The sequence below is a fragment of the Rhinopithecus roxellana genome, chromosome 19 (genome assembly GCF_007565055.1).
Source record: "Rhinopithecus roxellana isolate Shanxi Qingling chromosome 19, ASM756505v1, whole genome shotgun sequence".
NCBI lineage: Eukaryota > Metazoa > Chordata > Mammalia > Primates > Cercopithecidae > Rhinopithecus > Rhinopithecus roxellana.
In genome coordinates, this window is record NC_044567.1 from 43,767,949 (window position 1) to 43,907,334 (window position 139,386).

General features: G+C 46.3%; 6 protein-coding genes, 2 long non-coding RNA genes and 1 pseudogene across 27 annotated transcripts; 4 read left to right on the top strand and 5 right to left on the bottom strand.

Moving 5' to 3' along the window:
* The first annotated feature begins 1,953 nt into the window (after positions 1–1,953).
* Positions 1,954–4,410, top strand: SLC16A11 (solute carrier family 16 member 11). Of its 4 annotated transcripts, XM_030924140.1 has the most exons (5): positions 1,954–2,266; positions 2,524–2,731; positions 2,968–3,111; positions 3,277–4,044; positions 4,132–4,410. In XM_030924140.1, exons 2-5 carry the CDS (start codon positions 2,530–2,532, stop codon positions 4,359–4,361), a joined length of 1,344 nt encoding a protein of 447 aa, XP_030780000.1. In that variant the 5' UTR covers positions 1,954–2,266; positions 2,524–2,529; the 3' UTR covers positions 4,362–4,410. The 4 variants fall into 4 exon arrangements, with proteins under 4 accessions (XP_030780000.1, XP_030779999.1, XP_030780001.1 ...); XM_030924139.1 differs by having other exon boundaries at positions 2,098–2,266; positions 2,968–4,044; XM_010377347.2 differs by lacking the exon at positions 1,954–2,266 and having other exon boundaries at positions 2,298–2,731.
* Positions 4,411–5,927: 1,517 nt separating this feature from the next.
* SLC16A13 (solute carrier family 16 member 13) lies at positions 5,928–9,966 on the bottom strand. The gene is made up of 4 exons (XM_010377348.2): positions 9,292–9,966; positions 9,002–9,145; positions 7,316–8,053; positions 5,928–6,289 (listed from the first exon to the last, which is right to left on the bottom strand). Exons 1-4 carry the CDS (start codon positions 9,488–9,490, stop codon positions 6,087–6,089), a joined length of 1,284 nt encoding a protein of 427 aa, XP_010375650.1. The 5' UTR covers positions 9,491–9,966; the 3' UTR covers positions 5,928–6,086.
* A 5,346-nt stretch (positions 9,967–15,312) lies between these two features.
* BCL6B (BCL6B transcription repressor) lies at positions 15,313–22,613 on the bottom strand. Of its 2 annotated transcripts, none has more exons than XM_030922691.1 (9): positions 22,529–22,613; positions 21,777–21,967; positions 21,319–21,540; positions 20,872–21,222; positions 20,427–20,551; positions 18,986–19,150; positions 18,772–18,902; positions 18,520–18,657; positions 15,313–15,789 (listed from the first exon to the last, which is right to left on the bottom strand). In XM_030922691.1, the coding sequence occupies exons 2-9, from the start codon at positions 21,953–21,955 to the stop codon at positions 15,772–15,774; spliced, it is 1,329 nt and encodes a 442-aa protein (XP_030778551.1). In that variant the 5' UTR covers positions 21,956–21,967; positions 22,529–22,613; the 3' UTR covers positions 15,313–15,771. The 2 variants fall into 2 exon arrangements, with proteins under 2 accessions (XP_030778551.1, XP_010375651.2); XM_010377349.2 differs by lacking the exon at positions 15,313–15,789 and adding an exon at positions 15,958–18,091.
* A 5,488-nt stretch (positions 22,614–28,101) lies between these two features.
* C19H17orf49 (chromosome 19 C17orf49 homolog) lies at positions 28,102–31,127 on the bottom strand. Of its 4 annotated transcripts, none has more exons than XM_010377351.1 (6): positions 30,750–31,127; positions 30,472–30,566; positions 29,747–29,848; positions 28,934–29,124; positions 28,612–28,716; positions 28,102–28,369 (listed from the first exon to the last, which is right to left on the bottom strand). In XM_010377351.1, exons 1-6 carry the CDS (start codon positions 30,768–30,770, stop codon positions 28,305–28,307), a joined length of 579 nt encoding a protein of 192 aa, XP_010375653.1. In that variant the 5' UTR covers positions 30,771–31,127; the 3' UTR covers positions 28,102–28,304. The 4 variants fall into 4 exon arrangements, with proteins under 4 accessions (XP_010375653.1, XP_030778553.1, XP_010375654.1 ...); XM_010377352.2 differs by having other exon boundaries at positions 28,104–28,365; positions 30,750–30,885; XM_030922693.1 differs by lacking the exon at positions 29,747–29,848 and having other exon boundaries at positions 30,750–30,885.
* On the top strand, positions 28,238–29,806 carry LOC104673345. The gene is made up of 2 exons (XR_749505.2): positions 28,238–28,557; positions 29,608–29,806. It is a non-coding gene; the product is annotated as an uncharacterized LOC104673345 (long non-coding RNA).
* On the bottom strand, positions 31,095–33,199 carry RNASEK (ribonuclease K). Its single transcript, XM_010377350.2, has 3 exons — positions 32,860–33,199; positions 31,882–31,958; positions 31,095–31,484 (listed from the first exon to the last, which is right to left on the bottom strand). Exons 1-3 carry the CDS (start codon positions 32,935–32,937, stop codon positions 31,343–31,345), a joined length of 297 nt encoding a protein of 98 aa, XP_010375652.1. The 5' UTR covers positions 32,938–33,199; the 3' UTR covers positions 31,095–31,342.
* Positions 33,200–33,212: 13 nt separating this feature from the next.
* LOC104673349 lies at positions 33,213–59,632 on the top strand. Of its 12 annotated transcripts, none has more exons than XR_004054900.1 (7): positions 33,213–33,425; positions 35,720–35,813; positions 37,259–37,333; positions 40,256–40,357; positions 42,358–42,494; positions 47,462–48,767; positions 59,200–59,632. It is a non-coding gene; the product is annotated as an uncharacterized LOC104673349 (long non-coding RNA). The 12 variants fall into 12 exon arrangements; XR_004054901.1 differs by having other exon boundaries at positions 47,547–48,767; XR_004054905.1 differs by lacking the exon at positions 59,200–59,632 and adding an exon at positions 54,919–54,955.
* On the bottom strand, positions 34,876–48,566 carry ALOX12 (arachidonate 12-lipoxygenase, 12S type). Of its 2 annotated transcripts, XM_010377355.2 has the most exons (14): positions 48,370–48,566; positions 47,601–47,802; positions 46,359–46,440; positions 46,124–46,246; positions 45,905–46,008; positions 45,495–45,655; positions 44,482–44,625; positions 43,165–43,374; positions 39,862–39,948; positions 39,220–39,389; positions 38,654–38,775; positions 35,762–35,862; positions 35,483–35,653; positions 34,876–35,365 (listed from the first exon to the last, which is right to left on the bottom strand). In XM_010377355.2, exons 1-14 carry the CDS (start codon positions 48,502–48,504, stop codon positions 35,186–35,188), a joined length of 1,992 nt encoding a protein of 663 aa, XP_010375657.2. In that variant the 5' UTR covers positions 48,505–48,566; the 3' UTR covers positions 34,876–35,185. The 2 variants fall into 2 exon arrangements, with proteins under 2 accessions (XP_010375657.2, XP_030778552.1); XM_030922692.1 differs by lacking the exon at positions 39,862–39,948 and having other exon boundaries at positions 48,370–48,540.
* A 64,245-nt stretch (positions 59,633–123,877) lies between the features above and the next one.
* Positions 123,878–125,538, top strand: LOC104659410 (annotated as a pseudogene).
* The last annotated feature ends 13,848 nt before the right edge of the window (positions 125,539–139,386 follow it).

Below are 139,386 nucleotides of genomic sequence, written 5' to 3' on the forward strand. Positions count from 1 at the left end.
AGTGGAGAGCCGTTAAAGGTCATGCTGTGTTTTTCATGTTTACAGTTTCGCTCCTTAAGAAGCTGTTTTTCTTGTCTTTACATGCAGATTCTTTCCCAACAGTTAGGAAACACTGCCATCATGTGGCTCAGTGGATTCATGATTCCAACTTAGGCTGCTGAATGTTCTATCCTATGTTTAATAATTAAACCAAAGAACACACCTGGGAATTCAAACAGCTGAGGTAAAGACCTGTCAAAAAGGACATTTTCTATAAAGTGTTTCAAAAAATCAATACCTGGGTTCCATGACCTGATTTCTTACTTTGCTTTCAAAATTCTAACCTGGCCAGGCATGGTAGACTGTAATCCCAGCACTTTGGGAGACCGAGGTGGAAGGATTGCTTAAGTCCAGGAGCTTGAGACCAGCCTGTGCAACATACTGTGACCCCCTCTCTACAAAAAATGAACAAATTTAGCCAAGCATGGTGGTGTGGAGCCTGTAGTCCCAGCTACTCAGGAGGCTGAAGTGGAGGATCACTTGAGCCTGGGAGGTTGAGGCTGCAGTAAGCCATAATGGTACCACTACGCTTCAGCCTGGACAACACCCTGTCTCTGTAAATAAATAAATAAATACATACATACGTAAAAAATAAAATTCTAACCTACGTGTTTAGAGATTCTGATCTCAAGAATCCTTTCTATTCCCAGTGACCCCTTATTTTAGAATCCTGCGTTTTCTGTCCCTGCAATGGTTCCGCCCTTTCCAGGGCAGTTTGCATCAAGTTGTATCCAGGATAGTTCTCTTAACTGTGCCAGATTTTGTTTCAGTTCCAGGATTGATTGTTCTCCCTGTAGGTCCCACAGTTGGACAGACCTAAATTCAAATATTCACACCATTTTTTCCCTGTGAGCTTCAGTTACTGCATCTATAAAAGAGGCACGACACTGGCCAGGCGCGGTGGCTGACTCCTGTAATCCCAGCACTTTGGGAGGCCGAGGTGGGTGGATCACCTGAGGTCATGAGTTCCAGACCAGTCTGGCCATGGCGAAACCCCATCTCTACTAAAAAATACAAAAATTAGCCGGGAGTGGTGGCATGCACCTGTAATCCCAGCTGCTCAGGAGGCTGAGGCAGGATAATTGCTTGAACCCAGGAGGCAGAGGTTGCGGTGAGCCAAGATCTCGCCACTGCACTCCAGCCTGGGCTACAGAGTGAGACTCCATCTGAAAAAAAATAAATGAATAAAAGAGAGCAACAACTTCTTCATAGGGTTATTATAAGATGAAATGATAGCATGTGTAAACAGTGCCTGGCACATCGCAGGTCTTCACTTTGAGAGAGTCCTGTTTCATCCCTCTATCCTTGGGGGCCTGTTATTTTATTATCTATCTATCTATCTATCTATCTATCTATCTATCTATTTATTTATTTATTTTTGAGACAGAGTCTCGCTCTGTCGCCCAGGCTGGAGTGCAGTGGCATGATCTTGGCTCACTGCAACTTCTGCCTCCTGGGTTCAAGAGATTCCCCTGCCTCAGCCTCCGGAGTAGCTAGGAATACAGGCTCGTGCCACCATGCCTGGCTAATTTCTTTATATTTTTAGTAGAGATGGTGTTTCGCCATGTTGGCCAGGCTGGTCTCGAATTCCTGACCTCAGGTGATCCACACACATCGGCCTTCCAAAGTGCTGGTATTATAGGCATGCACCGCGCCCAGCCTGGGGGTCTGTTATTCTAAGCACAGCTCTGGCACTCAGTGGAAGTCTGTGATCTGATATCCGAGATTTACCTGGTCCTCAGCAACGTTTCCTGAAAACAAAACTACTCATCCCCTCAGGCTTTTGGGACCATTCCTATTTCCACGCGTTGGCAGTGGACCCCGGGGTCGCTGGGGTTTGCAATCCACGTGTCTCCCCTGCGCGCAGCAGGCGGCAGGTGCATGGGTGTGAGCAGGGCAGGGCCTCTTGGCATTCATTCCTCTCCGCTCCCTCCCCGGGGCTGGGGGTTGTGTGTGTACATAATTCAATCCCCGTGGGACTGGTGTCTGGCCTCACCGCGGCTTGGCGGATTGGTTGTTTCAGCTCGCCCCCGCCCTCCATACCCACGGCGTCCCAGGTGGCTCGGGCCCCTGTGGTGATCTCTGTTTACCGAGAGAGCTCGTCGAAGTTGGGCTCCATCGCTGCTCTCGCTCCCCTTCGGGGCCCCCGCCCGCCTGGGAAGCGGAGAGAAAGCCGGGCCCAGCCCTTCCTCGCCCTTCCCCTCCCCGCACAGCCCGGAGAGGTCGGGTAAGGGGGAAGGAGTGTACGTGGGACGGGGAGCCCCGGGCCTGGGGGATCTGGCTGTCCCTGTCCCGGTACCTCACGCGGACCCGGGAGTTCCAGCTCTAGGCCTGGCTCCGGCTCCCTCTGCTCCGCGCCATCGCGCTCGGGGTGACGGGCCCACCCCGGGGGAGCAGCCAGAGGCTGGATCTCAGGGATGCCAGCTCCCCAGCGGAAGCACAGGCGTGGAGGCTTCTCTCACAGGTGTTTGCCTACCCCCGCAGACGGCGATGACCCCCCAGCCCGCCGGACCCCCGGACGGGGGCTGGGGCTGGGTGGTGGCGGCCGCAGCCTTCGCGGTGAACGGACTGTCCTACGGGCTGCTGCGCTCGCTGGGCCTTGCCTTCCCTGACCTTGCCGAGCACTTTGACCGAAGCGCCCAGGACACTGCGTGGATCAGCGCCCTGGCCCTGGCGGTGCAGCAGGCAGCCAGTGAGGCGGGCTCTGAGGCGAGAGCCGGGAACCGGGAGGAGGGGCCGTGAGCGGAGGGATGGGAGACCCACCTGATTACCCGACAACCTGAGAAAGGGCGACTGGCTCTAGAAAAGAGTGCATCTTAAGGTCAAGGAGAGGAATCATTAGTTCGAGGGAGGTAAACAGCCAATGAGAGGTGTTGGAGAGAGTTTGGGCCCGGGGGCGTGTCTTTCGTTGACTCCGCCCCCTTCCAGGCCCCGTGGGCAGCGCCCTGAGCACGCGCTGGGGAGCCCGCCCGGTGGTGATGGTTGGGGGCGTCCTCGCCTCGCTGGGCTTCGTCTTCTCGGCTTTCGCCCGCACTCTGCTGCACCTCTACCTCGGCCTGGGCCTCCTCGCTGGTGAGGGAAGTGGGATGCCCGGGTCATTCAGGGTGAAGGTGGGGACAGGAGCTTGTGGGACCTGGGGTAGCGAACGAGGCGAGGGCCTGGTGCGGAGAGCAGGACTGGGAATGCTGGGGCGGGCGTCCCCAGTGCCGGCCCCCATCCCTTCCCATTCATTCGCAGGCTCTGGTTGGGCCCTGGTGTTCGCCCCTGCCCTAGGCACCCTCTCGCGTTACTTCTCCCGCCGTCGAGTCTTGGCGGTGGGGCTGGCGCTCACCGGCAACGGGGCCTCCTCGCTGCTCCTGGCGCCAGCCTTGCAGCTTCTCCTGGATACTTTCGGCTGGCGGGGCGCTCTGCTCCTCCTCGGCGCGATCACCCTCCACCTCACCCCCTGTGGCGCCCTGCTGCTACCCCTGGCCCTTCCTGGCGACCCCCCAGCCCCACCGCTTAGTCCCTTAGCTGCCCTCGGCCTGGGTCTCTTCACACGCCGGGCCTTCTCTATCTTTGCTCTAGGCACAGCCCTGGTTGGGGGCGGGTACTTCGTTCCTTACGTGCACTTGGCCCCCCACGCTTTAGACCGGGGCCTGGGGGGATACGGGGCAGCGCTGGTGGTGGCCGTGGCTGCCGTGGGCGATGCGGGCGCCCGGCTGGTCTGCGGGTGGCTGGCAGACCAAGGCTGGGTGCCTCTCCCGCGGCTGCTGGCCGTATTCGGGGCTCTGACTGGGCTGGGGCTGTGGGTGGTGGGACTGGTGCCCGTGGTGGGGGGCGAAGAGAGCTGGGGGGGTCCCCTGCTGGCCGCGGCTGTGGCCTATGGGCTGAGCGCGGGGAGTTACGCCCCGCTGGTTTTCGGTGTGCTCCCTGGGCTGGTGGGCATCGGAGGCGTGGTGCAGGCCACGGGACTGGTGATGATGCTGATGAGCCTCGGGGGGCTCCTGGGCCCTCCCCTGTCAGGTAAGGACCTGAGCTCGCAGATCTGCCTACAACTATCCTCTGCCCCTGGGGTTAGGGGCTTCTAAATTCCCTTACCCATCTCCTCAGGCTTCCTGAGGGATGAGACAGGAGACTTCACCACCTCTTTCCTCGTGTCTGGCTCTTTGATCCTCTCGGGCAGCTTCATCTACATAGGGTTGCCCAAGGCGCTGCCCTCCTGTGGTCCAGCCTCCCCTCCAGCCACGCCTCCCCCAGAGAGGGGGGAGCTGCTTCCCGCTCCCCAGGCAGTCTTGCTGTCCCCAGGAGGCCCTCGCTCCACTCTGGACACCACTTGTTGATTATTTTCTTGTTTGAGCCCCTCCCCCAATAAAGAATTTTTATTGGGTTTTCCTGAAACCTCCAACTGTTCACCAATCTAGGACCCTGAAAATATTCTCCTTAAGACAGCCAGAAAGGCCGGTTCAAAGGAACAGGATCCCAAAAGGCCCTGGGTATGAAGAAGGGGACTGTCTGTCCAGGCAACCCATTTCTCTTCGCCCAAGTCCTGGCCGTAACAGGGAATCTTTGCAAAGTTGTCTGGCAGCCAGTTTCAGTGTGTTGCTGGGGTTGGAGGTGGGTTGCTCGTGGGTGCTATCTGCCCCATCTTCATGTCCCTTACCCTAGTCCCCAGACCTCCCAGACTAACTCTTCCCTGCATTTCAATCTCCTTCTATGAGCCTGAGGGAAATACAGGAATCCTAGGCTCAGACTTCAGTTCTACCAAAGCTATCCACACATCTATAACCCATGTCCTCAGCATTCTCTCAATTTCTTTTCTCTCTTTCTTTCTTTCTTTTTTTTTTTTTTTTTTGAGACAGTCTTGCTCTGTCGCCCAGGTTAGAGTGCAGTGGCGCAATTTTGGTTCACAGCAACCTCTGCCTCCCGGGTTCAAGCAGTTATCCTGCCTCAGCCTCCCCAGTAGCTGCGATTATAGGCACATGCCACCACGCCCGGCTAATTTTTGTATTTAGTAAAGACGGGGTTTCACCATGTTGGCCAGGATGGTCTCAAACTCCCGACCTCATGATCCACCTGCCTCGGCCTCCCAAAATGTTGAGATTACAGGTGTGAGCCACTGTGCCCGGCCCTCAATTTCTTTTCTATGCCACAGGGATAATGGGGAAGAGGGAGGTATGTGGTGGCGGCCTGGAGAGCAGAGTCCAGGGTTAAAATGCCTTAGGTCATCAGAGCTCCTGGACATCCTCCTCCACTTCCAGGCATGACACTGTTCGGCCAACCCAAGCATACGGGCCCCAGCTCATTCTGAGGTTGTGATTATTATCTATTTTTCCTACTTGATTTTATCTCAAAGGGACAGTCATGTTTCCCAAACATGTGTCTTCAGAGAAGAAACTTGGGAGGCAACACTAGAGATGGTATATAAAACATGATAAGTCTCTTGCCCTTTGATTTTCACAGTTGATTCACACTCAGTGAACCAGGAACTCCCGGATCCTTCAAAACTCCTGGGTCCTTTAGAAAAGGTTAGGAGAGGCTGGGTGTGGTGGCTCATGCCTGTAATCCCAGCACTTTGGAAGGCTGAGGAGGGTGGATCACAAGGTCAGGAGTTCGAGACCATCCTGGTCAACATGGTGAAACTGTCTCTACCAAAAATACAAAAAAAAAAAAAAAAAAAAAGCAAATAGCGAGGAGCGGTGGTTCCCGCCTGTAATCCCAGCTACTTGGGAGGCTGAGACAGGAGAATTACTTGAACCCGGGATGCGGAGGTTGCAGTGAGCCGAGATCACGTCACTGCACTCCAGCCTGGGCAACAGAGCAAGACTCCATCTCGGGAAAAAGAAAAAAAAAGAAAACGTTAGGACAGTAAAGGAGGATAAATAAGAGTCCTCAACAAAATACAAAAATACAAAGGGTTGGCACACACATTGCAGGAGCCCCAGGCCTGCTCTAGGGGGAGGCAGATCGAGAATCTTAAGGCACTGTGGTTCTGTGGAGACCAAGACGTGGCAAGAGAAGACCTGGAGCTGTCAAGCTCTGGCTTTCCGGGCCTGACTCTGTGAAGTTCAGTCCTCTTCCAGCCCCTCCTTCGGTAGGGGAACTTTAATATCCAGTGCTTCTGTTACAAGGTCCTGGGGCCTGGAGGTAGTAGTTGAGAAGCAGGAGAAGAAGTCGGGCAGGGTGAGGAGAATTCCACTCCCTGAAAGAAGGAAGGCCCCAGCCACCACAAAAGAAGCCGTGTAGTTGCCTGTTACATCCCGGAGGTAGCCTAGGTCCAAGAGAGAAAAAGAATACACATGAGTGATCTATTTGCTGGGGCTGATGTCTCAGATACATTTTTGGGTGGAGGGAAGACTTATCATCTCAGAGGAGTTGGAACTCCCATGGAATAGCTGGATAAACTTGAGAACTCTGGTTTCCCAAAAGGGCCTCAAAAGTTAATTTCAACCACCTCCCCACCTTCAGAAAGGACCTCCAAACCAGCCTGCAGGGATCTGGAGATCCAGACTGAGTCAGGCATACTTGTGCCTTTCTTTCTGGCAACTGTAGCCTTTCTTTTCTTTTTTTTTTTTTGAGACGGAGTCTCCCTCTGTCGCCTAGGCTGGAGTGCAGTGGCCGGATCTCAGCTCACTGCAAGCTCCGCCTCCCGGGTTTATGCCATTCTCCTGCCTCAGCCTCCCGAGAAGCTGGGACTACAGGCGCCCGCCACCTCGCCCGGCTAGTTTTTTTGTATTTTTTAGTACAGACGGGGTTTCACCGTGTTAGCCAGGATGGTCTCGATCTCCTGACCTCGTGATCCGCCCGTCTCGGCCTCCCAAAGTGCTGGGATTACAGGCTTGAGCCACCGCGCCCGGCCTGGCAACTGTAGCCTTTCTAAAGCTTCAGTTAATGGATGAGAGGAGATAAAGGTCTGAAACTTCTGGCAACCTGAGCCAGCAGAACTTTGACCAGGTGCCTCAGATACCTGGTTTGGGGCTCAGTGGGCCAAAGGAAAGGGTGGACACTGGAATGCTACGTCTGTGTCTGGCCAGGTTCTGCCAGGTCCTCTGAAAACCCGAGCTGTAGGTGCCCTGCCAAGGGTTCCACTTAGCTTCTCTGCCTTTCCGCTCAGACTTTCCCAGCCCCAAGTTCTTTGCCCCATGGACTCATTTCAGGGATGCTATGGTTGGCCACACAGGCTGTGTACTGTACTACACCAGAGGGCAATATTCATATACACTGGAGTGAGAATAGTACCCTCCCCTAGTTGTGCAACATGGCAGCCCTCACCCCCTGGGAACCCCATTCCACTTACCTGACAGAGGAGGCCCCAGCAGTCCCCCGATGCTCTCTATCATCTGCAATAGTCCCAGGCCACAGTAAATCCTTTTAGTTCCTACTAGTTCAGGCAGTACAGAGAAGGCCAGTGGGGCCAGAGCCCCTGATGTGAAGCCGTAGGCCACAGCCAGAGCCACCAGGGCTGTGGGAGCCCGAGCTACAGGGAACAGGGCTAGTGACACCCCAGTCAAGGTGGTCCAGAGCATCAGGAGTCGTGTCACAGGCCCTGGGACTGCATCTCCCAGCCATCCAGAGACCACACGCCCCACGAGGTCAGAAATAGCAGCAACTGAGAGTAGGAAGGCAGCAGGTAGTGGATCCCAATTCAGGTCCTGGAGATGGGCCACCAGGTGGAGGTAGGGAATGAAGTAGCCAGTGTTGATCAGGGTGAGGGCAACAGTGTAACGGAGGAAGGGGCCATGATGGAGGAGGGAGGTGAGTTGGGCCCTGGGACCACCCACAGCAGGGTCCTCAGCCAGGGAGGGTGGGCGGAGGAGAGCCCCACAGGCCACCAGGTGGAGGGAGAGGGCAGACACCAGCAGTAGGGACCCTCTCCAGGCATAGTGGCTGAGGAGCCACTGGAAAAGGGGGGCAAATGCGAAGGAGGAGAGGCCCACGCCTGTCAGTGCGAGCGCGGTGGCCAGGGATCGACGGCGAGAGAAATAACAGGACAGGCAGGCCAGGGTCGGAGCGAAGGTCAAAGCCCAGCCAGAGCCTGTCAAAAAAGAAGACGTGGGGTTAGGAACTCTTAGGGAGCTCAAGGCACCCAGTAATCCCCGCATTGCCCAGCAGCAGAATGTAGCACTTGCTGTGGAGTCCAACAGACCTGGGATACAATCTTGGCTTGGATACTTTCTAGCTTGTGTGTTTTAACAGTCCCAGCCTCAACCTTCTCAACTGCAAAATGTAATAATACACTTTTTGGGATTGTGGAAGATTAGAGACAAAGTTTGTAAGGTAACTAGCACAGAACTTTGGAGTTAGACCTGGGCTCTACCATTTCTGGTTGTGTGACCTTCATTTGCCAAGTTGCATAAGTTTTAGAGCTTTTCCTCAGCTGTAAATAGAATAATGATATCGATTTCACAGTCACAGTGCCTAGCTTCTTTCTTTCCTTCCTTCCTTCCTTCCTTTCTTTCTTTCTTTTCTTTTCTTTCTCTCTCTTTTTTTTTTTTTGATGGAGTTTCGCTCTGTTGCCCAGGCTGGAGTGCAGTGGTGCGATCTCAGCTCACTGCAAGCTCCGCCTCCCGGGTTCACGACATTTTCCTGCCTCAGCCTCCCGAGTAGCTGGGACTACAGGCGCCTGTCACCACGCCCGGCTAGTTTTTGTATTTTTTTTTTTTTTTTGTAGAGACGGGGTGTCACCATGTTGGCCAGGATGGTCTCCATCTCCTGACCTCGTGATCCACCCGCCTCGGCCTCCCAAAGTGTTGGGATTACAGGCGTGAGCCACGGCGCCAGGCCAGGTTTCATCATCCTTGAATTTCCTAATTCCTCATCATGTTTGTCGGTTTAGTCATTCCTATTAAGAATTCCCTTCTGGGTACAGGTGCTAGCTAAACTTTCCCTCAGCTTCTCCCCGAACCCTTTGGAAGCAGCAGAAAGGAGGTGAACATGCAACGATCTAAGCAGTTGACTCTCCTGCCCTTGTGCAAGCTCTCACCTGACAGTAACCCAATACTCAGGTATAGGTGGGTCAACGAAGTAGCGAAAGAGGCGAGCAGCATCCCCAGCGCAGCCAAGATGCCTCCGGTCATCACTACGGGCCTGGGCCCGAACTTCGTGCTCAGGGCACTGCCTACCGGGCCTGAGGAAGTGGAAGGGGCGCTGCGAGAAGATCTCAGGCGTCTCCCCGCCTAGCATCTCCCGCCCCTCGCCCTTCTCCTTCCCAGTTGCCGCATTCCCTCTCCCTTCCGAGGGTCGCAGTCCGCCAGATCCAGGCGCCGCACTCACTCCCAAACTGCTGCACCGCGATTCCTATGGAGGCGATCCAGGAGACGCGCGCTGCCTGTTCCCCAAATGCCGCCACAAACTCCACGAAGAAGACCCCAAAGGAGCGGAGCACCCCGAACACCAGCGCCGACTGGAAGAACGCTGACAGCACCACCACCCATCCCCAGCCCCCGTCGGGGGGCTCGGTCCTGCGCGCCATCTAAGCCGTAACAGAGCCTCTGCAGGAGTCGGGTTCTGGACGCCGCACCTCTGCACACCCACCCCCGCTGCCGGGTGGCTCGGGGCCGAGAGGGGTTGGAGAGGCAGGTAGAGAGGACAGTCCCGACGAGGCGGCGAGAGGCCCCTGCACCTTTTCCCAAGCGGGGGCGATATAGGACTGAAGACCAGGCCCGCGCTGGCGGAGCCAGAGTCTCCTGGAGGCGTGGTTCCGCGAGCTCGGAGCTGAGCTAGTTCAAGCCGGGGCCAGATCGATCCCTGTTCGGTGTTGGGCTGGGAGCCAGAGGGCGGAACTGCGATTTGAGCCACACCCCTGGAGCACGCTAGTTTCCTTGTGGATGGTCCCTTTTATCACTGGGGTGTCCGCGCCGGGCCACCCTGGCCAACATCCACGTCCAGAGCTCGCCAATGAGGATGCGGGGCTCCCGGGCAGGGGCGGAACCAGAAGGGCAGGGCGGGATTCAGGCACTGATGGGGACCGGGCAGTGAATGGGCGCATGCGTAAGGAGGGGCCTTAGGAGGCCGACTAGGTAGGGCCCCACGTGACGCGGGGACTGCCAGGAAGCTTCCGGGGTGCTTCCGTCTCCTGTTCACCCGGCGGCCAACTCATCCCCATTTCAGCACCCAGAACCACACGGAAGGGTTAGTGGTGGGTAAACTGGTTCTGCAGAGGAAAGGACTGTCTTGCTTTAATGAGGGGTCCAGGAATTGCAAGGCCCTATTGGGGATAGGGGAGGGGTTAGGAGATAAGACTCAAAGGAAGTGTCTGGCGCAGCGCCTGAAGCCACTAACACGCAGACCTAGAGGCCTGGATCCCTGAGAAGTTCAAAGGCTAAGGGAAGAGAGAAGGGGAATGAGTTGGACTCCCGGCGTTCATTTCTGTAGTGGGAACTCGTTCCTGTCACTTCTGTTCCCACTAACAGGAAACCGACAGGTCACAGAGACCAAAAATAACCTGAGGAGAGGAAGGGCGGCTGTAAGCTCACACAGGGCCGGGCCCCACCAACACCACCTGCCTCTTCCTCACTGGGGCTGGAACCTTTTCCTCTGCCCTCTAGTAACAACCACTTCCTAACCACCTTTTTTGATCTGATGGTGGGGTAGACTAAAGAGAGAAACTATGACCCCGGCCACTGGAGCAGTCAGCCCCCTCTTACCCAACTAGTCCTCAGGCCCCAGTCCTTCCCAGTCTCCATAACACCAACGGCTTGGATTTCCTGTTCCTTCATTATAAGCCATACTTCCCAGGACCCTGACCTGGAAACTGTGGACTCAAGGTTCACTCCCAGATTACTAGGGAAAGCAGCAAACAAGAAGTGGAGGCAGGGAGGGAGGCTGTGTAGTCTTAAAAAACATATTGAGCCTTAAATAATTTTATATGTGGGAAACAAAAGTAATCATCAATAATACACACATATACTTTCTAAGAGTCAAAATGTCAGCTGGTGGGGAATATGCCAAAGATGCAGAAATTGGTGTGGCTGTATTCCATAGTGATTAAGAACTCAGTCTTTAGAATCAGATCACAGTTCCAGTCTTTTATTTATTTATTTATTTATTTTGAGACGGAATCTTGCTCTGTGGCCCAGGCTGGAGTGCAGTGGCCGGATCTCGGCTCACTACAAGCTCCGCCTCCCGGGTTCATGCCATTCTCCTGCCTCAGCCTCCTGAGTAGCTGGGACTACAGGCGCCCGCCACCTCGCCCGGCTAGTTTTTTTGTATTTTTAGTAGAGACAGGGTTTCACTGTGTTAGCCAGGATGGTCTTGATCTCCTGACCTCATGATCCGCCCGTCTCGGCCTCCCAAAGTGCTGGGATTACAGGCTTGAGCCACCGCGCCCAGCGAAGGAAGGTTTTAGTTTAGTTTTTTTTTTTTTTTTTTGAGATGGAGTTTTGCTCTTGTTGCCCAGGCTGGAGTGCAATGGTATGATCTCAACTCACTGCACCCTCCACCTCTTGGGTTCAAGTGATTCTCCTGCCTCAGCCTCCCTAATAGCTGGGACTACAGGTGTTTGCCACTATGCCCGGCTAAATTTTTTGTATTTTTAGTAGAGACAGGGTTTCATCATTTTGGTCAGGCTGTTCTCGAACTGACCTCAGGTGATCTGCCTGCTTTGGCCTCCCAAAGTGCTGGGATTACAGGTGTGAGCCACCACGCCCGGCCTAGTTTTTGTTTTTTGATTAAAAAAAAAAAAAAAAATTCGAATCCAGGTCATGGGTTTAAAAAGATTGAGAAACACAACCACTGCGATGGTTTTTACCTCCAAAAACTCATATTGAAACTTAATCCTCAACATGGCAGTACTGAGAGGTGGAACCTTTAAAAGGGGATTGGATGGGATTAATGGATTAATGAATCCCCATGAATTAGTCCACCATAATGGATTAATAGGTTAACAGATTAACCCCATCATAAAGGACTAATAGGTTAATAGATTGATGGGTTATCATGGGAGAGGAATTGCTGGCTTCTTCAGAGAGATCTGACCTAGAACATTAGCATGCCCAGCCCTCTTTGCCATGTGACACCCTGTACCACAGAGAGCCCATATCAGCAAGAAAACCCTTACTAGAGGGTGAGGCCCCTGGACCTTGGATTTCTCAGCCTCCATACTGTAAGAAATAAATTCATTTTCTTTATAAATTACCCAGTTTCAGATAATCTGTTGTAAGCAACAGAAAATGAACTGGATGAGACAGAAAACTGGTACCAAGAAGTGGGGTATTGCTGATAATGAATACCTGAAAATGATGAAGTGGCTTTGGAAGTGGGTGATGGACAGAGGCTGGAAGCATTTGGAGGAGTAGGCTAGAAAAAGCCTAGATTCTGGTGAGAGCTTAGAAGACAAGAAGACTATGAAAAGCTTGGAATTCTTTAGAGATTGGTTAAGTGTTTATGACTAGAATGTTGATAGAAATATGGAAGCAGCTGGGCGTGGTGGCTCACGCCTGTAATCCCAGCACTTTGGAAGGCTGAGGCGGGCGGATCACGAGGTCAGGAGATTGAGACCATCCTGGCCAACATGGTGAAACCCGTCTCTACTAAAAATACAAAAATTAGCTGGGCGTGGTAGCACGCACCTGTAACCCCAGCTACTCGGGAGGGTGAGGCAGGAGAATTGCTTGAACCAGGGAGTTGGAGGTTGCAGTGAGCTGAGATAGTGCCACTGCACTCCAGCCTGGGTGAAAGAGCGAGACTTTATCTAAAAAAAAAAAAAAAAAAGAAAGAAATATGGAAGCAAAAGCCATTCTGGTGAGCTTTCAGATGGAACGGAGGAGCGAGGTATTGAAAACTGGAGTAAAGGCCATCCTTGTTATGAACTGGCAAAGAGCTTGGCTGAACTGTGTCCATGCCCGAGGGCTTTGTGGAAGGCTGAACTTGAGAGTGATGAACTAGGGTATCTGGCAGCCAGAAGAAATTTCTAAGCAGCAAAATGCTGAGGCTGCTGTGTGGTTTCTTCTAACTGCTTGTGATGATCTCACAGAGAAAAGAAACAGAGTGGAAAGATTTGGAAAATTCTCAGCCTGGCCATGGGGTAGAGAATGAAAGAGCGTTTTCAGGAGATGCATCCAAGGGTGTGGCCAAGCCACTGCTTGCTAAAAAGATTAACGTGGCTAAAAGGGAGCCAGGTGCTCTTCCTCAAGAAAAGGGAAGACAGTCCCTGCAGTCATTTCAGAGGTCTTTGAGGCTGCCCCTCCCGTCACAGGCCCAGAGGCCTTGGAGGACACAGGGTTTCAGGGGAAACCTGGGTGTTCTCCATGGGCTCACTGCCCAGGGCAACCTCAGGACTCTGCACCCCACACCCCAATGTAGCACTCTGTAGCCCCCCCCCCCAGCCTGGTAGTAGCTTAGGTAGCCCCAGGTGTTGCTTTTTTTGTGTGTTTGTGTGTGCGTGTGTGTGTTGCTTGTGTTGAAGCTCCAGAAGGTGCAAATCATAGACCTTTACTGCATCCTTATGGTGCTAATTCTGCAGTCTTGCAGCAAGTAAGACCTGTGAAGGCTTGGCAGCCTCCACACGGATTTCAAAGGATGTTGTTGAAAGCCTAGGGGCCCGGGCAGAGACTTGTCACAGGGGCAGAGCCACCGCAGAGAGCCCCCACCAGGGCGATGCCCAGCAGAAATGTGATGTTGAAGTTGCCTCAGAGAGTGCCTGCCAGGACAATGCCTATTGGAATTGTGGAAGCGAGGCCACTGCAGAGTCCCCCTGGGGTAGTCCTTGGTGGAGCCATAGGAACAAGGCCAATGCATAGAGTCCCCAGGAGGGCAATGCCTAGTACAGCCGTGGAAGCAGGACCACCGCCAGGCCCCCAGAACTTTGGAGTCACAGGCAGCAGGCGGTGCCCCACCCCGCTCCCAGGAAACTTCAGGCACCAGACTCCAACCCACCCACCAAAACTATAGGGGCTGGGTTGCCTGAAGCCTTGGGGAGCCAACTCCCACCCTGTGTTCAGGAGGCTCCACATGTAGTCAAAAAAGATTATTCTCTACCTTTAAGATGTAATGTTGGTCAGGCGTGGTGGCTCACACTTGTAATCCCAGCACTTTGGGAGGCCGAGGAGGGTAGATCACAAGGTCAGGAGTTCGAGACCAGCCTGGCCAACACAGTGAAACCCCATCACTACTGAAAATACAAAAATTAGCTGGGTGTGGTGGTGGGCACCTGTAATCCCAGCTACTTGGGAGGCTGAGGCAGGAGAATCGCTTGAACCCAGGAGGCGGAACTTGCAGTGAGCCGAGATTGTACCACTGCACTTCACCCTGGGCGACAGAGCTAGCCTCTGTCTCAAAAAAAAAATAGAAAAGGTGTAATGTTGGCCCTGCTGGGTTTCAGACTTTCTTGGGGCCTGTTTCACTCGTTTCTTCTTGCCAATTTCTCTTTTGGAATGGGAATGTGTACGCTATGCCTGTTCCCACCATTATATCTTGGAAGTAGATAACTTGTTTCATAACTTGGAAATAGATAACTAGCTCACAGGTGAGTCTTTGATGCTGCAATGAGTGAAGACTTTGGGATTACGGGAATGGAATGAATGTATTTGTATGTGAGAAGCACATGAGCTTTGGGGACCCAGGGACAGAATGCTATGGTTTGCATGTCTCCTCCAAAAATTCATATGGAAACTTTTAGTCCTCAGCATGACAGTATTGAGAGCTGGGGCTTTAAAGAGATGATCAGGGGCCGGGTGCAGTGGCTCGCGCCTGTAATCCCAGCACTTTGGGAGGCCGAGGTGGGTGGATCACGAGGTCAGGAGATCGAGACTATCCTGGCTAACACGGTGAAACCCCGTCTCTACTAAAAATACAAAAATTAGCTGGGTGTGGTGGCGGGCGCCTGTAGTCCCAGCTACTCAGGAGGCCGAGGCAGGAGAATGGTGTGACCTCGGGAGGTGGAGCTTGCAGTGAGCCGAGATCACGCCACTGCACTCCAGCCTAGGAGACAGAGCGAGACTCCGTCTCACAACAACAACAACAACAACAACAACGACAAACAACAACAACAACAACAAAGAGATGATTGGATCCTGAGGTCTCTGCCATTCTTGGATTATGGGTTATCATGAGAGGGGAACTGGTGGCTTTATAAGAAAAGGAAGAGAGGCCTGAGCTGGCAATGTTGGCACACTTGCTACCCCTCAGTTGATACCCTGCGCTGCAGAGAGCCCCCTCCAACCAGAAGAGCATCACCAGATGTGGCCACTTGACCTTGGGCAAAATTTTCAGTGTCCGTAACTGTAAGAAATAAATTCCTTTTCTTTATAAATTGCCCAGATTCAGGTATTCTATAATAAGCAACAGAAAACGGACTAAGACAACTACAAACTTTCAATGTGGGAGGCAGCTGCAGAGATCGTGGTAACTGACTTTTCCACAGACAAGGAATTTAAGGCCCAGAGGGAGGTAACATCAAAATTAGTGATCTCTGCACCCAGCACACATACAGGACAGGAGAAAGGGTGGGAGAGAGGCATGCACTGGACCCTGGATAGATTCAAGATACCCTTGCTGGGGGAGGGTGGGCTGGCATGTTAGTTCTAACTCAGTCTTCTCAGTGCCACCTCCAGCCCCTGTGGTCCTTAGGGAACCAAAGTCCTATCCATTTTCCTTGGTGATGGAGGCATGTCCCGAGCATTAAGGTCCCTAGCACAGATGCACGCCCCAGCCTCTTGATATTATTAGTGGCTTCCTGGTTTCTCCCTGCCGCCTCCACACCTCAGGCAGGAAGTGACTTCAGAGCAGCAGGATGCAGGTGGCTCCGGAGAAACTTCATGAAGTCACTGGTTCCTACACAATGAGCAGGAAGGCAAGGGCAGGGAAAGGGACAATGAGGACCATTTAAAATGTCTGGTGGGAAGGGACAGCGGAATGGTACAGAATCCCAGATGTTGTCCAGGAGGAAGAGCTCTCTTCCTCGCTCCCCGAGACCCGAAGGCAAGAACCCAGGACACAGCAGGCAGCACAGAGAGGCTTCTTTATTCCAAGGATCTCATCTTGCAAGATCTAACATTTCTATCCCCAGGCATTCTCCACCTGCCTATCCAATCTGCTAAATAGAAATCATGGTTCCTTCTTACAGACTCCTCCGCCTTCCCTTCTTTCTTCTTTAATTCTGCAGTGGGGCCATGGGGAGAAAGAGGGAAGAAGGAGAAGAGTAGCTTTCTCACTAGTCCCCAGGCGACAGCCACTAGAACTGACTTGAAGTTCTATCCCATGAATTCAAAAGTGCTTCTTACTTTCTACCCTTGTCCCATAATCAAATAGGCCGCAGGGCAACAAGGGGCAGAACTACAAATCAAGGCTTCAGGACATCTTCTAACATTTCAGAGCCTCCACCCAGCCAAGAGACAACCCCATTCCTAACTTTCTACCTACCCGGCCTACACCAGAAACTGCACCCCTCAACCAACCTCTTAATCCTACTTGAAACTTGGTCAACTAGAACAGGACTTTGGCCTATCGGCTAGCCAATCTTTTACATCTGTAATGCCAGCAATAATCCCAACCAAACTACAGCAAACCCAGAATAGAACTCAGCCCCTTTTCTTTTCCTATGGAAGGTTCTAACGCATTCACTGGTTCCAGACAGGAATGCAGTGATGGGAAGACCAGGTCACAGACCCAGCTTTTATAAGGTAAGGTTACCAAGCACCATCACTTCTAGAGGCAAAGAAGGTTCTGGCATCTGGACGCTTGCCAGAAGATATCCAAAACCTATTAAAGAAGGGCTCAACTCAATAGAGAGAACCCCAAGTAACATTCAAACCCAGATGCCTCTGTAGTAAAGGATGGGTTAACACTCTTTACCATCTAATCAAGCCAAAGAGTTTCATGATTCTTCCCTAGGTCATAACATTTCACAGAGACTGGGCAGAGTCAGAAAAAGTCACATCATCTCTGATAAGGAATGTCTGATCTCTCCCCCATGGAGCGATGAACTCAGTGCTAAGAACAGGCCCCTGTGGGAGGACGATGGACTCAACTTGAGCCCTGGTGAGTCTCTGCCATTATAGATGAATACAGTAGAGCCAAATCCAAGTGACCAGATTAATGGGTCATTTTAGATTCTGGACCATCTTGCAGAAAAAGCTGCCAGCCTCCACTTGGAGTGATATAGAATCTAGATACAGAATCCCCTGCACCCACAGCCTCCAGGAGGCATTTATTGTTACCTCCATTTTGGGCTCAATATAATGGTCCCTATCACCCTTGAAGAACCGAGAAATGTCTGTATCCATTGCCAGACTGCTAGAGAACCTACAACATCCAGAATACCAGAGAGGGTTTCTGACCCAATTCCACAATCCCGCATGTTCCCAGAGCTGCCCTAGAACAAATAAAGGTCCCAGACCTAGAATTACAGGGGCAGGACACAGAGAACCCCTTTTTCCATTTTAAACAAACTAACAAGCAAACAAACAGGAGAAAGAACAAGTCTAAGGATAAAACTTATGACAGAATTAATATAAAATACCCAAGCCGAAGGAGAGAGCCCAGGCTAGTAATCTCTGCCAGCAGAGCTGTGATCTCACCTTCTGTGTTTCTGGTCACTTTTAATCACACTTGTGGAAGAGGGGAGTGGGAAATGCAATTGAATGAAGGCCCTGGTGCCACCCAAAGGCCTCAATAAATTATATTTACAGATAAACTGAATGCAATGGGGGCCACAGGTGGAGGGCTATTCCCTTGGGGAGACCAGGACTCCAATCTCTCCCCTTTCCCGGCCCCTAGCTAGCTCTCTCCTCAGAAACAATGTGGCTTGTGGGGAAGAGGTTTTGACCAGCAAAACAGAGGCAGATCTAGCCAGGATCTGCCACCTCCTGCTCTCCCCAGCGAGAAATTAAGATGGTGGCAATTTCTGATACCAAAGTGGCCTTGCACACCCCTATGCCCAAGCCTGATAGGGAAGCAAGGCCTGGGCCTGCAGCTTTCCCATCCACAGGAAGCAAGTGGGGTCTGGGCCTGCGCTCAGCTAGGGCCCCCCCAGAATGTGGTAGTGCACTTTGGTGTTGGTAGCAGCTCCGTGTTTCTGGCGCAGATGCAGCCGCAGTTGACTCTTGTGCCGGAAATGCAGGCCACAGGGGTCGCACTGTGGGAGGACAGCTGGGTCAGGTCCTGCCTCATCCACAATCACCTTTTAGGCGTTGAGCCGGGGCGGGGGGGGGCGGGGCCTGTCCAGCTCTCCCAAGAGGGAACTGTGCAGCCGAAGATCAGCTCTTTGACTCTCACATTCTCCCAAATCCTCAGGGGTGATTGACGGGATAGGCCCCGCCTTATTTAGCAAAGCTTTTCCCACTTGTAGCTCCTCTCTGAGAAAACAGCGCTCAGCCCAGAGGCATCACTTCTATACCCGCCCATCCCTACTCCCAGCCTCCACCCCTTATTTGCTTGGACTCTTCCGGCCACCACTCATTTCTAAGAGATCCAGGGACAGCCAGGCCTGCACCTCTCAGAGCCCAAACCTCGGCAAAGCAGAGGTAATTCTAAGGCACTGGGCAGGCCAGGTTGGGTACCCACGTGGTAAGGCTTCTCTCCGGTGTGGATGCGAACGTGGCTCTTGAGGGTCTGCAGGTGGCGGAAGCGGGTTCCGCAGGTAGGGCAAGGATAGGGCTTCTCCCCCGTGTGGATCAGCACGTGCGCCCGCAGATGTGCCACCTGGGAGGGAGGAGACTTCAAGTCCTGTCTCTGAGAGGGACAGATCCCTCCCTATTGGCCCACCCCACCTCTTGCAGGTTTGCCTTGGAAGCCACTTGGAGGCTGTCTCCATACCTGTACAAAGCGTGAGCCGCACGTCTCACACTTATAGGGCTTCTCTCCTGAATGGATGCGGCTGTGCGTTTTCAGGTTTGCTGGCCGGTTAAAACGGGCTCCGCAGATTGAGCAGTGGTAAGGCTTTTCCCCTGGAGGCAGGGAAGATGGGAGGTCAGGGACTCTGCCCTAGGACAGCTGTGGGCTTGACGGCCAGGGCCCTCTCCTCCCCTACCTGTGTGCACTGTGCGGTGACTGGCCAGGTTGCCCTTGTAGCGGAATGAAGACCGGCACAGCTGACACTTATAGGGCTTGTCTTCATCCCCAGGAACCAAGGGGTCCAGCCCCGATGAGCACCCAGCCACAGCCTCACAGTTCTGGCAGCTGAAAAATTCACTTCCTGGGAAGGGGAGTGGGTAACGGCAACCATAGTTATTAATGAGGGCTATCTAGGTACTACGGAATCCTCAAACCATGCAGTAGCAGGCTTTCTTTTTTCCAATTTATTGTTAAGACTTCTGGGGCTGGTTCGCCTTGCTCAAGGCCAAGTAAGAAGATAGTAAGATGAGCCAGATCTGACTCCACATCCGTCTGACTTGAGTACTCAGCTAATCTCCTCTTCAATAATAGTGGTGGTGGCCAGGCGTGGAGGCTCACGCCTGTAATCCCAGCACTTTGGGAGTCCATGGCGGTTGGATCACAAGGTCAATACATGGAGACCATCCTGGCCAACATGGTGAAACCCGTCTCTACTAAAAATACAAAAATTAGCCGGGCATGGTGGTGGCACACGCCTGTAGTCCCAGCTACTCGGGAAGCTGAGGCAGGATTATCGCTTGAACCTGGGACATGGAGGTTGCAGTGAGCCAAGATCACGGCACTGCACTCCAACCTGGCGATAGAGTGAGACTCCATCTCAAAAAAAAAAAAAAAAAAAAAAGCAGTGGTAGATGGAGGCCCCTGCTAGTGGGAGGAGGTTTCAGTTTCTCCTCCTTTTTTGTTTTGTTTTGTTTTGTTTTTGTTTTTTTTTTGTTTTTTGAGATAGGGTCTCGCTGTGTTGCCTATGTTGGAGTGCAGTGGTGTGATATCGTCTCACTGCAGTCTCCACCTCCCGGGTTCAAGCGATCCTTCCACTTTAGCCTCCTGAGTAGCTGGGACTACAGGTGCGCACCACCATGCCTGGCTAATTTTTATTTTTATTTTTTGTGGAGACCAGGTCTGACTATGTTGCCCAGGCTGGCCTTGAGCTCCTGGGTTCAAGTGATCCTCCTGCATTGGCCTCCCAAAGTGCTGGCATTACTGGCATGAGCCACCGTGCCTGGCTAAAATCTCCTCCTCACCGGCACCACTCTGAGTGACAGCCTGCCAGAGAGGCCCTGACAAGCTTTGGGCTGATCATTCAGCTCCGAAAGAGGACAGGCCAGAAATTCTCAAACTTTGCTGCTCATTGGAAGCACTTGGAGAGCTTTAGAAAAATACTGATGACTCGTTCCCAGGTCCAGATATTTCAGTCTATGGAGTGTGACCTGGGCGGTGGGAGTTTAAAAGCTTCCTAGGTGATTCTAATTTGTAACAAAGTTTAGGAACCATTGGAATAGGCCTTTCTGGGGGGCTTTTTTGGCACCAACTTGCCTGGAGCAGTCATGGGAGAAAAGCCAGGAAAGAGGGTCTCTTACCCGGTAGTGGACGAGCCCGCTCAGAGGGTGATCCAGAGGTGTCTTGAGCCTGGGATGTGAGGAGGTGGGGGGTACTGGCCGGAGCCCCACATTTGAACTGCACAGTGGCAGCAGTTGGAGAGAGCCTAGGCAGATGGCAAGGCCCAGGGGAAAGGGTTAAAAGAGATTGTATGGATGGGGGATGGGGGTTCTCTCCTGGGAAATGTGGAGCCAAAGGCCTGCCCTCTGGAAATGAGCCAATATTGTTGACCAATGAGCCACATCCATCGTACTGCCCAAGTGCCACCCTGCTGAATAAACCTGGTCTCTGGCCAGCTCCTTAAGGTGAGCTAGTGTCTCTGAAACGCACCCACTATTTCCCTTCCTCCTGACCACGAAGGCCCAATGACTCTGTCTTCTAGCTGAGGCCAGCTCTGACAAATTCTTGAGGTTCTAGACTCTGTACCTGCTCTGGGGACCAGGAATGGGTCCTTCTTCGCTGCTGCTGCTGCTGCTGGAGGCCTCATCTCCACTGGGGAGCCTGGCTTGGGGGCAAGGTTGACCAGAACTCCTCTCCCCGACTAGGCTCCCTGCTTGGGAGGCCTGAGAGTTTAGCACGATGTACTTGTACTTTTTCCAGTTGCAGGCCTTGGGGTCGGGGCTGGCTGGACTGGGGGGGCCTTGACTGCAGCTTCGAGATTCAGTAGGTGGGTCTGGGTGTCCTTCGGAGCGCCTGGGACTGCCTGGTGGAGGGGCCGTTGGGGGTGTTGGGGGTTCTGCTTCCAGGGGCCGCAGGGAGATGCCCAGAGGTTCATAGCTGGGGAAAATGTGATGAACGTTAGTGCCATTGCCTAATCTCTGCCTTTGCCCTTAACACCTCACCCACACAGAACGCCGAGCCGGGGTCCCTCACCTGGCCTGGATGAAGCGGTGGCATGCCTGGACCACGTGCTCCATCTGTAAATAGGTGGCGGCCGCAAGGACTGCAGGTGCAGTGGCCGGAGAGAGGCGCAGGCGCGAAGTGTACATGAAGTCCAGTAGGGGGGCGAAGCCTCTCGCTTCGGGACCCCCGGGCAGAGACAGCACGTCCACCCCGACTCCCGCACGGCCCCGGAAAATTGAGTAAAAGAAGCCACTGGAGAGAGAGCAGATAGGTCCCTTAGGGGCTGGGGAACCAAGGGAGACACGCGCCGCTTTAGGAAGCCCCGCCCCCTGAAAAGTCCCGCCTCCTCACTATCACCCCGCCCCCAATTCTCGGACGCTCCGCCTCCTGCTTCTGAAAGACTTGGCTTCGGATTCCCTCTCAAAGGCCCTGTGGTCCCACCCCTTTCCCATTTGGCCCCGCCTCCGCCCCGGCCCCACCCCTCGAACCTGCAGGCTATGAGAACTGCCTTGTGTGCCCTGAGGGGTTGCCCGCCAACCAGCAGCGTGACGTCAGTGAGGATCCCGCGCAGGCGCAGCTCGTTGAGGTTGCCCAGCACGTCGGAGGAGTGGCGAGTGAACTCGCGGACGTAGCCCAGCGCTCCCTCCGGGGCGGCGGGGGAACCCATAGCGACGCAGGCCTGTAGAGGCCGTGGAAAGTGCTCTGGATCCAGGCAGTTCTAAGACCCCTTCCCTCCTCTGTTTGCCTTTTCCTTCCGAGGTGCAGCTAGAGCCAGGGCCTCCAGCCCCTAGCACCGGCACACGCAGCCTCCCTCCTAATTCTTCTTGTTCATTATACCCTCTACGACACCCTCGCTCCCTTGCCTCTTCCAGATCCCACAGTGCTTGGAGCCAGCTGAAGGTTCCACACCGATGCGTCGTTGGCGAGCGTGGGGAATCCCGCGCCCATCGCCCTGGGTTCGACTCCCAGTGCCCCTCCAGCACCGCCACTCCCTTCTGCCCGCCTGTGTCTCAGGTGTCCGACCCTGCCTAGAGATCTGACGGCCTGCCGTCCACACACCTCCAAGCCCCAGTCAAGGCTCTCTTCCCCGAACTACGGAATTCTGCGACTCCTATCTAGTCCCCAGATCCCTAGCTTAGCCCAATTTCTGGGACTCAGGCTTGCTGATGACAAGCTCCATACAAGCTCCAACCCTCTTGGGGGACCCAGGAGTCTGGCTCCCTCAGTCTCTTGTTCTTACCCCCGTCCTGCAGGGGCCCGTCTTCTCTTCTTAAGGGGGGCGGGGTCTCTCTCCCCTCTTGGCCTCGGCTCCTTTATCTGGCCGGGATGTCGGGGGCGGGGGTGGAGGTGGGGTGAACGCCTGGGTCTGTATCCTTCCTTCCTCCCTCGCTCTCCAGATGGCGAGCCCAGGGCGGGGTCTCCGTCTCGAGGGCGGGACCTCAGAAACAAGGGGTGGTCGTAACGTAGGGGGTCTTGGGTCACTGCAAGTGGACACGAGGACGGGGATATTGGAATTGGGGAGGAGATCAGGGATATCGAGGTTGGAAATACGGGAGTCTGAGTCGTCGGAAGGCCTGGGCCAGTGAAAATTGGTGTTTTGGCTTTTGGGAGGGTTTGCCGGGAGCCAACCTTTGCTGCAGGACAAAGTGCATAGGCACCCCCTCTCCCCTTCTTGTACTGTGTTAAGGGAGAAAAGGGGGAGCCCAACGAGACAGCAGGTTTGGGCAGACGACAGTGGGCTCCCGTGGGGTCTCAGACGGGGGAGGGTGTGGTGTGAATGACAGGCTCCTGTACCCAGGCCTGCAAAAAGGGGGGCTCTGGCCGGGCGGGGTAGGGAGAGGGCGGATATGATTTCTAGTCGGTTTCCTTCCATTGTCCTGCGACCGGACGGCTCCGCCAGCTGCTTCCCCTCGAGGAGGTGGGGAAAGCCCCGAGGTGGGGGTGGAGGGGCGAGAGACGCTCGGGAGACCTAGGCGTCCGGCCTCTCTCGCTCCCAACTCTCTTCTGAGTCCTTGTAGGGATCCAGAGAGACGGACTCCCGCCCAAAGCCCGCTCGCTTTCCCCCAATCCCAGCTCTTGAGGGCCTCGGGCACCCGCCCGTCGGCTACGCTTGAAGGCTGGCGGGACGCCGCGGTCCAGCGCGGCAAGTAGGCAAGGCTCTGCAATGTGCGGCTCCTTCCACGAGGGGGCGGCCGAGCACTGGCCTCGCCTCGCCCCTCGTCTCCACCCGGCCGGGGGTGCGCTCAGACCCAGGCGCAGGATCCATTCGGTCTGGGCGGCTGAAACCTTTAGCCTCCTCCCCTTTGCGCGGGTTTATTTTGCACCTCTGTCTCCTAGGAGGGGACTAGGGTTGGGCGGAGGGAGCTAGAGTTAGGAGACCGAGGGGACTTTCCCCTCAGGCTGGGGTTCCTACCTGAGGTGAGAAATCGTGGGCTTTAGGAGCCAGGGGAATGGGTGGGACAAGAAGGGTGACCTGAGCCTGGGAACTCCGGGTTTTCTTTTTGAGTTAAGCTAGACACTGCTACCCAGATGTCTTTGGAGGTGACTTTTAATTGAACATTAATATTGAAATTGGATGGGGTAAACAAGAAAACAAGGAGGAGGGAGAGAGGGCAGGAGGGGCTTAACAACCCTAATTTGAAGTCCCTGATCTGAGAGATGGGCATGGATCACACCCTCATATTTTGTTTCGGGAGACATTGCGGGGAGGCAAGGCAAAGCTCATTTGGAGAAGGGGTGCTAGAGCTGAATCCAGCTGCAAAGCAGAAACTTCCCGGATCTGGGCTGGGAAGAGTGTACAGTCGGCCAGGATTGACCGACCATGGTCCATGGGGCTAGATATCAGGCCGGGGGCCTTCCCCTTCAGACCGGAATGTGTCTTCATTTGAATGCATGAAAGAACAGCTGAGAAACCGGGAATTGGGAAATTCAGGACGATGAGGTGGCTTTGACATGTGAGGGTTATTTAGGTCTCTGCCCAGCTTGGAGATGAGAATTAGACTAAGGGCTCCCTCTGGCATCAGGATGGAGTATTATTTGGTCAGTTGTGGGGTGCCTGTTTATTATGGGGTGTTGATTTGATTGTGAGCATCGGTGGCTGCATTCAGCCTTTGAGGCCTATATGGTAAGTTTCAGGCATGGGGCTGACTTTGAAGCTACATTAGTTCTGGGGGTTCTGACACCCACAATTTGGAGATTGTGCTCATCTGTGTCATTTTGGACTATCAGCAGAACCAAAGTACTCATGCTGATTTGGGGGTGCAGTCTATTTTGGGGTGCCATCTATGTTTCAAGGCTCAGATTAGATTTGGGGGATAAGTTCAATTTGGAGTTTTAAAAATTAGTTTGAGGTGGAACATTACAGGAAGCTGGGAGCAAGTTAGAGGCTGTCTGTGATTGGGGGTCCGGGGAGGGGGGAGCAAACTTTCATATTTGAGTATTGTGGAAACTCATGTTCCACAAAGTGGAAAGACGTGGGGTATTCCTGTGTATCTATGGATACCCAAGAAGCTTTTTCCCCGGGGGAGAAACAAGGTGAGGGCCGCGAGGACAGGAGACTAAAGTTCTGGGGTGTCCTTGTTTTGGGGGTGTTTTGTCACTCTGGATGCTTTTGGTGAAGCTAAGGGATAATCATAAGGTGAGACTGATTTGGGGGTTTGCCTAATTGGGACCCTGGTTTGGGATGTCTTTTGCTTATAGTACCCTCTCACCCCAGATTCGAGAAGTTTCTTTAGTGAACCCCCAAATAAGCCCAGGATTTGAAGGGAGGAACTTGGAAAGGGTGTGGTATCTCCTTTTATTATTATGTGGCTTGAGGGAGAAGTGAGGGAGAAAAGGCGGTTTCAGACTCTGAATCCCAATTTCTTAAGGGAGCACCCCTTAGTTTGGGGGAAGTTGGAGGAAAACGGGGTGTCCCTTCACAAAGTGGACACCCCTGACCAGGGCAGTGCTGTTGGAACTGTGGCAAGGAGGGGTGCTGGTGGGGTACAAGGAGGTGATTCTTGTACCCTGATTTTCTAGGATGAGCCCCAAACAGAAAGCAGACAGAGGACTGAGAGTGTGGGTGAGATGGGGGGGAGGGGTTCCCCACGGCAGCCGGGGCTACAGGGTAAGCCAGGCCAGCTCTTCGCGCCTGGGTCCCTTCTCTCTTCGGCTCTCCTCCCCTCTCTCCCTCCCACCGCCCACCCCCCCAACCCAAGAAAAAAAAACTGCCTGTGCAACAGCAATGGCAGATTCCAATCCTCCAGGCTTTCCTAAACCACCACGGAGACCAGCCAGGGGGGAGGGGAAGGGAGGAACGGGCTTTCCTGCTTCCTTAAGACAGGGGCAATGAGCTTGACCTCCTGGCCCCTAGCCCTTTGAGGAGTGCTTCCCCCCGGTCTGGAAGCCAGGTGTCCTGGACCCTAGCCCCCGAGCGGTGGGGGGGGCCTGGAGAGACGGGGAGGAGGAAGGAGGGAGTGACTTCCAAAATTGGCATCGGGACAGAGCAGGGCTGGCGGGAGGCAGGCAAAAGACGGAATTTTCCTGAAAAAACGGGGGTATCTGAGGACCCCAAATTTGGGGAGCTAGTCCAGGACCGTCCTCCCAACATCCTAGATTTTTTTGGGATTTTTTGGGGACCCCGGGACCCCTCTAGATGGGGTGAGGAATGTAGTGTTGGGTGAATCTGACTGGGGCATTGCAGCTGCCTCTCCCGCCGAGTTGGAGACGGATGGGCTGGGACGGGTTTTGGGGGGGTGTCCCCAATTCTGACTGGGAGTGGAGGAACCCCTCCTGAGCTCTCTTGTGGGGGTGCCCCCTCCCCAGGGCACTCCCCAGTCCCTGAGCCAGCCGAGAGGAAGGAGGCCAGCGATGCGACTGGGGCGGTTCCTTTCTCCTGCACCCCAAATGTGAGGGATGCACCCTAAATTTTGCTCTTTTCAAAATAGGGGACCAGGATCTCAGGGGAGAGTAGCTGAGGTAAGTGGGGAGGGAAGTGTCCTCTGTTTTCAGGAGAGACGTGGCGGTTGGGGGGGAGGTTTGGAGGTGCGTGCTGGGGTGGGGTTGGCTTTGTCAGTCCTGGAATTGGGGGGATGATTGGAGAGGCTTTCTCTTACACCCCTAAACTGCAGCCCCCCAGACGGAAACCAAAGGCTGAGACCAGAGAGCCCCCCAATATCCCCAGCCGTTAGGATAGTGTTTAAATTTCTCTTTCACCCCCCACAAAGGCTCTGCCGAGGTGGGAGCTGGGGGCAACTGTTAGTTTGGGGGCTATGGAGGGTGGTGGAGGAGCAGGCGGCCTTGGCAAGATTTGATGGAGGACAGATAGGGGTGTCCGGGAGGGCTCTGGCATCTTCGGGGGCCTAAAAAGACTGCTTACATACACCACCTTAGATCTTTCAGATTGCTAAGAGTTTTGGGGGGTGTGTCGGAAGAGGGGGTGGTAAAAGATGCGATGGGATATGAGAAGATAACTTCTGGGTTTTAGAGGGTCATATTTTGATTTGCAGAAGGGATTTGGGTCCTTGGATTTTGCTTTCTGAGGGGTGTTTTTAAAAAATCAAGTCTTGGACAGGAGGAAAGGGCTGAGGGAAGGCCTGGAGTTGGGGGTGGGGAGAGCCATGTTTGTCTCAGCTTAAACGTGGCTCTCTGGGGTGGGCCCGCCTGCCCTGGCCTGGTGGATGGACTGATGGACGTGGCTGTGGGGGCCGGCTCGGGTCCTGAGGGGCCCTGGGGAGTGGGAACAGCACTGGGGGTTGAATACCTGGCCCCCCAGGTCCAGATGGCCCTCTTCCTGGGCTCTGCTGCTCCCCTTCCCCCTGGTCTCCATTTCCTGCCTTTGGCCTCCATCTTGTGGCAGGCCCAGGGCCCAGGGCGACTTCCGGCCCCCCTCTCCCAGCCATGTTCCGGCCCCACCACCTCTGGACTGCCAACTCCCAACCCTGCTGGCCTTGGCCCTCTGTCTCTCCTTGCTTTTCTCTTGGGTTCTGACCCCGGGAGAGGAAGGACGGACACAGGAAACCTTGGGTCCCTGCCCTTGCTGAGACAGGAGGCAGTGTGTTGGTCCCCCCAGTCATTCCCTATTTCTTCTGCCTCTGACCCCACCCTAGGGATCCCCTGAGCTGAGTTCCTACAGAGGGAAGATGGTCCAGTCTTCCTATACTGTGAGCTCATCCCCATGGTCCATCACCTTCCAGTTGCCTGCTCAGTCCGTCCCTGGTTCCTCCCAAACGTTTTTGGGGGCCATGTTTGCTTTTTAAGGCTTCTCTATCCCCCTGCTCCTAGAGGTGGTGCTGGGGTCTTCCCGGCACTGCTGTGTGCTCTCTTCCTCTCAGCCCACCCCGGTCCTGCTCCCGCCCCAGCAGCACACTGTGGTTTGTACGGCACTGTGGCCACGTCCAAACCACACTGTGGTGTTAGAGCGAGGGTGGGGGAGGCACCGCCGAGGCTTGGCCCTGCGAGGCCATCCTGGAGAAGTGACACAAAAAACATCTGGGGCCTTGTGACAAACTTCTTGCCAGGTGGGGAAGGAGAGGGTGGGGTATGTGAGCACCCCTCTAAAATCTCCAGGGCAGTTTCCAGAATACTGACGGCCAGAGACCCTGGGAGCACGTTCTGCCTCGAGAGAACAAAGTGGAGTCTTTGATGCCCACACCCAGCTTCCCTGGCTCTAGCAGCACAGAAATATTGGCACAGGGAAGCAAGTCTGCCAATATTGGCTGTGCTGCTCCAGGCAGGGTGGTGAAAACTACCGAGGAGGGGCTGAGCCCCCACGGGCCGAGGAGAGAAGAGGGAACAGCCCTCTCCTGCTAAGAATGTTAAGCAGACAGCACGAAGCTGAGAGGGAAATCTTTATTGTTTTCTGTATAAAAATGTCCATCAGATGAAGGTCAAAGGGGTTGGGGGCAGATGCTTATGCGGGAACAGCGAGGTGGCAGCCCCAGCAGCCTTTCAGCCCTCTCTCGTGCAGGCCTTGCTCGGAGTCCCAGGAGATCCACAGGTCCAGCGTGAACAGTGAGAGGTCAGAGGTGGAAGGCTCAGCAGGAGAGGAGAGGAGGATCAGCAGAGGTCATGAGAAGGCCAGAATCCAGGGTCAGGCTGTCTGGAACAGGAAGTAAAATGGGCCGAGATGGAGCGAGCCCCCAGTGTGCTTCCGAGGCCACTCCCAACTCCCTGAAACACCCTGCTACGTACTGACCCAATGCCCTGCGCTGTGTATGAGAGCACCTTCTCCTCCGAAACCCCTGTACAAGGGAGGGGCCCCTGCGGAGACCGTGCCCTGCCATCCAGGTGAGCCCTTTCTCCCCCACCCTGTCAGCTGTGTGGGAGGAGGAGGACTCCTACCCTGGTCGAAGTTGAGTTTCTTAGCTGGAGGAGTTTCTCCTAGCCCTTCAATATCCACCAGGTCACTGCTGGCGTCGGAGTCGTTCAGAGCACTGAGTGTCACATCTGGGAAGGGGGCATAAGCTAGGTTCTAGGTTCCCCTGACGGCCTCTCCCCCAGCCCCGAGCTTCCCAAAGCTTCGTGCCTCCCCTCCCTCTGCCCCTCTCTGGGAACTTCCACAGGGACAGGAAGAGAGACTGACCCTTCTTTGACCCAGGCCCAATTCTCTCACTGAACCGCAGATGGACTTTTAACCCCTAGGTAGCAACTCTACAGCCCTCACCAGCCTTCTGTTTCTTTATGGGGGGACCCCCGGCCTCGGGGACACTGGAGCTGCTGGGAGGAGGGGCAGCTGGAGGAGGTGATAAGACACCAGATGCCACCTTCTTGGGCCCTTTCTTGGGTGACTCAGCTGGAAGGGGGATGCCAGAATCTTCATATACCTTGCGTTTCACAGTGGCCTTTATCTGAGCCCTGAAGAAAGGAGAGAAGAGGTTAGGAAAGGAGTCGTCAGAGAGACGAACAGAAGAAGGGAGGGGAGGTGAAGGGGTTCTGGGAGTCCCTTAAAAAGAATCCAGCTCGGGGCCCCAACCCATTGGGAGGGTTCTCACTTTCCCAGAGTTTTACACTCACTCAGGGTGGGTGGAACGTGGCGAGTGGAGTCCCTGAGCTGAGTAGTGGGAAAGGCCCATCTTCTAATTCTCTTCTGGGAGAGACATCAGGTAAGGCTTGGTGATTTACAGGTGGACTGACATTTTACTGATCAACTAGTTCAGGATCACCGTATCCCCGGAAACACTGCAGTGGAGTCCCCAAAAATTTATATAAATAACCAGGGGACTCCCATCATCAAATACAATAACTGAGCATCTCAGGCAACCTAAATTCACATTCTTGGAAGGACTACCACAGCATTTTAGGAACTTCTGACCAACTGTGACAATTCTGTTCTTTCAGTTCTCAAGGGCATTCTAAAAAACTAGTGACAAAGTAGGGAAGCAGCTGAGCTGGAAAGGAGTTCTGAGGACGATGGAACCTTGGGTAAGGAGGAAGAAAGCTGCCCACCCGCCCTTTTCTGGCAGCCACCCTCCCTCACACTGTCCGTTCCTTGATGACACAGCTGATGTGATTAAGATCGTCCCCAAATCGCTTCACAGCAGCCCTCAGCATCTCTATTTCCGTCTCCGTCCACTTCGCACTGTCAGAAGGGGAGAGGGGGGAATAGCAAAAATGGGAGGGGGGGTGTGGAGCCAGCCCACAGGCTATGCATCCCACAGTCAACCAGCCGCCTCCTTCCGATTTCTGGGACCCCTTCCACGGATGCATAAAGAGGTCCTCCACAGGGGCGGGGGGCGGGCGGGAAGCTCTTGAGGGCCCTGCGGGAACCTGGAGGACCCCAATCACAAGAAATCACAACCACCTTCACCTTAGACACCCCTTTCCACCATGAACGTTAAACGGCGGCTGTATACAGCACACTGAAACCAACTCGCCAAGAAGGGCTTTTCAAACAGACCCACCAACAGCCTGCAGCCGTCTGGGGGAATTCCATGAACTGGGGTGGTTGGGAGTGGCGGTGGTTTGTGGTCGACCCGTTCGCAGCAGGGAGAACTGTGAAATAGGAGTCTGAGCTATGGGCCTGTCTGTATTTTTGTCTGTCATTCATTCCCTCATCCAACGATCATTTATTAACACCTACTCTGTGCTGTGCCAGGCACAAAGGGAAACTAACGTCTGTCTCTGTGCTAGAGAGGGTCCGTGTCTGTGACCGAGTCCAAGCGCCCGCTCTCAGCGTCCACGTCCCAGTCCGGGCTCACGTACCCCGCAGGGGAAGAGTCGGCCACAGGATGCAGCTGCATCGTCAGCTCCCCGAGCTTCGTGAAGGCGGCGCCGGCCGCCGAGAAGATCTCTCCGACCTGGGGGCGGGGCAGCGTCACGGGGGGCCGGCGCCCGCCCTCCCCGTCCCGCCCGGAGCCCCTAGCCCCACCCCAGGCTCGGCTCCCGCCCGCCCCCCGCCCGGGGCGGAAGAGCCGCGAGCCAAGTGGGGGGCCCGCCCTCCCGTGGCCGCCAGGGAGCGCTGTCCGCGAGGGAGGTCGAACCTTTGTGGACGCTGACGTCATGGCCCCGCGCGCCTCCTCACGGAGACGCCGCCGCCGCCGCTACACGCGAGCCGGGACCACGGAGAGCAGGGAGACGGAGCGGCTCAGGCCCCCGCGCAGGAAGTCCCGCCCTTCTCGCAGCGGATAGGCTCAACCCTGTGGCTCCCCGCCCCATCAGATGCAGTCGCTTCGACAGCTTGGCGCGCCCAGGCCAAGGGGGAAGCCTTCGCCTCACTTCCGCACCACTTCACTCCACTTCCGCTCAGGGGTCGGGACTCCCCAGGCAGAGGCCGACCTCCAGCCTCAGCCCCGTGCTCGCCCCCACTGAAGCACAGACACAGGGGATAAGAGAGCAGATTCTCTTTATTGAGATACGGGACACAGCGAAGGGTGGAGAGACAGAACAGCCCCCCAGCCTCAGCCCTCTCCACGGGGGCTGGATGCCAGAGATGGGAGAAGAAGGGATTCAGTCTCTCGCCCGGGAAACCCAGTCCCGCAGAGGGCGCCGGCAAGGGTGGGACGCGACCCGGGTGACGCGGTGCAGGGAGTCTTTAAATAGAGGAGTGGCTGGAGCGGGGAAACGCGCCCGGGCCCTAGCGCACCATGTATTCCTTGCGCTTATTGAGTCGAACTTGGCAGAAAGAGAAGCCTCCGAGGAGGAGGTAAAGGCCCGCGGCGATGAAACAGTTGTAGCTGACTTGCTCGTAAAGGTTGTATATGTTCTGGGGGCCATTCCTGGGGGTGGGAATGAAGCAAAGGTGTCAGACATTAATAGCAGCCAACGTTTGCTGAGCAGTATGTGCCCGGCACCTGTCTAGGCGCTGTTACGTATATTACTTTATTCAATCTTCTTGACCATCCTATGGGGTGAGATCTGTCATAGCAGCCATTTTGCAGAGGTGGGCTGAGAGGCACAGAAAAGTAAAATACCTAAAGAGGCCACACCTAAAGTGGTGGGTTTGGAATGGCCGCTGAGGTCTGACTCCCTAGCTCCTAACCACATTCTCAAGAAAGCAGCTCTCCTCTCCCTGTTCCCTAACCTAGGGGCCCCAAGCACCCGACCTCCCAGACGTAATCTGACCTCGCCACCTCCCACCTGCTCCCAGCCCGCCTCCCCCACCCGAATACTTACTCAAAATCTTTCTCCGTGAAGGGAACGTCCTCAATCAACACAGCGGAATGGACATTGAAAAATATTCCGAGCATTATCTGGAAAAGGGGAATGGGTAGGTTGTTGAATTCAGGCACCTGACCCCAAGTTCACTTCGTAAACCCCTCCCATTTCTAATGTTGCTACCACACCCGTGCCTAAGATGAACCAAAACGAGGTGGTGGTTACTGAATTCGGACTCAGCCACCTGGAACAGGGCGTGAGGTGGTGACATTGAGACAAGTGGCCGAGGCAAGGGTAGGAATAGTGACCAAGCCTTCTCTCCCAGGAACCCAGATTATCGTCCTCCCTGGAGGCATCATCATCACGGGACAGTGCGCATGAAGGGAGGGAGAATCGGCACTTCTTCATATCATTTCTTCTTGAAGTGGCGGTGGGTGGATTACTGGGAAAACAAGCCCCAGCTACCCATTTCTGGAACAAGCACTCTTTCCCCCCATGTCCTCCATTCAACTCAAGCATCTCTCAGGAACCCCGCTCTTGTTTATCCTACCTTGAGGGGTCTCCACATTTACCAGCCCCAGCTCCTCCCACTCCAGGGCCCTTTGCTCCAGTTCCCTTTTTTCTTTTTCTTTTGGGACGGAGTCTCGCTGTGTCGCCCAGGCTAGAGTGCAGTGGCGCGATCTCGGCTCACTGCACCCTCCGCCTCCCGGGTTCGAGCGATTCTCCTGCCTCAACCTCCTTAGTGGCGGGGATTACAGGCGCGCGCCACCACGCCCGGCTAATTTTTGTATTTTTAGTAGAGACGGGGTTTCACCATGTTGGTCAGGCTGGTCTCGAACAGTTCCCATTTTTCAATTTCAGTCTGCCTCCTTCTTCGGGGCCTGTAGATCCCCGGCCCCTCCGGCCTGCCTGCGGCCCAGAGTTTCCTTGCCTCCCAACCCTCCTAGCCCGGAGCCCCTCAGGCCCTCTCCGATCCTTGCTGGGGAGTCCCCTCACCAACATGATCACTCCCCAGGCGCTGAGGACGATGCCGCAGGCGGCCAGCTTCGGCCCACAGCACAGGAGCGACGCCATGAAGAAGGGAGTCGGGGATCGCCGAGGTGCAAGCGGGCTAGGAAAGCGGTGGGAGAAAGCCCAGGATGCCCTCGGAGGGGGGCAGAGGGGGCGTGGCCCCGGCCTCAACCATCCCGCCCGGGGGCGGCAGGAGGACAAGGCTGGACTCTTCTCAGGACTTTCGCGGGAAACGGCGCCGTCCGAAACCGAAACAGCTCCTGGGGAAACCCTTCTTGACCTCTGTAGCTAGGGCGTGAGTATTGGAAGAGCAAGGGTCTCCGGTTTCTTGGTCCCCCTCCCCCCGCAGACGGGAATGGAAGGAGCTGGCATGTCACGTGACCAAGTATGTGCAGTCACGTGGCGAGGAACTAGCAGTAACCAGGCCTTGGGCAAAAAAGTCTAACTGGCGGAGCTCCTGGGAGCTGGGGCGATGGGCTCTTAGGATCGGAGGATTGGAACCATCCAATTTTTACCTGAAATTCCTTAGTCTCTCCTGTGTTGGGGAAATGGTAAGTAAGACAGATTATCACCAACAGAGAGCGTTTCTATCTCCACTCACTCCTCCCTTTTAAAATTGAGATTCTGACAGTATAAAGGAGTTAGGACCCCCTTTTGGGGGTCAGGCATGGTTTTGTGGCTAGAACGCTTTAAAATTGCTTAAGGTTCTTGGCATTGGAACTGTTTCTCCTAAGTAACATTTTATCATCTCACTTGAAATACTGTAACTGTCGATGCCAAATTCAGGAAAAATGGGCGGTTAGGAGAAGTCCAGGGAAAGCCGACTGAGCAGGTTGTGAAGGTAAGCAGTCCTGTTAAATGTACATAAAAATATCACTTTGCTTCTCTACTTTAGGAAAACTGATAGGTCTTTTGAATAAGGTAGGATATAAGATTTAAAAATATAAATAGGTCATCCTCTCCAAAAAAGCCGTTTGTATGCTTAACTGGAGTGACAGATCTGTAATAATTATTTAGAAATATGAATGTCGGGGCAGGCGGATCACCTGAGGTCGGGAGTTCGAGACCAGCCTGGTCAACGTGGCGAAACCCCGTCTCTACTAAAAATTACAAAAATTAGCCTGGTGTGGTGGCACGAGCTTGTGATCTCAGCTACTCGGGAAGCTGAGGTGGGATAATCGCTTGAACCTGGGAGGCGAAGGTTGCAGTGAGCCGAGATGGCGCCACTGCATTCCAGCCTGGGCAACAGAGGGATACTACATCTAAAAAAAAAAAAAAAAAGAAATAGGGATGTTTGAAGAGCACAATATTGCACTGAGCAAGTTGTACCCACTCTAGTGAGGACAATGACCTCAGAATAATTGAGAGGGATCATTTGACCTTGAGGCCCCAGGACCTAACAAATAAACACTATCATTGGCTAGAATCACTTTGTAGTTCTTGTCCATTTATTTTGTGCATATCGTTCTTAAAAGGCTTGTGAAAGATAACTTGGAATGTGGCAAACACATAGATCCCAGAGTATTAAAGGGGCTGGGAAAGTAGCTTTGAGACATGAAGTATGTGCCTGTCATCTGGGACTGTCTGGAGAAAGAAGCCATTTTGGGGCAGTGGTTTTTATTCTGCCCCCAAAGCATCATTCTTATTCAGGAACTTTTGGGGTACATGGGTGAACAGGAGAAATATGGGTGGAAGGAAATTGCCAAAGAACCGAGTCAGGAATTTATACATCGGCCACCCGGCATGAAGGTTGGTTCCTGGGAATGGAGAGTTAGCTGGGGTAAGTTGATTTTTCTAAGAAATCCCCCTGCTCCATGATCTTGGATGTTTTGGAAGTAGGGTCAGGTCCTCAGGCTAGTGCAGAGTTTAAGGGCCAAATCCAGTCTGTAGCCTGGCTGTGTGTGTCGCAAACAAAGCACATTTGTTTGTGGATTTTTTTGCATTTTAAATGGTTGAATAAAAACCAAAAGAAGACTATTTTGTGATGTAACATTCATATCTGTGTTCATAAAGTTTTATTGGAACATAGTCACACTCATTTCCATGTTGTCTGTGGCTGCCTTCATGCTGTAGCAGGAGAGCTGAGTAGTTGAGACAGTGACTATGGGGCCTGCAAAGCGTAAAAAAGGATCTAGTCTTTGCAGAGAAAGTTTACTGCTCCCCTGGGCTAGTGGGATACTAATGTAGGGAGTTTAACTGGGGGAGGAAATAGAGCCTTAGCAGCAGAGACTTTAGTAGAGCATGAAATTCAAGATAGAAATGTCAGTCCTAAAGCTGATGTGAAATCTTGCAGGTGGAGTCACTCTAGGGCTCAGATGGTGACACTATTCTCTATGCCGCTGGGCTTCAGGTATTCATAGGGCCAGTCAAGTTGCTCATTCCGGGCTGTAATCTCCTTTTCCAGGTTTTCCAAATCTGTTCGGAATTGGTTTAGCACAGCTTCGGGCTTGGGGCCTGAGAAATATTTTTCTTTGTGATGCCCCAGAGGCACCTGAGACAGAACAAAGGATCAGTCAGTTTCTAAAGACAAACGCACCCAGAGCCCAGCCCTCCACTCTAATGTTTCCTTTCCAACTGTCATTTCCCTGTCCTGGGAGTCCCCTCTCACCATGTCCGGCTGGCGGCGACCCAGATGCCATGAGATGGCCATTTGAAGACAGGCCTGCTGGACATCAGGTAGTGATCCCATCACTGTGGCCATTGTCACGTCTTCCTTGGTGGTGGGTGGGGGCATCCGCATTGTGCATGGGGCATTAGGGACCCAGGCATACCAGTCCAGCTGGAGGAAGAAACCGTAACCCTAGAACCCTGGTACTTAGGGTTTGAACTCCCATCTCTCCCTCAGGTCACCTTGCCTTCAGGGACCTGGGCTTTCAGCTGTCCATACCTGGCCCTGGTTGATGGCGGCATGCTGGGCAGTGCACGTGAAGACGCACATGGTGAGGAAATGGCAGAGTTGACTCTGGGACTGGAAGGAGACAGGAAAACCTGGGCAGGAAAGGAATAGGAGTTAGAAGCTACAGCACAAGAGGAGAGGAACACAGGCTATTGTTTTGGGATGCCCGTATTTTAGAATTGATGAGTCATATTTGCATCAGACATGGGTTTGAGTCCTGGCTCAGTCACTTACACTTAGTTACCATAGGCCAGCTTAACCTCTTTGAACCTCAGTTTTTTCACCTGTAAAATATGGACGATACCTACATTATAAATGAGATGGTGTATCAAAATCACCTGGTTGGTAATAAATGCTCAATAAGTAATAATTATTGTTATGGAAGCATTGGGGGCTGAAAAGTTCTGAGCGACCAAATATCCCTTGCCTCAAAAAGTGGTGAAGAATTGAGGGATGCGTGGTTGGTGACTCCTGCCTGTAATCCCAGCACTTTGGGAGGCCAAGGCAGGAGGCTTGCTGGTGTCAGGTGACAGAGCAAGAGCCTGTCTCTATTTAAAAATTAAAAAATAAATAAATAATTTAGGAATGCTTACTCCTATACCCAGACAGAATTACAAGTGTCTGTGTTATAAGGTGGGGAATAAGTCATGGATTTCCAGTGTCACAGCTAGGGGGTCTCCCACAAAGGTTATCTCAGGCCACTCATCTTACAGTGGATATGGGAGCTCAGAGACCCGATAATCTTTTTTTTTTTTTTTTTTTTTTTTTTTGAGACGGAGTCTTGCTCTGTTGCCCAGGCTGGAGTGCAGTGGCACAATCTCGGCTCAGTGTAACCACCGCCTCTTGGGTTCAAGTGATTCTCCTGCCTCAGCCTCCCAAGTAGCTGGGATTACAGGCGCCCACCACCATGCCCGGCTAATTTTTGTATTTTCAGTAGAGATGGGGTTTCACTGTGTTGGCCAGGCTGGTCTCGAACTCCTGACCTCAGGTGATCTGCTCACCTCGGCCTCCCAAAGTGCTGGGAGACCCGATAATCTTATCAGTTAAGTGGAATAAATATAATTACTCTCATTTCATAGGTAAGAAAATCAAAGCCCATAGAGAATACACTGTCAGGACTGCCTAGTCGGGAAAAGGCAGAGGCTGACCTTGAACTCAGGTTCCTGACTGCTAATCTCACAGCATTTTTAATTTTAGCCTCTAAAATGCCTGTTGGGAAAACTAGACAGAGGTGAGCTATGAGAACTGGAAGAGAACAAGGGGGAGGGCAGTTAGTGGAGGTTAAAGTTAACGTGTGTCATGAACTGAATATCTTTGGCTCTGAAAAATTTTTATGTTGAAATCTAATGCCATTGTGATCGTATTTGGAGGTGAAGCCCCACAAGATAATTAGGGCGTGAGGGTACAGCCCTCCTGAATGGGTTTAATACCTTTATGAGCAGAGGACAGAGTGCTAGCTTGCTATCTTTCTGCTGTGTGAGGATACAGGGAGAAATCGACTGTGGGCAGCCTGGAAGAGGGCTCTCGCCAGAACCTGATCTTGAACTTCCAGCCTCTGGAACTGTGAGTAATACATTTCTGTTGTTTGTAAGCCACCCAGTCTATGGTGTGTGGTTTTTTTTTTTTTTTTTTTTGAGACAGAGTTTTACTCTGTTGCCCAGGCTGGAGTGCAATGGCGTGATCTTGGCTCACTGCAACCTCCACCTCTCAAGTTCAAGCAATTCTCCTGCCTCAGCCTCCTGAGTAGCTGGAGTACAGGTGCACGCCACCACGCCTGGCTAATTTTTATATTTTTAGTAGAGATAGAATTTCAGTATGTTGGCCAGGCTGGTCTCGAACTCCTGACCTCGTGATCCACCGACCTCCGCCTCCCAAAGTGCTGGGATTACAGGTGTGAGCCACTGTGCCCGGCCAGTGTTTTGTTGTAGTAGCCCAAACTGCTAGGAGTCTAAGGGACTGTACTGAGAAGACCTAGAGAGAGTTTGGTCCTGGAAGGGTGGGGTGGTGCAGATTCATCAGGGAGAGGCTCCCTCCAGGGTAAGGATGTTTGCCACATTCCCAGGATTGGCCATAAGGGCTCCCCAGTAAATGTCTGTAGTTGTCCCACAGAGGCAGAGGATGGTATTCAAGGCCTAGATCTGTAGTGTGAAGGGGAGGGGCTGAAGGATGAGTGACAGCAGTCCAGGCTGGGGCCTGTGTGATTAAACCTAAGAGCTCAGCAAAGGCTTTTTCTTCCTCACAGGTTCAAATATGGTAGTGGCTAGATTATGGCCAAGGGGTGGTTAGGGTGGGAGGGTTGGATTAGCCAAAGAAACCTGAGCTCCAAGGATCAGGGTGCTGAGTTTGGGTTTGAGGCAAAGCATGTATAGGATTGAGCTTGCATCAAGAGCTGACCTTGCACTGTAGCAAGCGTGCAGTATTCCTGGACCCTCTGGGGGTGCTGGACAGTGGCAGGCAGGAAGAGAGGGAGGGAAAGCCAGGGTGGGTCCTTATGGGTTTTGGAGGGAAAATCTTCCCATTTACGTCCTCAGTTAGGAAAACGGAACCATTGGGAGAATATGAGCCCAGCAAGGACTGTGCAGACCCCTCTCAGCTGTGGCTCTGGCCTGGTGGGCCCCAGGATATGGCAGTTCAGGGGCATCTGTGACTGGGTGGCGTGGGACTAGGGGTTGATGGCCAGGGTATCCGAGGAGGACAGTCCTTGGGTCTCTAGAATTGCCCTGAGTTTGAGGAGGTGGGAATGGGATACATATGCTTTCCTGTGTGCAGGGAGGAAGGGAGGTGTGATGAGAGGCTGGGGTCCTGTCCCCAGAAGGGCAGGGCTGGGAAGGGGCCCTAGCAGAGTCTCCCAGGAGCTTCTTCTCTCTCTGGAATGGATCTTACCTCGGTCCTGGGCCTGGCACAGCCCCACCTCCGTGATCTCCCGACACCAGGCCTGCAGCTCAGGGTCCCCCCTCACTACATCATCCCTTTGGTAGAAGAAGTGGACGATCCCCTCCACATACCTGCCCAGGGAGAAAAGGCACTTGAGAGCAGAAGGCCCCGGCCTCTGACCTCCATTCCTCTTTCTGTGGCATCTGCCCAATGCTTCCCCAGTATCTGGGAAGAGACCTTGCCTTCGGGACATCCTCAGCCCTCTAAACACACTAGCATCTCATGGGAGATGTGGGTCCTTCGTTCTAGGAATTCACACGGTTGCTGTCACACATCCTCAGAAATCTTGATTTTTCCAGACACCTCCCCCAGTCTCCCCCAACAGCTCCCCTCACCTCCTCTCTCTGCCCCATCCCGGTCTCCTCATTTTCAGAGCCACCCCCTGTGTCTTCACTCTTCCTCATCTCTCCCCAGGATTGAGTTCTCTGCTTCTCCTGTCTGGACCTTCTTGCTTTTGCCCCATGCTGGCCTCAGGCCAGAGCCCCCTCCTCCCCCATTCGTCAGCTCCTCCTTACCTGGCAATGATCTCCCAGAGCCGTAAAGCATCACGGGCATAGAGAGCACCTGGGAGTCCCAGCAGGCCCCGGTCAGCCAGGTCATCAGGAGGACAGAGGGAGCAGTAGGTCAGCTGAGCCGTTGCCCGACGAAGCAACTGCACATGGCCCCCTCCACCTGTGCTCACTGCCTGGGACAGGAGATCACAAGTCTTAGGGGAAACAGGGCTGGAGAACCATCACATCTTCCATAAAGCGGGGCAGATGTGAGATTTTCAGATATTAAGACATGGGTATACAGCACGTTGGGAGGCTGAGGCGGGTGGATCATGAGGTCATGAGTTCGAGACCAGTCTGGCCCACACAGTGAAACCCCATCTCTACTAAAAATATAAAAATCAGCTGGGCGTGGTGGCGGGTGCCTGTAATCCCAGCTACTTGAGGCCGAGGCAGGAGAATCCGAGATGATGCTGCTGCACTCCAGCCTGGGCGACAGAGCGACTGTGTCTCAGAAAAAAAAAAAAAAAAAAAAGACATGGGTATAAAAGGGACAGGTTCATAGGTTAAGAGTGAGGACATTCACACATAGTTGGTCTTGGATCCTGAAAGTGGTAGCTCATGGAGAGGTGGATGAGGCAGTCTCATGCCCCGTACCCTCCTCACCTTATCAAAAATTCCTCCATCTGAGATGAGTTGGGTCCGGGCCCGGGTGTTGATTTCCATGGTGTAGCGGATATGGGGGATCAGGAGCTGGAGAGGAGGGGATTGGAGGGTGTGACTGGTGGAGGCCATACTTGGGTCCTTCCTGGTAGGGTGTGGCACCCAGCATGGCGCCTTCTCCTCTTGATGCTTTTCTTGACAGGCTGGTCTCCTGCTGCTCTGATCACTCACCCTCGTGCTCTCCACCTTCCCTGTGAGTTGAGCCCTGGAGCCAGACTGACCAGAATTTTAACCTACACTTGACTCCTCATTTTGAGACTTGGCCAAGTTAATAACCTTCGAATCTGCAATCTCTCCATTTGTCAACAGGGGGCAGTAATAGACTCTCTTATCTCAGGGGCTGTGGTGCTGCTCACCTAAGGATGTTGGAGAGTGTCCAGTCCACGCAAGAGTCCTGGAATAGTAGCTGTCCGCTTCATTGTTTCCACCTTGAGTATAGGTGTGTTATGAATCAGCCCCTTGTGATTTTCTTTGCTACCTCCTCTGTCATTCACATTCTCTTAAACTAGCCTCCCTGCTTATTATCAAAGCTGCATCTCCATCTTTTAGTTGTTTCACGGTTGGGTTTCTTTAGGGGATGGGTGGGGAGAGTATTTTCGGTCAGAACTAGAAGAGCTGTATTCAGCTACCTGTTTAAGCAAATCTTTTTCCACGTCTACTTAGGCACTGTTGGACCCTCCTCTCCTGCTTCTCCTTAGCTATAAAAAAAAGGCCACCTGGTCCTTACATGCGTTTCTTTTTATCTTAGACTGTTTGTCTTCCTTTCCACGTAGTTAATATGCAGGTTTTAAGCAGTTTTGGTGTTTGTCTGAATTGTTGATGCTGGACACTGGCAATGACCCAAGTGATACCTTGGGTATTAAGATATCAGAGCAGCTCACATTAATCTGAAGCTTTTCAGAAGATTCATGAAAGATGCCGAATGTCCCAGAAAAGCCAAAGTCCACATGAGGAGAGAGGATGTCTAAGGATGAACCATCCCTAATAATAATAATTGCAAGAACTAGCCAGGTGTGGCGGCGTGTGCCTGCAATCCAGGTTACTTGGGAGGCTGAGGCAGGAGGATCGCTTGGGCCCAGGAATTTGAGACTAGCTTGGGCCACATAGCAAAACCCTGTCTCTACAAAAAATTTAAAAAATTAGCCAGGCATGATGCTGCACACCTGTAGTCCCAGCTACTCTGAAGGCCGAGGTTAGAGGATCGCTTCAGCCCAGGAGTTTGAAGCTGCAGTGAGTTATGACTACGCCACTGCACTCCAGCCTAGGTGACAGAGTGAGAACTTGTCTCTGAAAAAAAAAAAAATTGCAAGAACTAATGTTTTTTGTAGCATGTAGCTTGTGTCACACCATTAAGTCATTTTAACCTCTAACAACCTCACGATGGAACATGTGAGGACATCTGGAAATTTTTGAGGCTGGGGTTCAGGACTAAGACCCCAGCAATCCAAAGCCAGAGCCTGCATAGGCCACTGTTAAGAACAGCAGGCTTGACCTGCTGTTTTGACCCTCGTGTGCACCTGCCAGCAAGTCAGCTGTCTGCCGGGGGATGGCATTACTGTGGTGAGAGGAGACACGGAGAGGACTGAACTAGGAAAGGGAGTTGTAAGTGCAAATAGAGGCTTCTCTTGTTTGTGTGGAGCAGAGGATGGAGAAGCAGGAGACAGCATGAGATGAAGGAAATCCAAGATTCCATTCATCAGACTGGTCTCCATCTTGTCTATGTTACCAAAGGGGTAACTCCAGAGGCAGCATAGCTGTGCTGGCCAGGCTTGAGGGGTCTGGGTGGAGGCCCCCAGCTGAAAACAATCCAGTTGTTTTTACCCAGGACTTACTTGCATATCTTGCCAATACATCAAACTCCATGTACCTAAAACCAAACACCTCATTTTTGCTGACTCTGGTTTCTCCTAACTTTACTGTTTCTGACAATTACTCTGGTTTGTAAGCTCGTATCATTTTTGTGCTCCCTCTGCCACATTCCCTATATGTAAAGTATCATCAAGATTTTTTTTTTTTTTTGAGACAGAGTCTCACTCTGTCACCCAGGCTGGAGTGCAGTGACGCGATCTCCGCTCACTGCAAGCTCCGCCGCCTCCCGGGTTCACACCATTCTCCTGCCTCAGCCTCCTGAGACGCTGGGACGATAGGCGCCCGCCAGCACGCCTCGCTAATTTTTTTGTATTTTTAGTAGAGACGGGGTTTCACCGCATTAGCCAGGATGGTCTCGATCTTCTGACCTCATGATCCGCCCGCCTCGGCCTCCCAAAGTGCTGGGATTACAGGCATGAGCCACCACGCCCGGCCTCATCAAGATTTTAAGAACATTTTCTTAAGCAAGCACAGGTCTTATTTTGCCTTCTCCCTAGCAATATATACTGAACTCTCTGTTTTATAAAATTACAGTATTTCTTTCTTTCTTTCTTTTTTTTTTTTATTTAGAGACCGGGACTTGCTGTGTTGCCCAGGCTGGTCTTGAACTCCTGGTCTTAAGCAATCATACTGCTTTGGCCACCCAAAGCACTGGGATTACAGGCATGAACCACCACACCCAGCTCTTAAAACCACAGTATTTCTAGGTCAGTATAACACACCCGCCCCATGGACTTACAGGTGTGGCAGAAGCTTGGACTTCTGGCTTTTCTCTCTCTTACACCCAGGCATGCTGCAGCTGCCGTTTCCTCCCTTCACTACATTTTAGATTCTTTCCTTTTCATTCCTGTCACTACCATGCTAACGTACATTTCTATTCACCTTACTGTTGGGCAGGTATGAGTGGCTTGCTGGCTGCTCTTCCTTGTCTTTTGATCTGTTTCTACTTAGCTGACTCCTCAGTTGGGGAGAAACATTCTTCATCAATACTAGACTGTTATAGGCTGTCCCTTGTGATTTCAAACTCTAGTACCAGATACTGTTCTCTGGTTGGTTCTTATGGGCACCACTTGTTTTTCTGGCTGAATACTAAATCTAAGGTAGGGATACGGCTTTTGTTTTACTAACAGTGTTCCAGCCCTGCTGTGAGCGCACTGCTAGACGGTCAGATATCTGAGAATTTCAGAGGGTTCCTGTATAATGTTAAGTGACTAAACAATACACGTAATTAAAATCAACATCTCAAGATATCGATACAGTCTCTTCTTCACTCACAAATTGCGACAAAGAGTTTTTGCTGCTGCAATATCATTTGATATTGGGCTGTTCCTCTCTCTGGGGTCTGAGGGATATGTGATTGAATAGATTAGTAAGTACCTTGAAGATGGGGTGCAGTCCTGGGAGGCACCGCATGGTGGCGACAGCGATGACCTCAGCCACCAGATGCGTGTTCAGCAGGTGGTACTGGAGCTGGTGGAGTTGGAAATCTGAATTTCGGACCCAGGACTTTGCCAGGAGCCAGGCAAGTGGGGGGTCCGAGGGCAGGAACAGTGTTGGGATTGGAGAGCTGGGGTTGGGAGGCTGAATCTGGGAGAAAGAGAAATTATTGAACTCCCATTCCGTGTATGACATTATAGTCAGCATTCTTGAGGAAACAGAGATGACTAAGTAAGATTATTGCCTTCTAGGAGATTATAGTCTGGCAGGAGGACTGCGAACCCTCCCAGCCTGCCGCTTGCTAGCTGGAGTGCCCTGATGTCAGGTGGAGGGCAGGAGGGGCTGGAAGAAGGGGGTCCAGAAGGAGGCCCTGTTCTCTGGTTGGGCCAGATGGTGGTTGGCGCTCAGAGGGTGGTGGAATGTGAAGGAGAAGCAGGAGGTGTGAGATTATTGACAGTTCTCGTCACCTGACTGTTAGGAATAGTGGGGGAAGGCCAGGTGCGGTGGCTCACACCTGCAATCCCAGCACTTTGGGAGGCCGAGGCAGGCAGATTACTTGAGCCCAGAAGTTCAAGACCAGCCTAGGTAAGATGGCGAAACCCCATCTCTACAAAAAATATAAAAATTGGCCAGGTATGGTGGCGCATGCCTGTGGTCCCAGCTACTGGAGGGACTGAGGTGGAGAATCGCTTGAACCCAGGAGGCACACGTTGCAGTGAGCCAAGATCGCACCACTGTACACCAGCCTGGGTGATACAGTGAGATTATGTCTCAAAGAAAAAAAAAATTGAGAGACAAGATATTGAAGAGACGATGAGGGTTCAGAGTCAGAGGCCACAGAGAGATTAAATAGTGATTCTCAAAGTGTAGTCCTGAACTGGTAGTGTCAGCATCACTTTGGAACTTATAAAAACGCAAACTCTCAGTTCCCACCCCAGACATACTGACTCGGAAAGTCTGGTCATGGGACCTAGAAATCTGCATGTCAACAAGCACTTCAGGTGATTCTGATGCCCACTGAAGTTTGAGGACCATTGGATACAGGATGAGAACTCCAAGAGGCCATTTTGACTTTTGAACAAGTACTTCTAGTTGGATGAGGCAGGGGAGACGAGAGTACAGGCAAATAGTGACATGAAGGCAAGTCTCACTGAGTGAGGATGGGGTTTGGGAGCCAAGAGCCGGGGGCTGGGTCCCTGGGAGCAGAGGTTGAGGTGAACAGAGCGCAGCGTTGCGGGAGAAGCCCAGGGCCCTTACCTGGATGACCATGGGCAGCAGTTTCCCGTTAGACTCCATCTTCAGCATGACGAGGGGGGCAGCCAGGTACTGCTTCTCTCCTCGGATCACGTTGGCTGGAATTCCATCCAGAAGGATGAAGTCAGCTTCAAACAGGGAACCATTCTGGGGACAGGAGGGATGTATCCATTTTGAGAGTTCAAAGTCTACCCCCAGAGGGCCAGGGCAAAGGGCAAGAGATTTAGTCTAGCTTCTTGCCATTCTCCTGTGTCAGTGCCGGAGTCCTGCTGGGAGAACTAGAGCCCCTGGTCCAGTTCCTCTCATCTTAAAGTGAAGAAACAGTCTGGTGAGGGTAGATGTCTTGTGCGTGGATGTGGTAGCAGATCTGGGTTTGGAACCAGGCCTGCTCAATCCAGTTGGCATCACAGGCATTGTAAACTGATCCCCTGTCAAATGGCCAGGCACCTTTCTGATCGTTCCTGAATGGTCTGCGCTCTGGTTTTGGCTCCTATCAGCTCAGCAAATGCTCTTTCATTCCCTATTCAGATCTCACCTCCTCTGCCAAATATTCCAGAGAGCTTCTCCTCGCTGCCCCTGCCATCACATACAGCACACACATGCACACGCACACATTTTGCCTAGGCTTGTCCTCAGCATAGTCCATCACTTCCAAACCCCGCTCTCTTTGTCTAGAAAGCCTCCCAGATTCTCTGCACCTGATGGCACTTCCTCACTTTTCTCCCTGCCCGTGAACACTGGAGTCCAGAGCACTGCAGCCAGGGAATGTCACTGTTCCTGCTAACATCTCCAGCCCCTCGCTGTGTGCTGGGGATCCATTCTGTTTTCCCCTTCAGGCTGGGAGCTCCTCATAGTTTTTTCCCTTACATATTTTGTTTCTGTATTTTTCCAGCACAGGACTGCACCAAGGGGCAGCGCAGTACTGCAGCCTGCCTTCCTCTGACTTGGTTTCTCTCTGTCCGTTCTCACCACACTACTAAGGAGAGAACAGTGCCAGGCAGGGGAAGGAGAGGTACCTGAAGTTCTTTCTCCAATTGAGCCCGAAGCTCTTCCATTCCCGAGGGCAGCACTAGCCTGGAGGGCAGAGAGGTCGAGCGTCTCAACAGCATGGGGTTGGCACCATTGACGAACTGGTAGCCGAACAGCTCATCATCCTGCCAGCACCGGTGAACCTTCTCTGTGGGGGGCGGTGGAAGGAGGATATATGTACCACAGCCTGCATATCCCTCCTCCAGAGTCAACCCCAGGGGTTCAGGTATATGACCCACCCTGAACCCAGCCTCTGCGTTTTCATTCTCAAGGCCTCTCTGAGTTGACCAGATATGGTAAGGTCTCTTCTTGCAAAGAGTTACAGGGGACTGTGGAGTGTGATGAGTCATCCAGAGGGGCCATTAAGGGATTATGGAGACCTGGGGGAACCACTGACCAGCCAGGGCACTCTTCTGGCCCCAGAAGATCTGATCAAAGTCTTCTAGGCAGTTCCAGGAGCTCAGGAGGGTGTAAACACGTTTGAGGGCCATCTCCAGAGCCCTAGGACAGGTATTGAGGCTTAACTCATCAGCTGATCCCTCAGTTCCTCACCATCTACCATCATTCTTGGACCTCCCAGCCCTTATTTCACTCCTAGGTCCAGGCTTTTTCTCACTTTGCCTTCAGTGTCCATTCAAAGTCCAGCCTCTTCTCCTCATGGAATCTCATATTTGGAGGTAGATCATCCTTACGCTCTGCAGCGATGGTCAGGGGTAACCCTTCCTTCCAGGTGGCCCAGCTAGGAGTTGGGGACAAAGCTTCAGGAAGGGTGTCATGGTCAGTGATGGGGCCAGGGGCAGGGAAGGGGTGGGATAGTGGTGGCAGGGGGAGTTTAAGGCGTGGGTGGTCACCAGTAGATCTGCTGTCTGTCTTTCAGTTCCTTCTCTCGATGCTTCTGGAACACATCCAAGGCATTGTCTCCTGGCAGGCGGGCTGGGGAGACATCAGGACAATTGGCCTCACGGCTCTGTCTGGTCCTATGCCCGCCTGTTGTCCTCATCTCCCTGTGGGTAGCCGTATTCCGTGTTTTCAGCCACGCACTGTTGCGTTTATCTCTGGCTTTGCCTCATTTGATTATCCCCCAGACACATTTTTCCCATCTTTGCCAACTTTGCACTCCTGCTTTCTCTTATTTCAGCCCTCATCCTTTGCCTATAGATAAAAACCTCCTGTTTGCCACCATTTCTTCCTCCTTCACTCATCTTCCCCTACCTGGCCTTGCTTCAATATCTATGGTTGGAAAAAAATCACCTTAATTAAGGTGATGAAATCTTAGTCACCTGTACACCTACACCTACTGTCTACTACAAATTGCTTTGATTAATTTCACATCTTAAACCTCACCTGCCACACCTTCACCTGTCCTCAAAAGATTCTACATTTGCCTTTTTTTTTTTTAACCTCACCTTTCTGGATTTACCATCATAGTTTGTATCTATTGACTTCTTCTGGCTCTTTTCTGCATTTACACTCACCTGCCTCAAAGTCATAGATTTGATGTTCCATCCCTACCACCCTCACTCGTCTCTGGATTCATCTCTCTTTTACTCGTTACCAGTGGTTAAAAATTCAGTATTTGCCATCCTCATTCCTCCCCGCCTCCTGCTGGCCAGTGTGCTGCTTGTCTTTCACGGTGTCTTCCGTGTTATTCCAACCAAACCAAGCTCTCTAGCATCCTATGTCTGCTTCCCTTAGCTGTCTGCTCTCACGGGTCACCCACCTCCTCCTGTTCCATGTGGTCCCCTCACCTGACTTCTGGGTCACCTCGACATCTTCCTACGTTTACTTTGCATCTCTGTTTTCCTGGATCGCTGCAACTTCCACTTTCTGTCTTTGCCTTCTTGGAAGATGGAATCTCCAGATCACTTACTCCCTGCCTCCAGCCTCAAGTGCAGTCTCTCTTAGCCTGTGTACAACTTTGGGAATTCATAACTCCTTCCCGTTTCCTGTCCAGCACCCTGGGATTCCTACACTTCACTTGCGCTGGGCCCATACATCCTCTAAGTCCGCTCCGACCGTCATTAGCTCTGTTCTCCTAGCCCCGCAGCAGTTCCCGGGACCTTGCACCTCCTTCCCCGACGCCGCCTTCTCACCGGTGCCCTCGGGCAGGCTCAGGATGTCCTCGCCCTGCACCCAGCGGTAGCACGGGAAGGCCGCCTCCGCGCAGGCTCCAGGGCCCTGCACCGTGATGCGGTCGCAGAACCACGCGTCGTCCACCAGCCAGTGGTGTTTGCGCAGCCTCACGAACTGCAGGAGCCCCAAGTCCTCTGCAACGTCACGATCAAACTCCTCCTCCTGTGTGGGCCAGACCCAGGCTAGACTTAATAGGAGGGACCCGACCGAGGCCGTTTCGAGGACGGAGCCGCTCTCCTGTGCAACCTCAGTTTCTCAGGGCCTCCAAAGACAGCATCGCCTCGTTCCCGCCCACGCAAGATCTGCTCTTTGAGTCTCAGACGCCCGGAGTCAGGTGGAGAACGAGGGCCCGCAGTGCCTGGAGCTGATGCTGGAGCAGCATCGCCCCCGTGGGTCCCATTAACTGAGCTCTCCCCGCCCCGGTTCTTGGAGGAGCTTCTCGTCTGAACCCTGGGCTTATACTTACATTGGCTCTGGGTCAGTGGGAGAAGGAACTGGAGGCTGCTGGGACCAGGGGCGGGGAAGGGAGATGGGGTTGAGCCCAGCCCGGGATCCCAGCTCCGGACCCTGTCCCTGATCTTGCCCCACGCGTCCCAACTTCGTGGAAGTCCCAGTCCGCGAGGTCGCGCTGTTACCTCGCCCCCAGCCTCCCGCCCTCCCGCCGCGAGCCCAGCTCGGCCCGGGCCGGGGGTCCCGGCTGCCCCCGCTCCCCTCGCTCCCCACGCTGACCTCTCCCCGCGCCGGCCGCAGCTGCAGCTCCAGCTCCGCCTCCCCGCGCGCCCCGACCAGCCAAAGCTGCACGAGGTTGTGCGACCCGGAGAAGAGCCAGGCCCCGGTGGCCACGCGGATGCGGTAGCGGCCCATGGCGCCCCCCAGCAGCTTAGGCGAGGGGAGCCCGGTGCTGCGCGATTCCCGGGACCGCCCAGGGCTGCTGGCGCCTCGGGGCCAGTTCCGACCTTTAAATGACGGGTCTGCGGCCCCGCCCTCCTCCCAAGTTTTAGACGCTCCCAAGTCCCCGCCCCAGACTAGCCCAAACCTGCGAGCAGAGCGGTAGAGCCGGCTGCGGGGACTGGCTGTGCCTCCTGGTCCGAGCGTAGCTGCGGGATGATAAAGGGGCCCGAGCCGGGGTGAGGCCAACGGAGTGGGTGCGGCTGTCTTTCCTGGACCTCCTGGGAAGGCGGGATCGGGATGGGCAGGAGCCCCTGGGTTGGAGTGAACATGGATGAGGACACTTCCCGAGGTCTCCAGGTCTTCTGGGGAGCTAGGAGGAAGTAGGGGATGAGTCCCTCTTCCAAACGGAGGGGAAGGTCTCCGCTTTTCTGGGCTGGGACCCGGGGAAGGCAGTGGGCCGGCTTCTGGAAGGTCGGCCTGGGAGGCTGTGCTGGGGTCTGGGGATGTCCCGCAGCTAGACCCGGCGCCGCCCATGTGTCTTCTAGTACCAGAGCTCTGCCGCCCTTGAACGCTGTGCTTCCGTCAGCGACCAGGGGTTTCCCAGGCTACCTAGAACCTGGAAATGTAGCAGCTCAACACCTGCTCCCCACCCCGTTTCAAATATCTGGGCTTTGGAGTGCCAATGTACACCAAATATCATGGGCCAGACCTTTGAGAGAGGCCTGAGGCAGGGCAGTGAAAAATCTCATTTTGTCCAACCTCCATAGCGGGTACGGACAGTGTTAGGGGCCCAGGAACACCAGTCGGGCTGTTCCCGTGCGGGATGGAATTGCTTAGGGACCTGGCCTACATGGGCAGTTCCCACGAACTTTGTCCTTTCCAGGTGAATGCAGCCCCTTCCGCTCCAGTAGGTTCCAGGTTAATCTTTTATCCCCAAGCTGTTTCCTGGTCCTTCATGGGTCTCAGGTCTCCTGGAAATCCAGGAACAGCAATTGGCCAACTGCTGTTTAGGGCCTTTGTAAACATTGAAGGATGGTTCGGAGCTCAGGCTTTGTCTCCCGTCCAGGAATCAGTCAGATGAAGCCTGCTGCACAGGTCTCTGTCTAGATCTTAATCCAAGTGATTATATGCATTTGGCTCTCCGTGGATGTATCTGGTGGCCTGGGCTAGGCCAGTGTAAGGTAAATCTGCTTTCTTTTTTTTTTTTTTGAGACGGAGTCTCGCTCTGTCGCCCAGGCTGGAGTGCAGTGGCCGGACCTCAGCTCACTGCAAGCTCCGCCTCCCGGGTTCACGCCATTCTCCTGCCTCAGCCTCCCGAGTAGCTGGGACTACAGGCGCCCGCCAGGTCGCCCGGCTAGTTGTTTGTATTTTTAGTAGAGACGGGGTTTCACCATGTTAGCCAGGATGGTCTTGATCTCCTGACCTCGTGATCCGCCCGTCTCGGCCTCCCAAAGTGCTGGGATTACAGGCTTGAGCCACCGCGCCCGGCCAAATCTGCTTTCTTGAGCCAGTCCTCAAAAATGACTTGGTGCCCTAGTTGTTGGTAGAGGTAAGTGAGTGAGAGTTTTAGCCCTGCCTTCCAGCCTCCAGACCTCCCAGAAGTGTCTGCCCCTTACTGGATTCGATTCCCTTTCTTGTCTTCTAGGTCCACTCTGGCCCACGTTCTCTGTGCTCAGGACTGCAGGTCTGCCATTTGCTGGTCCCCAGTTCTTCCAGTTTTCTGAGGTCACCCTATTCTGTAATATCCAAATAAAATGACTCAAATTCCCATCCTGCCTAATAGTAGGATCTGGCCTTTCCACACACATTTTCGTGGGTTACTTTTGCCTAGAAAAGAGTTTGTCTCATACCTACTTCCAAAAGCACTGTTTCTCTGCTGTTTTGTGACTCCTTTTCTGCCCACTCTAGTGTACTCTAGGGCCATGTGCAGAGAGAGGGAAAGAATAATTGAGAGAACAGATTCAAGCTACTGCGCATGCTAAATGAGTGAATATGGCTAAACAGTCAGAACAGTGTGTGGCGCATAGTCCCTCTATGTATTGGCTGCTATGATTTTATTATTTACAAGCGAAGGTTAGCATTGCTCCTCTACCGTTCCTCTTCCCGTGCTGTTTCTCCACGTCCCTCTCTAGGCCTAGCCTCTCACTAGAGCTCTTAGCACTCTAGACCCTTCCCCTCCTCCTTTTGTTTCCCTTTTAAGCACATGCGCTATGTTGGGAGAATATAATTAGAAGCACAATGTTCTCCCAACCCAGAAAAAACCTCTCCACGAAAGTAGTGAAGAAAGAAAACAGTTTTATTATTGAATAAACATTAAACCAGAATGTGATGCACACCACAGGCAGTTGCTAAGAGACTGCAAAGGCAGAAGGAAGTCTCACTCTTACCTAGCCAAGCAGATACAGCCCATTACATACATGTTCTCAAGAAAAACTGTAACTAATCCTTAGGAGGACTCGATAGCACCATTTGTCACATATAGTGCAGTCTAGAGGCATCTGACAATTGTGATGACCGTCTATGTTAGCTAATTAATCAGAAGAAAAACTTCTCTCTCTCTTTTTTTTTTTTTTTTTTTTGAGATGGAGTCTCATTCTGTTGCCCAGGCTGGAGTGCAGTGGCGTGATCTCAACTCACTGCAACCTCCACCTCCCAGGTTCAAGCGATTCTCCGGCCTCAGCTTCCTGAGTAGCTGGGATTACAGGTGTGAACCACCAAGCCTGGCTAGTTTTTGTACTTTTAGTAGAGATAGGGTTTTGCCATGTTGGCCAGGCTGGTCTCAAACTCCTGACCTCAGGTGATCCACCCGCCTCAGCTTCCCAAAGTGCTGGGATTGCAGGCGTGAGCCACTGTGCCCAGCCAACTTTTCAGATTTTTATGACAGCAGATAGTTTTGCAGCTTAAGCAAAGTGTCCATCTAAGTTAGTCCTACCCTCCCACAGAAACTGGGAAATGAAGGCTCCATCTTTCTTGGTGTTTACGTTTCAAGGAGATGGCTCCCAGGTCTTTGTGAAAGACATTCCTGAGTAGTAGAGCTGGCAAGAGGCTGTGTGGCTTCTGAAAAGATTTATACACATTTTGAAGAGACAGAAAATAACTTACAAGTTTTCTTGCCGGGTGCGGTGGCTCACGCCTGTAATCCCAGCACTTTGGGAGGCTGAGATGGATGGATCACCTGAGGTCAGGAGTTTGAGACCAGTCTGGCCAACATGGGGAAACCCCGTTTCTACTAAAAATAAAAAATATTAGCCAGGTGTGGTGGCAGATGCCTGTAATCCCACCAACTTGGGAGGTTGAGGCAGGAGAATCGCTTGAACCTGGGAGGCGGAGGTTGCAGTGAGCCGAGATTGCGCCACTGTACTCCAGCCTGGGCGACAAGAGCGAGACTCCATCTCAAAAAGAAAAAAAAAAAATTTACAAGTTTTCTAAAGCAAATTTTCTAAGAAAAGAGAGGGTGGAGAAGTCTCTTCCCTTATTTTCAACAGGGAGAACTAAGCCTTTAATTTTTTTTTCTTTTTTTTTGAGATGGAGTCTTGTTCTGTTGCCCAGACTGGAGTGCAATGGCACGACCTTGTCCCACTACAGTCTCCACCTCCCGGGTTCAAGCGATTCTCCTGTCTCAGTCTCCTGAGTAGCTGGGACTACAGGTGGGCACCACTACACCTGGCTAATTTTTGTATTTTTGATAGAGACGGGGTTTTACCATGTTGGCCAGGCTGGTTTCCAACTCCTGATCTCAGGTGATTCCCCCAGCTTGGCCTCCCAAAGTGCTGGGATTACAGGCGTAGCTACCGTGCCTGGCTGGTATTTAGTTATAATAGCCCAAACTGACTAGGAGGCTTTTTTTTTTTTTTTTTTTTTTTTGAGACAGGGTCTCACTCTGTCACCCAGACTGGAGGGCAATGGCGCCATCACAGCTCACTGCAACCTCGATCTCCCAGGCTCAGTTGATTATACTGCCTCAGCCTCCCCAGTAGCTGGGACTACAGGCCCGCGCCACCACGCCCGACTAATTTTTGTATTTTTTGTAGAGATGGGGTTTTGCCATGTTGCCCAAGCTGGTCTCAAACTCCTGGGCTCAAGTGATCCACCAGCCTTGGCCTCCCTCCCAAAGTGCTGGGACTACAGGGTTGAGCCACCGCACCTGGCCGTTTTATTTTTAAATTGTTATTTGTCCCTGACAATTACCATTTTGCTTATTTATGATATAGGAAGGACCAGGGGCTTTATTTTATCAGCGCCCTTAGCAGTAGGAAAGCCCACGTGGGCACACATGCATGCCAAATGTAAACTTTCTTCTTTTAAACTCCTGATTCCCTGCTGTCTATGCCAGTAGCCAACTCCCACATTCCCATTACCTCTCTGCAGAACAATTCAACTTTTTTTTTTTTTTGTCTGAGACAGAGTCGTACTCTGTTGCTCAGGCTGGAGTGCAGTGGCATGATCTTGGCTCAGTATAACCTCCGCCTCCTGGGTTCAAGCAATTCTCCTGCCTCAGCCTCCTGAGTAGCTAGGATTACAGGCGCCCGCCACCATGCCCAGCTAATATTTGGTATATATTTATTTTAAATAGAGAGAGGTTTTTGCCATGTTGGCCAGGCTGGTCTCAAACTCCTGGCCTCAAGTGATCTGCACACCTCATCCTCCCAAAGTGCTGGGATTACAGGCGTGAGCCACTGCGCCCAGCCAATTTACCTTCTTGATCAAAGCTTCTTCCATTAGGCTGTGGCCCAGGGGATGTGGGTGATGGGGGTAGATCTTACATTTCAGAGCCAAAAAGGCTTGTTAAAGAGTTTTTCTACACAAGAATAGTTTCATCCTTTTCCTTTCTCCTCTGCCAGTGTGGCTCAAACTGCAGTCAGGTTTTGTGTGTGTGTGTGTGTGACGTGGTTTTCGCTCTTGTTGCCCAGGCTGGAGCGCAGTGGCGCAATCTCAGCTCACTGCCACCTCCACCTCCCGGGTTCAAGCGATTCTCCTGCCTCAGCCTCCCGAGTAGCTGGGATTACAGGTGCCCACCACCATCATACCCAGCTAATTTTTGTATTTTTAGTAGAGACAGGGTTTCACCGTGTTGGTCAAGCTGGTCTCAAACTCCTGACCTCAGGTGATACGCCCGCCTCAGCCCTGTTTTTTGAAATGATTACATGTGAAGGTCAAAATTACTCCTTGATCCGTGGGCTGCAGAATGAATGATGTGTTAGCAGTCTCGAAAACAGCATTAATCTCCCTGTACATCTCCATCAGAGCTCTTGGGTGACACGTACATTCTAAATGAGCAGTCATGTTTTGAAAGGAATCTTTTTTGTCAGCAGTAGGTATGAACAGTGGGTTTAAAATATTTAGTAAATCATGATGTAAGCAGATGTGTCATCCAGGCTTTGTTGTTCCATGTAAAGACACAGGCAGAGTAGATTTAGGCAAATTCTCAAGGGCCCTCGGATTTTCAGAATGATAAATGGGCACTGGCTTCAACTTAAAGTCAACAGCTGCATTAGCTTCTCGTGAGACTCAGCTTGCCCTTTGAAGTTTTTTTTTTTGTGTGTTGTTTTTGAGACAGAGTCTCACTCTGTCGCCCAGGCTGGAGTGCAGTGGCACGATCTCGGCTCACTGCAACCTCCGCCTCCCGGATTCAAGTGATTGTCCTGCCTCAGCCTCCCGAGCAGCTGGGACTATAGGCATGTGCCACCATGCACAGCTCATTTTTGTATATTTAGTAGAGATGGGTTTCACCATGTTGGCCAGGCTGGTCTCGAACTCTTGACCTTGTGATCCACCCCCTCAGCCTCCCAAAGTGCTGGGGTTACAGGCGTGAGCCACCGCGTCCAGCCTCCCTTTGAAATTTTGAAGGCAGGTATTGACTTCTCCTCTCTAGCTATGAAAGTCCTAGATGGCATCTTCTTCCAGTATGAGACTTTAAACTTATAGGCATGAGCCACTGAGCCCGGCCTCCCTTTGAAGTTTTGAAGGCAGGTATTGACTTTTCCTCTCTAGCTATAAAAGTCCTAGATGGTATCTTCTTCCAATATAAGACATTAAACTGCAGTGAAAATCTGTTGTTTAGTGTAGCCACCTTCTTCAATGATCTTAGCTGGATCTTCTGGAGAACTTGCTGCAGCTTCTCCATCAGCACTTGCTGCTTCACCTTGCACTTTGATGTTATGGAGATGGCTAATTTCCTTAAATCTCATGAGCCAACTCTGCTAGCTTCCTGCAGCTTCCTCACCTCTCTCACCCTTCACAGACTTGAAGACTTGAAGAAAGTTTGAGCCTTATTCTGGATTAGGCTTGGTTTAAGGGAATGTTGTGGATTGTTTAATCTTCTATCCAGACCACTAAAGCTTTCTCCATATTAGTAATAATGCTATCTCACTTTCTTTTTTTTTTGAGGTGGAGTCTTACTCTGTTGCCAGGCTGGAGTGCAGTGGCGCCATCTCGACTCTCTGCAGCCTCCACCTCCTGGGTTCAAGCAATTCGCCTGCCTCAGCCTCCCGAGTAGCTGGGACTACAGGCGCGTGCCACAACGCCAAGCTAATTTTGTATTTTTAGTAGATACCAGGTTTCACCATATTGGCCAGGATGGTCTCGATCTCTTGATGTCGTGATCCACCCACCTCGGCCTCCCAAAGTGCTGAGATTACAGGCATGAGCCACTGCACCTGGCTGGTGAAGGCTTTTGTGATGAGTTGAAACATGGTGGAAAAGGTCAGAGGGGAAATGAGCACCTGTGAAGAGGAACCAAACCCAAGGGGCACCCTGGTTTTATAACAACGCACTGTCATGGGATTGAATTCATTCCCCCAAGAATCAGTCCAGGCTCATGCGAGTGAGAACTCACTGCTGTGAGAAGGGCAGCAGGCCATTCATGAGGGATCCACCCCCATGGCCCAAACACCTCTCACTAGGCCCCATCTCCCAACACTGCTACACCGCGGATTACATTTCCTTTTTTTTTTTTTTTTTTTTTTGAGATAGGGTCTCACTCTGTTGCCCAGGCTGGAGTGCAGTCTCAGGTCACTGCAGCCTCTACGTCCCTGGGCTCAAGCGATCCTCCCACCTCAGCCTCTCTAGTAGCTGAGGCATGTGCCACCATACCTGGCTAATTTTTTTTTTTTTTTTGTAGAGACAGGGTTTCACCATGTTGCCAAGGCTGGTCTCTAATGCCTTGGCTCAAGCAATCTGCCCACCTCGGCCTCCCAAAGTGCTGGGATTACAGGCGTGAGCCACCGCTCCCAGTTGGGGATTAAATTTCAACATGACATTTGATGGGGACAAACAAACCATATCCCAACCACAGCAGTGACTGTAGTTAATAATAATGTATTGTATACTGGAAATTTGCTGAAGTATTTTCAGCACAATGAAAAAAAGGTAACTGTGAGGTGATGGATATTATTAACTAGCTTGATTGTGGCAATCATTTCAAAATGTGGACATATAGTAAACATCACATCATACACCCTGAAATAGCCAACTTTTGTTTGTCAGTCATACCTCAGTAAAGCTGGGAAAAAGGCTTCAGATAGTTATAAACAGTTCTGGTGAAAGACATCCTTCAGTATTGCTATGTCCTAGGCAAGGGCTGGTAGTGTGCTCTTACAGGGAAATGCTGGCTGAAAGAGTATGTGTGTGTGTGGGCCCACAGAGTGTGTTCGTGATATTACAGAGAACAGATTCAGTGGAGAGATGGAGGCAGAGTGCATGTTGGAGGGTAGCATGCCTTTTGAGAAATAGGCTGTGAAGGGAACAGACAGAAGGCCAGAGCTGGAGATGGGTAATCAGTAGAGCTAGTGAGAGGGACAGGTTACGATGCTGGAGGACTTGGGTGTAAGTGATGAGGGGAAGACCCCGAAGGAGGAGGCAAAATCTGGAGAATGGGTGGAGGAACTGGCCTTATATCTGCATTTTCCCATCCAAGTACTAACCAGGCCTGGCCCTGCTTAGCATCTGAGATCCGATGAGATTGGATGCGTTCAGGGTGCTATGGCCGTAGATAGATGGTGCATTCTCAGAGCGGGCAACCACATCTTGGATATTGCAATGATTTGTGGCCCTTGAAAGGGTCAGAGTACACAAACAGATATTAAGGGGTTAAAATTTCACAAGGTAGTGGGAGGGGGGAGCAATTAGGAAAAAATGTTTTAGGGCCAGGCGCGGTGGCTCACACCTGTAATTCCCAGCACTTTGGGAGGCTGAGGCAGGCAGATCACCTGAGGTTGGGAGTTCGAGACCAGCCTGGCCAACACGGAGAAACCCCATCTCTACTAAAAATACAAAATTAGTCGGCATGGTGGCGCATGCCTGAAATCCCAGCTATTTGGGAGGCTGAGGCAGGAGAATCACTTGAACCTGGGGGGCGAAGTTTGTGGTGAGCTGAGATCGTGCCATTGCACTCCAGCCCAGGTAACAAGAGCGAAACTCTGTTTCAAAAATAAATAAATAAATAAATAAATAAATAAATAAATAAATAAATAAATAATAAAAAAAGTCTTAAAGGCTCCATAAGGGGGCAATGATGGAAAAAAGTAGAGGAACATGGCCTGAAGCAAGAGAGACAATTCTTCCTTTGTGATAGAAAACAAATCAAAACAAATGGAATTGGCAGCAAATGAACTTGAAAATGAGGTGTGGGGAAATATCCCGTCTGGTGAGTTGCATTTTCTCTGTGAAGTGGTTGACAAGGATCTGGCTTCTGAGGGTCAAGGGAGTTGTAGGGGCATTTCAGAGATAGAAGGAGAGTGGAGAAAGTCTGAATAGACTGAGGGCATAATCGAGAGAGCTGAATGAGGGGCTGAGAGAGGAGTGCTTGGCATGGCTGAGACACTAGGCGAAAGTTGTTGATCATGAATTTACCTGTTTGTTCAAGGGTGTGATTTCTTTCTTTCTTTCTTTCTTTTTTTTTTTTTTTTTTTTTTTTTTTTTTTTTTTTTTGAGACGGAGTCTCGCTCTGTCACCCAGGCTGGAGTACAGTGGCCGGATCTCAGCTCACTGCAAGCTCCGCCTCCCGGGTTTACGCCATTCTCCTGCCTCAGCCTTTTTTTTTTTTTTTTTTGAGATAGTTTTGAGCCCAGGCTGGAATGCAGTGGTGCAATCTCGGCTCACTGCAACCTCCACCTCCCGGGTTCAAGCGATTCTTCTGCCTCAGTCTCCTGAGTAGCTGGGATTACAGGCATGCACCACCATGCCCAGCTAATTTTGTATTTTTAGTAGAGATGGGGTTTCCCATGTTGGTTAGGCTGGTCTCAAACTCCTGACCTCGGGTGATCTGCCCACCTCAGCCTCCCAAAGTGCTGGAATTACAGGCATGAGCCACCGTGCCTGGTCAAGGGTATGATTCCTCTAGTAGTACTCACTGCTCGATTGCTGACACTGGAAAAATAAAGCATTGGACTCATCAGAACATCAATGGGTGGAACAGGTGCCCCAAGGCTTTGCCTGACAGAGGCTGACAGGAGCCCCTTCCTTGTTCTTATCTCCCCAGACATCAGTGGTGGAGCAGGGATGAACATTCTTATTTGTTATCAATTTGTATTTTAAGCAAACATGATGTCAAAACAGCCATCCTACACATACTGTGCACTGAATGGCATCTCTGAACGCCTTGCATTCACTTATTCTGGAACTGGCTCTACTCGACATTTCTATTTTTTTTTTTTTTTTTTTGAGACGGTCTCACTGTGTCACCCAGACTGGAGTGCAGTAGTGCGATCTCGGCTCACCGCAACCTCCGCCTCCCAGGCTCAAGTGATTCTTCTGCCTCAGCCTCCTGAGTAGCTGGGATTACAGGCATGCACCACCACGCCCAGCTAATTTTTGTATTTTTAGTAGAGTTGGGATTTCACCATGTTGGCCAGGCTGGTCTCGAACTCCAGACCTCAAGTGATCCACCTGCCTCAGCCTCTCAAAGTGCTGGGATTACAGGTTTGAGCCACTGCGCCCAGCCTCTAACATTCCTGTAAAGAGTCTGGAAGGCCCATCCTGGCCCCCCACTTCAAGCCCCCACTGCTAGACTATTCCTCAGGGACCCAGCACCCAACCCTCAGACTCTCCTATCAGGACCCAGCTGGAAGCCCAGCCAGGGTATTTTGAATTTCTCATTCTATCTGCAAGAAGCTCAGCTGAAAGAACAGTTGAGCTTTAGCGTCCAACAGTGGGCACGGGGGACAGCAAAACTTCACCTCTTCTCTGGGATCCCCAGTAACACCCCGTCACTATTCCATGCTCTGTTTACTTTTCTCTTTGTTCTAAGGTTTACCTTGTAATCCTCCATTGTTCAGATCGCTCTCACTGATTTCTAGAGAATTTTCATGTCTTGCCTGCTGCCGATGGGGTCTTTGTTCCCCCCTGAGCTAAATCCTATTTGGCAGCTATCATCAACACAGAGCTGGCCCATGTCACAGACTTTTCCTGAAGGTTTAGAAGGGCAGGGACCAGGGTGAAGCCAGGGAGGCACTCTCCTTGAGTGCCATATTTAAGGGGGCACCAAAAACTCAGTGCTCAAAATAAATAACAATTTAATGCAATATTTAAAACACCAAAATGAATGGAAGAAATCCATAATGAACAAACTATTGGAATTTTAAATAAGGACAGGATCAGCTATAAAGCTTGATATTAGCCATCTATCTTCCTAACATTCTTTTCTTTCTTTCTTTCTTTTTTTTTTTTCAGAGACAGCATCTCGCCACGTTGCCCAGGCTGGCCTTGAAATCCTGGCCTCAAGCCATCTTCCTGCCTCAGCCTCCCAAGTAGCTGGGATCACAGGGGTGTGGCATCACACCTGACTATACTCTTAACATTATTTTGTAACCGTTCCAGCCCCCAGAAATTTCTCTCTGGCTGACTTGATCCACAGCGCCTCCATCGCCATCCCTGAGTGCCTTGTTGTGGAAAATCTTACTTTATCTTGGTTCTGTTTAGTATAATCGGGGAAAGTCTGTATTCTTTTATTATGTCAAACAACTTATCTCTCATTGTTTCATCTCCCATCCGAGCTCTGCTCTGTCAGCCCTCTTTCCAAAACCAAAATGTCTCTTCAAGGTATTTCGTAAATAATAATGGGCCATCTACTTCTTAACGTAAATAAATGATTTTCCAAGGTCAAGTTCGCAGGTTTCACTGTCTTCTCCACCAGCGTCTGTAAACTGAAAAGTGCACATTGACTCTCTCAAGATTCATACATTGCCTTCCTATCCTCAAGAACAATTGGCTACAATCAGGGCTGTGTGTGTGTGTGTGTGTGTGTGTGTGTGTGTGAATGATTTTGATGGAAGCAAGAAAAGAAATGTGTTCAATTGAATCCTACAAAACCCTAAGTGGTAGATATTATTTATCTGTTTAACAAATGAAGGGATAAACTTCATTTATTCCTTCTTTAGTTTCTTCATTAATGGCCTTGAAATCCTAGGCTCGACTGATCCTCCCACCTCAGCCTCACGAGTTGCTCGGACTACAGGCTCTCACCACCATGACAGGCTAATTATTATTATTATTTTTATTTTTTGTAGAGACAAAGTCACCCTATGTTGCTCAGGCTGGTCTTGAACTCCTGGCCTCAAGTGATCCTCCTACCTTAGCCTCCCACAGTGTTGGGATTATAGGTGTGAGCCAGTGTGCCTGGGCATATATCTTGGTTACTGTGCACCTAGCATACATACACATGCACATGACAGTAGTCTTTGCTCCAATCATTTGCTGAGAAGGAGTGCTTAAGAGGTACATTTTTTGACATTTGCATATTTGAAACTGTCTCTATTCAACTTAAACTTGACTGGTAATTTGCCTAAGACTAGAATCCTGGATGGGAGATAAACTTCCCTCAAAGTTTTGAATGTATGTTTGTTAGCGAAAGTATAGGCTAAGCTCTGTAACAAACCTCCCCCAAATACAGTGACTTAAACATCTTATTAATAGTTTCTATATTGGCCAGGCATGGTGGCTCATGCCTGTAATCCCAGCACTCTGGGAGGCCGGGGCGGGTAGATCACGAAGTCAGGAGTTCAAGATCAGCCTGGCCAACATGGTGAAACCCCATCTCTACAAAAAATACAAAAATTAGCCAGGCACGGTGGCAGGCCCCTGTAATCCCAGCTACTCGGGGAGGCTGAGGCAGGAGAATCGTTTGAACCCGGGAGGCGGAGGTTGCAGTGAGCTGAGATGGTGCCACTGTACTCCAGCCTGGGCGACAGAAAGAGACTCAGTTAAACAAAACAAAACAAAACAAAACAAAAAAAAAACCTTTTTTTTTTGAGACGGAGTCTCACTCTGTGGCCTGGACTGGAGTGCAGTGGCCGGATCTCAGCTCACTGCAAGCTCCGCCTTCCTGGTTCACGCCATTCTCCTGCCTCAGCCTCCCAAGTAGCTGGGACTACAGGTGCCTGCCACCTCGCCCGGCTAGTTTTTTGTATTTTTTAGTAGAGACGGGGTTTCACCCTGTTCGCGAGGATGGTCTCGATCTCCTGACCTCGTGATCCGCCCGTCTCGGCCTCCCAAAGTGCTGGGATTACAGGCTTGAGCCACCGCGCCCGGCCAAAAAAAACTTCTTATATTGTCATTGTCTCTTCTAATCTCCATCTCTCTCTCTCTCTCTTTTTTTTTTTTTTTACCACTTTCTTGGAGATTTCCACCTCTTCTATTGAATTAAAACATTTTTTTGCTGTTGAACCTTTTCTGTCTTGTTCTTTGTTGCTTTCAGAAAACATCCTGCTCTTGTTTCAATGATGCTAATCTTCTCTAGTATTTCTGAACATAGTAAATATAGTTTAAAAAATCTGTTTCTTCATTATTCGTGTTCTCTCTGAGTCCCTCTTTTCAAATATCTGTTGATCCTTGACTTTTTTTGTTTTTTGTTTTTGAGACTGACTCTGTCGCCAGGCTGGAGTGCAATGGCATGATCTTGGCTCACTGCACTCTGCCCCCTAAGTTCAAGCAATTCTCCTGCCCCAGCCCCCTAGTAGCTGGGATTACAGGCATGCGCCACCACACCCAGCTAATTTTGTATTTTTAGTAGAGACGGGGTTTCACCATGTTGGCCAGGCTGGTCTCGAAGTCTCGAGCTTCTGACCTCAAATAATCCACTCACCTCAGCCTCCCAAAGTGCTGGGATTACAGGCATGAGCCACTGTGCCCAGCCCCTGGTCCTTGACTTTATTGAAGAGCGAGGCACCAAAAAAGATAATCAGGACTGTTTGTGGGTTTTTTCCGTGTGATGAACAGAGATATCTGGTCAATTGATAATGGATAGGGTTCCTCCCACAGTCAGTATTTGTAGGTCTTTTCTATTGGGATGCTTGGTTTCTTCAGAGATCAACCTTCTAATTTCCTGTTTGGGGTGTAGATGCCCAACCGTCAGCATTATTGGCAGTATCTGAAGAGGACTGGGGAGTCGCCATTCAGTGTGTTGCTTTTGTTACATTTTCTTTTGTTCCATGGGGCACATTTGCCTGATGTCCCTAGTCCAGCATTCCTCTGCTCTGTCAGATGATAAACTTCCAGTCTTCTGCAGGAGGGGAGGGAGAATTGCTCCACTGAATGGATGATAAAGGAATATGAGGCTCATTTGCTTTTTATATATACTTTTTTTTTTTTGAGATGAAGTCTCGCTCTTGTCTCCCTGTCTGGAGTGCAATGGCACGATCTCTGCTCACTACAACCTCTGACTCTCGGGTTCAAGCAATTCTCCTGCCTCCACCTCCTGAGTAGCTGGGATTACAGGTGCGTACCACCACGCCCAGCTAATGTTTTGTATTTTAAGTAGAGACGGGGTTTCACCATGTTGGCCAGGCTGGTCTCAAACTCCTGACCTCAGGCGATCCACCCGCCTCGGCCTCCCAAAGTGCTGGGATTACAGGCGTGAGCCACTGTGCCTGGCCTTTATATAGACTTTCAATCAATTCTACTGTGTTCAGCCTCATGTGTACCCCTAGCTTCAGGAGTTACTGGTACAGTAGCCCCCCTTATCTAGTGGGGAGAACTTTCAACTTCCAAGATCCCCGGTGGATACCTGAAACCATAGACATAGCAAACCTATAGATACAGTCAGCCCTCTTTGTCCATGGGGGCAGAACCCATAGATCCAACCCACCGTGTATCGAAAATGTGAGAAAAAATTTGCATCTGCACTGAACACAATTCAAAATTTTTTAATTTTTCCTGTCATTATTTCCTAAGCAATATAGTATTACAACTATTTATATAGCGTTTATATTCTATTAGGTATTATAAGTAATCTAGAGATGGTTTAAAGTGTATGGGATGATGTGCATAAGTTAAATGCAAATACTGCACCATTTTACGTAGCATTTGAGGATTGAGCATCCAAGGATTTTGGTATAAGAGAGGGGGGACTTGTCTTAGACTATGGGAGGTCCTGGAACAATCTTCCCATGGATACTGAGGGATACTATACTATGTTTTTTCCTATATGGTACATACATCTCTATGATAAGGCTTAATATATAAATTAGGCCTAGTAAGAGATTAAGAACATTAGGAATAAACAAATATAAATGCAAATTAAAATAAAGAAAAAACTATTTAAAAAATTAACTGGGCGTGGTGGTGGGTGCCTGTAATCCCAGCTACCTGGGAGGCTGAGGCTAGAGAATCGCTTGAACCTGGGAGGTGGAGGTTGCAGTGAGCTGAGATCGTGCCCTTGCATTCCAGCCTGGGTGACAGAGCGAGACTCCATCTCTAAATAAATAAATAAATAAATAAATAAATAAATAAATAAGAAAAATGTGAAAAAAGAGAGGAACAACAATAACTAATACAAAATAGAACAGTTATAACAATCTACTATAATAAAAGTTAGGTGAATGTGGCCTTTCTCAAAATATCTGACTGTGCTGTACTCCACCTATTTTTGGGCTGTGGCTGACTGCAGGAAACAGAAACCAGGGAAAGCAAAACCACAGTAAGGGGGAACGACTGTACTGCCCTTCCTGAGTCTTTCTCAGGGTTTGTGCTTATTGCTTCTTCTGCATACTGCAGGCATTTGACTTTTAACTTTCCCTGGTCTGAGAATTGATGACCCCTTGTTTATCTGCTTTCAGCTTCCAAAATGTAGATGCCATTTCTTTTTTCTTTTCTTTTTTTTTTTTGAGACGGAGTTTTGCTCTTGTTGCCCAGGCTGGAGTGCAATGGCATGATCTTGGCTCACTGCAACCTCCGCCTCCTGGGTTCAAGCCATTCTCCTGCTTCAGCTTCCCGAGTAGCTGGGATTACAGGCACGCGCCACCACACCTGGCTAATGTATTTTCAATAGAGACAGGATTTCTCCATGTTGGTCAGGCTGGTCTCGAACCCCTGAGCTCAGGTGATCCGCCTCCCAAAGTGCTGAGATTACAGGTGTGAGCCACCACGCCCAGTCAGATGCCATCTCTTATATACTCATGTATCCTTTGCAATTCTTTTTGTATTGGTAGGCCTTCCTTTTTAACCCATCAACTGGCATTTTCATGGGAAGGGAGGGGAGTGAAGAAGGGAGCATTGGTTCAGTCCTTCACAATTAACTGCAATACATTATTTCTTTAAAGAGTGCCTTCCGCCCATTTTTGTAGTCTCTCCTTTTTGAACTGTTCGAAGCTGACTAGAACTTCTGGACCTGTTCTCCATGTTTTTTTTTTTTTTGAGACGGAGTCTCGCTCTGTCACCCAGGCTGGAGTGCAGTGGCCAGATCTCAGCTCACCGCAAGCTCCGCCTCCCGGGCTCACGCCATTCTCCTGCCTCAGCCTCCCGAGTAGCTGGGACTACAGGCGTCCGCCACCTCGCCCGGCTAGTTTTTTTGTATTTTTAGTAGAGACAGGGTTTCACCGTGTTAGCCAGGATGGTTTTCTCCATGTTTTTTAATGTTTCTTCCTCACATTACAAAGCCTTATTTCTATGTGTTGCACTTTCAGAGAACTGCTTAGCTGAGTCCTCCAATTCACAAGTTGGCTCTTCAGCTCCATCCATCCTGCCACTGAGTTTTAATTTCAACTGTTGTGATTTTTTAGTTTGAAGATCACTCATTGCTTCATTTAGTAACTTCCAGTTCTTGTTTCATGATTGTACTACCTACACTTACCTTTTGGAAGATATTCATTATACTTATTTTAAAGTCATATCCTGATACCTTATTAATTTTATTGGGTGTAAGTTCCTCCAATTTTCTGAGTTTGTTTCTCTCTTATAGTGTTAGGAACTTCTCAACGGTTTGGTGAGTCTTTTTTGGAGCACAGCTGTTTATAGTTGATGTTATTTACTAGACTGCTGTCTTCGCTTTCACAGCTCGGTTGGGGAGAGGGTGCTGCCACTGCTATCAGGGTTGCACCTTGTATTTATTTTCTTTTAAAAAAAAATTAAATTAAATCATTTGAGTTCTGGGATACATGTGCAGGATGTGCAGGTTTGTTACATGGATAAATGTGTGCCATGTCAGAATGGTGATTATTTAAAAGTTAAGAACAAATGCTGGTGAGGTTACGGAGAAATAGGAATGCTTTTACACTGTTGGTGGGAATGTAAATTAATTAAACCATTGTGGGAGACAGTGTGGTGATTCCTCAAAGATTTAGAACGCGAAGTACCATTGGACCCAGCAATCCCATTACTGGGTATATTCCCAAATAGAAAGGATTTATATTCCCAAAGGAATATAAATCACTCTGCTAAAGATACATACACACTTATGTTCATTGCAGCACTATTCACAATAGCAAAGACATGGGGTCAACCCAAATGCCCATCCATGACAGACTGGATAGAGAAAATGTGGTACTTATACACCATGCAGCCATAAAAAGGAACAAGATCATGTCCTTTGCAGGGACACGGATGAAGCTATTGAAAATACAACTGTTTTTGGCCGGGCACGGTGGCTCACGCCTGTAATCCCAGCACTTTGGGAGGCCGAGACAGGTGGATCACGAGGTCAGGAGATCGAGACCATCCTGACTAATACGGTGAAACCCCGTCTCTACCAAAAATACAAAAAAATTAGCCGGGCGCTGTGGTGGGCGCCTGTAGTCCCAGCTACTCGGGAGGCTGAGGCAGGAGAATGGCGTGAACCCGGGAGGCGGAGCTTGCAGTGAGTGGAGATCGCGCCACTGCACTCCAGCCTGGGCGACAGAGCAAGACTCCGTCTCAAAAAAAAAAAAAAAAAAAAAAAAAAAAGAAAATACAACTGTTTTCCTCAGCAAACTAATGCAAGAAGAGAAAACCAACCACCACATGTTCTCACTTACAAGTGGGAGCTCAACAATAGGAACACATGGACACAGGGAGGGGAGCAACACACACTGGGGCCTGTCAGGAGAGGGCAGAGGGTAGGGGGAGAGCATTAGGAAAAAGAGCAAATGCATTGCTTGGCGTAATACATAATACCTAGGCGATGGGATGCTAGGTATTTATTTTCTTTCTCTTTCTTTTTTTTTTTTTGAGATGGAGTCTCCCTCTGTTGCCCAGGCTGGAGTGCAGTGGCACGATCTCGGCTCACTGCAAGCTCTGTCTCCTGGGTTCATGCCATTCTCCTGCCTCAGCCTCCTGAGTAGCTGGGACTACAGGTGCCCACCACCTCGCCCAGCTAGTTTTTTGTATTTTTCAGTAGAGACGGGGTGTCATCGTGTTAGCCAGAATGGTCTCGATCTCCTGACCTCGTGATCCACCTTCCTCGGCCTCCCAAAGTGCTGGGATTACAGGCATGAGCCACGGCGCCCGGCTGATAGGTATTTATTTTCACTGAAAGCTGGGAGTGGGTGGGCTGGGCTGCTCACGAGGTGTATGGGAGGCGTGTGTGCTGGGTGTGATGGCTCCACACTCCCTGTGGAGTGCTTCCTGTGGCTACCATGCCTCAGGGCACGCTCTTTGCGTCCTCCTGAAGGAGAAGTCTCCTGTGTATTCCTGTGTGTTCCTGCAGGTACTCTAGGCTACCGTTCCCCCTTTCCATCTAGTCTAGTATTAATGCAGGGCAGGTTCTTGGCTTTGCTCAGGAAAGAATTCAAGAGCAAAAGCCAGTGCTGGAAGAAAGCAGCTTTACTGAGGAGGCGGCCGTGTCACAGCTCTGTGACTGCTCCCGGGGAGCAGGGCTGCACCGGAGCCTGTCAGAGAGGACAGCCCAGGGTGGTGTGAAGCCATATTTTTTTTTTTTTATTTTTATTTTTTTATTTTTTTTAATTTATTTATTTATTTTTTTTTTTGAGACGGAGTCTCGCTCTGTCGCCCAGGCTGGAGTGCAGTGGCTGGATCTCAGCTCACTGCAAGCTCCGCCTCCCGGGTTCACGCCATTCTCCTGCCTCAGCCTCCCGAGTAGCTACAGGGGACTACAGGCGCCCGCCGCCTTGCCCGGCTAATTTTTTGTATTTTTTAGTAGAGACGGGGTTTCACCCTGTTAGCCAGGATGGTCTCGATCTCCTGACCTCGTGATCCGCCCTCCTCGGCCTCCCAAAGTGCTGGGATTACAGGCGCGAGCCACCGCGCCCGGCCTGTGAAGCCATATTTATGCCCACTTTTAGTGACATTCTAATGAAGGGGCAGCTTATTCAGGAATAGCTAGGAAACGGGCAGGAGCTTCTGCGTGTTGCTTCGCAATGGTACATCGTCATGGTGCTGATAGGACCGTCTTATGGTGATGGGCAGTGAGGTTCTTTCAGCGCCTCTTCTGGTTTCGGTCAGTTTTGTTTTGTCTTTTTTTTTTTTTTTTTTTGAAGTGGAGTCTGGCTCTGTCCCTCAGACTGGAGTGCAGTGGTGCGATCTTGGCTCACTGCAACCTCCGCCTCGGATTCAAGCGATTTTCCTGCCTCAGCCTCCCGAGTAGCTGGGATTACAGGCATGCACCACCACACCTGGCTCATTTTTGTAATTTTAGTAGAGACGGAGTTTCACTATATTGGCCAGGCTGGTCTCAAATTCCTGACCTCAGGTGATCCGCCCACCTCGGCCTCCCAAAGTGCTGGGATTACAGGCGTGAGCCACTGTGCCCCGTCTTCAGTCAGTTTTCAATCTGGTCTGGAGATGAGTCCCACCTGCCTCCTACCTCAGTATGATTTCTGCCTTTAGCATATTCTCTCTCCCCAGTCCAACAAGCATTTCTGGTTTTGGGGCATAATTATTAATTTATTTATAATATGCTTCTATTCTTTCTGTGGTTAGAATTTGGTGTAGAAGGGTAGACTGCAGTATCTATCAGTTCATCATCTTATAACCAGCATTGGATATTTTGTTCTTCTTCTTCTCTCTTATTTTTTTTGAGACAGGGTCTCACTCTGTCACCTAGGCTGGAGTGTGGTGATGTGATCATAGCTCATTGCAACCTCGATCTCCTGGCCCCAAGTGATCTTTCTGGCTTAGCCTCCCAAGTAGCTGAAATCATAGGCAGGCATCACCACACTCAGCTAATTTTCTTACTTTTGTAGAGACAGGGTCAACCTATGTTACCCAGGCTGGTCTCCAACTCCTGGACTCAAGGGATCCTTCCGCCTCAGCCTCCCAAAGTGCTGGGATTACAGGCATGAGCCACTGCACCTGGCCAGATATTTTATTTTATATCGAATCCCCTTGTGTTGGTGACGAAAAAGATTTATTTTAAAACAGTTTTGTCATTCTCAAATTATGAATCAAAGAAGCAAAAAGTAGTTTAACTCATATATCCTGTTTCACCAGTTTGTTACAAAATTAGGTTACACTCCTTTTAATATTTAAACAATTCTATGCCTCCACCCTGACTTCTAGATTATGTTCTTTTCCCTTCTCCAGGTTCCTTCTTCCATGATGTTCGCTAACAGTTCTACAGTACTCACTTTGGGCCAGACATTTTTCTAAGTGCTTTTTACGTATAATAACTCATAACAACTCCAGACTCCTTAGAGAGGCTTGTTAAGTTTTATGGGTTATTATCTTTGGAAGAACAAAGCCTGAAAACCTGCTCAGTCAGCCAGAGATTCCTGTTCTCTTTGGCTGTTGTTGCTTTTACTCACATATGATATTTCTGGTGAATCTCAGGGTGTCCTACTATTTTTCTGCTAGTCTACTGCTAGGAGAGTAGGTCCTCATTGAACGCTGGTCGATGAGAGTATCACATCTTCTTGGACAGTGATTGGTTCAGAGATGGACATATGGTCCACGATGGGCTAATCAGAGCTAAAGAGGCTTTTTCTGGGGCTTTGATGGAAATAGAATGAAATCTTTGTGTTTCCATGGTGGCTGCCAAGCTGATCGACTATAGGCCTGTCGGCTCCAGTGACCCTCTTGGAGAATGCCTATCAGAGAATAAAGCCAACTTACAGGAAAGCAAATCGAAGTCATGGAGAGGGAGCAAGAGAGTGAGCCTGAGTCCTGATGATATTCTTTTTTTTTTTTTTTTTTTTTGAGACGAAGTCTCGCTCTGTCGCCCAGGCTGGAGTGCAGTGGCCGGATCTCAGCTCACTGCAAGCTCCGCCTCCCGGGTTTACGCCATTCTCCTGCCTCAGCCTCCTGAGTAGCTGGGACTACAGGCGCCCGCCACCGCGCCCGGCTAGTTTTTTGTATTTTTTAGTAGAGACGGGGTTTCACCGTGTTAGCCAGGATGGTCTCGAACTCCTGACCTCGTGATCCACCCGTCTCGGCCTCCCAAAGTGCTGGGATTACAGGCTTGAGCCACCGCGCCCGGCGATGATATTCTTTGAACCCCTTGATCCAACCATGCCTGAGGTCAGACTAACCCTGACCTTTTATATTATAGGAACCAATAAATTCCTTTTATTTTTATAGTTTCCTTTCTGTTTCCCTCCAACTTACGTGAGACAAGAATGCCTATTTTATTTTATTTTTGCATTTTTTATTTTTTTGAGACGGAGTTTCACTCTTGTTGCCCAGGCTGGAGTGCAGTGGTGCAATCTTGGCTCACTGCAACCTCTGCCTCCCCAGTTCAGGTGATTCCCCTGCCTCAGCCTTCTGAGTAGCTGGGATTATAGGCATGCACCCGCATGCCCAGCTAATTTTGTATTTTTAGTAGAGACAGGGTTTCGCCATGTTGGCCAGGCTGGTCTCGAACTCCTGACCTCAGGTGATCCGCCCACCTCGGCCTCCCAAACTGCTGGGATTACAGGTGTGAGCCACTGCCGGCCTAAGAATGCCTATTTTAAAAAGCCACTTTGAATTCACTTTCTGTTACATGTGGACAAAAAGAGTCCTGAGTAATGCCAGAGGTGAAGCAGAGGTGCGGTCTCTAGGCTGGAGCACCTGGGCAGCTGTAGACTGGGGCTACAAAACTAACAATGTAGCAGCCTGTAAGTGGCATTCTTCCTGGCAGTCCAGGATTTGTGCAAGTGAGTTTGCACGTGGAGTGAATTTCTTGCTATTCTCATACCTGCCTCCTTTTTTTCTTTGAGACAGAGTTATGCTTTTGTTGCCCACGCTGGAGTGCAATGGTGGGATCTCGGCTCACTACAACCTCCACCTCCCAGGTTCAAGTAATTCTCCTGCCTCAGTCTCCTGAGTAGCTGGGATTACAGGCATGTGCCACCACAACCGGCTAATTTTGTGTGTGTGTGTGTGTGTGTGTTTAGTAGAGACAGGGTTTCTCCATGTTGGTCAGGCTGGTCTCAAACTCCCGACCTCAGGTGATCCACTCCCCTCGGCCTCCCAAAGTGCTGGGATTACAGGCGTGAGCCACCGTGCCCAGCCACCTGGGTCCTTTTTGTGGGAATATTTTCTCGAAATTGCTGGGACCTTCACCCCTCAGGCATAGGAAGTTGGCACCTCCTAGGTTTTTTTTCATGTTTCTATGGGTGGGTCAGCCACGATAAAGGTCGATGCATTTGGGTATGAGAAGACTGCCTAGTGACTGGCCTTATAGTTTTATGTTGACTCACTATTTAATATTTCTTTTTAAATTCTTCATGTAGTTGGAAGTAGTCATCCCCTTTTTTTTCAGGAGAATTTATTATTACTATTATTTTACTATTATATTGGTTCCTGCCCATTAAACTTAGGAAGGATAGAAGACAGTTGTATTAGCATTAGTCTGCTTTGCGTTGCTATTAGGGAATACCTGAGGTGGGGTAATTTATAAACAAAAGAGGTTTATTTGGCTCACAGTTCTGCAGGCTGTATAAGAAGCATAGTGCCAGCCTCTGCTTTTCGTGAGGGCCTCAGGAAGCTTCCAGTCATACTGGAAGGCAAAGGGAGAGCAGGCATGTCATATGGCAAGAGAGTAAGCAAGAGAGACTGAGGGAGAAGGTGTCACATGCTTCAAAACAACTAGATCTTGCATGAACTCATTACTACTCATTACTTCAAGGATGGCACCAAGCCATTCACTAGGGATCTGCCCCTGTGACTCAAACACCTCCCACTAGGCCAACCTCCAACACTGGGGGTCACATTTCCATATGAGATTTGGAGGGGCCGGATATTCAAATCGTATTGACAGTTCTGTCCACCAGCTCCTAGAGAAGGTCCTTTAAAGTCAGCCACCTTGATTTGGCATCTCCTATTCAACTTGTATTTTTACACCGATAATCTTCCAAATTTGTCTATCATTATGTAGAGATCACCTTACCGCTGGCCAGCTAGCTTGTGTTAATTTTTTTTTTTTGAAACGGAGTCTCACTCTATCGCCCAGGCTGGGGTACAATGGTGTGATCTCGGCTCACTGCAACCTCTGCCTTCCAGGTTCAAGTGATTCTTCTGTCTGAGCCTCCCAAGTAGCTGGGATTACAGGTGCCCACCACCACGGCTGGCTAATTTTTGTATTTTTGGTAGAGATAGTGTTTCACCATGTTGGCCAGGCTGGCCTTGAACTCCTGACCTCAGGTGATCCACCCACCTTGGCCTCCCAAAGTGCTGGGATTACAGGCGTGAGCCACCACGCTTGACACTAGTTTGTGTTAATTTTATAGTAATATTTATTATCTTTTCAGTGGTTTCTGGTATCTGGAGGTGTTTTTGCAAGCAGCAGCAATACTCTTTTTGGGAGTGTGTCTTGGGTGGGGTTTTTAAAGTCTCCCTTTCATAAATCTACTTTACGGCATTAATCTGTGAGGACTTGCGGTCTCCACCTAACCTCAAATAGTAACATGTAAAATTGGTGACATCAAGATTCCACTGATGTGTGATTCAGAAATGTCACACTACCCGCTCATGCCACAGTGTGACCAACATTAAAAAATATTCCGTGATTTATTTTATAAAACAATAGCTTTAAAAAATAAACTTTAAATTTTAGAATGGTTTTAGATTTATAGGAAAATTGCAAAGGTAGTACAGAGAATTTATCACCAACGTTTTGAAATTTGTTTAAAAATTTTTAGGTTTGGGGTTCTCTTTGGGGTTGTTTGTGGTGACCCTGTACTTTTGTATAATGGCTAAGTAAAATATTTCAAGTAGTAGCTGGATCTCAGTCTCCTGTAATCTGAGTAGAATATATCAAGAAAGTCTTCCATTGAAGCAGCATTTCCCCCTCATTATATCTGTACAACTGTGATTGCTTTCTGGTTTATGGTGGGATACACTTCTGCACAGCCAGTGAAGTGACTGATCAATGAAAACAGGCCTTTAAGGTTCCACCTATCAGATTTTGAGGATAATATGAGGATGCACAATATATGACTTTGTTTTATACAAATATCAATGTTAGTAAGGCTTTTGCTATGTGTAGGATACGTCTTACAATTGGATTGGACTCTCTCAATCATCTTAAACCCAAATGGCCAAATATGCCATATTTTATAACAAAAATATACAGTTAAATATTTTACTGTATCTTAAGTTATTTTGTTCTTTTTTTCATAAAATGATATAATTTGATTATCTTTCTAGTGAGAAGGAATTTTAAAATCAAGTCTACTCGGGAGGCTGAGGCGGGAGAATGGCGTAAACCCGGGAGGCGGAGCTTGCCGTGAGCTGAGATCCGGCCACTGCACTCCAGCCTGGGCGACAGAGTGAGACTCCGTCTCAAAAAAAAAAAAAAAAAAAATCAATGTACAATAAATGTACATTGATTTAAATCATGTACATTGATTTAAATCAATGTACAATCTCATGTACAATACAATGTGTTCATTTCAAATGTATGTTTCCAAGTTTCAGCAAAAATATACACCCGTGTATCCACCACTACATAAAAATAGGGCACATTTTCATTACCTTCAATGTTCTTTTGTGCCCATACCAGTCAGTCTCCCCGGCCCCAGGAGAACAGCTGGTCTGCTTTCTGTTACTATAGATTTGTATCTATATACAAATAGATACAAATAGTTGTATATAAATAGTATTATATATAATATGCTCTTCTGTATCTGCCTTTATCCACTCAGCATCATGTCTTTGTAATTTATTCATTTTACTGTGGCTATCAGTAATTTATTACCTAAAAAAATTTCTTGGCTGTGCACGGTGGCTCACGCCTGTAATCCCAGCACTTTGGGAGGCCAAGGCGGGCGGATCACATAGTCAGGAGTTCGAGAGCAGCCTGACCAACATGATGAAATCCCGTCTCTACTAAAAATACAAAAATTTTTGTACATCTGTAATCCCAGCTATTCAGGAGGCTGAGGCAGGAGAATCACTTGAATCCGGGAGGCAGAGGTTGCAGTGAGCCGAGATCACGCCACTGCACTCCAGCCTGGGTGACAGAGTGAGACTCAGTCTCAAAAAAAAAAAAAAAAACTTAACAAACCACATGGCAAAGCAATACTTTAATAGATATAAGTAAAGTCTATTATAATTATACTATACTATACTTTGATCTTAAATCACATGGACAAACTCCAGCTTCAAAATCTTTCTAAAATTAATCATATACAAAATATCTCATTTCCGAAGGGGTGAAAATTAAAAAAAACCTTTTTTATTTTGAAATCATTCTAGATCCACAGGCAATGGCAAAGATGGGACTAAGAGGTCCCATGTACATCTTTTGTTGTTTTTTTTATAGAGATGGGGTCCCACTATGTTGCCCAGGCTGGTTTTGAACTCCTGGCCTCAAGTGATCCTCCTGCCTTAGCCTCCTCAGTAACTGAGATTACAGAAGTGAGCCACTGTGCCTGGCCAGTTTTTAACAAAAAAGTTTAAAAAGAAAAAAATTGGCCGGGCGCGGTGGCTCAAGCCTGTAATCCCAGCACTTTGGGAGGCCGAGACGGGCGGATCACGAGGTCAGGAGATCGAGACCATCCTGGCTAACATGGTGAAACCCCGTCTCTACTAAAAAATACAAAAACTAGCCGGGCGAGGTGGCGGGCGCCTGTAGTCCCAGCTACTCAGGAGGCTGAGGCAGGAGAATGGCGTAAACCCGGGAGGCGGAGCTTGCAGTGAGCTGAGATCCGGCCACTGCACTCCAGTCCGGGCGACAGAGCGAGACTCCGCCTCAAAAAAAAAAAAAAAAAAAAAGAAAAAAAATTACCAAGAAGATCAAAACCACACAATTATATGCAAATTAAACAACTAGCTCCTGAATGACTTTTAGGCACACAACAAAATTAAGGCAGAAATCACAAAATTGTTCAGAATTAATGAAAGCAGAGACACAACATACCAAAATCTCTGGGATACAGCAAAAGCAGCATTAAGGCCAGGTGCAGTGGCTCATGCCTGTAATCCTAGCACTTTGGGAGGCCAAGGCGGGTAGATCATTTGAGGTCCAGAGTTCGAGACCAGCTTGGCCAACATAGTGAGACCCCATTGCTACTAAAAATACATAGAAATACAGCTAACCAAGATAGGGAAAGATTTCTATAGGAGGGCTGCAAAACACTCCTGAAATAAATTATAGATGACACAAATAAATGGAAAAACATGCTCATGGTTTAGAAGAATCAGTATCATTAAAATGGCTATAGTGCCCAAAGCAATGTACAGATTCAGTGCTATTCCTATCAAACTACCAATGTCATTCGTCATGGAATTAGAAAAATAATTCTAAAATTCATATGGAACAACAACAACAACTAAGCTCAAATAGCCAAAGCAATCCTAAGCAAAAAGAACAAAGCCAGAGGCATCACACCAGCTTACTTCAAACTATACTATAAGGCTACAGTAACCAAAACAACATGGTAGTGGTTAGTAGTACAAAAACAGAGACATAGACCAATGGAACAGAATAGAGAACTCAGAAATAAGGCTGTACATACAACTGTCTGATCTTTGACACGGCCAAAAAAAAAAAAAAAAAAAAAAAACAAGCAATGGGGCAAGGACTTCCTATTCAATAAATGGTGCTGGGATAACTGGCTATTCATATACAGAATATTGAAACTGGACTCTTACCTATCACCATGAACAAAAATTAACTCAAGATGGATTAAAGACTTAAATGTAAGACCTTAAACTGTAAAAACCCTAGAAGAAAACCTATGAAATAATCTTCTCGACATTGGCCTTGGCAAATAATTTATGGCTACATCCTCAAAAATAATTGCAAGAAAAATAAAAATTGACCAGTGGGACCTAATTAAAAAGCTTTTGCACAGCAAGAGAAGCCATCAACAGATTCAACAGAAAACCTACAGAATGGGAGAAAATATTTGCAAACTATGCATCCAAAAAAGGCCTAATGGCAGAATTTATAAGGAAATTAAACAAATCAACAAACAAAAACCAAATAACCCCATTAAAAAGTGGGCAAAGGTCATGAACAGACACTTCTCAAAAGACAACATAAAAGCAGCCAACAAACATATGAAAAAAATGCTCACAATCACTAATCATTAGGGAAATGCAAATCAAAACCACAATGAGATACCATCTCACAGCAGTCAGAATGGGCTTTGTTAAAAAGTAAAAAAAGTAACAGATGTCGGTGGGACTGCAGTGAAAACGGAATGCTTGTACACTGTTGGTGGGAATGTGAATCAGTTCAGTGGAGAGCAGTTTGGAGATTTCTCAAAAAACTAAGAGTTAAGCAACCATTTCACCCAGCCATTCTATTACTGGTTATATACCCAGAGGATAATAAATCATTCCAGCAATAAAACATGCATCCATACATTCATTGCAGCACCATTCATAACAGCAAAGACGTGGAATCAACCTAGGTACCCATCAACGGTGGACTGGATAAGAAAAACATGGTACCTCTATACCATGGAATACTATGCAGCCATCAAAAGAACAAAATCATGTCCTTTGCTGCAACATGGATACAGGGTGGAGAACATTATCCAAAGCAAACTCATGCATAAACAGAAAGCCAAATACTACATATTCTCACTTATAAGTGGGAGGTAAACATTGGGAGCCCATGGACATAAAACCAGGAATAATAGACACTGGGGAATACAAGAGTGGGGAGGGAGGGCACGGGGCAGGGGTTAAAAAACTACCTATTTGGTACTATGCTCATTACCTGGGTAATGGGTTCAGTTATACTCCAAACCTCAGCATCACGTAATCTACCTTTGTAAGAAACCTGCATATATAGGCGGGGTGCGGTGGCTCACGCCTGTAATCCTAACACTTTGGGAGGCCAAGGCAGGTGGATCACCTGAGGTCAGGAGTTCGAGACCAGCCTGGCCAACATGGTGAAACCCTGTCTCTATTAAAAATACAAAAATGAGCTGGGCATGGTGGAGGGTTCCTGTAATCCCAGCTACTTGGGAGGCTGAGGCAGGAGAATCCCTTGACCCTGAGAGGCAGAGGTTGCCGTGAGCAGAGATGGTGCCACTACGCTCCAGCCTGGGCGATACAGTGAGACTCTGTCTCAAAATAAATAAATAAATAAATAATAAATAAATAAATAAATAAATAAAATTTAAAAAGTAAAAAAATATTTAAATAGAAAAAAGCTTATGGAATTAGGATATAAAGGAAAAATTTGTGGAAGTGTAAAATATGTTTGTGTTTTAAGCTAAGCATTACTACAAATGAGTCAAAAAGTTAAAAAGAATTAAAGAGTTTATAAAGTAAAAAAGTTATAGTAAGCTAAAGTTAATTTATTATTGAAGAAATAAGTTTTTTTTTTTAGGCAGAGTCTCACTCTGTCACCCAGGCTGGAGAGCAGTGGCACCATCTCAGCTCACCACAACCTGCACCTCCCAGGTTCAAGTGATTCTCCTTCCTCAGCCTCTGAGTAGCTGGGACTACAGGCACGCACCACCATGCCTGGCTAAATTTTGTATTTTTAGTAGAGACGGGGTTTCCGCATGTTGGTCAGGCTGGTCTCGAACTCCTGACCTCATGATCTGCCCACCTTGGGCTCCCAAAGTGCTGGGATTACAGGTATGAGCCACCGTGCCTGGCCGAAAGAAGTTTTTAAAGATAAATTTAGTGTAGGGGAGATGTACAATGTTTATAAAGTGTACAGGAGTGTCCGGCAATGCCCCAGGCCTTCACGTTCCCTCACCACTCACTCGCTGACCCACCCACAGCAACTTCCAGTTCTGCAAGTTCCATTCATGGTCAGTGCCCTGTACAGGTGTGCCATTTCGAATCTTTAATACCATACTTTTACTGTACCTTTTCTGTGTTGAGATACAAATACTTACAATTGTGTTGCAATTGCCTACAATATTCAGTATAGTAACATGCTGTGCGGTTTTTTTGAGCAATGGACTATACCATATAGTCTAGGTGTGTAGTGGGTTATACCTGTAGGTTTAAGTGCACTCTATGATGTATGCACAACGCTGAAATTGGCTAGTGATGCATTTCTCAGAGTGATGTACATCTCAGAATGTATCACCATGGTTAAGTGATGTACGATTGTATTTCAAAAAGGCTATTCTACTTCCTTCTGGCCTCCGTGATTGCTGACGAGAAATCTGCTGTCACTCAAATTGTTTCTTCCTGAAGGTGTAGTGTTGTCTATCTCTCCCATTGTTTTCAAATTTTTTTTTCTTTGTCTTGGGATAGTTTTCAGACTTTTTTTTTTTTTTTTTTTTTGAGAGGGAGTCTCGCTCTGTCGCCCAGGCTGGAGTGCATGTGGCCGGATCTCAGCTCACTGCAAGCTCCGCCTCCCGGGTTCACGCTATTCTCCTGCCTCAGCCTCCCGAGTAGCTGGGACTACAGGCGCCCACCACCTTGCCTGGCTAGTTTTTTTTGTATTTTTTAGTAGAGACGGGGTTTCACCGTGTTAGCCAGGATGGTCTCGATCTCCTGACCTCGTGATCCGCCCATCTCAGCCTCCCAAAGTGCTGGGATTACAGGCTTGAGCCACCGCGCCCGGCAGTTTTCAGACATTTGATGATGATGTGTGTTTGGCATAGATTTCTTTGAGTTTACTCTGTTTGGGGTTTGCTAAGGTAGGTTTAGATCTTTTGCCAAATTTTGGGAAATTTCATTTATTATTTTTTTGAATATTTTCTCAGCTCCACCCCCTGTCTCCTTTCCTTTTGTGACTCAAGTGATGTGATTTCTGGATCCTCTATTGTAGCCCCTCAGGTCCCTGAGATTCTTTTTTTTTTTTTCTCCTATTTTCTTTCTGTTGTTCAGATTGGGCAATTTCTATTCTGTCTTGCATTTCACTGAGTTTTCCTCTGTTTCCCCCATTCTGCTATTAAGCCCGTAACACTGAGCTTTTTACCTTGGTTATTCTATTTTTCAGTTCTAAAATTTCCATTTGGTTCTTTTTAAATTTTTTATATCCTGGCTGATAGTTTTCATTTTCTATTTGTTTCAAGTATGTTTATAGTTGGTCATTGAAACTTCTTTTTATTTTTTGAGACAAAGTCTCAGTCTGTCACCCAGGCTGGAGTGCAATAGTGTAATCTCAGCTCACTGAAACCTCCGCCTCCCAAATTGAAGTGATTCTGCTGCCTCAGCCTCCTGTGTAGCTGGGATTACAAGCGTGCGCCATCACGCTTGGCTAATTTTTTTGTACTTTTAGTAGAGACGGGGTTTCACCACCTTGGCCAGGCTGGTCTTGAACTCCTGACCTCAAGTGATCCACCCGCCTCAGCCTCCCAAAGTGCTGGGATTATAGGCTTAAGCCACTGTGCCCAGATCAGCAGGGGAATTTTAAGTGTGCCTTGTCCCAGCCAGGTGAGGGTAGAAATCCAGGCTGCCACTCAGCATTTGCTAATGGGATGGCAACAGGGTTGTGGTTCTTTCCATGATGTTTGGCCAGGATGGTGTGATTTTTATCTAAAAGTTTTCTGTCTTGCCAGATTACTCCTTTCCTGGTCTTTTGGCCAGAGAGACGAGGTTTTCTTGGGGATTTTTTTTTTTTTGGTTTGTGCCCATTGGTCTTTCCAGTGGTTTCTCCAGCATCCAGTTCCAGATATACGAGGAAGAAAAGGAAACCCGGGGAACTCACTGCCATGCCATCCCCAAGGTCCCAAGGTTTCCACCTGCTCTGTCTTCTCTCCACCTTTAAGAGCTTTTTAGTGTTTGTTTTGTCTATAATATCCATGGTTTTAGCTATACTTAGTGAGAAGTATAGGAAGAAGTGCCTCTATTTAATCTTATTTAATCTATTTAATCTTAAGTTCATTCCTTTTTATAGCTGAGCAATATTTCATTGTATAGAAATGTCACAATTTGGTCATCCATTTCATCAACCTGTTGACAAACATTTGGATTGTTTCCAGCTTTTGGCTTTAGGAAGCAGTGCTGCTTTGAACGTAATTTTTTTTTGTTTTTTTTTGAGGGAGTCTTGCTCTGTCGCCCAGGCTGGAGTGCAGTGGCGCGATCTCGGCTCCACCTCCCAGGTTCATGCCATTCTCCTGCCTCAGCCTCCCAGTAGCTGGGACTACAGGCGCCTGCCACCACGCCCGGCTAATTTTTTGAATTTTTGGTAGAGACGGGGTTTCACCGTGTTAGCCAGGATGGTCTCCATCTCCTGACCTCGTGATCTGCCCACCTTGGCCTCCCAAAGTGCTGGAATTACAGGCATGAGCCACTGTGCCCAGCCGCTTTGAACGTAATTTAATGCTGTTATGAACATTAAATTACGTTCTTTATGTTGTTGGATCTTTGTGTGGACTGTTTTCACTACTCTTGGGTAAACACTTAGGAGTGGAATTGCTGAGTCATGTGGTAATGGTGTGTGTAACTTTATGAGAAATTGTCAGACTCTTTTTCACAGCTGTTGTACCATTTTACTTTCCTACCAGCGATGTTCCACTTGCTCTACAAACCTCCCCAATGTTTGGTTTTAATAGTCTTTTAAGTTTTAGTCATTCTAGTTTTAATTTGCGTTTCTCTGGTGACTGATGAAGTTGGACATCTTTTCATGTACCTATTTGCTATTCATATAGCTTATTCAGTGAAGTGTCTGTTAACAAATTTGTCCTCATTTTTTTTTATTGGGCTGTCTTCTTGTTATGAAGTTGTAGAAGTTCTTTATATATTCTGAATACCATCTTTCATTAGATATATGTTTTACAATTTTTTTTTTCTCTCAGTCAGTGCCTTGAGTTTTTGCTGTCTTTTAAAAAAGAAAGCTTTGTTGGACTTGAAATTTCCATTATCTTAACTGTGTCTTTTGAAGATAACAAGTTTTAAATTTTGATGCAGTTCTTGTTTTTCTTTGGTAGCTTGTATTTTTGTGTCTTATTTAAGAAAACTTGGCTTGAGCCAAAGTCACAACATTTCTTTCCTGTGTTTTTTGTCTAAAAGTTTTATAGCTTTGGGAGGCTGAGGCGGGTGGATCATGAGGTCAGGAATTTGAGACCAGCCTGGCCAACATGGTGAAACCCCGTCTCTGCTAAAAATACAAAAATTAGCTGGGCGTGGTGGCTGGTGCCTGTAATCCCAGCTACTCGGGAGGCTGAGGCAGGAAAATCATTTGAACCGAGGAGGAGGAGAGTGCAGTGAGCTGAGATCGTACCATTGCACTCCAGCCTGGGCGAGAGGGTGAGACTCTGTCTCAAAATAAATAAGTAAATAAATAAATAAATAAATAAATAAATAAATAAATAAAGTTTTATAGCTTCCATTCATATACTGAGGTTTGTTATTTATTTTGAATTATTTTTACATGGTGTGAGATGTTGAGCGCCATTTTTTTGCATATGGATATTCGATTATTCCAGTACCTTTTGTGAAGATTATCCTCTATTATCTTTGTACCTTGGTTGAAAATCAATTGATTATATACATGTAGGTCTATTTCTGGACGCTGTCCCATTGATCTATATGTCTATACTGATGCGAATACTCTTGCTAATAATATATATTACTGTTTCATATATTAATATCTATTACTGAGCTAGCTTTATCATTAGCTAAGTCTTGAAAGTCAGATAGTATAAGTCTTCCAACTTTGTTCTTATTTTTCTAGATTGTTTTGGATGTTCTAGATCTTTTGCTTTTCTATTTAAACTTGAGATTCTGCTTGTCCCCTTCTATAAAATAGCTGTCTGAGGTTTTGATTTTTATTGATGCCTAGATCAACCTAAGAAGAATTGATACCTTTTTTTTTTCTTTTTTTTTGAGATAGAGTCTTGCTCCATTGCCCAGGCTAGGGTGTAATGGTGTGATCTCAGCTCACTGCAACCTCCACCTCCCGGTTTCAAGCAGTTCTCCCACCTCAGCCTCTTGAGTAGCTGGGATTACAGGCACCCATCATCATGCCTGGCTAATTTTTGTATTTTTGTAGAGACGGGGTTTCACCATGTTGGCCAGGCTGGTCTTGAACTCCTGACCTCAGGTGATCTGCCCGCCTTGGCCTCCCAAAGTGCTGGGATTACAGGCGTGAGCCACCGTGCCCGGCCAAAATGCATTCTTTAGACAAATACATTTGGCAAACCTTAAAATGACGTTCAGCAGAGGTTGCAGCCAAGCACCCAGCACTTTGTGTGGAGAGGCTGTTCTGCATAGAATAGTGGTTAAGAGTGTGTTTGCAATTCTGTCTCCATTATTACTAGATGTGTCACCTTGGGAAAGCTATTTCATCTTTGTGCCTCAGTTGCTTCATTTGTAAACTGTGAAAAAAAGTACCTACACTGAATGATATTTGCGAAAATTAAAGGTCAATACGAGTGAAATGATTGGAATAGTAACTAGTAAGCACTGGTTTAGTGTATGATAATAAGTATTATTATTATGACCCACTGTCTACTGGGAAAAGAAGCCTTGCAGTAACAACAAAAATAAAGTGTGTAAGAATCCTGACTGGCATGGCCTGGGATTACAGGTTCACGCCTGTAATCCCAGCACTTTGGGAGGCTGAGGCGGGCGGATCACCTGAGATCGGGAGTTTGAGACCAGCCTGACCAACATGAAGAAACCCCATCTGTACTAAAAATACAAAATCAGCCGGGGGTGGTGGCGCATGCCTGTAATCCCAGCTGCTTGGGAGGCTGAGGCAGGAGAATCGCTTGAACCTGGGACTAGGGAGGTGGAGGTTGTGGTGAGCCGAGATTGCTCCATTGCGCTCCAGCCTGGGCGAGCGACAAGAGCAAAACTCTGTCTCACAAAAAAAAAAAAAAAAAAAAAAGAAAGAAAGAAAAAAAGAATCCTGACTAAAGCCTAGGAGCACAGAGATTGGAAGGGTCAGGGGAGTTTTCAATGAGAAGTTAATATTGAGGTCTTAAAAAAAAGTTTAAAACCACTTTTATTGAGATATGATTGATATGAAAAGCTGTTCCTATTTAATGATCACGTATCAATGAATTTGCAGATAATTATATGCCTGGGAAACCAACACTACCATCAAACCCATCGTCATCTCCCAAAGTTTCCTCCTGTCCCCGTCTGTGATAATGATGATGATGATGATGATTTGTGGCGATTTTTTTCTTTTGGCAAGAACACTTAACATAAAATCTACTCTTTTAGCAATTTTAAGTACAAAATATAGCATTGTTAGGTGTAGGAAGTATGCCGCATAGTAGATTTCCAGAACTTATTTATCTTGCATAATTGAAGTTTTGTACCCTGTAATTACCACCTCCTCATTTTCCCCTCCCTCATCCCTTGTTTTTTTATTGAGACACAGTCTCACTCTGTTGCCCAGGCTGGAGTGCAATGGCACAATCTCGGCTCACTGCAACCTCTGCCTCCTAGGTTCAAGCGATTCTCCTGCCTCAGCTTCCCGAGTAGCTGGGACTACAGGCATCCACCACCGTGCCCAGGCAATCTTTGTGTTTTTAGTAGAGATGGGGTTTCACCATGTTGGCCAGGCTGGTCTCAAACTCCTGACCTCAGGTAATCTGCCCGCCTCGTCCTTCCAAAGTGCTGGGATGGCAGGCGTGAGCCACTGCGCCTGGCCTGAATTTGACCATTTTAGATTTCACATATAAGTGAGATCTTATACTTGTCTTTATGTGCTTGCCTTATTTAACTTAAAATAGTGCCCTCTAGGTCCATACGATGATCACAAATGGAATCATTCCTTTTTAAAAACGCTGAAGAAGATCCCATCATATATGTATGTGTGTGTATATATATATATGCCACAATTTTGTTGTCTCTCCATCCATCAATGGACATTTGTTTTCACACCTTGAATATTGCAGAGAATGCTGCAGTGATCGTGGAGTGCACACATCCAGAGATACTGATGGGTTTCCTTCAGATATATACCCAGAAGTGAGTTGCTGAATCATTTGGTAGTTCTATTTTTAATTTTTTGGGGAACCACCACACTATTTTCCATGAGTTGTACCAATATATATTTCCACCAACAATGTATAGGAGTTCCCTTTTCTCCACATCCTCACCGACACTTGTTTTATTTTATTTTATTTTATTTTATTTTATTTTATTTTATTTAATTTTATTTTTTGAAACGGAGTCTTGCTCTGTCGCCCAGGCTGGAGTGCAGTGGTGCAATCTCCGCTCACTGCAAGCTCCGCCTCCCGGGTTCACGCCATTCTCCTGCCTCAGCCTCCCGAGTAGCTGGGACTACAGGCGCCCGCCACCAGGCCCGGGTAATTTTTTTTTGTATTTTTAGTAGAGACGGGGTTTCACCGGGTTAGCCAGGATGGTCTTGATCTCCTGACCTCGTGATCCGCCCGTCTCGGTCTCCCAAAGTGCTAGGATTACAGGCGTGAGCCACCGCGCCCAGCCGACACTTGTTATTTTTGAATTTTTGATAATACTTATGCTAACAGGTATGAGATTATGTCTCATTGTGATTTTGATTTGCATTTCCTTGATGATGACTGATGTTCGGCACCCTTTTATATACTTGTTGGACATTTGTATGTCTCCTTTGGAAAAACATTTGTTCAGGTATTTTGCCCGCTTTAAAATAAGGTTGGTTTTTTTTTTTTTTTACTGTTGAGTTGTATGAGTTCCTTATACATTTGGAATATTAAGCCCTGATCAGATACATGGTATGCAAACGTTTTCTCCCATTCTATGGTTGCCTTTTCATTTTGTTGATTGTTTTCTTTGCTGTATAGAAACTTTTTAGTTTGATATAATCCTATTTATTTTTGCTTTTGTTGCTTGTGCTTTTGATACCATGTCCGAAAATGGATATGGATTTTGATGGACTCCCCAAATTATTGTCAAAACCAGTGTCGTAGAGCTTTCCTGTATGTTTTCTTCTAACATTTTTATGATTTCAGGTCTTACATTTAAGTCTTTAATCCATTTTGAATTGACTTTTGTGTATGGTATAAATAAGGTCTACTGGCTAACACGGTGAAACCCCGTCTCTACTAAAAATACAAAAACTAGCCGGGCGAGGTGGCGGGCGCCTGTAGTCCCAGCTACTAGGGAGGCTGAGGCAGGAGAATGGCGTAAACCCAGGAGGCGGAGCTTGCAGTGAGCTGAGATCCAGCCACTGCACTCCAGTCCAGGCGACAGAGCCAGACTCTGCCTCAAAAAAAAAAAAAAAAAAAAAAAAAAAATAAGGTCTAATTTCTTTTTTTAATGTTTGTGTTCAGCTCTTCTGTTTTTGCTCACAATTTCTTTAGATATTAGAGGTCTTTTGTAGGTCAATACAAATTTTAGGATTTTTTTTTCTTCTATTTCGTGAAAAATGCCATTGGAATTTTGAAAGGGGTTGCAGCGAATCTTTAGATCGCTTTGGGTAGTAGAGACATTTTGACAATATTGATTTTTCCTACTCACGGACATGGAGTTTTGTGGAATAGGTTTACTGTTCATTGATTACCAACTTCCCTGAGTCCAGTAAGACTGAACACAGTCATACACAACAAATTAAATATAGTGGATTTATTACCTACAGACAGGCAGCAAGGGACAGCAGAAGCCCAACGTTCACTGCAAGCATTCCCTGAGTCTCTGGAAAGCTGCATGTGGTGGATGTAGTGTCACATGTGCGTGCTCCACCTGCATTGCAGCTGAGGGACCTTCTCAAGAAAAGCAGCCTACCCTGGCTTTTTTTTTTTGAGACAGGGTCTCACTGTGTTGCCCAGACTGGAGTGCAGTGGCACGATCTTGGCTCACAGCAACCTCGGCCTCCTGGGTTCAAGAGATTCTCCTGCCTCAGCCTCCTGTATAGCTGGGACTACAGGAGTGTGCCATCAGGCCTGGTTAATTTTTGTATTTTTAGTAAAGATGGAGTTTTGCCCTGTTGCCCAGGCTGGTCTCGAACTCCTGGCCTCCCAAAGTGCTGGGATTACAGGTGTGAGCCATCGCACCCGGCTGGCTTTTTTTTTTATACCCTGGGATATATGACATACTGGGCTAAATCATTGAAGGACATCTTATTTCTAGGGTGGACTGGAATAGAGCCTGGGCTATTCTGGCCAACTCCTTATCTCACGATGGCGAATTCCCAGCACATTTTATAGTTATTCTTGGGAACTACAAGCAAGAAACGGGGAAGAACTAAGTCAGTGCAAGACCCCCTCCCCCCAAATAACTGTCCTGCAGATATCTTTCCATTTATTTGTGACTTTCCAATGTATTTCATTAATGTTTTATAGTTTCCAGTGTACAGGTCTTTCACCTCCTTATTTAAGTTTATTCCTAAGTATTTTATTCTTCTTGGTGTTATTGCAGATGGGATTGTTATCTTAATTTCTCTTTTGAATAGTTCATTGTCAGGGTATAGAAATGCTACTGATATTTGTAGGTTGATTTTTGTATCCTGCAACTTTACTGAATTCATTTATTAGTTTTAGCAGTTTTTTTGGTGGAATCTTTTTTTTTTTTTTTTTTTTTTTTTGAGGCGGAGTCTCGCTCTGTTGCCCGGACTGGAGTGCAGTGGCCAGATCTCAGCTCACTGCAAGCTCCACCTCCCTGGTTTACACCATTCTCCTGCCTCAGCCTCCAGAGTAGCTGGGACTATAGGCGCCCACCACCTCGCCCGGCTAGTTTTTTTTTTTTTTGTATTTTTAGTAGAGACGGGGTTTCATCGTGTTAGCCAGGATGGTCTTGATCTCCTGACCTCGTGATCCGCCCGTCTCGGCCTCCCAAAGTGCTGGGATTACAGGCTTGAGCCACCGCGCCCGGCCTTGGTGGAATCTTTAGGGTTTTCTACGTATAAAATCATGTTAGCAAATGAGACAATTTAACTTCTTCCTTTTCTATTTGGATGCCATTTCGTTCTTTTTCTTGCCTAATTGCTCTGGCTAGGGCTTCTAGTACTATGTTGAATAGAAGTGGTGAGAATGGATATCCTTGTCTTGTTCCCGGTCTTAGAGGCAAACTTTTGACTTTCACTGTTGAGTATGATGCTAGCTGTGAGCTTGTCATGTATGGCCTTATTATGTTGCGTTACATTGTTCAGTACCTAATTTGTTGAGAGATTTTATCATGAAAAGATGTTAAGTTTTGTCAGATGCTTTTCTGCATCTATTGAGATGATCATTTTTACCCTTCATTCTGTTAATGTAGTGAATCGCATTTACTGATTTGTGTATTTTGAACCATTTTCACATTCCAGGAATAAATCTAACTTGATCATGGTGTATTATTCTTTTAATGTATTGTTGAATTTTGTTTGCTAGTATTTTATTGAGGATTTTTGCATTTGTGTTTATCAGGGATATTGTCTTGTATTTTTCTTTTCTTGTAGTGTTCTTATCTGGCTTTGGGATCAGGGTAATGCTGGTCTTGTAGAAAGAGTTTAGAAGTGTTCCCTCCTCTTTAATTTTTGGAAAAAATTGTGAAGGATTGGCATTAATTCTTCTTTAAAGGTTTGTAGAATTCACCAGTGAAGCCATCTAGTCTTTGTTAGTACTCTGTTCAGATTTTGTATTTCTCCTGACTTAGTTTTTGTAGGTTGTAAGTTCTGAGAATTTATTCTCTTTTTTTTTTTTTTTTTTTTTTTTTTTTTTTTTGAGACGGAGTCTTGCTCTGTCACCCAGGCTGGAGTGCAGTCACTGCAAGCTACGCCTCCTGGGTTCACGCCATTCTCCCGCCTCAGCCTCCCAAGTAGTTGGGACTACAGGCACCTGCCACCGTGCCTGGCTAATTTTTGTTTTTGTATTTTTAGTAGAGATGGGGTTTCACCGTGTTAGCCAGGATGGTCTCGAACTCCTGACCTCATGATCTGCTCACCTTGGCCTCCCAAAGTGCTGGGATTACAGGCGTGAGCCACCACGCCCAGCTGAATTTATCCATTTTTTCATGCTACCCAATTTGTTGGTGTATGATTGGTCACAGTAACCTCTTATGATCCTTTGTATTTTCATGGTATCAGTTGGAATGACTCATCCTTCAGTTATAATTTTATTTACATCTCATCTCTTTCTTAGTTTAAAGATTTGTCAATTTTGTGTTTTTCAAAAACCCAACTCTTTGTTTCATTGATTTCCTTTTATTGTTTTTCTAGTCTCTACTTCATTTATTTCTGGTCTACATTTTATTATTCCTTTTGCTCACTTTGGGCTTTGTTCTTATTTTTGTATTTCTTTGGGGTGTAACTTTAGGTTGTTTAGGTGAGATCTTTTCTTTCATTACTGTAATTATTTGTTGCTGTGAACTTCCCTACAATAACTGCTTTTGTTGCATCCCATACATCCCATTTTGGTATATATATATATTTTTTGGTTTTGTTTGTCACAGGATATTTTTGTCTTTTCTTTAAATTTCTTCTTTGACCCATTGGTTTTTCAGGAGTGTGTTGCTTCATTTCTGCATATTTGTGAGTTTTCCAATTTTCCTCCTATTATTTCTAGTTTCATTTCATTGTGATTGGAAAAGATATTTCATATGATTTCAATCTTTGTAAATTTGTTAAGACTTATTTTGTTACTTAACATGTGATCTATCCTGGAGAATGTTCCATGTGGGCTTAAGAAGAGTGTGTATGCTGTTTCTGTTGGATAGAATATCACATATATGTTCATTGGATCTATTTGGTATCTAGTGTTTAATTCCACTGTTTCCTTATTTATTTTCTGTCGGGATGATCCATCCGTTGTTGAGTGGGGGTATTGATTTCTTCTACTATGTATTGCTGTTTTATGTCTTCCTGATGAATTGACCCTTTTGTTAGTGTATATAATGACCTTTGTCTCTTATGACAGTTTTTGACTTGAAGTCTGTTTTGTCTCATAGTAAGTATAGCCACCTTTGCTCTCTTTTGGTTATCATTTTTATGGGATGTGTTTTTCATCCATTCACTTTCAGGCTATTTGTGTCCTTAAATCAAAAGTGAGTCTCTTGTAGACAGCATATAGTTGGGTCTTATTTTTGAAAATCCATTTATTGGCCAGGTGCAGTGGCTCGCACCTGTAATCCCAGCACTTTGGGAGGCCGAGGCAGGTGGATCATGAGGTCAGGAGTTCAAGACCAGCCTGGCCAAGATGGTGAAACCCCATCTCTGCTAAAAATACAAAAATTAGCTGGGCATGGTGGTGGGTGCCTGTAATCCCAGCTACTCAGGAGGCTGAGGCAGGAGAATGGCATGAACCCGGGAGGCAGAGGTTGCAGTGAGCCAAGATCAGGCCACTGCACTCTAGCCTGGGTGAGAGAGCGAGACTCCATCTCAAAAAAAAAAAAAATTCCGTTTATCCACTCTATGCCTCTTGATGAGAGAATTTAGTCTATATACATTAAAGTAATAATTGATAGGTAAGGACTTACTATTGCTATTTTGTTAATTGTAGTTCCTTTCTTCCTCTCTTGTTGTCTTCCTTTGTGGCTTTATTATTATTGTTTGTGGTGGTATGCTTTGATTCATTGTTGTTGTTGTTTTTTTTTTTTTTGAGACGGAGTCTCGCTCTATCGCCCAGGCTGGAGTGCAGTGGCTGGATCTTGGCTCACTGCAACCTCCACCTCCCGGGTTCCCGCCGTTCTCCTGCCTCAGCCTCCGGAGTAGCTGGGACTACAGGCGCCTGCCACCTCGCCTGGCTAGATTTTTGTATTTTTTAGTAGAGACGGGGTTTCACCGTATTAGCCAGGATGGTCTCGATCTCCTGACCTCGTGATCCGCCCGTCTCAGCCTCCCAAAGTGCTGGGATTACAGGCTTGAGCCACCGCGCCGGGCCGATTCTTTGTTTTTTTATCTTTTGTGTATCTACTATAGGATTTTTTTTTTTTTTTGTGATTACCATGAGGCTTACATAAAACATCTTGTAGTTATAATAGTCTATTTTAAACTGATAACAACTTAATTTTTATTACATACAAAGACTATACACTTCTACTTCTCCCCTCACATTTTTAATATTTATATCACAATTTACGGATTTTTATATTGTGTAACCAACTATATACCATCATCATGGTATTAGAGAATTGTGAGTTTGACTATACTTACCTTTATCAGTGAGTATATGTTTTCATGTTGCTGATACATGTTCCTTTCATTTGAACTTGAAGGTCTCCCTTTCATTATTTCTTGTAAGGCAAGTCTGGGGTGATGAACTTCCTCAGTTTTGGTTTGTCTGGGAAGGTCTTTGTCTTTCTTTCCTTTTTGAAGGATGGCTTTGCTGGGTATGTTTTTGGTTGGCAGTTTTTTTTCTTTCAACACTTTGAGTATATCGTTCCACTCTATCTTGGTCTGCAGGGTTTTTGGTGAGAAACCCACTGATAGTCTTATGGAAGTTTCTTTGTATGTGTTGAGTTGTTTTTCTTTTGCTGCTTTAAAAATTCTCTGGTAAAAGGAATTTGAGGAGATAAAAAATAAATAAAACAAAAGGAAAAAATTTATCTCTTTGTCTTTGATTTCTGACTATTTGATTATAATGCATCTTGGTGAAGACCTCTTTATTCTCAATGTATATGGAGTTCTTTGGGCTTAATGGATCTGGGTGTTTTTTTTTTTTTTTTTTTCTTTACAGATTTGGAAAGTTTTCTGTCATTATATTTTAAAATAAGCTTTCCTTCCATTTCTCTTTCTCTGGTCCTTTTGGGATTTCTACGATATGTATAGTAGTTTGCTTGATGTTTTCCTGTAAGTCCAGCACAGTTGAGCCAGCTGCTAAGATCCATGCCTGTTGTTAATGTTCACGTTCTCTCAGCAGCAGTTAATGTGGGTCATGCACAGTGGTGTGTTGGACCTCATACATGGTGGGGTGGGGCATGCAGGTTGCATAGACTCATTAGGTGGAGGTCCTCAGGTGAGTCATCTGGTGGGATTTGTGGGCAAGTCTCCTGCTGGAGTCTGTGAGCTAGTTGGCAGAATCTGTGGTTGGTTGTTGAAACCATATGCTGGTTGCTGTGCACTCCATTCCCTTCTCCCTGTTCCTAGATGATCAGTCATGCTGATCATCTGCATTCTGGGCAGGGAGACAGAAGTGAGCCTCCTGGGCAATGTTCTTCAAGTCTAGGGAAGCCAGGTGTTCACTATGATTTTACCTTCCCCTGTGGACAGATTGAAGGCCAAAGGAGCTTCTCTCAGCACAAGCTGTGCCTCCTTGGGGGAGGGCTGATGCAGGTAAAGTGGAACTGCACTTCTTACCCTTTTCGATGCTTCCACTCTTGGGTTGATTTGCTCCAGTGGGGTGCTGGAACCTCAGCCAGACTCCAGGCCTCCCACATAATGATTCTTATCTGTCACTGCCTGCCTTAACTGGTGTTTCTATCAGGAGATGAGAGCTGGAGCATCCTATTCTGCCCTGTTACTGATTTCACTCCTGGACTAAATTTTGAAGAATGAACAGAACTCACTACTAGATGTATAAAGAGAAAAGAGCATCCTAAGCAGAGGGAACTCCAGGTACAAAGGCACAGAAATTTAATATATCAAGGTGCTTGTGACGGACAGTAAGTTTTTTGTGGGACTTGGATGTAGGTTTCATGGAAGGGGACAGTGGGAGTGTGTAAGTGCAAAGTTGGTCAGGGGCCAGATTATCATGGGCTCATGTGTACAGTGAAAACTATAAAAGAAAATGGAAAACTTGTGACGACTCTGCTTATTGAACTTTACCAGCGAAGACTTTTCCTTCTATCTGAGCAGGATTTTAGACATGGATTCATCCATGAGCATTTGCAGCACTGTACATGGGAGAAGTCAGGAGTGATAGTTGAGCTAAGAGATAGAGACATCAGTAAAGGTATGTACAGTCACAGTTTGTGAGACAGTCAATAAGATGAATTCATTCAACTAATTCATTCAACTAATATTTGTTTTTTTTTTTTGTTTTTTTTTTTTTTTTTTTGAGACGGAGTCTCGCTCTGTCACCCAGGCTGGAGTGCTGTGGCCGGATCTCAGCTCACTGCAAGCTCTGCCTCCTGGGTTCACGCCATTCTCCTGTCTCAGCCTCCCGGGTAGCTGGGACTACAGGCGCCGCCACGTCGCCCGGCTAGTTTTTTGTAGTTTTTAGTAGAGACGGGGTTTCACCGTGTTAGCCAGGATGGTCTCGATCTCCTGACCTCGTGATCCGCCCATCTCGGCCTCCCAAAGTGCTGGGATTACAGGCTTGAGCCACCGCGCCCGGCCTTTCAACTAATATTTGTTAAGTATCTACCACATACCCCCAGACTTGTAGAAATTGAAGACACAGCAGTGAATAAAGTGAAAAAATTCCCACTCTTATTCTGTTATACTCCATGTATTTACTATACATGTATATATATATTCTGGAGTATTTTAAAGCAAATCCCAGACAACATGTCATTTCACCTTTGAATATTTTAGTATGTATCTTTAATTGATAAGGACTTGAAAAATACATAGCCTTCATATATAACTACCATATCATTTATCATATCATAATATATAATGCCATGATATCATTTAATAGTATGCATTTATATATATATATATATATATATATATTTTTTTTTTTTTTTTTTTTTTTTTTTTTGAGATGGAGTCTCGCTATGTCGCCCAGACTGGAATGCAGTGGCGCCATCTCGGCTCACTACAAGCTCCGCCTCCCGGGTTCACGCCATTCTCCTGCCTCAGCCTCCCCAGTAGCTGGGACTACAGGCGCCCGCCACCACGCCCGGCTAATTTTTTGTATTTTTTTTCAGTAGAGACAGGGTTTCACTGTGTTAGCCAGGATGGTCTCGATCTCCTGACCTCCTGATCTGCCGGCCTCGGCCTCCCAAAGTGCTGGGATTACAGGCGTGAGCCACTGCGCTCGGCCTATATTTTCATTAGTGTTTAAAAATGTCTTTTTAAAATTAGTTACTTTGGGCCAGGTGTGGTGGCTCACGCCTGTGATCCCAGCCCTTTGGGAGGCCCAGGCGGGCAGATCACTTGAGAGCCAGGAGTTCGCATCCGCCTGGTCAGCATGGTGAAACCCCATCTCTATTAAAAATACAAAAATTAGCCGGACGTGGTGACGTGCACCTGTAGTCCCAGATACTCGGGAGGCTGAGGCAGGAGAATTGCTTGAACCTGGGAGGCAGAGGTTGTAGTGTACAGAGTGTGCACCATTGCACTCCATCCTGGGTGACAGAGCGACTCTATATCAGTAAATAAATAAATAAATAAATAAATAAATAAATAAATAAATAAAATTAGGTGCCTTGAATCCAGGTTCAAATCCAGGGTCACATATTGTATTTGATTGATATGTCTCTTGTCTCTATTAAAATCTAACACCTCCCTAGCCTTCCTTTGATATTCTTTTTTTTTATGCCTCTTAAAAATTTTTTAAAAATTATCATATAGTAAAATTAGCTTTTTGGTATACAGTTCTACACATTTTAACACGTGTATAGATGCATGTAACCACGACCACAGTCAGTATACACAACAGTTTTTTCACCTGCATGTGTGGGGTAGGAGGGGATTTGGTGGTTGATCCTCTGTGACACACTGTTAAGCACCCCCTTGATTTTGGCTCCATGGCTCACCCTTCCACCCTGAACCTCCCAGGGCTGAGCCTTTCCAGGTTCTTCGGGGGTTTAATGGCTCACTTTCCACTGCGTTACTCTTCTTCAGGGTTAGGAAAATTAAATCGCCCGAGGTTCCGCATCGTATTGTGGAATTCAGACTCGAACCCAGGTTTTCCATCTTCAAACCTCAATGTTTAAAATTTATTATATAAAACTAGAAAAAAGCCTGAGCACTTAGAGTACCAGGAGAACCAATTTCAGAATACAGATGCAGGATTCCTAAATAAAATAGTAACAAACTGAATCTAGCACAAATGAATGAAAAATCTATGCACGGTAGATAACTCAATAAATAAATATGAAGTAAAGTGAGGTACCATTTTTGTGCATAGGTTACTAACTTGGCGGAGATTTTAAGAGAAATACTATCAACTATAGGCAATGGATGGAGAAAATAGGCATTCTTATATGTTTCCGGTGTGAAACCAAAAATTGGTACCACCTTTCAAGGGGTCAGTTTTACTATATATAACAAAACTCTTAATATTTCATGCAACTTTTAACCCAGAAGTTCCACCTCTAGAAATTTATTTTCAGGAAGCAATCATGATATTCACAAAAATTTAGCTATGAGGATATTCATTTCAGTGTTATTTATAATACTGAAAATTAATAACAATGTATCTGTCCACTAATATGGACTTCATAAAATAAAATACCAGACACAAAATAATGTTGAAGAATAGTTTTAATAACATGAACATATGATAATGAAATACATAGTTTCAAAACAGTATTTTTTTTGTATTACAAGGGATTACGTTGCAAGTAATGAAAACTCAACTAAAAATGGCTTAAGAGAAAGAAAAGGAAGATATTGATTCATAATACTGGAAAGTCCAGGGTCAAAATGTCTTCAGGTAAGACTGCATCCAGCCTCATCCTCAGTAATCTGTTTCCATCTCTTGGTTTGGTTTTACTTTCAGATAGACTCTCTAAAAGCATTGCTAAAGAGAGCTACCGGCAGCTCTGGGATTATGCTTTACCAACTTAATAATCTAACAGGAAAAGAGAATTTCCTTTCAAATCATTCTAGCAAAAATCCTAGGGCTGAATCTCATTGGCCAGGTCTGGCTCATGTACTCCTCTCTTTAACTGAGAGGAGGTGTGAGTCCCATTTGAACTATGTCATAATAATGGTAGCTGAAATTGATTGAGTATTGACTATGTGTCAGATTATGAGTCTGAGTCCCAGGATCTGATGTGTAACTTTAAGCAATTTAACCTTCCTAAGCCAGAAAAGAACACATAATCTGTGTCCTCTGTATTATTTCACTAAATTCTCTTGGCAATCCTACTGAAACAGATTCCATAACCACCCTCATTGTATGGATGAAGAAACTGAAGCTCGGGCAGGTTAATTATTGGCTTAGTCCATTTAGCGTTGCTATAAAGGCATACCTGAGGCTGGGTAATTTCTAAAGAAAAGAGGCAGATTTGGCTCATGGTTCCGTAGGGTTTACAAGAAGCATGGCACTGGCATCTGGATCAGGTGAGAGCCTCAGGCTGCTTCTACTAATGGTGGAAGGTGAAGGGGAGCCAGCATGTGCAGAGATCACATGGCGAGAGGGGAAGCAAGGTATGGAGGCAGTGCCAGGCTCTTTTTAACAATCAGTTCTCCTGGTAATGAATAGAAGAAGAACTTACCCTTGAGGGAAGATACTAAATTTACTGATGAGGGACCCACCCCCATGACCCAAATACCTCCCATTGGGCCCCACTTTCAACATTAGGGATCAAATTTCAACATGGGATTTGAAGGGGACAAACATCCAAACTAAAGCAAGTTTCTTTCTTTCTTTCTTTTTGCATATAGATGTCAACGCAAAAATTGCACAGGATAAAATCAAGTAGGCAAGGAAGTCTTTATTCAAAGCTATTACAATGGGAGAGAGGCCAGAACTAAAATCTGAATTTACCTCCCCTGAAACAGAGTAGGAGAGTTTTTCAGAGCTGAAGTGTAGGGGGATCACAAGTTTCTTATTTAAGTTGAAAGAATTAGCAAATGATGCAATTCACTCACATGGATTGAGAATATGGGAGGCAGCAGTTCTTCAAAGAAGAATCAGATGCTGCTTCAGACCTTGACTATAAAGCCCAAAACAAAAGTAAAGAAAAACAAAACAGCCCCATAGAATAAACAAGGATATAAAAACTTTAAAAGTCTACTATTCATATACTTGGAAAGGTACAGAATAGATTGTACCTGTGTTATAAGAGCAGAATAAGATCATGATACTTTTTTGTGTGTGTGTGAGACGGAGTCTCGCTCCGTCGCCCGGGCTGGAGTGCAGTGGCCGGATCTCAGCTCACTGCAAGCTCCGCCTCCCGTGTTCTCGCCATTCTCCTGCCTCAGCCTCCCGAATAGCTGGGACTACAGGCGCCCGCCAGGTCGCCCGGCTAGTTTTTTGTATTTTTTAGTAGAGACGGGGTTTCACCGTGTTAGCCAGGATGATCTTGATCTCCTGACCTCGTGATCCGCCCGTCTCGGCCTCCCAAAGTGCTGGGATTACAGGCTTGAGCCACGGCGCCCGGCTGATACATTTTAAGAGAAGAAAAAAGGGCCCTTGGCCGGGCGCGGTGGCTCAAGCCTGTAATCCCAGCACTTTGGGAGGCCGAGACGGGCGGATCACGAGGTCAGGAGATCAAGATCATCCTGGCTAACACGGTGAAACCCCGTCTCTACTAAAAAAATACAAAAAAACTAGCCGGGCGAGGTGGTGGGCGCCTGTAGTCCCAGCTACTCCGGAGGCTGAGGCAGGAAAATGGCCTAAACCCAGGAGGCGGAGCTTGCAGTGAGCTGAGATCTGGCCACTGCACTCCAGCCTGGGCGACAGAGCGAGACTCCGTCTCAAAAAAATATATAAATAAATAAAAATTAAAAAAAAAAAAGAAAAAAAGGGCCCTTAAAAATTAAAGCAAAGAGTGGACCTGAAAAATGTAACAGAAGAGTTGGAAGATAAACTTGAGGAAACCGCCCAAGAAGACACAGATGAAAAATAGGAAAGCAAAGATAAAGAAGATTAGAGATTAAGACTGGCGTGTTCAATGTCTGAATAATATGTGTTCAAGAGAGAAAAAGAACATGTAAGAGAGGCAGTCATCAATAAAACCATACAGAAAAGTTTACTCAAAACTCATGAAGGACATGAGTTTCCAGATTGAAAGAGTTCTTCAAGTGCCCAGAGAAATGGATGAAAAAAGACCTGTCGAGACACATTATCATGGAATTTCAGAACACAGAGTCCAGGAGATTGTAAAAGCTTGGAGAGCAAGGGAGAGGGTACATACAAAGATCAAATATAAAGGATCGGGAATCAGCTTTGGCTTTGCCGGCTTCAATAAACAATGGTAGAGGCAAGAGACACCAGAGCAGTGCTTTTCAAAATTCTTAAGAAAAACTATTCCCAGCCTAGAATTCTGCACCCAGCTAAATTATCAACCAAATATGAGTGTAAAATAAGGACATTTTCAGATATGCAAGATTTACTTCACATGCATTCTTTCTTAAGGGGCTACTGGAGGCTGTGCTTCTTGAATGAGAGGACAAGCCAAGAAAGAACATATGGGGCACAACAGGTAGGAATCTAACACAGGAGAGTGGTGAAGAGACTCTAGGGTAAGGGTGACGGGAGAGTCCAGAATGACAGTTATGAACTAGGTGCAGAAGGAAACATGTCCAGCCTGAAGAAGCGGGACACCAGGACTCCAAGGAGAGACACACCGAGGGCTTCCATCACCACCATCCCCACTGCCATCACGCTAACTTTTAAGTCAAGGACTCAATACCCAGCGTCTGGCCCAGATTTTTCGTCTGTACTTACCTTATTTTGACCACATGCTGATAAAGTTCCTGCTCATTCCTCCAATGCTCTGATACTTGATCTGCTATGGGTGTTGTCTAGATATGTTCTGCCTTGACCTCTTCTGGGAAGTGGACGGGAAGCTGTGATGAGCAGAATATACAGAACAGCCATCTCCTTCTGACTATGTCCTGGCCAAACATTAAAACCCGGCCCATTCTCCAGTGCTACCGTATGTCTCACCTGTGCTGAGCCCAGTGACTCCCAGTGTTACTCACCATCTGACTCAATGATTTTCCCATAAAAGGCTCTTATAAATGCTTAGGGAAGCTGAAGCCAGACAATGACCGAGAGGCTGTTCAGTTTATCTTCTCCTGAGCCTTCTTCAAACAGTGGTAACATCGCCCTTTCCTTATTCTTCTAGATTGATGCTTGCTGCTCAGTTTTTCAAAACTGAGTCATGCTGTTTAGGGATGTATATATTGGTGGAAAACTGTAAAGGAAATAGGAGAATGATTAACATAAGTCATCATTGTGGTTATCACTGTGGGTGGAGAAGAGACCACAGTTGGGGAGGGATAAGCAGAGGTTTCTAAAGGACTAGTTATGTTTTATATCTTAAACTGGGTGGATGATTATTTACCTTATTATTATAATATTAGGTTGGTGCAAAAGTAATTGTGGCTTTTGCCATTACTTTTAATTTGCCATTACTTTTAAAATTTTATCCATCCTTCTTTTGTATGATGCATTTTACAACAAACCATTTTAAAAATCAGGTGTTGTTACTCAATAAAAAGGGGAAGTCAATGAAACAAGTAGTAATAAGAGATATTTATTCAGAATCTTTGGATAACAAAAATACCTGCAAAGAGAAAGGATAAGAAGGGACTATTTATTTAGTTATTTAATTTATTTTTTTGTGACGGAGTCTTGCTCTGTTGCCTAGGCTGGAGATCAGTGGCGCGATCTTGGCTCACTGCAACCTCTGCCTCCACGGTTCAGGCAATTCTCCTGCCTCAGCCTCCTGAGTAGCTGGGATTACAGGCGCGTGCCACCAGGCCCAGCTAATTTTTGTATTTTAAGTAGAGACGGAGTTTCACCATGTTAGCCAGAATGGTCTCTGTCTCTTGACCTCGTGATCCGTTTGCCTCCGCCTCCCGAAGTGTTGGGATTACAGGCATGAGCCACCGCGCCTGGCCTATTTTATTTATTTTGGAGATGGAGCCTTGCTCTGTCGCCAGGCTGGAGTGCAGTGGCACAATTTCGGGTCACTGCAACCTCCTCCTCCCGAGTGCAAGCGATTCTCTTGCCCCAGCCTCCCGAGAAGCTGGGACTACAGATGTGCAACACCATGCCCACCTAATTTTTATATTTTTAGTAGTGACGGGGTTTCACCATATTGGCCAGAATGGTCTCCAGCTCTTGACCTCGTGAACCGCCTGCTTTGGCTTCCCAAAGTGCTGAGATTACAGGCGTGAGCCACCGCGCCGGGCCCTACATTTTATTATTTTCAAGTGAAAGCAAGTATATTAAGAAAGTAAAGGAATAAAAGAATGGCTACTCCATAGGCAGAGCAGCCAGGAAGAGACATTTTTTTCTCTGGCTCTTTTTTCGCTGTAAACAACAGAGACTTGCTCAATTTGACTCAGAAAGAGTGGGAGTTGTTTTGAGCCTACCCACGGAAGGAACTGGAATAGTAAAACTTAGCATTTCCTGAAGGCATCTCTGTGTGTCAGTCTGCTCTGTTCCCTATTAGCTATACAGACGCTCCTGTGTTTATGATGGGGCTATGTCCTGATAAACCCATTGTAAGTCGAAAATATAGTTAAGTCAAAAATGCATGTAATACACCTAACCTAGGCTAAGGTAGCTTAGCCTCGCCTACCTTAAATGTACTCAGAACACTTACATTAGCCTACAGTTGGCAAAATTATCTAACGCACAACGCATTTTATAATAAAGTGTTGACTATCTCATGTAATTTGTTGAATATGATGCTGAAAGTGAAAAACAGAATAGTTGTATGGGTATTTGAGGTACAGTTGCTGCTGAATGTGTATTGCTTTTGCACCTTCCTAAAGTTGAAAAATACCAAGTTGAACCCTTGTGGGTTGGGAATTGTCTGTATAACGCATCTTCCCAAAATGTATTGTCTTAAAATAACAACCACTACTTATTTGTTGGCTTACAATGCTGAACTTTGGGAAGGGATTGACAGGAACAGCTTGGTTCTGCTCCATGTGGTGTTGGCTGGGCCACCTTGCCTGGGGCTGGAGGGTCTAGTTGGGTTCACTCACGTGTGGCTCAGCACAGGTGTCTAGAACAGCAAAGGACTGGCCAGACCAGTCTCTCCAGCAGGCAGTCAGTCTCCTCCTCCTCCTCCTCCTCCTCCCCTTCCCCTTCCTCTTCCTCTTCTTCTTCTTTTCCTCCTCCTCCTTATTCTTCTTCCTCTTCCTCCTCTTCCTCTTCCTCCTCCTCCTCCTCTTCTTCTTTTAAGTTGTGGGGTACATGTGCAGAACGTGCAGTTTTGTTACATTGGTATACACATGCCATGGTGGTTTGCTGCACCCATCAACCCATCACCTACATTAGGTATTTCTCCTAATGCTATCCCTCCCCTAGCTCCCCACCCCACAACAGGCCCCGGTGTGTGATGTTCCCCTCCCTGTGTCCATGTGTTCTCATTGTTCAGCTCCCGCTTATGAGTGAGAACATGCAGTGTTTAGTTTTCTGTTCCTGTGTTAGTTTGCTGAGAATGATGGTTTCCAGCCTCATCCGTGTCTCTGCAAAGGACATGAACTCATTCTTTTTTATGGCTGCATAGTATTCCATGATGTATATGTGCCACATTTTCTTCATGCAGGCTATCACTGATGGACATTTGGGTTGGTTCCAAGTCATTACTATTGTGAATAGTACCACAATAAACATACATGTGCATGTGTCTTTATAGTAGAATGATTTATAATCCTTTGGGTATATACCCAGTAAAGGAATTGCTGGGTCAAATGGTATTTCTGGTTCTAGATCCTTAAGGAATCACCACACTGTCTTCCACAATAGTTGAACTAATTTACACTCCCACCAACAGTGTAAGAGTGTTCCTATTTCTCCACATCCTCTCCAGCATCTGTTGTTTCCTGGGCAGTTAGTCTTCTTTATACAGTGGCTCAGGGCTCCAAGAGAAGGAGAATGCAAGATGTCAAGCCTCTTCGTGGTCAAGAACTGGCACCATGTCACCTCTGCATTCTGTTGGTCAAAGTAAGTCACAAGGCCAGTCTAGAACACAGGGAGACATAGATTTCACCTCATGATGGGAGAAGTGATTTCTAGATGAGAAGCATTTGTGGCAGCTATTTTTGTAAACAACTTGCCATATCTTTTCTTCCACCTCATAATTTTGGTGTGTACATAATTTTAGTTTGCTATAGCCGAACTCTACATGTTTTTCTGTCACCTCCAATTTTATTGCTAAGTAGCAAATTCTTTTTCTGTGTTTAGGTTTAAATTCCTAAGAACAGTTGGTTGAATTCATCTCCTTACCTTGTGTCAGTGGTCAGAGGTCAAAGGCCATCCTATTTTTTTTTTTCCTGAGTTTTTATTTTGAAAAGCCTTTGGGGCCCGGCGCAGTGGCTCATGCCTGTAATCCCAACACTTTGGGAAGCCAAGGCGGGTGGATCACGAGGTCAGGAGTTCAAACCAGCCTGGCCAAGATGGTGAAACCCCGTCTCTACTAAAAATACAAAAATTAGCTGGGTGTGGTGGCAGGCACCTGTAATCCCAGCTACTCAGGAGCTGAGGCAGGAGAATCCCTTAAACCCGGGGGGCGGAGGTTGCAGTGAGCCGAGATTGTGCCACTGCACTCCAGCCTGGGCAACAGAGTGAGACTCTGTCTCAAACAAACAAAAAAAAACCTTTGAGATAGTTGCAAAAACACTACCATGAATGCCTATTAATGCTTCACTTAGATTCACCAATTTTAACATTGGCCACATTTGTTTGATCACACATTCTTTGTCCATGCATATATATATGGAGTTAGTTGAAGACATCATGACATTTTACCTTTAACTACTTTAGCATGTATCTGCTGAGAACGGGGGCATTCTCTTACATAACCACAACCAAATTACCACACTCAAGAAATTTAACATTTATATACAACTATCATCTAGTGTGCTAACTATATTCATATTTCCACAATTGCCCCATAATGTCCTTTATATGCCATTCTTTTTTGATCCAATATTTAATCTATGATCACACATCAAAATTAGTTGCCATGTCTCCCTAATGTTTTGTTTTTCTGAAAGACAGGAGGATCTCACTCCCTTTCCCAGGTAGAAATGCAGTGGCTTGGTCATGGCTCATTGCAGCCTTGACCTCCTGGGTTCAAGTGATCCTCCCGCCTTATTTTTTGATTTTTTTTTGTATATAGGGATGGGGTCTCACTATGTTGCCCAGGCTGGTCTTGAACTCCTGGGCTCAAGTGATCCTCTCGCCTCTGCCTCCCAAAGTGTTGGGATTACAGGCATGAGCCTCCCTTATGTTCTTTAATTTAGACAAGTTCTCTGTCCTCTTTTATCTTTTAGGACATTGATGTTTTGGAGAGTCTAGGCTGGCTGTTTTATACGATGTCTTTCCATATGGATTTTCCTGATTATTTCCTCATGATTAGATTCAGCTTAAACATTTTTGGCAAGACTATGCCATAGGTGATGTGTGGCCAGTCAATTCAGGGGCTACTCTTAGACAATTGTTGGCCAGCTGCCTGTGCTTACTCCCATCCCACCCTACCTCCCATCATTTCCTTTGCCTGAAGTCTTCTGGGTAAGTTTGGCCACAGAGAGATGATAGCAGATGACTGGAGGGTGGGAGGAGGGGAAAGGCTAGGATATTGCCCCCTATTTCTCTTCTTTCTGTGACAGCTTTTCTTGTGTGTCTCCAATTCCTCCCAAACAAACACTCCCTCTGTGGTTCCAGCTCCCATGGGGGAAATACCCTCTCCTTAGTTCTGGCTCTTTTTGTTTGGCCTCAGCTTCTGTGCTCTGATGAAACTGCCTTCTCCCGTTGACCCTTTGGTTCCAGCGTGGCAATTGCTTTTGGCTGCTGTCGACCTCTCATTGCCTCATCACCCCATCCTGTGTTTGGCTTCTCAGCTTTTCCATTTCCTGTGTAACCAATTTCCTTATTAATGTTCCTCTTTATTTGGTTTGAAAAGTCTAGGGTGGTGTCTGTTTTCTTGACTAAACCTTGACTAATATAGGTAGGTTTTCATCATCAGTGTGATTTGCGTGACTCGTGGAATGGAGCCACGCAGTACAAAATAAGACAGCATTAGCAACAGGAGTTATACGAGGGGAAATTCCTTTATAAGGAGAAATAAGCAGTGTAGGCCTCCTCTCTGGTTACACAAAAGGAAATATACAAAAAAGAAACATCTCAAGGTGGTAGAATTTTGTGTAGTTTTTATATTATTTTTCTTCTTTTCGGTTCATCCAAATTACCTAATTTTTTTTTAACAATAGACGTAGATATTTTTGACATGAAGAAAAAATTGCCATATCTGTAAACAAATGAAGGAGAATGGTGTACAGGTGTACATGTTGTACACAATAAAATATTATCAGAGGATACAAAAGTGGCTAACCCCTATCAAAAAACAAAAGACAAAATTACAACACATTTAGAGACCTTAATTCGTTTTTATTCGCCATTCTAGAATGAGGTAACACCTCATCCTACAAAATAGAATGAGTGCTCTGATGAGCTGAGCAGAGGTGGTTGGTTTTATAGGCAGAAAATGGCTGAGGAAGACAGAAATAGAAAATAAAAGGTAGACGGGTTGTTTCAGAGTTACTTCCCTTGTAAAGATTAAAGCAGAGTGGACTTCCTTATCATACCAGCTAAAATTGGGTTGTTTGGGTATTTGGTTGTTATGTCTCACTCTCCTGATTTCTTGGAAGGTCAGATAAACAACTTAGCTTTGTCTTGATGATGTGGACCTGTAGCATGAGTGACTCCATTTTGGTTTGGTCTGTTGGGCTTAGTATAGGAGCTCAGTCAAAACCAATGGCCTCCTATACGTTTTATTTAATACCCCCACAAAAGCATTTGGCTCCCAAACCTTTAAAATTGAAAAAATAAGAAAGTCATTCAGTGTAAGATGATAAAAAGAGTAACAAGAGACGACTCTGACGAAATTCCTTCATGTAAAATGCTTATACTTTTTTGTATGTCTGATATAGTTTATAATCTAATAATTTAACAAATTTCCCCAAAAACGAAATTTTAAAATGGGAAATGGTTTAGTTGTTGAGGTTTTCACATGACTACTCTAGCCCACAAATGAGCAACTCTCCAGTGATCATGAAAAAACTACACTGGTTCTTATGGAAATGTTTACATTTAATAGGTGACATAACAGTGATTGTTCATAACAATTAAAGGCACTTTTTTCTAATGTTTAATTACTTAGCTATCCTTAGGAACTCTGAAAAGCTTATTAGAAACTAAAGAATTTAAAGGGGTACCAAAGTAGCCAAAGCATAAGCTAGAATTTACAGAAAATGAGTAAAAAAGGCTAGGAAATATTAGTGAAAAGATCAAATAGATTGCAAGGTGAAAATAAAACGGCAGTAATGAAGACAAATAATCAGAGATAAAATGGATTACTGGAAACGAGAAGTGCAAAAATGTAGAGTTACTCAGTAAGTATCAGATTTGAAAAATTAACAAGAAGTTGGGCCGGGCACGGTGGCTCAAGCCTGTAATCCCAGCACTTTGGGAGGCCGAGACGGGCGGATCACGAGGTCAGGAGATCGAGACCATCCTGGCTAACACGGTGAAACCCCGTCTCTACTAAAAAAATACAAAAAACTAGCCGGGCGCGGTGGCGGGCGCCTGTAGTCCCAGCTACTCGGGAGGCTGAGGCAGGAGAATGGCGTGAACCCGGGAGGCGGAGCTTGCAGTGAGCTGAGATCCAGCCACTGCACTCCAGCCTGGGCGACAGAGCGAGACTCCGTCTCAAAAAAAAAAAAAAAAAAAAAAAAAGAAAAATTAACAAGAAGTTTTCACAGAAGAGCCTAACAGAGGACATATGTAAGGCAAGTGAGGGCATGCGAAAACCTGCTTCCACCCTCCGTGTAATCCAATATAATCGGGTACAAAATGTCTTGAAGAGTCAAAAGAAGGTAGTTTCCTAGGTGTGTAACTGTTTCAGTGGCTCCCATCAGTAAGTCATAGCTAGCAATGGACTTTTGACTTAAACCTGCTTATACCTGCTGCTATAGTTTGAATGTCTCCTGCAAAACTCATGTTGAAATTTAATTGTCATCATGATAGTATGAAGAGATAGGACCTCTAAAGGGTAATTAGGTCTTGAGAACTTGGCCCTTATGAATAGATTAACATTATCATGGGAGTGGCTTAGTTATCGTGGGAATTATGTCCCCATTTTCTCTCTCTCTTTTGTGTGCTTGCTTGCCCTTCCACCATGGATGGATGCAGCAAGAAGGTCCTTGTCAGATTCTGACACCATATTACTTAGGCTTTCTAGCCTCCAGAACTGTGAGTCAAATAAACTGTTATTCTTTATAAATTACCCAGTGGGGTGATAGTCTGTTATAGCAGCAGAAAATGGACTAAGACATCTGCCAAAACCTGTATTTAGTCAGAGTCTGATTAAGGTTCCCTCAAGAGTTTATTCACTGGGCTCACTAAGTGCTATGTGTCAGAAGAATAAGATTGTTAATTCTGTCTGAAATGAAGCATATTAATAAATAAATGCATTGACATTTTATTGTGAATAATTATGACCTTCTAGTATTGCATATTTATATTATAGCTTAGGAACATGGAAGAAAGTACCAAGTTAGAGTTAAACCTGTTTGTCTTTGCCACCCACACTGAGACAAGAATCTAGGTTGAAGTAGTATCTCTGATTCGGAGAATCTCTTACTTTAGGATTTTCCATTGACGATATTGGAAAACATGATCTGGATTATGCAATATTTGGCTCTTCGTAGGCTGCAAAGTTTTGAAAGGTGCTGGTGTGAATCTTGGCAGAGATCTCTGGCTTAGGCATTCCTTTACTTTCTCCCAACTTCATCCTGAGTAAATATCTCATTAGAACGATATCTACTAAGTCACAGGGCTATAGTGACACTCTCTTAACACATCAGGAAAATTTTAGGACACAAGACTGGGAGGAGAAAACGGGCTTGGGATACCTTCTCATAGCTATGTACCTAACACTACCCAAATAATAATAAAAAAACCAATGGATTTTGTGCTTAAAAATGGATATTTATTAATTATATAATTCAAGCCTTTTTCTTTTAAGTCTCACCCCACTCTGTCTGTAGAAGTTCGAGGTCATGATTACCTTTCCAGTTTCCAGAGACACTATAAAATAACCACCATTAGATTGTTAGCTGTAGGTAATAAATAGAAGAGTTATCATAACATTCTGAGCATAATAACTGGTGTTCCTAGAAATATCCAGGACAACTGTCATTTCTGGCAATGTCTAAGGCCTTGAGGCACCAAACAGACATCTAAATGGAAAGTCTTATCTGAACTGTGGTCAGTGGAGGGTTGAGATTCCTTTGAAAGCTCTTGATGGGCAGTTATGTGAACTACAACGGCCATTTATGCCCGTAATCTGCTTGAGAGTAATCATGTACATCGTTAATACTTCAAACTACTTTTCCATTCAGATCATTTTAGTTTGGTTAATTATGTAAAAGCAAATATTTGTTTGGAGTAATGCTGCTCCTCCATTAATGAATTATTGCCTGGTTCCCTCATTATTGTACATCTCAGTCACTTTCAATTATGCTCAAAAAGCGCGTCTCTCAAAGGAGTCTTTTTTTTTTTTTTTCTTCCCACACTCACTCAGTTTAACTTCCTCTCCTGGTTTATCTAAACAGGAATTCATCTTCATTTTAGGAAGTACTTACTTCACAAATTAGCTTTCCTTACATTCTTTTTTTTTCTTTTTCTTCTTTTTTTTTGAGACAGAGTCTCGCTCTGTCGCCCAGGCTGGAGCGCAGTGGCCGGATCTCAGCTCACTGCAAGCTCTGCCCCCCGGGTTCACGCCATTCTCCTGCCTCAGCCTCCCGAGTAGCTGGGACTACAGGCGCTCGCCACCTCGTCCGGCTAGTTTTTTGTATTTTTTTAGTAGAGACGGGGTTTCACCGTGTTAGCCAGGATGGTCTCGATCTCCTGACCTCGTGATCCGCCCGTCTCGGCCTCCCAAAGTGCTGGGATTACAGGCTTGAGCCACCGCGCCCGGCCCTTACATTCTTTCTAAAGCAAAACACATCTAGTTTAGTTTTGCTTCTTAGAATCGAAGTCAGAAATGCCATAACTTAAATTTTGTAACTGCTTAACAAGGAACCACTGACTACCAGTTTTCCTTAAAGACAGTATTACCCATTGCCAGAGTATATATGTTTTAAATTAATAGACTTTATTTTTAGAGAAATTTTAGATTTACAGAAAAATTAAGCAGAAAGTGAGAATCTATTTTTTGAGCAGAAATTTTTGAGAGCTCACAAAATTTCAGGGTCTGTTGTAATAGCTGGGTTTCTGTTCCAATGAGCTTGTGGATACACCAATAGCTTATGGCCAAGTGCGTATCAGTACCCATCAAATCCATGAGTGAGATATTTTTCTTTAAATCACAGGGCTCTAAATCACAGGTTTTACATACACGTAGCCCTCTGTAATGGCAGAGGTGGAATCTGTGGATACAGAGGACCGATTGTTACCTGGAAAACCAGGGTTTGTTTGCCTGGTGAGTAACAAGTGACTCTCCACGAGAATGCAGGTTATGATGAATGGGGGTTTTCTTAGCACAAGAAAGGCGGACAATGGGAGTGTTCTCCAAAAGAGCATCTTCTCAAGGGAAAGTGACAGGAGGCTGTTGACAACAAAAACTAACTGTAACATATTTTAAAAGGTTTATTCTGAGCCAAATGAGTGATCAAGGCCCACAACACAGCCCCAGGAGGTCCTGTGAACATGTGCCCAAGGTGCTCAGGTCACAGCTTGATTTTATATATTTTAGGGGGACAGAAGTTCACAGATACCAATCAATACGTGTCAGATGGGCATCAATTCAACCTGAAAAGGTGGGACAACTCAGGGCACCAGCTTCCAGGTCATACGTGGATTGAAAGATTTTCTGAGTGGAAATTGGTTGAAAAAGTTACATTATCTTTTTTATTTTTATTTTGTTTTGAGACGGAGGCTCCCTTTGTCACCCATGGTGGAGTGCAATGGCACGGTCTGGGCTCACTGCAACCTCCACCACCCGGGTTCAAGTGATTCTCCTGCTGCAGCCTCCTGAGTAGTTGGGATTACAGGCATGCACTACCACGCCCGGCTAATTTTTGTACTTTTAGTAGAGACGAGGTTTCACCATGTTGGCCAGGTTGGTCTTGAACTCCTGACTTCAGGTGTCCACCCACCTTGGCCTCCCAAAGTGCTGGGATTACAGGCGTGAGCCACTGCACCCAGCCAAGTTGTTATTATCTAAGGACCTGGAATCAATAGAAAGGAATTGTCTGGGTTAAGATAAGGGGTTGTGGATTCTGAGGTGGGAGGCAGGACTTGACTCTAGAGGTGGGGCTAGGACACCAGACCAGTTGAAGACTAGCTAAAAACAGGTTGGGGTGCGGGGCAGGTGGGGTGGGGCAGAAGCACCTCCTCATAAGACACACACACCAGTGTGCTGTGTCAGTTGACCATTGCCATGGCAACACCTGGAGGTTACTGCCCCTTTCCATGGCAACGACCTGACAACTGGGAAGCTCTCACCCTCATTCTAGAAATTTCTGCATAATCCCCTTAATTTGCATATAATTAGAAGTGGGTATGAGTGCAGATCTGCCTCTGAGCTGCTACTTTGGGCACACTGCCTATGGGGTAACCCTGGTCTGCAAGGAGAAGGACCTCTGCTGCTGCTGGCACACTGCTGCTTCAATGAAAGCTGCTATTTAACAGCAGCAGCTCACTCTTGAATTCTTTCCTGGGTAAAGCCAAGACCCCTTCAGGGCTTAGCCTCAGTTTGGGGCTTTCCTGTCTTGCCTCGGTTCTTGTTATGCAGATGAAGGCTCCAGGCAGCAGACTTCAGAGAGCAGAGGTGGTACATGTCTCTTACCAGAGCTAAAAAGGTGCCAGACTCTTAGTTCATCTCTCCTGGATCAGGAAAAGACCTGGAAAGGGAAGGGGATGCTCTACAGAATGTAGATTTTCCCCACAAGAGACAGCTTTGCGAGGCCATTTCAAAGTATGTCAAAGAAATCTATTTTGGGGTGAAATCCTTTGATTTCTTTCAGGATCTACTACCTAGCATATGAGGCTATACTAGAGTCAGGTTGAAATTTATTATCTTGTTGCTACAAAGAGTCTGTTTTGTCGGTCTTAAGATCTCTGTTTTAATGTTAGTGCTGGTCAGTTGTGTCTTTTTGGTTTGATGTAATCCCATTTGTCTATTTTTAATTTTGTTGCCTGTGCTTTTTGTTAGGTTTTGAACGGAGGCGAGGGTTAAAGAAAGACACACAGGCCGGGAGCAGTGGCTCAAGTCTGTAATCCCAGCACTTTGGGAGGCCAAGGCAGGCGGATCACCGGAGGTGGGGAGTTCGAGACCAGCCTGACAACATGGAGAAACTCCATTTCTACTAAAAATTCATAATTAGCTGGGCATGGTGGCGCATGCCTGTAATCCCAGCTACTCAGGAGGCTGAGGCAGCAGAATCACTTGAACCCAGGAGATGGAGGTTGCGGTGAGCTGAGATCGCACCATTGCACTCCAGCCTGGGCAACAAGAGCGAAACTCCATCTCAAAAAAAAAAAAAAAAAAAAAAAAAAAAGAGACAGAGAGAGGGAGAGAGAGAGAAAGAGAGAATGGCTCAACAGCAAACGCAGACATTTATGTCCAGGATAAACTTATAGAGGTAGGGGACCAGTTTAATGTCAGTGCCCACTGCTGCTTACAGGCTGGAGTACTTACAGGTGTGGGCGGGAGAGGGCTGGGCAGTACGGCTTGCTGCCTGACGGGATATTGATAAGATGTTCCCTTGATCAGGCGGTTTGGCCCTTGTTCTGGTGGAGTGTGGTGTTCCTTGCGTTTTCTCCTAGCAGAACAGGATAAGAGGCAGGCTGTTTCTCACAGCCCGAACCCCCGTGGAATGTTCCACTTTGACCAAGGTCTGTGAAATGGAGGGGGACTTACAAAATGGTGCAGTTTGGACTAACACTTTTGAGGGCTCTTGTTCTTTTTGACTATATTTATTTTTTAGGAGGAAAAGAAGTTTCTGGGTAGTCTTAAATATTACTTATGAGCTTTAAGTTACTCAATGATTTAACTTATGGTGGTGGCTATCTGTAAATAAATATGTCATGATTTTTTTTCTTAACCATTTTTAGTATGGACTGTATAAAATATACAAAAGGCCACCATATTTATATACAATTTAAAACATAATTTAAAGCAAATTAAAAAGTACCCAGATAGCTACAACCCAGTCCAAGAGTTAGAACATGGACAGAGACCCTTTCCCGACTCCATCCCCTACCTGCAATAAACCTCTTCCTCTTCCCGGAAGTAACCACTCTCCAAACGTGTGACAATCACTTCCTTGCAAATGTTTGTAGTTTGACACTTCTATATGCATTGCTTAGTTTTTGCCTTTTATGTTTAGACCTTTAATCTACTTGTAATTTATTTATGTATGATGTCAAGTTCCATTCTTTTCCATATGGACACTTCCCGTCCCAGCACTGTCTATCAGAATTTCTACTTCCTCGCCTGATCTACACTACCACTGAGGCAGGAGAATAGCGTCTGGAGGCGGGGAACCGAAGGCTGATTCATGCTGCTTATGAGGGAAAGGAGGGGTTGAAGTGGGCTTAGGTTCGGAACCCAAGCCCAATTCATCCCTTTTCAACCCCTCCTTTTTCCTGCGAGGCAGTTGAAAAATGAAAGTACCTCTGATTGGTCTCCTCCTGCAACCAATCAGACTGGTCGGGGGCCAATGGGAACCCTCTAGAGGGTATTTAAACCTCAGAAAATTCAGTAACAGGCTTTAGAGCTGCTTGCCTGAGTCCGCTCTCCCCTGTTGGAGTAACTCTCTGCTTTTGCTGCCTTGGTTTGTGTGTTTTGTCCAATTGCTTTGTTTAAAACGCCAAGAACCTGGCCAGCTACCCTCAACCGGTAACTTACTTTGGTGAAGCAGCCAGGAGGTAGGCCCAACGTTTGGGATTTATTTTTCTCTTTTTCCTCTTTCTCTCTCTTTTTCTTTCCAACTCGGGACCCTCGGTGGACAACGCCTAGGCATGGAGGCAACCGGAGGTTTCTGGTCGGGGCCACTCTCCAGGGAAACTGAAAGGTTTCCACGTGGAAGCACCTAATCACCACCACCCGGTTTGGGTGAGGACCTGAGTCCTCTTCTTTTTCAGTCTTTCAGCAGCTGTTTTCTGGCAGGGCAAATGGTCAGAAATACCATATGTACAGGTCTTCACGGCCCTACGCCAAAACCTAATTATTCCCGCAAAGAAAGTCCAAAGGCAGGACTAGGTATTATAGACGACCCCCTTTCATAAGGGCCACCTGCCTTTCAGGGTGAACATAACCGCCCTCATGTAGCTCCTTGCCAAGTGCTCCTGAGGCTAAAACCCAAACACTGAACACCCTACTAGGTCCCCCTCACACTCAGAGGGGAACACCATATTCCACTCTCCCTCCAGCCCTGCTACCTCTTCAGGAAGTAGCAGGAGCCGAGGGGCCAGTCCTAGTGCAGGCCCCCTTCTCTGTAACTGATAGACAACAATGTCAGGGAAAGCTAGGAAGCTCTTCCGAGAATCCCAGGAAATTAGCAGATGGATTCCAAACTTTGACCTTAGCCCTTATCTCTCACGGAGAAATGTTCAGTTCATTCTAGCAACCTCCTGCACCCCCTTTGAAGAGGAATGAATCTTTTGAGGCTGCCCACCGGGAAGCCGACGATTTATTTGCCCCAAACCCTCAGGGCAATCACCTGGGCCCAGATACAGTCCCCACAAGTGATCCTACTTGGGACTATAATGCTCCCATAAGAATGAACACCTGGGCTAAATTTCTTGAGGCTCTCCTTGGAGGAATGAGAAAGGGAATAAGGCAGTAAATGATAAAGTAAGGGAGGTTCCACGGAAGAGGGTAACCCTTGCCATACTCATGCTACAATCTGGAAAGGAAGGGTGCTGCTAACTAGCAAACACTCCCCTATAAAGCATAGGCCTGAAATTCTGCAGCTTTTGGAAGCAATACACCTGCCAAAGGCTGTAGCTGTAATTCATTGTAGGGGGCATCAAAGGGACTTAACCCTTACAGCACAAGGAAACAAAGACTGATAGAGAAGCGAAAGCCGTAGTTCTCCGGGTGCAATCCCAACAGATTCCAGCTCTGCTTCTTTTCTGTGATTCCCCAGTGGAGCCTGAATACACACCACAGGAAGAACAGTTCATAAAGGAGCAAGGGGGACAAAAACAAGGATCCTGGTGGTATATGGCATCAAACACACATCTCCCTCAAGCAGCCTGATGGAGAATTATAAAAACCCTGCATGACTCTTTCCATATGGGGAGAGAAGCCACCCTGGCCATGGTTAACAGGCTCTTCATTGGGCCTAACTTAGCTTCTGTGGTTAAGCATGTCTGTCAAACCTACTCACTGTGTGCACGGAACAGCCTAGGAAACAAAATGCCTCCTCTAACAGAACCAGTCCAGAGGGGAGTTCTATTAGAGGACGCTGATAGAACATACCCAGGAAAAGATGGGTAATTAGACTTCACACACATGTCAGCTGGCAGAGGATATAAGCTTTGTTAGTGCTAATAGATATCTTTACTGGTTGGGTCGAAGCTTACCCTACCAGATCAGAGAAGGCTACTGTGGTTATAAGGTTCTCTTAAAAGAAATAATCCCCCAGTCTGGGTTACTCCAGAGTCTCTGAAGTGATAATGGCCCATACTTTATCTCCCAAATAAGGGGTTGCTAAGGCTCTCAGAATCAAATAGTATTTACATTCAGCATGGAGGCCTCAATCCTCTGGGAAAGTAGAAAGGGCTAACCAGACTCTGAAACGATTGTTAGCTAAGCTTGATCAGGAAACATCAGAAGCTTAGGTCAGCTGACTGCCCCTAGCTCTCTTAAAAATCTGTAATACCCCTAGAGCAAAAATTAATATAAGCCCATATGAAATGTTATACGAAGGCTATTAGTTTTTTTTTTTTTTTTTTTTTTTGGAGATGGAGTTTCGCTCTTGTTGCCCAGGCTGGAGTACAATGCCTCGATCTCGGCTCACTGCAACCTCTACCTTCCGTTCAAGCGCTTCGCCTGCCTCGGCCTCCCAAGTAGCTGGGATTACAGGCATGCACCACCATGCCCGGCTAATTTTGTATTTTTAGTAGAGATGGGGGGGGGCGTTTCTCCATGTTGGTCAGGCTGGTCTTGAACTCCTAACTTCAGGTGATCTGCCCGCCTCAGCCTCCCAAAGTGCTGGGATTACAGAAGGCTTTTCTTAACTAATGATCTAATTACTGATTCAGAAACAGCTGGTTTAGTAAAATACCTAGTTAACCTAGGACAATGTCAGCAGGTTTTACAGAAGTTTGTAACTCAAAGGCTTGCCATACTGGGAACTAACCAGCAACCCCAAATCAGGCCAGGAGATAAGGTGCTTGTTAAAGCATGGAAGGAGGGGTCACCTGCTCAGCAATTACAACCCAAATGGAAAGCACCATTTTCCGTGACACTGGCCACGCCTTCTGCAGTCAAAGTACTAGGATTAGATAGTTGGATACACCTTTCAAGGATCAAGTCTGTGATACCCAAAGCCCCGGAACTGGAACCTGAAGTTCCCATCAGCCACTACACCTGGGAACCTGTTGCAGCCCTGAAGTGCCTGTTTAGAGACAGCCAAAAGATAAATGCCTACCAGCTTTCCTTGGTGTTTTTGTTGCATAGTTAATGTAGGCTGGATAATAGTAGCCATGTTTTTGTATCTTTTTGCAGATTAATTGCCTTCTTTCAAACAGTTGGAATCACTTCCTTCCTAGTAATTAAGTAGAATATTTTAATTCATTTCTATAACACACATTCCTGACAGCATAGGTATCCACCTCCTGAAGTTCCCATGAAATCTTTTAACCAAATTCACTTCTGTTGCCTGGAGATGATCGTGCAGTAAGGTTTCCAGCCAGTTCCAAATGAATTCACCACCCCTGGCCATCAAGAAACTACCCTGTCTCTAGACAGAGCACGGTGAGAGTTCTGTGATTCCCGATGGGTAGAGACTGTCAGTCAAGGCAGTGTGAAGCAGTTACAGAAAGAAGACCATCAGTCCCTCTGCCTCACATAAAGACTTACGGGGATCATGTCTCTCAGAGGGGAAATGAGGCAGGAGAATAGGGTCTGGAGGCAGGAAACCTAAGGCCGATGCATGCTCACTGGATATCAGAGGCTACTCTTCAACCCCCCCCACCTTTTTCTGTGTGACAGTGGCTGCCCCTCCTTTTTCTGCCTGGCAGTTGAAAAATGAAAGTACCTCTGATTGGCCACCTCCTGCAACCAATTAGACTGGTCGGTGGACAATGGGAAACTCCTAGAGGGAATTGAAACCCCAGAAAATTCTGTAACCAAGGCTCTTGAGCGGCTTGCATGAGCCCACTCCCCGCCGTGGAGTGTACTTTCGTTTAAAACAAATCTCTGCTTTTGCTGCCTTGCTTTGTCCATTTTGTCCAGTTCTTTGTTCAAAACGCCAAGAACCTGGACAACTACCCTCAGCTGGTGACACCACCTCTGTTGAATGAAGTGTCCATATATGCCTGTTTTGGGGCTCTCATTCTTCTATTCCAGTTCTACTTGTCAATCCCTGTGTTAATATCATGCCATCTTCAAAACAGGTCATTTCTATTGAGGTCTGGCTTGTTTGCTCATACTCCCCATAGCATGTCTTGCCTGATTGCAATCTCCTAACTTTGAGACTGACTTTATTGTCCAGTGTGATTCACTTTGTAAAGGTCCTGTGTGTTCCTGAAAAGAATGTGTAGTATGCAGTGTTGGGTGCTGTGTTCTATAAATGTCCTCTTGATCGAGTCTATTAATTGTGCTCAAATCTATGTTCTTACTGATTTTTCATCTACTTGTTCCATCAATTATTCAGGAAGGTGTATTAAATTTCCTGCTATGATTGTGGTCTTGTCTGCTTCCCCATGTTGTTCAGTATTTATTTCATATGTTTTGAGATTATAAGGGTCACACAGATTTAAACTCGTATCTTCCTGATGAATTGAACATTTAATCAATATGAAGTGAACCACTTTCTCTAGATATACTGCTGCCTTCAATTTTTTGGTTCTGCAATTGATAGAAGAAAAAGTATTTACTAGATATATAGTGTGTGTGTGTTTATATATGTATATGTATGTGGTTTATATATATGGATATATACTTTTTGTGGTAAAATATACATAATATAAAATTTACCATTTTGATAATTTTAAGTGTTCAATTCAGTTGCATTAAGTATGTACGTATTATTGTGCAACAGTACCACTGTCCGTTTCCAGAACTTCATCTCAAACAGAAACTCTATACCTATTAAACAATAACTTCCCATTCTCCTCTCTTCTCAGCCCCTGAGAATCTCTAATCTACTTCTTATTTCTAACAATTCACTCATTCTAGGTACATTATATAAGTGGAATCACACAGCATTTATCCTGTTGTGTCTGGTTTGTTTCATTTAACATGTCTTCAAGGTTCATCCATGTTTTAGGATGTATCATAATTCCATTCCTTTTTATGGCTTAATATTCCACTCTCTGTCTATATCACATTTGGTGTATCCATTTATCCATCCACGAACACTCGGCTGGTTTCCACCTCTTGGCTATTGTGGACGATACCTCTGTGAACATTGGTGTACAGGTACCTCTTTGAGTCTGCTTTTAATTCTAAATTTTCATACACAATATTTTTCATCGTTATCTTCAACCTTTTTATAAACTTATTGCACTTCAGCCTGAGCAACAGAGTGAAACTCTGTCTCCAAAAAAATATATAATTTATATACAATATATATCTAATATATATAATATTAGATAAATATATAATATATATATCTAAATTATATAATATATATGTCTAAATTATATAATATATATGTATAATTTAGAATTTCCATTATTGAGGGATTTCTGGGGACAAAACAAAGACATTATGTCCTCACACATGTGCACAATTCCTAGAAGGTGTCATTTCACTGTCCTGCTTTCCATAGATGTTTCGAGACACCTGAGAAGTTAACTGTAAGTCCAACCATTGCTATTTTGTAAGCAATCTGATTTTTAAGGACTATTTATATGAGGAGGTGAACAAACAGCATAAAGACCTGTTTGCTCATGATTCAGCTTTGATAATTATCAACACATGGCCAATCTTGTTTCCTCTTTACTCTTCGTAATTGATTTGAAGCTAATTGAGGCCATCACCTCATTTCCTAGTAAATATTTCAGTACACAAATGCAAAAGATAAGGGATTGAAACCCAGGGACTCATTTGATCAGGTTGGCCTGCCCTGCTTGCTTTTGATTGCTTGCTTTTAGTTTGTTCTCTCTTTCTCCATGAAGCTGATGGTGGTGGTAGCTGAAGGTCTCCCCTCTGAACACTAAAACGTAACCTTCTCTGGCTACTTTATAGATAACATTCATAGGTCACCATGGTAATGGTCACTTCTCTTGTCTTTTAGAAGCTTAGGCTAGCTACTGTTCAGTTCAAACTGGTTGAGACCACCAGCGCATCAGCTGGGCCTGCTCAAGTGCTCAAGAGGTGACCTTTTGATGTCAAAGCGCCAAAAATCCTACTTTCAGATCATGCTAATGCTGCCATTTTCTGTACGTGTGTCCTGTGAAATGCCAGGAACTCTGACTCTGCTTGCACACAACAGACCGGTGACTTCATTTTTCCCTACTGCCAATCACCTTCCCCAACCCTTAGACCATCGCATTTCCCTAACCCAGAAATATCTGTAAGCCTTACCTTTGCGGGAGGCAGATTTGAGAGCTGTTCTCCTACATCCTCACTCAGCAGCTCTCCAAATAAATCTTCTCTTTTGCAAAACCTGTGTCACTGTGACTGATTTACTGCTCATGGGCAGAACAGACCTGGACCTGGCTGGCCACAGGATTTCTCAGATGCCTTTAAGAGTGGGAAGCTGCTAAAATATGCTCAGCTTTATAGCCTCCGAGCTGCTGGTTTTTTTGCTGCATCCCTTAGATTCTCTCCTGTGCACATGAAGGTTAGGAGTCAGCTGAGGATTTGAAGGGGATTTGCAAGCAGATTTTGGGTTTTCCCTCCATAGGTCCCCGTTTTCTGGGAATTTCCTCCTCAATTTCCAGCTTCTTTGGAAGCCCCAAACTCCAGTCGCTAGCTGCACATCCCTTAACATTGCTGCTTTCTGTTTGAGATCTCTTCCGCTGTGTGCAGCAGCAAGCTGGGAAGTCCCTCAGGAGAAACATCTTAGTAAATGTGAGGCTCATCTCACGTGCTTCCTTCATATGAGGACTGTCTGTTCCCTGCTCAGTTTCTGCCTGCTTAGGTTTATCCCCAGTCCCTTCAAAGACTTGTTTGTTATATTTTGCCCAGAGTTTATAAATAATTTTGGCAGAGGGGTTAATCTGATACCATCTAGTCCTCCAAAACAAGAACTAGAACTCTGGCCACATCTCTTTTCATCCAGTCTTTTGATACTCAAATTATAATGGCCGTGACCTCTTAATTGCAAGAAGCTTCATCTTTCCTCTGCAGCATCTTCTTGTGATAGTCTAAAGGAATTTGTCTTTATTAATACTGACTGTGAGGGAAGAAACAAGAAAGGCTGATTCGTCCTCTAAATGCCCTATCCTCCCCTGGTGTTTTTTGTCTTCATCACTTCCTGGAGATACTGGTGAAAACAGAAAGGTGAGAAGCTTATTTAAAGGTTGGCCCTGTTTCAGGAATCTCCTCAACTTCGAAGTCAGCAATTCTCAGGGTGTGATACCTCTTCTCTCCAGCATTACTTCCAGTCAGGCGTCAACCCATAGAAGTGTTCAGATCCCTTCAGGTCACATATATAAGCAGTCATTTTCACCTAGGCGGGCTCAGAGTTCAAGTGCTTGGTCAGGGCTGGTGTTAAGCATGAGATACAGACTAAGTTCTCTTCTATGTTAACCTAGCCCTTGTGTTGACTCCAGATTGTGTATTCCAGACCTCTGGCCCTCTTAAGATTTCTCTGGGGTTATCTGAGGGCCAGCTTACTTCAGTTGGAGATATTCCAATTTATTAGAAATATGTCAGTAAGTTAGAAAATCAAAGGGAAATCACTCGGATCCTTATTCTCTTCCTGAAGGTCCTTGTTTTAGGAGGCAAGAGGGTACCACCTACTTTTTTCTACCAACAACGTTTAAACTTTTGTTCCCTGTTAATCTTCCCTACCCCTCCCAACCCCCACAAAAGAAAATCCTGCTATTTTCTCTAAAACAATAGGTGGGTTCTTGCTTTTGTGTAACTAAGTGACCAAACTGTATACCTCCCCAAATTAAAAAAAAAAAAAAGGCCACTCTGAGGTACTTTAAAAGCTCTCTTCTTAAAAACAGAAATGGCTAGCAAATCTAAAAACTTAATTTCATTATGAAAAAAAGCTTTTGGAAGACATACATGTGGCCAACAAACATAAAAATGCCCAACATCATTAATCATTAGAGAAATGCAAATCAAAACCACAATGAGATACCATCTCACACCAGTCAGAATGGCTATTATTAAAAAGTTGAAAAATAACAGATGCTGGTGAGATTGCAGAAGAAAGGGAATGCTTATTCACTGCTGGTGGAAATGTAAATTAGTTCAGCCACTGTGGAAAGCAGTGTGGAGCCTCTCAAAGAACTTAAAAACAGAACTACCCATTTAACCCAGTAATCTCATTGGGTATATACCTGCAAGAGTCCATTCTCTTGCTGCTATAAGGACATACCCAAGACTGAGTAATTTAAAAAGAAAAAGAGGTTTAGTGGACTCATAGTTCCACATGGCCGGGGAGGCCTCACAATCATGGCGGAAGGTGAAGGAGGAGCAAAGGCACATCTTACATGGTGGCAAGCAAGAGAGTGTGTACAGGGGAACTGCCCTTTCTAAAACCATGAGATCTCATGAGACTTATTCACTATCATGAGAATAGCTTGGGAAAAACCTGCCCCCATGATTCAATTACCTCTCACTGGGTTCCTCCCATGACACATGGGGATTGTATAAGGGAGCTACAATTCAAGATGAGATTTGGGTGGGGACACAGCCAAACCATATCAATACCCAAACGAAAATAAATTGTTCTACAGTAAAGACACATGCACTCATATGTAGCAGTACTCACAATAGCAAAGACACAGAATCAACCTAAATGCCCATCATTAATACACTGGATAAAGAAAATGTGGCACATATACATCATGGAATACTCTGCATCCATAAAAAAGAACAAGTTAACGTTCTTTGCAGCAACATGGAAGGAACTGGGGGCCATTATCCTAAGTGAACTAATGCAGGAACAGGAAACCAAATACTGCATGTTCTCACTTAGAAGTAGGACCTAAACGTTGAGTACACATGTACACAAAGAAGGGAACAGTAGACACCGAGGCCTTTGTGAGGGTGGAGAGTGGGAGGAGGCTGAGGATCAAAAACTACCTATTGGGTACTATGCTTATCAGCTGGGTGATAAAAGTTTGTACACCAAAACCCCATGATACTCAGTTTGCCTATACAACAAACCTGCATGTGCACCCCTGAACCTAAAATAAAAGTTAAAAAAAGATAAAATTTATAATCAGCAACAACCACAAAAGCTTTTGTTTCACAAAGCATTCATTACAATATGTAAAATAATACTTAGGACAGTCGGTGACTCATTAAGAATCCAAAATGATAGCTATTTTTATTTGACAAATTTCCACTCTATGCCAGCTCTAAGTCCTAGTTCCTGACTACATGGTGCAGAGGGAGCTTAAATTAGTCAGGTCCCTTTATGTTTTTAAAAGTATGGTGAAGTTTTAACCATTTTAAAGTGTACAGTTCAGTGGCATTAAGCCTGTTCACCCATGTTATGCAGCCATCACCTCTAGGTCCAGAACTTTTAAAAATCACCCTAAACAGAAATGCTAACTAAGCAGTCACTCTCCATTTCTCTCTCTTCTCAGCACTGGCAACCACTAATCTGCTTTCTATCTCTCTGGATTTGCCTATTCTGGACATTTCATATAAATGGAATCATTCAGTATGTGGTCTTTGGTGTCTGGCTTCTTTTACTTAGCATAATTTTTTTGTTTTTGTTTTTTGAGACAGCCTCACTCTGTCTCCCAGGCTGGAGCACAGTGGCGCGATCTCAGTTCACTGCAACCTCCGCCTCCTGGGTTCTAGCTATTTTCCTGCCTCAGCCTCCTGAGTAGCTGGGACTACAGGTGCATGCCACCATGCCCAGGTAATTTTTGTATTTTTAGTAAAGACGGGGTTCCACCATGTTGGTCAGGCTGGTCTCAAACTCCTGACCTCATGATCTGCCCGCCTTGGCCTCCCAAAGTGCTGGGATTACAGGCGTGAGCCACCACGCCTGGCCAGCTTAGCATAATGTTTTTGAGGGTCATCCATGTTGTATTTTTCATTCATTCCTTTTTATGGGTGAATAACATTTAATTTTATGATATCAAAACACATTTTGTTTATTCATCTGTTGGTGGACAGTTCGATTGTTTTAACCTTTTGGGTATTGTGAATAGAGCTGCTGTGTTCATTGGTGTATAACATTTTGTGAACAAATGGAAATGTTTTTATATGAACACCTGGTTTCTGTTCTCTTGGGTACATATTTAGGAGTGGAATTACTAGGTCATATGATAATTCTGTGTTTAATTTATTGAAGAATCACCAAACTGTTTTCCACAGTGGTCGCACCATTTTTCACCCCCACCAGCAATGTATGAAGGTTCCAATTTCTCCACATCTTTACCAACATTTATTCTCTATTTTTAAGAAATGGCTATCCTCGTGGGTGTAAAGTGGTATCTCATTGTGCTTTTGACTTGCCTTTCTCTAATAACTAATGACAGTGAACATCTTTTTGTGTGCTTTTTGGCCATTTATATATCTTCAGAGAAATGTCTGTTGAAGTCTTTTGTCCCTTTTTAAATTGGGTTGTGTTTTTTTGCTGTTGAGTTGGATTTTTAAAGCTTTAAATTGCAGAAAACCAAACACCAGCTTAAACAAAAAATGATTTTTTTTTTTTTTTTTTTTTTTTTTTTTTTTGAGGAGGAGGAGGAGGCTTACATAGCTGGAAGGTAAAAGGAGTGATTTGTTTAGTTCCAGGAATTCTAACAGTGTGAGGAAGGCTCTGTGTCCTCTTTACATCTGTCAGCTGTGATTCCCTCAAATTAGTTGTAGAGATTTCTTTTACTGCAGAGTGGCAAGACGACCTTCAGTAGCACCACATCTATCTCCTCTCCTGACCGACAGTGGAAAGAAATCTTCCTAATACCTTTCATTTTAAAGGAATAGCATTAGGAGAAATACCTAATGTAGATGACGGGTTGATGGGTGCAGCAAACCACCATGGGACGTGTATACCTATGTAACAAACCTGGACGTTCTCCACATGTATCCCAGAACTTAAAGGATAATAAAAAATTACTTTTGTATTTATTTATTTATTTAGAGACAGGGTCTTGCTCTGTTGCCCAGGCTAGAGAATAGTGGTGCAATCACAGCTCACTACAGCCTTGACCACCCAGGCTCAAGCGATCCTCCCACCTCAGCCTCCTGAGTAGCTGGGACTGCAGGTGTGCATCACCATGCCTGGCTAATTTTTTTTTTTTTTTTTAAAGACAGAGTCTCACTCTGTCGCCCAGGCTGGAGTGCAGTGTCGAGATCTCAGCTCACTGTAAGCTCCGCCTCCCGGGTTCACACCATTCTCCTGCCTCAGCCTCCCGAGTAGGTGGGACTATAGGCACCAACCACCATGCCTGGCTGATTTTTTTGTATTTTTAGTAGAGATGGGGTTTCACTGTGTTAGCTAGGATGGTCTTGATCTCCTGACCTTGTGATCCGCTCGCCTTGGCCTCCAGCTAATTTTTAAATTTTTCATAGAAACGAGGTCTCCCTATGTTGCCCAGTCTGGTCTCGAACTCCTGGGCTCAAGCAATCCTCCCACCTCAGCCTCTCAAAATGTTAGAATTACAGGTGTGAGCCACTACGCCCACTCTCTAATACCTTTCAGAAAATGTCCATGAAGAACCTACTTTACATTTCATGTCCAGGTCTTAAATGATCATGGTAGCCGATGTTATAGGTAGCATAATTTGCTGAGTCTAGGTCATGTACCCACTGATGTCGTCATGGTGACAAGTCAGTGTTGGCCCTGTCCTCACCACAGGGAAGGGGTTCTCCATAGAAAAGTAGAGTTTAGATCTGAGAAGGTAGTTGAGAATGAGTGCTGTATAGTGAATAATAGTAGATTTTTTACCCCATTTTACCCCCTGTATCTTTGGTTGTATATATATTCACATACCATTCTAATTGTACATATAGTTTCAAAAATGCCTCTGTTTCTCCAAATACAACTATACTTTATATATATTTTCAAAAACAGATCTACCTCCTTCTTCCAAAGATAAATATCTATGTTTTGTGTCCACCATGGCCACCTCTAAGAGAGGTGTGAGGAGAATTTCGTTTCTGGGAATGACCTACTTTAATAGCCTGGGTATTTACTGAAGGACTGAAGAATTACAGACACCTGTTTCTGGGCTTGGCATTTTTAGGCAGTATTTAAAACCCCAGTTGACGTGAATTTGATGATTCTATGGCATAATAACCACATCCAGAGATCTTGTCTAAACCTGGACCTTGACTCTTGATCCTCATCTTGTGGTTTCTATTTCTTGCCAATAATCTATTCTGGCTTTTCCCTATCTCCCAAAATCATGCTTTCTCTTTGCTGTCAGATTTGGCCAATGTGAAAGACTTGAAGGGGAGCCGGGTGCGGTGGCTCACGCCTGTAATCCCAGCACTTTGGGAGGCTGAGGCAGGTGGATCTCCTGAGGTCGGGAGTTCGAGACCAGCCTGACCAACATGGAGAAACCCCATCTCTACTAAAAATACAAAAAAATTAGCTGGGCGTGGTGGCGCATGCCTGTAATCCCTGCTACTTGGGAGGCTGAGGCAGGAGAATTGCTTGAACCTGGGAGGTGGAGGTTGCAGTGAGCTGAGATTGTGCCATCACACTCCAGCCTGGGTGACAAGAGCGAAACTCCATCTCAAAAAAAAAAAAAAAAAAAAAGAGAAAAAAAGACTTAAAGGGGAAAATGAAGCTATATAATGTGGCATTTCCCCCAAGATTATAACCTATTGGATGCATTTTTATAAGGAGTATGACACTTTTGTCTGGCAAAAAATACCTAGAATATAATATTTGAGAGAGAATCAGACTTCCCAAATTTTCTGGCTCATCCAAGACCCAATATTTTATTTATTCATTTATCCTTTTTTCAACAATTTAAAAAATTGATGGATAAGTTACGTAGTTTCAGGGTACACACGATAACTTAATACATTCATACAATTTGTATACATCACATCAGTGTACTTGGGATATCCATCACCTTAAATATTTGTCTTTATCCTAGAAATGTTTGCATTTTTCTCTTCTATCTATTTTGAAGTGTACAGTATCTTTTTGTAAACTACAGTCACCCTACACATCTATTGAACACTGGAGCTTACTTCTTCTATCAACTTTATATTTGTATCCATTTATCAACTTCTTTGAATCCCCTACTTCTGCTACCCTTGCTGGCTTCTGGTAACCACCAATCTACCCTCTACCTTCATGAGATTCACTTTTCTTAGCTCCCACATGAGTGAGAACACGTGGTATTTGTCTCTCTGTGCTTGGCTTATTTCACTTAACATAATGACCTCTAGTTCTATTTGTGTTGCTGCAAATGACAGGATTTTACTCCTTCTTACAGATGAATAATATTCCATTGTGTGTATATACCACGTTTTCTTTAGCCATTCATTTGTTGGTGGGCACTTAGATCGATTCCATATTTTGGCTATTGTGAATACTGCTGTGATAAACATGGGCGTGCAGGTAGCTCTTTGATATATTCATTTCCTTTCTTTGGAGATATACCCAGGAGTGGGATTCCTGGATCATACAGTAGTTCAATTTTTAGTTTTTTGAGGAACCTCCAAACTGTTCTCTGTAGTAGCTGTACTAATTTACATTCCCACCAACAGCATACAAGGATTCCCTTTCTTCCACATCCTCGCCAGCCTCTGTTTTTGCCTGTCTTCTTGATAAAAGCCATTTTAACTGGGGCGAGATGATATCTCATTGTGGTTTTGATTTGCATTTCTCTGATAATTTGTGATGTTGAACATTTTTTATATGCCTGTTGGCCATTTGTATGGCTTCTTTTGAGAAATGTCTACTCGGCTCTTTTGCCCATTTTTAAATTGGATTTTTTTTTCTTTGGCATTGAGTTGTTTGAGCTCCCTATACAGTCTGGTTATTAACAGCTTCTCAGGTGGTTAGTTTTCAAATATTTTCTGCCATTCTGTGGGGTTTCTTTTCACTTTGTTGATTATTTCCTTTGCTATGCAGAAGTTTGTAGCTTGGTATAATCCCATTTGTCTATTTTTACTTTGTTTGCCTATGCTTTTGAGATCTGACATAAAAAAATCTTCACCTAGACCAATGTCCTGGAGTGAGTCCTCAATGTTTTCTTCTAGTAGTTTCATGGTGTGAGGTCTTAGATTTAATCTTTAATCAATCTTGATTTGATTTTTGTATATGGTAAGAGAGAAGGATCTAGTTCCATTCTTCTGCATATAGTTATCTAGTTTTCTTGGCACCATTATTGAAAAGTCTATCCTTTCCCCCATTATATGTTCTTGGTACCTTTGTTGAAGATGAGTTGGCTGTAAATGTGTGGATTTACATGTGCATTCTCTATTCTGTCCCATTGGTCTGTTCTGTGTTTTTATGCCAGTGTCATACTGATTTGGTTACTATAGCTTTGTTATACAATTTGAGGTCAGGTAGTGTAATGCCTCCAGCTTTGTTCCTTTTGCTCAGGATTGCTTTGGTTATTTGGAGTCTTTTGTGGTTCCATATACATTGTAAGATTTTTTTTTCTATTTCTGTAGAGAATGTAATTGGATTGCATTTAATCTGTAAATTGCTTTGAGTGGTATTATAATTTTACCAATATTAAATAGTTCAGTTCATGAACCTGGAATATCTTTTCATTTTGTTGTGTCCTTTTCAATTTCTTTCCCAGTATTTTAGTACGGTATTTCTTTATTTCTTTGCTTTTGTCTTCACACATTTTAGCTTAGGATGCAGAATCTGGCCTTTTCAAATTCTGACTCCCAGTCCTCAAAGATTGCAAGGTATAGGTATAAAGATTTTTCTAAAAAATGAAGTTTCATTATTCCCTCTCTGCTTTTAGATAGTATAGCTTGGACTGAACTTCTGCTTTTCTCATAAAATATTATTTGAGGCCACAAGTAATGTTCAATATCTTGCTATTTTTCTCGGGGCTGAGTCCAAAGATTTAACAAACCATCGGATAGCCAGTTGCATTTCTACTGTATAACAAAAATTTTCAAATAATTATTTTGGAATGGGAATAATTATCTCCTCTCTGTTTTGCACCCCACATTATCTCAGCTATTTTCATATGTGAGGGCCTGTTACTTAAATTATCTTATTCTCAGGTATAAATTACTCAGGAATTTTTCAGTAGCAGATGACAGAGACCCAACTCAAAACTGCTTGAACAAAATTCAAGTGGGTGGTGGGGGGTGCAGGTGTGTGTTTCAAAGGAGGGGAAGACTATTTCCACTTCTACAAGTACATGCTAGATTGGACGCTGACGGACGGAATCATCAATTTATTAGTGAAGCATTAACTTGTGTTGAACAAGACAAGCTGGGTCAAGCATTTGAAGATGCTTTTGAGCTACTGAGGCAACATTCAACTGGAGATCTTCAAAGTGTACCTGGTTTTCTTTCTTTCTTTTTTTTTTTTATTATACTTTAAGTTCTAGGGTATATGTGCACAACGTGCAGGTTTGTTACATATGTATACATGTGCCATGTTGGTGTGCTGCACCCATTAACTCGTCATTTACATTAGGTATATCTCCTAATACTATCCCTCTCCATCCCCCCTCCCCACAATAGGCCCTGGTGTGTGATGTTCCCCTTCCTGTGTCTAAGTGTTCTCATTGTTCAGTTCCCACCTATGAGTGAGAACATGCAGTGTTTGGTTTTCTGTTCTTGCGACAGTTTGCTGAGAATAATGGTTTCCAGCTGCATCCATGTCCGTACAAAGGACATGAACTCATCCTTTTTTATGGCTGCACTTACCTGGTTTTCATCAGTAATTGTCCCCATGTCCGAGGAGATTCCAACTGCTATGGAGTGTTGCTTACAGAGGAATCTGTTTATAATTGGAGAACTTTAATAAATAATGCTGCAGACTTCTATTTTGAAGGAACTATTCATTGATCTTTGTGGAACATAACCGAAAGCCAGCTGGTACAGTCTGCTGTTTTCCAGCAAGAGGGAGGACAAGGCAGGAAGATGCTCTGTTTGAATAACTACATAAATCTTGATAAAATCCCAAGATGGCATCTGTATTCAGTAAGTAGATAAAACCAAAGGCAGTTTCCAGTTTGTATCAAAAAAACGAAGAAAAATTTGCCAAACTTTGAGGAATAAGGGCAACGGGAAGGCCATGATCAGAAAATGGCCAGGGCACGGAGGAATTATGGAAAAACTCAGGGAATCAGCAAAATCTGGAGAAAGCTCATTTACCAGTGAGCTTCAGTGGGGCCATTCTCTGAAGATCTCTCCATCTTTTTTCTCGGAGAAAGAGATCGTCTACTCACAGTATGTTCAACTGATCAAGAACATCTCAGTTTAAATAATTGGAATGCAAACTAAAATTATACATATGCCAGTTACCATGAGCTTAGTCACCGTGATTGCTAAATATACTCTCCCATTTCATCATCTTTTTTGGCATTAGAAATCCCTACAAGCTTCGGGATTTTTCTCTTAAAAGCAAATACTGAACATAAAAAAATTAGCTTCATTGCGGCTATCTTTTATCAAATAGCACATAATTTATACAGACTTGGGAAATTTTGCCAGTGAACAACTTGATTGTTTCAAATCATCAAGCCCCATTTGAAAGCATGGACTAAATATCCTTGCTCTTACTATTCTCTATGCAGCCACTTGCTTCTAGGTTAACAATGCCAGTGCAGATGATTTGATTTATGTATTGATATAAACATTTTCCTGTCTTACACCTCAGGTGAAAAATCATTTGGATATATAGCTGATGGCTTTACAAAAATTATTTACAAACGGTAATTGCATATAATACAGTGTTTATGCCAAAGTATGTTTATGTCTTAAAAACTTTAGTGGAAATATCTATTCAGGTCCCTTGCTCATTTTCTAATTGGGTTTCTTGTTTTCTTAATATTGAGTTACTTGAGCTCCTTCTGTATTTTGGATATTAATCCCTTGTCAGATGTATGGCTTGCAGCTGTTTTCTCCCAATCTGAGTTGTTTCTGCATGCTGTTGGTGGTTTCACTGGCTATGCAGAAGCTTTTTAGTTTGATATAGTCCCATTTGTCTATTTTTGCTTTTGTTGCCTGTGATTTTGGGGTCACATCCAAATAATCGTTGCCCAGAGAGTGTCATGTAGTTTTTCCTCCCTGTGTTTTCTTCCAGTAAGTTTAGAGTTTCTGGTATTACATTTGAATCTTTAATTCATTTTAAGTTGATTTTTAGTTCTGTATATGGTGTGAGATCAGAGTCTAATTTTATTCTTCTGCAGGTGGAAATTTAGTTTTCCCAACACTATTTATTGAAGAGACTGTCCTTTTCCTATTGCATATTCTGATACCTCTGTTGAAAATCAGTTGACTGTATAGTAGTAGATTAATTTCCAGGCTCTCTATTCCACTCCATTGGTCAATGTGTCTCTCTCTCTTTTTTTTTTTTTCCCAATACCATGTTGTTTTGATTGCTATAGCTTTGTAGTATACTTTGAAATCCAGTGGTGTGATACTTCCAGCTTTGTCCTTTTTGTTCATGACTGCTTTGGTTGTTTGAGGTTTTTGTGGATCCATATGAATTTTTGTTTTGTTTTGTTTTTTGAGATGGAGTCTCACTCTGTGGCCCAAACTGGAGTGCAAGTGGTGTGATCAGGGCTCACTGCAACCTCTGCCTCCCAGCTTCAAGTGATTCTCGTCCCTCAGCCTCCCAAGTAGCTGGGATTACAGGTAAGCGCCACCATGCCTGGCTGATTTTTGTGTTTTTAGCAGAGATGTGGTTTTACTATGTTGGCTAGGCTGGTCTTGAACTCCTGACCTCAGGTGATCCTCTCACCTCGGCCTCCCAAAGTGCTGGGATTATAAGTGTAAGCCACCGTGTCCAGCCCTATATGAAGTTTTGGATTTTTAAAAAATTTCTATGAAAAGTGATGTTGGGATTTTCATATGGATTGCATTGAATTTGTAGATCACTTTGGGTAGTATAGACATTTTCGTAGTATTAGTTCTTCTGAACCATGAACATGAAATATCTTTCCATTTACTTGTGTCTTTTTTTTTTTTTTTTTTTTTTTTTTTTTTTTTTGAGACGGAGTCTCACTCTGTCGCCCAGGCTGGAGTGCTGTGGCTGGATCTCAGCTCACTGCAAGCTCCGCCTCCTGGGTTCACGCCATTCTCCTGCCTCAGCCTCCCGAGTAGCTGGGACTACAGGCGCCGCCACGTCGCCCGGCTAGTTTTTTTTGTAGTTTTTAGTAGAGACGGGGTTTCACCGTGTTAGCCAGGATGGTCTCGATCTCCTGACCTCGTGATCCGCCCGTCTCAGGCCTCCCAAAGTGCTGGGATTACAGGCTTGAGCCACCGCGCCCGGCCTTACTTGTGTCTTATTCAGCTTATTTCATCAACATCTTATAGTTTTCATTGTATAAGTCTTTTGTCTCCCGGTTAAATCTGTTCCTGGGTATTTTATTTTATTTTATTTTTTGTAGCTATTGTGAGTGTGATTTCTTGATTTCTTTTTGGATAGTTTGTTGTTGGTGTATAGAAATGCTACTGATTTTTGTGTGTTGATTTTTTATCCTGCAACTTTATTGTATTTATTAGTTTTAACAGTTTTTTTGACAGGATTTTCCATAGATCATGTTGTTGGCAAACAGTGAAAATTCCATTTATTCCTTTTAATAAAAGGCCTTCACTATTTTATTTTTTATTTCTTTTTCTTGCTTAATTGCTCTGTCTGGGACTTCCAATTCCATGTTGAGTGGAAGTGGTGAGAGTGGGCATCCTTGTCTTGTTCCAAATCTTGGGGGAAAGGCTTTCAGTTATTCACTGCTGAGTCACTGTTAGCTGTGAGCATCTCTGGATAGCTTTTATTGTTGAGATACCTTTCTTCTATACCTAATTTGGTGATTGTTTTTATGATTAAGGGATGTTGAATTTTGTCAAATTTTTTTCTGCTTCTGATGAGATGATCATGATTTTTGTCATCTATTCTGTTAATGTGGCGTATCATTTATTGACTTGCATATGTTGAACCCTCCTTGCATTCCAGGGATAAAGACATTTCTCAAAAGAATACACATAAATGGCCAATAGATATAATGAAAAATACTCAATATTGCTAATCATTAGGGAAATGCAAATTAAAGCCATAATGAGACATCATCTCACACTGGTCAGAATGGCTTTTATCAAAAATATGAAAGATAAATGTTGTCAAGAGTGGAGTTGTAATGTGGAGAAAAGGGAACCCTTGTGCAATGTTGGTGGGAATGTAAATTAGCATGATCAATATGGAAAACAGTATGGAGGTTCTTCAAAAAACTAAACATAAAATTGCCATATGATCTTGAAATCCCACTTTCGGGTATTTACCAAAACGGTTTAAAATCAGTTTGTCGAAGGGATGTCTATACCCCATGTTAATTGCAGCACCATTCACAATAGCAAGTTACAGAATTAACTGCATCAACACATGAGTGGATAAAGACAATGTTGCATACTTACACAATGGAATACTATTAAGCCTTAAAGAAGAAAGATATTCTCGGCCAGGTACAGTGGCTCACACCTGTAATCCTGGCACTTTAGGAGGCTGAGGTGGATGGATCACTTGAGGTCAGGAGTTCGAGATCAGCCTGGCCAACATGGTGAAACCCCATCTCTACTAAAAATACAAAAAATTAACCGGGCATGGTGGTGGGTGCCTGTAATCCCAGCTACTCAGGAGGCTGAGGCAGGAGAATCGCTTGAACTGGGGAGGTGGAGGTTGCAGTGAGCTGAGCTCACGCCACTGCACTCCAGCCTGGGTGACAGAGTGAGACTCGGTCTCAAAAACAAACAAAACAAGAACAACAACAGAAAAGAAAGATATTCTGACATTTGTGACAACATAGATGGAATTAGAGAATATTATGCTAAGTGAATTAAGTCAGGTTCAGGGAGACAAGTACTGCAGGTTCTCACATATATGTGGAATCAAACAAACCCATAGAAGCAGAAGGCAGAATGGTGGTTACAGAGGCTGGGGGTTGTGGGGAATGAGGAGATGGTGTTCAAACGGCATCAGATTTTAGTCAGACAGGAGGATTTTATTTTATTTTTTTATTTTTTATTTATTTATTTATTTTTTGAGACGGAGTCTCGCTCTATCGCCCAGGCTGGAGTGCAGTGGCCGGATCTCAGCTCACTGCAAGCTCCGCCTCCCGGGTTCACGCCATTCTCCTGCCTCAGCCTCCCGAGTAGCTGGGACTACAGGTGCCTGCCACCTCGCCCGGCTAGTTTTTGTATTTTTTAGTAGAGACGGGGTTTCACCGTGTTAGCCAGGATGGTCTCGATCTCCTGACCTCGTGATCCGCCCGTCTCGGCCTCCCAAAGTGCTGGGATTACAGGCTTGAGCCACCGCGCCCGGCCAGACGGGGATTTTAAAAATACTTTTGAGTTCTGTTGCACAGCATGGTGAATATAGTTAATAAGAGAGTATTGTACGTTTCAAAATTGCCAAGAGAGTAAATGTCAAATGTTCTCACCACAAAAATGTTAAGTATTTGAGGTAATGGATATATGTTAACCAGCTTGATTTAATTATTCATAAATTGTAACATCACTTTTTATCCCATAGATTTATATAATTATCAATTCTCAATTTACAATTTCAAAAATAAAGTAGGAAGGGGATTTATTGGCTCATAGAGCTAAGTCTGAGGTCAATAGGGTTAAGGTGTGGCTGGATCAGATGTCATCAGTACTCTGCTTTCCTTTTCATCCTTTTTATTCTTTCTCATTCTCTCTCTCTCTTTTTTTTTGGCGGGGGGAGACAGAGTCTTGCTCTGTCACCCAGGCTGGAGTACAATGGATTGATCTTGGCTCACTGCAACTTTTGCCTCCGGGGCTCAATTGATTCTCTAGTAGCTGGGATTACAGGCGCCTGCCACCACACCCAGCTAATTTTTGTATTTTTAGAAGAGACAGGGTTTCACCATATTGGCCAGGCTACTCTCGAACTCCTCAGGTGATCTGCCCACCTCGGCCTCCCAAAGTGCTGGTATTACAGGTGTGAGCCATCACGCCTGGCCGGAAAGGGTTTCTTAATGACAGCTGATGGGATGGGATTTGAACTGGCAGGAAATAAAGTGGCAGATACTCCTTTGGGCGGCTGCATCAGCAAGACTGGAGTCAGGGAGTTGAGATGAGGTGGGACAGGCAGGAGGGAGCCAACTCTCACTTCCTCCTTCTTTCCCCATTTGTCTTCTTTTTTACCCTGAGCAGATATCTGTCATCCTTCTTTTCATTTAATATTGTATCATAAGCATTTTCCTTGTTGCTAATGTATTTTCTTAATACACTTTTTATTTTGGAATAATTTTAGATTTACAGAGAATTAATGAAGACAGAACAGAGAGTTTTTGTATTCCCCTCCCCCAGTTTGCTTCTCCTGATGTTCTCATCTCACATGACTGTGGTCAATTGTCATAACTAAGAAACCACTCTTAATATGTTACTATTTTTATTTTTGAGACAGGGTCTCACTCTGTCACCCAGGCTGGAGTGCAGTGGCACAATTTTGGCTCACTGCAGCTTCCACCTCCCAGGCTCAAGCGATCCTCCCACTTCAGCCTCCTGAGTGGCCAGGACTACAGGCATGTACCACACCTTGCTGACGTTTGTATTTTTGTTTTGTTTTGGTTTTTTGAGACAGAGTCTCACTCTGTTTCCCAGGCTGCAGTGCAGTGGCACCATCAGCACTCCCTGATCACTGCAGCCTCCACCTCCCGGGCTCAAGTGATTTTCCTGCCTCAGCCTCCCAAGTAACGGGAACTACAGGTGCGTGCCACCACACCTGACTAATTTTTGTATTTTCAGTAGAGACCGGGTTTCACCATGTTGGCCAGGCTGGTCTCAAACTCCTGGCCTCAGGTGATCCACCCACCTCAGCCTCCCGAAGTACTGGGATTGCAGGTGTGAGCCACTGCACCCAGCTGTATTTTTTTTTTTTTTTTTTTTTTTGTGGTAGAGACAAGATCTCACTCTGTTGCCCAGGCTGGTCTCAAATCAAGTTCGTTGATCCTGGGCCTACAAGTGATCTACCCATGTCGGCCTCCCAAAGTGCTTGGATTACAGGCATGAGCCACTGTGCCTGACCTAAATGGTACGTTACCATTAACTAAACTCTGGAATTTATTTGGATTTTGCCAGATTTTCCACAAATATCCTTTTTAAATTTCAGGATCCAGGCCAGGACACCACAGTGCATGTAGCTGTCATATCTCCTTCGTCTCTGTGATAGTTTCACAGTTCTTTATTTTTCATGACCTCGACAGCTTTGGGGAGTACTGATAAGGTACTTTCAAGAGTGTCCTTCAAATTGGGTTTATCTCATATTTTTCTCATGATTAGTGTGGGGTTATGTGTTGCTAGAAAGAATATGACAAAGGCGACATGCCTGTCTCATCCCATCGTATGAGTGGCACAGGATATCCATGTGGCATCGCTGGCAATGTGAGCCTGGATCACTTGTTTAAGGTGGTACTGGCCAGGTTTCTCTACTGTTCATCCCTCCGCCTCCTCTCTTTTGGGAAGTGAGTCACAAAGTACAGTCCACCTTCAAAAGGGGCGGGGAAAATGAGCTCCTCTTCCTAGAGGAGGTAGTATCTTCATAAATGATTTGGAATTCTGTAAGGAACTTTCGTTTCTTCTTCCCATTTAATTATTATGGAATCTTTTATTTATATGAGTATGTATGCTTTATATTTTATTGGATTACAATCCAATACTGCAATATTTATTTTGTTGCCCAAATTGTTCTAGCCTTGGCCATTGGCAACTTTCCGGTTGGCTTCTGTGTCCCTGCAACATGCCTCCATCCTTTTATGATGATATTATTTTTTAGCACTTTCTTATTTCTGGCACCATGAGATGCTCCAGGCTCATCTTGTATTTGTCCTGCCCCAGCCCCTAGAGTTAGCCATTTTCTCAAAGAGCCCTGATTTCTTTGGAGAATATTTACAAACCAAGATCTGGGTGTTGGGAGTTGCTACGTGGTTTTCCTAAATATGTGTTTCAATTGTTTATTTCATTTGGTGGATTACAATGATTAATTCAGCCACTCCGAATTTTACATTTACTAGTAACACAGTTAAAAATCATTTTGCGGCCGGGCGTGGTGGCTCAAGCCTGTAATCCCAGCACTTTGGGAGGCCGAGATGGGCGGATCACGAGGTCAGGAGATCGAGACCATCCTGGCTAACACGGTGAAACCCCGTCTCTACTAAAAAAAGATACAAAAACCTAGCCGGGCGAGGTGGCAGGCGCCTGTAGTCCCAGCTACTCAGGAGGCTGAGGCAGGAGAATGGCGTAAATCTGGGAGGCGGAGGTTGCAGTGAGCTGAGATCCGGCCACTACACTCCAGCCCAGGCGACAGAGCGAGACTCCGTCTCAAAAAAAAAAAAAAAAAAAAAAAAAATCATTTTGCACATTCCCTCTTGGATTGGATTATTTCTGGAGAGTAAATTTCTAGAAGAGGAATTAATGAGAAAAAGGTCATGAATATTTTTATGTTTCTGGAGGAGGACAAATTGTTCTCCATAATATTGTTCTAATATCCAATGTCTCCAAGAACTTATACGCTAGTTTTATTGAAATTTTTAGAATAAATAAAAAGGTATACAATGAAAAGTGGTCTTCCTGTCCCCGTCTTTCTAGTTCCCACACACCGCTTTCTTGGCGATCACAGTATTTGGTTCTTAAATATCTTGTAGAGTTTCTTTATGAATAAACCAGAAAAATGAATGCATGCAAAAGAGCATACTAAACACACTTATTAATTTTATCTTTTATGTTTGTATCTGGAAACCTTTCTATGTCAGCACAAGAGAACTTCCTCATTCTTTTGATAGCTGCAAAATCTTCCATTGTATGAATGTACTGATAGACATGTATCTACTGATAGACAATTATTTTTCCTGTCTTTTACTAAAAGCAAACAGCAAGGCAATGATTAATCTTCTACACATTATTTTGCCTGCATGCAAGTGTATGGATAATGAATTCTCACAAACATTACTGCTGGATTGAAGGATGTATACATTCACAATCTTGTTAGATATCACCAAATCACCCGCCTGTAGTGGGCTATGTCTAACTAACATACCCACTCATAATATGAGAGGGTGATTTCCCCATTATCTTCTACACATGAGTGTGTTGTTAAGCATGTGAGTTAATATGTCCAAACCACATACAACAGTGAATGGCATAGAGCAAGAGAGTGTTACTTTTATTACCTTTGTTATTATTGGATTTTTGCCAATCTGGTGAAAAATGGTACTTTGGTATCTTTTAATTTGTTTTTCTCTTATTATGAGTGAGGCTGAATCTCTTTTCAAGTGTATCAAAGCCATTTTTAGGTCCTTTTCTGTGATCTCTCTTTGCATGTCTTTCACCATTTTTCTGGGTTAATGATCTCTTTTTTAACTGTTGTTAATTGTGTCTAGTGATATGTTTATTTCAGATATTGCATTTATCATCTCTAGAAGTTCCATGTGGTTATTTTTATATTTCAGAGATTTTATAATATCTCTTTAAATATTAGATTAGCCTTTTGTAATATGAATGCCAAATATTTATTCCCAGTTCATCATTTATCTTATCAATCTTTGCTTTTATGACTTTTAGATTTTGAGTCATAGTTGGAAAGGCTTTTATGGTTTCGTTTTTTACATTTAATTATTTTATTCTTTTAGAAAATATCCTGGCAGATGGTATAAGGTTTAGAATGTTTTAAATTTTCGTAAATGTAATAGCTATAAATTAGCACCTTGGTGATATTTTTGTCTGCATTTATGTGATCATTGGTGAGCTGAAACGTTCTCCTCTGCATTTATTTTCTGATATTATTTCATCCCAGGTGAATGGCCTGTACTTACTTTTGCATACATTAGTCTTTGGGATCTCAAGAACTTTGTTACCAACTTTCAAGTGTTCCTTATATAATACAGACAAGGTACATATATTTATTGTACATATTTTTCCAAGTCTGTTTTTGTCTTTTTATATTTATTATGTTTCAGAAAGTTTTAACTTTTATACATTAAATATTTACCTCTTTATCTTTATGCTTCCCTTTTGGATAATTCCTATTGCTATGTCTTCAAGTTCATTGACCTTAAATAGTATTTTATCTGCTGTTAATTGCATCTGGTGAAATGTTTATGTCAGATATTGTATTGATCATCTCTACAAGTTCCATTGGATTATTTTTATATTTTTCATTCCTCTCCCTTCTATCTGCATATTTTACTTTAAATCTTTGAGCATATTTACAATAGTCATCTTAAAGGCCTTGTCTGACAGTTGCATCGTTTTTGCTATATCTGGTTTGTTTCTATTGAATACATTTTATTCAGATTATGGACCACACTTTCTTGCTTCTTTGCATAGCTAGTAATTTTGGATTGGATGCCAGATGTTGTAAATTTAATGTTGTCGAGTGCTTGATTTTGTTGTATTTCTTTAAAGAGTGGTGGGCTTTGTTCTGTTAGATTATTGATTTACTTGCAGATCCCTTTATCTTTTTGAGGTTTGTTTTTAAAGCATTCTAAAGGATAGAGCTAGAGTGGCCTGTACCCATGGCCAGGTTAGACCCTCTCCTAAGGGTAACCCTCCTGGGTCTTTACTGAATGCCACGTATATTTAATGAGGTCTCTCCACTCTGACCGGTGGGAACTGGAAGAATTTCTAGCCCTGTGTGAGCTCAACATTTTTTGACCTACAGACTTCAAGTAATTGTTCTCTGGCAGGTGTTTGCCTAGCCTAATGGAATTTACCCTTTATCAGATTGCTATTCAGCCAAACACTCAGGAGACCTCTATGCAGATTTCTGGAGCTCTTTCTCCTTGTAGCTTCCTCCTGTCTAGTATTTTTCCCCCTAAATTCTGCCTCAACCTCTCTGCGCTCTGATCTCTGTTTTCTCAGTTCAGTGCAGGTCTATGTGAGAGTCTTCTGGTTCTGTAATAGAGGATTTGCCCCTAGGCAGAACGCCTGTGCAATATAGGATTCATCTTATTTGTTCATAGTCCAGCACTATCTGTTTTCTCTTTGAAAACAGTTGTTTCACATATTTTCCCAACTTTATTTTTTTTTTTGCTTTTTGTTTTTTAATGGCAGAAAGGCAAGTTCCATAGTAGTTACCAAACATTCAGCTTTTTATACGTTATTTTCTTTGTAATTTTTTTCTATTATACATATCTGAGAAAATTTTTTATCTTGCTCTCAGAAATGTGATAACCCAGGAAAGGAGAAGAGGATTTGGTAGTGAGAAGGGAGGAGGAGTGATTTGAAGAGATACTGCAACAGGAACAAGGAGTAGGATCTGGCAATTGCATATGGGGTGTGTGTGTGTGTGTGTGTGTGTGTGTGTGTGTGTGTGTGTGTAAATTATGAGAAGTAAAGGGGGCCTAAAGTTATAATAAAAATGAGGGTGACACTGAAGATAAATCTTTCAGCCAAATGGTGCTGGATCAGATGTACTGATTTTGAGATAAGGTCATTTCATTCTTATTTATAATTTGAGAAGAAGAGGAAGGTGCATATCCAAAAGAAGACGTGAGGATGTTGAAGAAGTAACTGTATAAACACATGAGACATTGTACAAAAAGCACTGAACTGGGAACTGGAAATTCTAGGTTCCAGTTCCTGTTCTACCATTTGCAAGCTCTGCAGCCTGCAGCTTATCTGAGCCTTAGTTTCTTTGTTCAGTGGGAAAAATAGCTGTCATACGTACCACCCAGAAGAAGCTCAGATAAAATAATGCAAGTGAGAATGCATTATAAGCCACCTTGTACCATACAGAGGGAAGATATCACTGTAGGTTTGTTATATTTTGCCTAGTAAATGTCAAGATGCAGAGGGTCAGAGCAAAACTTCAGTCAAAGCCACACAGTTATGATCTTGGAGGTTTTCCTAAACAAGGTGTCATTAAAGATGGAAACAAGGCGAGGCGCCATTTCTCACGCCTGTAATCCCAGCACCGAGGCGGGCGGATCATGAGGTCAGGAGTTTGAGACCAGCCTGGCCAACATGGTGAAACCCTGTCTCTACTAAAAATACAAAAAGTAAATGGGCGCGGTAGCATGCGCCTGTAATCCCAGCTACTTGGGAGGCTGAGGCAGAAGAATCGCTTGAACCCGGGAGGCGGAGGTTGCAGTGAACTGAGATCACACTAACTGCACTCCAGCCTGGTGACAGAGCAAGACTCTGTCTCAAAACAAACAAAAAACTGGAAACAGCAGCTGGAGGGAAAGTAACAGGTATGGGAACCACCATAAACAAAACATTAGAGGCAGAAACAAGCTCTCTTTTTATATTGGTCCCTGGGACAGTTTACTCTTCTTCCCTACAAAGAGTAGCTGACCAACACTTGGAGGAAACTACGGCAGAGAGTTTAAAGCCTGGAGTGGGAAGATTAGGAGTGTGCTGGAGGAGAGATGGGGCGCTGGCTGAGAAAGAGCTAAGAGGGATGACTGGAGAGGGAGATACAGAGATGTGGGAGAGCAAAGTGACTTGTCACCACTGCTTTTTGGCTGGAGTGGCAGTGGGGCTATTAAAATAATGCCTACTAATTGTAAAAATTCATGGACAATAGAAGGGAATATGCTCAGCGCCTTTTCACCACTGTTTTTTGTTTGTTTGCTTTTTTTTTTCTCGCTCTGTCGCCCGGGCTGGAGTGCAGTGGCCGGATCTCAGCTCACTGCAAGCTCCGCCTCCCGGGTTCACGCCATTATCCTGCCGCAGCCTCCCGAGTAGCTGGGACTACAGGCGCCCGCCACCTACGCCTGGCTAGTTTTTTGTATTTTTTAGTAGAGACGGGGTTTCACCGTGTTAGCCAGGATGGTCTCGATCTCCTGACCTCGTGATCCGCCCGTCTCGGCCTCCCAAAGTGCTGGGATTACAGGCTTGAGCCACCGCTCCCGGCCCCCTTTCTCCTCCTGAAAAGAAGGTGGATCTCAAGGCTCAGTCCTGCTCTTCCCTGCACATCCTTTGGTCTTGCAGGTCTCCTCTTCCCTGCAGATGGCTCCCTGATCTCCTTTTCAATATCGGACTTCTCTCAAAAGTTGCAAGTCTGGATTTGCCATGACTTGCTGGATATCTCTTCCTTTATCTCATACCCACCACTGCTCATAAAGATTTGTGGATGACCAAAGTCAGTCATTTGTCTTAGTTTCCTGCTTTAAGCTTTCCATTTTTTTTATCGCTGGCATTTATGTGTACCCAAAGTCATGGGCTCAAAACATTGCTCTTATCTTTGACTTTTCTCATTAACATCCAGCTCTAACTGGTTCTTTTCCCATAATATCTTTCTCCTCCATCCCATCATTTCATTCTATTTTTACCACCTAGATCATGACAGACTTCCTGCCATGAATCTGTCCCCACTCCAGCCTGTCTCCTTACAGCTGCCACGTGAACCTTTATAAAATGCTATTTACAAGTTAATCCTCTCTTCCTCCAGAACACAGAATTCCTCACCTTCTTGCTTACCTGCCACTGTCCCAATTTCTAATCCTGGTAATTATACCTCCCACCGTCTGGCACCAAACTGTCTTCCCAGACTCACCTCCATGCTTTTCCCACACCTGTCTTCCACTCCAGCCCAAATCATTTAGTTACTGGTCTCTTAAAACACTTCACATTTACTGACTCCTGGGTCTTTCCTTGAACCGCTAACTTCAATCTGAAATTTTGATCTCCTTTTTTTTTGGAAGTTGTTCAAGAACTTCTTTCCCAGCTCAAATCCCTGTCAAGCCCTGCCTCTTTCAAGAAGCATTTTTTTTTTTTTTTTAGCTGGGCATGGTGGCTCATACTTGTAATCCCAGCACTTTGGGAGTCTGAGGTGGGAGGATTGCTTGAGCCCTGGAGTTGAGACCAGCCTGGACAACATAGTGGGACCCCATCTCCACACACACACACACACACACACACACCACACACAAAAAGAAGCAGCATTTTTTGACCACCTCCACAGTCCATGGAATTGACCCTTCCAAAACCTGAGGCCAATGCTTATTGATAGACTGGATTAGTATTTACATATTATCTCTTTGCTTCCCTGAGTTTCCCCTGTGCACAGACTATACCTATTTCTCTATTTACCTTCAGTGCGCGGCACAGGATCTGGACACCATAGATGTTCAATAACTTTTTGAAAAAATTATTTATATATTTAGAGACAGGGTCTCTCTCCGTCACCTAGGCTGGAGTGCAGTGGCATGATCGTAGCTCACCATAGCTTTATGTTTATGTTCCTTGGCTCAAGCGATCCTCCGGCCTTAGTCTCCCATGTAGCTAGGACTACAGGTGCAGGCCACCACACCTGGCTAACTTTTTTTTTTTTTTTTTAACTTTTCGTAGAGATGGGGGTTTGGCTATGTTGCCCAAGCTGGTCTTGAACTCCTGGCCTCAAGCACTCCTCCTGCTTTGTCCTCCCAAAATGCTAGGATGACAGTCATGAGCCACCATGCCTAGCCTCAATAGCTTTTATGCACAACGATTATGCTTATGCATAGGTTGAAGGTTTGAAGGCAAGAAGAGAAAGTCTGGGGAATAAACAAGGGAGATGTTATAGGAATGGATGAAGGATAAAACTGTGGTGGGGACAAAGGGTTAAAGGAGAGGCAAAATTGGGTTTGGAGATTAAGATTGCAGAAGAGAGAGGGGTATGAGATTGTGTGAGACTGTCCTACATGTCATTGGCAGTGCTCGGGTTAGAGGGACCATCTGGATGTGGTCATGAGGTTGTTGGGTGAGAACCAGTTGGGCCTCAGGCTAGGGAAAATTAGGTAGAGTTGGCCTCTTCAGATCTACCAAGGCAGACAACCCAATGAATTACTTACTTAATTTGACTCTTGTAGAGGCTCAAAGAAGCCCCTCCTGGAAGGCCTAGCTGCTTGTTTCACAAAGGCCAAAGACAGGGAAGTATTTTGTTGTTTACTGGATTCATTCAGAAAAGTATTTATTGAGCATATATTACGCACCAGGCATTGAGAACATAGAGATTTTGTTTTCCCTCAAGGAGTTCCTAGTCTAGTGGGGGGAAACAAAGACATAAAAAAAAAAAATGCAACAGTGTTACAGTGGAGAAAGAATCCTGTGGGGGGTATTATGGGGGCACAAAGCAGGGAGGGATAGGTTCACCTCGAGGACATAGAAAAGGCTTCTCAGGGAGGCAACTTGAGCTGAGTCTTTAAATCTGAGTAGATATCTACCAGGTTGATGGGA

Excerpts from the sequence above, each read along its gene's own strand:
- ALOX12 (XM_010377355.2), bottom strand. The coding sequence starts at position 48,504 with ATGGGCCGCTACCGCATCCGCGTGGCCACCGGGGCCTGGCTCTTCTCC. Across the intron at positions 39,949-43,164 it reads GACTGCACCCCATCTTCAAG|CTCCTGATCCCCCATATCCG; the intron begins GTACTTACTAAT and ends CCTCCTCTCCAG. Across the intron at positions 39,390-39,861 it reads ATGGAGGAATTTTTGATAAG|GCAGTGAGCACAGGTGGAGG; the intron begins GTGAGGAGGGTA and ends CTCCTGTCCCAG.
- SLC16A13 (XM_010377348.2), bottom strand. The coding sequence starts at position 9,490 with ATGGCGCGCAGGACCGAGCCCCCCGACGGGGGCTGGGGATGGGTGGTG. Across the intron at positions 9,146-9,291 it reads CGCGGTGCAGCAGTTTGGGA|GCCCGGTAGGCAGTGCCCTG; the intron begins GTGAGTGCGGCG and ends CCACTTCCTCAG. Across the intron at positions 6,290-7,315 it reads GCTGGGGCCTCCTCTGTCAG|GCTACCTCCGGGATGTAACA; the intron begins GTAAGTGGAATG and ends TCTTGGACCTAG.
- C19H17orf49 (XM_010377351.1), bottom strand. The coding sequence starts at position 30,770 with ATGACGTCAGCGTCCACAAAG. Across the intron at positions 30,567-30,749 it reads TGACGTCAGCGTCCACAAAG|GTCGGAGAGATCTTCTCGGC; the intron begins GTTCGACCTCCC and ends CCCCGCCCCCAG. Across the intron at positions 29,125-29,746 it reads GTCATCAAGGAACGGACAGT|GGCTCAGATAAAGGCCACTG; the intron begins GTGAGGGAGGGT and ends TCCTTTCTTCAG.
- RNASEK (XM_010377350.2), bottom strand. The coding sequence starts at position 32,937 with ATGGCGTCGCTCCTGTGCTGTGGGCCGAAGCTGGCCGCCTGCGGCATC. Across the intron at positions 31,959-32,859 it reads CCTGGGGAGTGATCATGTTG|ATAATGCTCGGAATATTTTT; the intron begins GTGAGGGGACTC and ends CCCCTTTTCCAG. Across the intron at positions 31,485-31,881 it reads TTCACGGAGAAAGATTTTGA|GAATGGCCCCCAGAACATAT; the intron begins GTAAGTATTCGG and ends TCCCACCCCCAG.
- BCL6B (XM_010377349.2), bottom strand. The coding sequence starts at position 21,955 with ATGGGTTCCCCCGCCGCCCCGGAGGGAGCGCTGGGCTACGTCCGCGAG. Across the intron at positions 20,552-20,871 it reads ATTCCTGGTCCCCAGAGCAG|GCTCTCTCCAACTGCTGCCA; the intron begins GTACAGAGTCTA and ends CCATCTGCCTAG. Across the intron at positions 18,658-18,771 it reads GCGGCTCACGCTTTGTACAG|GTGGCACATCTGCGGGCGCA; the intron begins GTATGGAGACAG and ends CCTCCCTCCCAG.
- SLC16A11 (XM_030924139.1), top strand. The coding sequence starts at position 2,530 with ATGACCCCCCAGCCCGCCGGACCCCCGGACGGGGGCTGGGGCTGGGTG. Across the intron at positions 2,732-2,967 it reads GGCGGTGCAGCAGGCAGCCA|GCCCCGTGGGCAGCGCCCTG; the intron begins GTGAGGCGGGCT and ends GCCCCCTTCCAG. Across the intron at positions 4,045-4,131 it reads CCTGGGCCCTCCCCTGTCAG|GCTTCCTGAGGGATGAGACA; the intron begins GTAAGGACCTGA and ends CCATCTCCTCAG.